General features: G+C 53.5%; 2 protein-coding genes across 2 annotated transcripts in view; one reads left to right on the forward strand and one right to left on the reverse strand.

Moving 5' to 3' along the window:
- Positions 1-13,517, reverse strand: part of LEMD1 (LEM domain containing 1) — a 24,572-nt gene extending 11,055 nt beyond the window's left edge. Inside the window, exons 1-4 of the mRNA XM_030303477.1 lie at positions 13,436-13,517; positions 12,457-12,576; positions 9,418-9,488; positions 8,522-8,575 (exon numbers count right to left, since the gene is read on the reverse strand). Coding sequence (XP_030159337.1) covers positions 8,522-8,575; positions 9,418-9,488; positions 12,457-12,576; positions 13,436-13,517 — 327 coding nt within the window. The remainder of the gene's footprint in view (positions 1-8,521; positions 8,576-9,417; positions 9,489-12,456; positions 12,577-13,435) is intronic.
- A 34,321-nt stretch (positions 13,518-47,838) lies between these two features.
- On the forward strand, positions 47,839-117,637 carry CDK18 (cyclin dependent kinase 18). Its single transcript, XM_032591709.1, has 22 exons — positions 47,839-47,929; positions 49,137-49,318; positions 91,999-92,232; positions 93,238-93,321; positions 94,848-94,903; positions 96,329-96,450; positions 104,715-104,882; positions 109,475-109,624; positions 109,810-109,949; positions 110,546-110,671; positions 111,495-111,551; positions 112,359-112,473; positions 112,663-112,757; positions 112,980-113,042; positions 113,929-114,052; positions 114,154-114,274; positions 115,044-115,141; positions 115,370-115,475; positions 115,602-115,644; positions 116,307-116,397; positions 116,714-116,791; positions 117,546-117,637. Exons 1-22 carry the CDS (start codon positions 47,839-47,841, stop codon positions 117,578-117,580), a joined length of 2,379 nt encoding a protein of 792 aa, XP_032447600.1. The 3' UTR covers positions 117,581-117,637.
- Positions 117,638-123,011: the final 5,374 nt, after the last annotated feature.

Consider the following 123,011-nt stretch of genomic DNA (forward strand, 5'->3'; position numbering starts at 1 on the left):
TGATTTCACATGATCTCCAAAGTTAAAGAGGTCTGTGTGCTGGACTATTGTAGCAATTCCATTCCTAGGTGTATTCATGCAACTAGAAAAAAATTATTGTGCGTGTACACAATGGATCCTGTATCACAATGTTTGCAGCAGCTCGTATTAGAAAAGCTTGGAAACAATCCAAATGTCCAATAAATAAGGAGTGGATCGATATATATTTATAATAACTACACAACAGTGAAAATGAATGAACGAGTGCTACAAATATTGCAAGAAGCCCAGGACGTAATGCTGAATGACAAAGGGAAGTTATTCAGAAACACTTACGTGACGATATCGTGTAAATAAAATGTAAAATCAGGAGACACTAAAGTTTGTGGATACTATAAAGAAAAAGAAAAGAAAGAAAAGTAGAAAATTCAGGGTAGTGGTTACCTTGGGGGGAAGGGAGGAAGGAGGGCTATATTGGAGTCTTGGAGTCTTCAACAGAATTGATTTATTTTTTCAATCTCTGGAGTGGGAATCTAACTGCTCATTACATAATTCTTTTTACCCTTTTAGATGCATAAGACATATTAGGATGAAATGTCAAAAATATTTTCAGGTTTGAGGGTTTCTTTCTGTCCACTTGGGCAAATCCGTCTGCATACGTGTCAACCCATTTGAACTGTGCTGATTTCTGCACCACAGCTTTTACGTGTGAATGAAAGTGTCACCAAAAAATGCCTCATAGGGACTCTCATTACAAAGCAATCATCGGAAAGTAAGCCTCTGTTTCCACGGGTGAACAGATGTCCAGGAGTCCTTCTGCGACACTGCGAGAAGAGACACTGGGGGGAGCTGTTTCACTACTCAGGTGCCTGGTTGGTTTTCCTCCCCTTTGGCAGCCTGATACAACAGAAAGGACAACAGAAGAGAAATTAGGAGGCTGGAATTCTATTTCCAGTTTTTCTGCTACCTCTCCGTGTGGTCTCTGTGGTCTTGGGCAAGTCATATCCACTCTCTGCCTTGTTTCCTCATCTGTAAGATGAGCCATGTAGCCTCCTTCAAGAAGCCTTTCAAGATAGGAAATCCCATGATCAATAATTATAATAAATCATGCCTGGGCTCATGAACAGTGATAAATAGTGCCTGGTGCTTACAAAACCTTAACAAGTTCCAGGAGATTAAAATAATCTGGGGTTCTCGTACGGGAGGTACAACAGGAAACTCCTCTCCCTAAAATAGCTATACCCCAAAAGCAAATTATAAATTAGCTAAAGTCAGTAAGGCTATATTCTGAAATGAAAAAGAAAAGCTGAACTTTCTAAGTAAATTCATATTTTCTTGTAGAAAGGGAACACTACTGCTCGTAATTCAGTTTGATGAAAATAAATTTACCTTTGTTATCATACTAGAAGCACTGTAACCAGAGTTTGGTTTCACTATCTCTTCCTGGGGCTCTTATGTCGCAAAAACTGGGTTCTCATACACAGAAAGAATCAGCATATAATCAATAAGATAAAGACACATTGATCATTAAGCATATTTAAGCATATCTACTAGGAGGTTAGCATTTTTATAGGGAGAATGTTAAATTACATTCCTTGTAAAGACAGCATTTAGTTCCCATTAGCATATGTTACAGGTAAGAACAAAGGGCTTATTAAGTAGTTATAGAATGTGTAATTTACTCTTCACTTTGACCCAACTAGAATATACAACTACTAGTGGGAATAGGGATGTTTTTCAATTAACTAAGAAATTATTATAGCGATGTTTAATGTCAGCTCTCCTAAAAACTTTACCTGCAACTCAACTGCACACTTAATATATATTCCCTTTAATACATATTCCCTTGGCACACTGGGCCTTCTGATTGCAGCATTTGGGGTAGGCAATACACAGGCTAATTATAGGCTTACAAAGTATCTTATCAGCAATAATAGCAATGGAGACACAGAGAGCAAAAATCCTATTGAAGTCTTGGCACAAAGATGTGGAAACAGACCTCAGAACAGGAAGCAAAAGGAGACCTGAAGCTTTCCTTACCTCTCTTCCCCTCTGCACTGTGTTCTGCACTGGTGGTAAGGCAGAGGGGACATAGACACAGACTGTCAGCATGTCCAGAGGCCAAAGAAATGGAGGTCAGGGGCTGTGCATGTAGAGGGGAGGTACTGAGGTGCTCGGTGGTTGAAGAATGGGAGGGGCAGGAGAGGGGACAGCATGGCGGCATTAGTGTGACCTGTGCCCTGTGTCCAAGGAAGAGAGACATGGCTGGCAAGTCTAGTGGTCAAGGAAGTGGTGATGGGGGTTATGCAGAACTGGTGGTGGCTGTTATGACGGGAGATTTAGTCACACTGAGAAAAATGTAAAAATTGAGCAAAAATGTAGATATAGGGGCGCCTGGGAGGCACAGTCAGTTAAGTGCCCGACTCTTGATCTCAGCTCAGGTCATGATCTCAGGGTCATGAGTTCAGGCTCCACATGGGGCTCTGTGCTGGGCAGGAAGCCTACTTTAAAAAAATTTAGGGGCGCCTGGGTGGCTCAGTTGGTTGATCATCCAGCTCTTGATTTCAGCTCAGGTCACTATCCCAGGGTCATGGGATCAAGTCCTGAGTTGAGCTCCATGCTGAGCATGGAGCCTGCTTGAGATTCTCTCTCTCTCTCTCTCTCTCTCTCTCTCTCTCTCTCTGCCCCTCTCCTGCACTGGTGTGTTCTCCCTCTCTCTAAAATACATTTTTTTAATGTAGATATATTGAGGATAATGAAAGCCAGGTGTCTCACTGTCATAGAAAGGGGAAAGGTTATAAGGAACACTAAAATGTTGGATTGGAACTGGAGATCAACATGAACTCATGGCTTTTTAATTTATTATATATATATATATACACACACACACATATACATGTATGTGTGTATATATATATACATATATATGTGTATATATACGTATATACATATATGTATATGTGTGTATATATATGCATATATATACATATATATATACATACAGAGAGAGAGAGAGATGAAAATAGTTTTAAATGTGTATGTGTATGTGTACATATATATACATTTATTTTTTTAGCTCTATTCACTGAGAGGGCCTGGAAGCAATGACTCCCCAGTAGCAATGAGCTCCCTAAAGTCCTAGATTTTGGTTTCCAAATACCATCCTGCAGTAAAAGGAACCAAGGCTCCTTGGGCAGAAAAAGCACAAGAAGGATCTGAAACATCTTGTGCCAGAGATTAAGAAAACCCTCAAGGAATAATGAGGACCTGTTAAAAGGGCACAGTATCCATTTTGAAGGGGCTCCCACTAGCCAAATCTGGAACAATTTGAGCATTAAAATGATATCAACGAATACAACCTACTGAATAAAAAGGAATCAATGAGTCCATACTAATATATATGAATGAATGGATAAATGACAAGGGGAGATCTTCCTTACAGTAGAATGTCAACTAATAAGTATAGAAGGAAGGATAGAAATAGAAAATCTTTGGGGCGCCTGGGGGGCTCAGTCAGTTAAGCATCCGACTCTTGATTTCGGCTCAGGTCATGATGTCACGGTTCATGGGATCATGCCCCACGTTGAGCTCTGGGCTGACAGTGGGGAACCTGCTTGGGATTTCTTTCTCTTCTCTCTCTCTCTGCCTCTCCCCCTGGTCATTCTCTCTCTCCTCTCTCTCTCTCTCTCTCTCTTTCTCTTCCAGAATAAATATACATTAAAACAAAGGAATAGAAAATCTTTTTTTCTTTTTAATTTTTTAAAGTAATTTCTCTGCCCAATATGGGGCTTGAACTCATGACCCCGAGATCAAGAGTCCCATGACCTACCAAGTGAGCCAGCCAGGCACCCCTAGAAATAAAAAATTTTAATGGGCCATCGTCGTAATGGAAGTTGAATCAGGCAGTCATCATGGCTGCTAGGGCTACGGATGAGGTTTGATGAGGAACACTATGTTGGCGTCATTTCAGAATATTTCCCCACAAAATACGGTTCCGTTACAAAGGGAAAAATGATGGTCTTTTGGAGAAACCTGACAAACACCAACTTTTCCAGGTGATTAAGGTTACCCTCATCACTGGGGAACAGGGTGACATGTTCCCCGGAGTGATGCTCCGAGAACAGCACAGCATCATGTCTGAGGAATTTCTGCCCAGAAAGCGAGGCCTCTATGAATAGTCAAAAGGAAAAATCGGACAGAAAAATCACCCTACAGAATGAAAGGCCTGTACTTTTTAAAAATAGTCAAGGGCATGAATGACAGGGAAAGACTGAGGCACGGCTCATGCAGACCGAAGGAGGCTGCAGAGAAGCCATGTGCATTTTTGGATTGCTCATGGATCGGAAAGCAAACGGGCATTTTTGGGACAATTGGTGAAATTTGAATGGGGTCTGAAGGTTAGACAGTAGCATGGAATCAATGTGAATGTCCTTAAATGGAGCATCACGTGGTGGTTACGTAGGAAAGTGTCCTTTGGGGGTGGGCGGAGACATGGCAGGGAGCTAGTGGAGGGACTTCCTGTCTCCAGTTTGCTCTCAACCGGTTCAAGGACGCAATGGCAGGGCGCGCGCGTGCCCACACACGGAGCAAGTGTGGTAAAGCTAACACCCTGGACAATCTGGGTGAAAGCAATATGGGAGTTCTTTATACCTTGTATTAATCTCGCCACTGTCCCTACGTTTGAAGTTATTTCAAAATAAATTATTTTTCAATGTTTCAAAAGGCAGGGGAAGGATTAGCATAAGTAAGGTGAAGAAGCAGCCTAGGAGGGCACATATGACTTTTTTTTTTTTTTTAAGGTTGGTCTGCCTCATTCAACACACTGCATTTACAGAGAGCAGTCTTTAATTCTATCTGTATATTTAATTATGTGAACATATCCGCAGGCACTCCGATATATCATTCTGCAGCACTTAGGAGTTCAATACTGAGGATTCGCTTGCCATTATATTATTTCTCATTAGGTATTTTGCTTTGTTTTGTGGATAATTAAATATCATGCTTTGTACATAGTAGTATTGATAAGAGAGGCGCCTGCGTGGCTCAGTCGGTTGAGTGTCCAACTTCGGCTCAGGTCATGATCTCGCAGTTTGTGAGTTCGAGACCCGCGGCGGCTCTGTGCTGACAGCCCGGAGCCTGGAGCCTGCTTGGGAGTCTATGTCTCCCTCTCTCTCTGCTCCTCCCCTCCTTGCACCCTCTCTCTCAAAATAAATAAATAAACATTCAAAAATAGTATTGATGAGAGTGGTTCTCATTGTACTTACATAGCTCCTCTCGCGCGCCATCAGTACTCTGTTTTATATATTGTAACTTAATCCTCGCAACGCTCTGCGAGGTTGAGTCCATTATTAATTATCCTGATGTGTAGGTGAGGAAACTGACAGGTCAAGTGTCTTGTCCAAGTCAGTGGCAGAGCTGGGATTTGAACCCAGGCCGTCTGGCTCTGGCGTCCGTATTTTGGATACACATACTTTTTGTCTCCCAAGCTCATTTTTAAGTTTCTTGGGGACGGAGACTGTGGCTCCTGTTAACACCTCTTCTCTTCCTCAGAAAGGTCTAGCACAACGCCCAGTATAGATAAATAGTTGTTAACTCACAGGCTGAGACTCAGGGGTGGAAGTTCTCTTGCAACCATTCCCTGGGTGGCCATCAATTCACTGTGAGCTGAGCGTTGTCTCTCAGGAGAATACATTAAGGTATGTCTAAGATACAAAGGAGGTGGTACAGAATAGGAGGTCAGAGAGAGGGAGATCCCAACATCGGTGCACAACAAAGGCTCCCTTCGCCTCAGCCAACAAAGACTGAGTAACTCCCTCTCCCTCCCCGCGTATGCCTGCCATTGAATTCAATGCAGAGGATTCAAAGACATAGGTTTTCACCCTCAGTGTTTTACACGCGAAGCAAAAGCTCTTAGGAGGAGGGTGGGAGTTGGGGCTGACTGAAAAGGCCGCTTGCGAGGCGCAGACCGAGGGAACACATTTTTAGAAGCTCCTAGTGGAATGTGTAGGCTAGGTGACAAGAGAGAAGAGAATCTTCCAGGCTGGGAGGACTGAGTGAACTGGGGTTCCGGCAGGAAAGAGCATGTTGTGTCTGGGAGGGAACAAGGAGATGCCCAAAGGGGCCAGGAGCTCTGGAAGCCTACCTCCCGGGGTCAGCTGCCCTCTGGGTATCCAGTCCTCGAGTTAGTCTGCGCATGCCAACACCTTCACCCAAGGAACCGTGCCTGAGTCAGGGCGTCCATATGCCCCGGTTCGCCAGGACAGTCCTGCTTGACTGCTGGTATTCCCAAGTCCCTTCTGGAAGCGTCCCCTTTCATTCTCAAGAGCATCTTGTTGGGGGTGTAAATGACATGGTCACCTTACTCAAAGGCCACTTCATACAACGTGACATTGTAGATTATTCTGCCTCCCTAACACCCCAAATCCCATTTTCCCCTCTTTGGTAGAAGGGACTTAGAGCCTGTGTCACACACACGGGCTCTATTGCCTACTCTACCACTGGAAGCACTGGAAGGTGTGCCTGGCGTCCATCGGACAAAAAAAGTCCCCAGTTAAAAAAAATATATATTGCCCTGGGGCGCCTGAGTGGCTCAGTCAGGTGAGCGTCCCACTTGGGCTCAGGTCATGATCTCACAGTCCCTGAGTTTGAGCCCCGTGTAGGGCTCTGTGCTGACAGCTTGGAGCCTGGAGCCTGCCTCGGATTCTGGGTCTCTCCCTCTCTCTCTCTGCCCCTCCCCCACTAATCCGCGCGCGCGCGCGCTCTCTCTCTCTCTCAAAAACAAACATTAAAAATTTTTTTTTTAATTAGGAAAAAATTATTGGCCTGGGGTGCCTGGGTAGCTCAGTAGGTTGAGCGTCCGACTTGGGCTCAGATCATGACCTCACAGTCCGTGAGTTCGAGCCCCCCCATCGGGCTCTGTGCTGACAGCTCTGAGCCTGGAGCCTGCTTCGGATTCTGGGTCTCCCTCTCTCTCTGCTCCTCCCCGGCTCGCACGCTCTGTCTCAAAACTATTTACTAAAAAAATTTTTTTGAAACATTGGCCTGACTTTCTGAGTGGTCTTAACCACCAGAGCAGTGGGCTGCATACATGATTTAATACAAGACACACATACAGTATCACAAAGCTTCCAGAAGTTGACATAATCCAAATCTCAAAGTGGTTTGTATGCCACCGGAAGCCTAGGATGGGAGACGAAAATAGGCGTTCATTTGTGTTTCAAAGAAATGCGGAAATACTACCTTTGCAGGTACTTAGAAGACCGTTAGGCACAGACCCCTGCTCTTCAGTAATTAAAGTCTATGGTGTTAGACAAGTATCTCAATAAACACACTTTTACCACCTTTTATGTGGAAATTTAAATGTTATTTACATTTGCTTTAGAATTTAAAGTTGAACAGATGTCTTGAGGCCCTTCTGAGACTCCAAGTGGCTTATATAAGTCCTCCAGGGTCAAAACGTTTCATGCCATCACAGATTTCTGCTTAATTCTATTGCCAATTCAAAATATTGATGTGGTTTTATTTCAGGTTTCTGTAGAGCAAGGGCTGAAGGGCATTGGTCCCATCCGATGCATTTTAAATACTCTGGTTGTTCCCCCCCCCCCCCATGTCTTTGCCGGACGATTACAAAGGGTTTGTGTGTGTGTGTGTGTGTGTGTGTGTGTGTGTGTGGAAATGAGGTTTTCTGAATGGAAAAGATTCCTTTGATGAACCATTTGGAAGATTTTAAAAATTCTTTTAGAAAACCTGATACGATATCAGAATTACTTCATCAAATTTGAGTTATGTTCAGATGGGAAGCTAAAGTTTATGGCATACTACCAGAATATTTACTTGGGGGTTTCCTTTTCATTTGTTGAAATGCAGCAAGTAGTTTAAATATGAGACCAGGGGTGCCTGGGTAGCTCAGTCAGGTGAGTGTCTGACTTCGGCTCAGGTCACGATCTCATGGTTTGTGAGTTCGAGCCCTAGACTTGATGAGGTGAGCTTCGGGCTCCTAGTTTGTGCAAGAGCCTGTGACAGCCATTGAAGGGGATAAATGGCAATTTTAAGGGGAGGCCCAGGCATGGCCTTTGAGATCGTCCTTAAACCATCACAGGATTTTAACCAGAACAAAAATGGCGGGGGTGGCGGGGTGGGGGGGCGGTAATAAGGCATCAGATGAAGTTACGGGACCTTCATCGTGTGTGGTAAGTTTGCGTCTTGTTTCCAGGCATGATTCAGTCTCTGCTTGTAGATCTGAACTAGAGTCAGGAAAGGCCAGAGGCACAGGACACTTAGGAGGATATTACAATTATTGAAATAAAATTAAAAAAAAAAAAAGTAATACGGTACAAGTTAGGATGTAGCAGAAAGAAGGGATGGATTTTCTTTTTTTTTTTTTCCCCTCCAGTAGGCTCCACGCCCAACGTGGGGCTTGAACTCAAGATGCTGAGATCAAGAGTCACGCGCATGCGCTCTACCTACTGAGCCAGCCAGGCACCCCTGGGGGCTGGATCTTTAAAACTCATAACTGAAATCCATAGGATTGGCAAGTGTTTACATGTGAGGGGCCATGGGGAGTGGGGGTTCCAAGATGACTCTTGAGGCTTTGAGCCTGGATGGGAAGGTGGTAAAACCATGAAGGTGAACACAGGCCACAAATGCAGGTTTGGAGTCAACAGAAATGAGTTTGGTCCCCATGTCCCACGTGAGGAGCTGGGAAGTAGAGATAGCCACGGAGGAGAAGCGTAAATACACTTATGTAATCTACGAAATGTTCATGATTATAAAATTTGTTGTGTGAATGCAGGACAGAGGGGAGGGATGAAAGGACAAGGAAGAGGAGGGGGCTTTCCAGGAAGTGGCTGGTTAGGCAGGCCTACGCCTCAGGGGAATGGGAGGCCAAGGGAAATGATGCGGAGCAGGAGGGGAGGGGGGCCTGCAGACCGATCTCATTTAGAGGCCAAAAGACGAGTCAGAATGGACACAGAGGTACAGAACCAAGAACTGGGCGAGCATGGTGTTGTCACAATTGAAGGAGGCAGGCGTCTCTAAATACAGAGGGACCGTGGTCAGAGGACTGAGAATGAAGTCCCTGGAGTTGACATCTTGGAGTTCATTATATGAACTAATTATGTGCCTCGTTCTAGCGCTTTCCCTGCATAGCCTTTCACTTGACACCCACCCTGTGAGGTAGGCAGTGCTATTAATTTCACGGAGGGGCTGGAGGACCGTGCTCCTGGGGGGGTGGGGGGTGGGGAGAGGGTCTTGAGCCAGAACATGGAAATAGTTTCACAAAACAGAAACCTGCATTCAAAGGAGACTCTTTAAGCGAGGATTCTACCCCGGTCACAGAATGTAGCGACTTGCTATTTCCTTTCTTAATACATGCGAAGAGCGCTAGTTCCTATATTTAATATATGGGTAAAAGTATTCATGCATTAGAATTGTACATACTTTTTTGGGTCCCTTGTGTTTTTCTGATGAGAGAATGATATTTCCTTTCAACATGATAGTGGTCTTAAGCTCTGGATCACGGGAAACAAAAGGAAAACAGGGCCATGAGGACATACGAGCGAGCAAAGGAAATAAACACCAATCGTCAGGGTGAATTCTCTCAACTGTAGGGCAGAAGAATTTGGGGAGGGGAAGAAAATTCACTTTGCCCTTCTGAGGGAAAAGAGCGTCTCTGCGGTGGCCTTTGTGCGATGAGCTGAGGCTTCCCCCCCGCCCCCCCCCCCCCGGGACACGGCGGGGGCTCCTGACAGGAAGGCTGTCATACGTGTATGTCTCCGAGAAAAACACATTGCTGCGTGCAAGCTGCCTGCTCGTCTGGGCGGCTCTTTTCAGTCTAGTCAGTGCCCCTTCAAACCAGCTGCAAGCCTCATACATCCCTGAATATCAAGACAGGGTAGGAGGAATTTCTCCTTCTGTGTCCAAAGAAGCCCCCCGCCCCCTTCCCCAGGAGGGAAGGCCAAATCTTCGCTAAAAGGCTTTAAAATGAGGGAAACTGCCAGGGGAAGGAAAGGTGGTTGGTTGTTCATCAACCCTTGGCTTCAGCCCGTGGAGGAGCATTTTGATAAACCTGGAGCGATCGTGTGCCACTGCACGTTCAGCAGAGCCGTTGGAGGGGGTTTTAAATGAGCTCTCCAACTCAAAAATATTTGGGAAGCTTGAAAAGAGGTGCAGTCGTTAAAGCTATGCCCACTGGGGGTCAAAACAATGAGGGGCAACGAGGAAAATCAAACCTACCCAGGTTGTTTGGATAACCTAGTGCTTAGCCTCAGGTCGTCACTGCCCCCTGCCGCACACTCCCCTCAGCAACCCTGCCCAGAGATTAGGTGTTTCTGTGAAATTCCCAAGACGGAATCTCCCCGGGAACTTAGCAGTTCTGCATCATCCCCTTCATTTGAATGGCACCAGGGTCTACGAGGCTCCTCCAGTGAGGGAATTCAAATGTCTGATTCAGACCTGACCCGGAGAAGCAGTCATTTCGTACTTGACCTAATCACCATCCACTGACACAACAGAATTGCATTACAAGGGTAGGACTGAACCAGAGCTCCCACCTCTGACCGGATCGCCTGCAGTCGGCTAACAGCAGGTGGACACAGTCTACGAAGCAATGGCAAAGCTTACAAACCGAGGGGCCCGTTTTCCCCTCGCCTGGGCGTAAATGCCCCTCCGTGGAGGGCTGTGTGCTGGGAACCAGGTGAGCTTGGCCTGAGGCCACAACCGCTTGGCTGTGCAGCTTTGACCTGCAGCGCTGGGCGGCTGTGAGCTGTGAGTACACAAGCCTTCCTTTCTGGAATCTTGTGCCCTGTCACTGCATTTCATCAAAGGGCTGATGGAGTCCCTTCGGCTCCTGTCGAGGGCAGGAAACACAAGCAGTCCCAGGTCCGGGATAGGACTCGGAACACATTGCACATCCAGAAAGGGTCTGGGATAGCCACTTGCCCTGCGGCTCCCTGGTGCTAACTGCCCCACTCTGGGGTCGGTGGGGTCCGTCTCCAAGCCCTGCTGCTCTTTCAAATGAGGCCAGCCATGCCGGACTTAGGGAAAACCTTTAGAACCTGCACCTCTTCCAGTACCAGGCATCACAGGGGATTTTTCAGAAGGCCCAGGCACTTATCTTATTTGTTAAACTATTCCATTTGAACTGTTTGAAATTGGCTTTTTTTTTTTTTTTTTGTAGATCAAACGTGGTCAAAAACACAATGTGCTCATCCTCGCGGTAGAAATTGCAGAGAGCGTGTAAGGCACGTGGTAGAAGGAGCACAACGATGAGAACCAGACCTGGATTCAAACCTCGGTTCTGTCACCCTCTTTCAACAAACATTTCCTGAATTCGTGCTATGTGCTTAGTACTATTAGTACTAAGCACTTAGTACTTCCAGGATCTGGATGTGTAGTGGCGACAGAGACAACGGACCTTGCTCTTCACGGCCCACTCTGGGGCTGCCTCCTAGCTGTTTGATGTTGGGCCGGTCACTTGGCCTCTCTGGACTTCAGCTAGAAGCATGGGTGTTGAATGAGATATTGTGCATTAGAACAGAGATGCATTGGTGGCCTTCAGTACATGGTAGTTCTATTATTTGACTGTGGCTCATAGAGGACTCCTAATAACTCTTTATCGAATGAAACAGCCTTGGAGTTGATCGTAGGAGTCTTCAAGCCCACCCCCTACGATTTCAAGCCAGACGCCCCTACAGAAGAATGCTGCACATGGGGCAGGGGCCACTGGAATGGGAGCCCCGGGATCCCAGAGACCACAGCTCTCCACCTCCCCTGGGGCCCCGAAGAGACCAGCTGTGGTCAGCGCCTACGAAGTCAGGAAGGCAGTAGGCATAGGAATTCAGGAAGGTACAGTTGGCTTCATCTTTCTGAATGCATTTGAAATCATTTAATCCGAACAAAATCGTTGCCAAATGTATTGATTGAGGCAAAGCAGAGGTTGAGACCTCAAAGGAGACGGGAAAACTACCTGCAGGAACTTCTGGTTTTAGAAATCAAACCCACGTGGCGCCTGGGTGGCTCAGTCGGTTAAGCGTCCGACTTCGGCTCAGGTCACGATCTCGCGGTCCGTGAGTTCGAGCCCCGAGTCGGGCTCTGGGCTGATGGCTCAGAGCCTAGAGCCTGCTTCCGATTCTGTGTCTCCCTCTCTCTCTGCCCCTCCCCCGTTCATGCTCTGTCTCTCTCTGTCTCAAAAATAAATAAACATTAAAAAAAATTAAAAAAAAAAAAAAGAAATCAAACCCATATTTGGTTCTGGTTAATAAGAGGACAGTGCCTCCCCTCCGGCTTTCCACCTGTGGGGTCACTGGCATGGACAATGGAGTATTGGGTTCCTTTGGCAGCCCAGGGGCCTAGTCTCCAGGCTCCGTGTGAAAACGGGCCATATGGATATTTCACAGGCCACCCTGCCGCATAGATCATACCAGACAAGGTTCGAATAAGTACACAGTTGCTCTCTAACAGCGCAGCTTCCGACGGTACCTTTAGCGTCATCATCCTGAGCTCTGTCCAGCTCTCTGGGTCCATTCATCACAGGTGATACACTGGGAGGTGAGACCAAGAGTTGCACCAACTTTTTTTCATACGCTTTTCTGGTGGAAGCTGAAGAAGAATGCAGAGAACACAGTCAGTTGTTCTGTTTGTGTATACGATCTCACTGTGTTCAAGGTCTTTCACAGAGAAGGCGCTTATTCTTGTCCCTTACGTTGTTGGTGAATCATGGCTTTTACAATCGGGTCGACCCCACAGCTGCTCTCCTTTCCTTCCACAAGCACTTAAGGTGGGGGCCTCTGTGGATTAGCCACGGAGGCAGGCATTGGACACATCCGAGAGTAAGACTGACAAAACCGTACATCCTATCTATAGGGAATATGAACAATAAATACGCAAATAGCTAACATGGCACGCATACTAGAAATGAAACAAACGAACAAACAAAACCCCACCCAACAGGGTGATATCATCAAGAGTAACTTGTTGGGGCGCCTGGGTGGCGCAGTCGGCTAAGCGTCCGACTTCAGCCAGGTCACGATCTCGAGGTCCGTGAGTTCGAGCCCCGCGTCGGGCTCTTGGCTGATGGCTCGGAGCCTGGAGCCTGTTTCCGATTCTGTGTCTCCCTCTCTCTCTGCCCCTCCCCCGTTCATGCTCTGTCTCTCTCTGTCCCAAAAATAAATAAAAAACGTTGAAAAAAATTTTAAAAAAAGAGTAACTTGTTTTTCCTTGTTGGAAAAAAAAACAATTCTTTTTCTCTGGCTCCCTATTTAGTGATCCATATGTAGCATCAGGACGTATTTATCACCTCTTCCCTGTTTATGGTTTTTTTGTGTACAAAAATTTGTTTTGTATTTCCTTTTTGAGGGCTTTTATTGCATATGTTCCTTCCATTGTAAATGATTTTAAATCTCTGGAGGTAGTGTGTAAGTGATAAACGACTACTCTCTAATATTTGCTGCGTACGTACGTAATATCGGGCCAGGTGAATATCCAAGCTTATTAAGTTCGTTCTGTAATTCATAGTCACTCAGACACTTCACATCCACCATGGTGATAGATGTTTGGTCTCTCAGACAGTGGAATCTTTGAAAGAGGAAAACATTAAATTCATGAAGACAACTTCCAAATAAGCACGAAAACTTTACCAAAAGTCCACAAAAGTGCTTCAACCCAATGTCTCCAGGCTTGGAGGCACAGAGGCAAGAAAGCAAAAATCACCGTTTTCCACCATAAATCTCTCTTGGGTTCAATTGCCTCAATGCTAAGCTTTGGGTAGGTGTCACTTTCCCCAATGCCTTTGGGGTTCAATTATTTCTAACTTTGCTACTCAACTCATGTGAGAGAAGTCTTCTGCACAAAATGAGCAGACGAACAAATGTTTCCATTCCTACTTAGGAACTCCGAGTAAGACTCATGCTCTGAGAAGATAAGAAGTTAATTAAATACGAAAGAGCTGAGAGAGATTTTTTTAGTGAGTTAAATAAAAGTTATTTATCCCTGCCCTCCTTTTGATGAGAGTACAGAGAGTCCAGAGCATTCAGTTCCTGCTAACAGTAGTAGTTTTCACACTTGTAATTTAACTCTGAACGTAAGGAGATGGTAGTTTTTAATTAACCGTCAACAGACTTGGTAATTGCTGAATTGGCATTTGGAAAAAGTCAGCTATTCATTCTCTGGCACATAAATTGATTTATATAGGTTTACCCAAGTCTTGATTGGCTTTCCAGACCTACGCTAGCCTCAAGTTCAATCACGTTTATTCACTTGATCCCTTCATCCCCCCCTCCCCCCCCCAGAAGGACCCCTCCACCTACTTAACAAAATCCTGAAAAAGATACGTCTGTCAAACCTTTTAACAGAGATTTATAATTTAGGAGCTTGTTTATTGTACCTCACTTCTATCATGTTTCCATGCTTTTTAATATTGCGGTGAAAATGACTCAAGACAATTACTCAGCACAAGAGGATCTGGACCAATTTTAAGTAATGACTTTGCCTTTATTGGTGATCAATCAATGTCCAATTAGGAAGAACATTGTATACAAGCTAGAAGAAGCTGTGAATTGTCATGTACCTCAGGGTTGTCTGAGAATGCCTAGCTTTCCAGTTTTCCACTTTAAAACTATACTTTTGACCAGAGTCACATTCTGGCACCACAGTAGGTGCTTCGTAAAAGGGAGTTTTCTTTTCTGTGTTGGGGAAGCTGAATTAAAAATTTTGGCTACCAGTAAACAACCTAATATAGAAAGGAAAAGGACAATGCGCCCCAGACTTTTTTTTTTTTTTTTTACTAGAAGCTAGCTTAGGCAGATCCTGTAACACTTGTTCCCAAGAACAGCTGTCTGTTGTTTCACCAACTTCCCCAAAATAACCTCCAAAAGAACCCTCATCAATTTCAAGTGACACTAGACAATTGCCTAGAGGGAACACACATATGGAAGAAAAATATTCAAATGGAATCCAACTGGATGATTAATTCACTTACCCCTTTACATGGTTGTCTAAAGTCTATGCAGTTGGGTTGGTTACTAAAGCCAGGTGAGTTTCACCCAAGGGTTTCTACTAGCAACCAACCCCTTTTTGCCTGTTAGATATCATGGTGATCATAATACAGACAGTGTGACATCAGTCAACCCCATAGCAACAGACTGATGTGGAAGTCAGATGATTAATTTAACCTAAGTTCAGACAGAAGGAGGCACTGGTTGATTTTATGGGCAGCCTGCCACGATGAAATGTCAAGAGATGCAGAGAAGTTATCATTATGTACAGGAAGTGAAGGGAAAGAGATACTACGGCACCAAACAGTGCCAGGAAACTGGGAAGATAAAGGAAATATCAGACAAACTCAGGTGCCAAGGTCATCATGAAAAGATCGACAGTAGTAGATGGGTGATTTGACCATGTACTCTAGGGAAACTGAGAAAGTGGGAGAAGCTGTATTAACTTGTCAAAGAATCTCTCATTTAAGAATGAGGAGATCCTTCAGACCATTAGCTTGAGTCTTTTTAAAAAGACCGCTGAGACTTTAAAAAGAATTATGTAAGATGAAATGTAAGTACGGGAAAACACACTGTCTTAATTAAATGCCAGGGATGGGAGGGAGTCACCTAAAAGGGTTACACGGACAGCGAACCAGCCTGTCCGGAGTCAAATCCCGGCTTTGCCTCTTACCAGCGGGGTGACATCAGGTGAGATAAGTTACTAACCTCATTATGTCTCCTCTGCCGCCTCTGTAATGGGGATGACCACAGACCCACCTTACAAGGTTGTTACTGGACGTCAAGGAGTGTACAATACACAAGAAATTCTTAGCACATAGTAAGCCCTGTCTAAATGTTTCCCATTGTTCTAATTATTCGTGAGCCATGTCCTCAAAGTTTCCACACCGAGTCCCTTGCTCAGAAGGCCCCATCCCATTTACACTCGCCCATGGGACTCTACCATTTCAACACCATCCGGATTCTGGGAAAAGATTAAGCAATTTTGCATGTATTGTCAGGGAGGCTCATTGAATGATTCCAGGCTGTGGTTCTGAGGGCTACAGCTCCAGAGTTTCTGAATAGAGCATCAGTTTCCAAACAAACATGTAATGCAAACATTTGCCAACATCCAAACATTGGATTCACCAAACAAAGACTTGGAAAATTGACACATTTGTTTCAATCAAAGCAAATAAATGATAGGCTTGGGTTATTAGGATGCATACGCATTTTGTTTACATTTCCGGGAATTGCTTTCGACAAAAAAGCAGCCAGCAGGTGGAACTGCTTCCATTTAAACAGTTAGACTATTAGGATGAAACAGGCATTTCTAGAATATTTTCTTAGACCTCTGCGGTTTCAAAGAAGCTAGGTTGACAAAGGATTCAATCAGATGATCTGATTGGGTTGAGCCTCCTATTATGCACAAACTATTCTGTCTGAAATTATTCCCCTGTAGATCCCACCCAGCATCTCCGTGATTCTATTCTCAGCATTATTCTGTTTAAGAAATCCTGTACTCTGCAGTATCCGGAAATACTCGGTTTTGATGGTTGCAACACCCATTTCTCTTGGTTTTATCTGTGAAGTCCCGGGCATTAGCTTGTTTTTTTGTTTATTATTCCTCCCATGGCTGTAAAGATATTTTATTCCATTTCTTGAGGGAAACAAGTTTTAATTGCCAATTGACGAGGCATTCAACATGATAAGGTATCTAAACCCTGAGAGCTTCCTCTTTTCATTAAAATGTAGATCCAATTTCTTTTCCCTTAATGCCACATGCTGTTATTAAACTGAAATAACGGAAATAGTAAAAGCCAGATGTCACTTCGGTCTCAGGTTTGACGTGGGGCACAATTTCCTCTCCTCAAGTTTAATCTGCCGTTATTTACTAACCCCATCCTTTGGAAGAATGCACAATTTAAATGTAAATGCAATTTACATAGGGGAGCAGATAGATTTGCAGTTTCAATTGCCAATAACCACTTGCAAAGGGGGAAATCAACTAAAGCAAAGATCAGCAGCTGTCAGGCTGAAGTCTGCATCACTTGCCATTATCCTAGACTTTCCTCCTGAAGACACCTGCCTCTGAGCCTCAGCTAGGCGGGCAGAAGGAAGTGGAGAACCGAGGCATTTCCCCAGATATTTCAAACTGCATTTACTATTGACTAGGGGAGAAAAGAGGAAGTTTGGGTTTCAATGTGCAAATTCAATTGGCATCATCATTGGAGTCATTAACTGAGTCATCTCTTTCAACAAATATTTATTGATCATCTCCTGTAGGACAGACAACATGCTTGGCCTAAATTAGAAAATGGTAGAGGGGTGCCTGGGTGGCTCTGTCAGCTGAGTGTCCGATTCTTGATTTCAGCTCAGGTCATGATCTCACGGTTGTGTGATCGAGCCCCATGTTGGGCTCCGCGCTCGGTGTGGAGCCTGCTTAAGTCTCTCTCTCTCTCTCTCTCTCTCTCTCTCTCTCTGTCTGCCCCTCCCCTGCTCACTCTCAAAATAAATAAATAAATAAATAAATAAATAAATAAATAAACAAACATTAAAAAAAGACAAACTGGTATAGGAGAATACAAAGATACAGCCCTTCATTTAAAGAGCTCATTGTCTCCTTCAAGAGAAACAAATGATTTCGAGAAAATAAGGTAAGCTGTTAACAGAGTGCTCCTGTAAACCCAGATTTGGAAGCCCTTACGGTTGAAAGATTCATTTAGACTGAGACTTCCAGAATGATCAGTCGTTTGCCCTATAACAAGGGGGCTGAGGACAGCCTGTTCTAGGAGTGTGGTGATAGAAGAGACAAGAGGAAAATGAGTGGTGGGGGGGGGGGTGCGGTAGGGGAGCGGACGGGTCAGGGCCAGCTTCTGAGCCGTGCTGAGGAGTTAACCCTTCACCTCTAGGCACATTTGGAAGTTTGTAAGTAGGACTTGGCAAGATTACATTTGTTGGACGCTGGCTGTAGGGTTCTGTGTTTTTGCATCCAATACAATTTTGGGTGGATTCGGAGTGGATGTGAGTTGATAGTGCAGAGTCTGGAGGCTATTGCGAGAATTGTTACAACAGTCCAGAAAAGAGTGGATTCAGACTTGGACCAGGCCAGTGTGGGGGAGGGAGGCAGAGGAAGTCACATGACTCATGAATGATTTAGGAGCTGGAAGAGCCAGGGCAGGGTGTCTCTTTGGATGTTTCGCCCCTTGACCTCACTCTTACGGGCACGAACTCCATCTCAATCTTTTGTCTCAGCCATGAGCCCACTTGGAGTTTGGTCTACACAGCACTGATGCTTTAATTATTCTGTATTCGTCTAGTCAGTGCTTGATTATCCACACTACTTGAAGGCAGCAGCGTTGCAGACAACCCATAACTCTTCTATTTGGCTTCGGAATTAATTGCACCTTTTAGAGCAAATTTGCCTTCCTAATTAATCTTTCTTAGGCTAATATTAAAATTAACTAAGGGACACCTGGGTGACTCAGTCGGTTAAGCGTTCAGCTTCGGCTCAGGTCACGATCTCACGGTTTGTGAGCTCAAGCCCCGCATCGGGCTCTGTGCTGCCAGCTGGGAGCCCGGAGCCTGCTCCGGATTCTGTGTCCCCCCCAACACACACACCCTCTCTCTGCCCTCCCCCGCTTGTGCTGTCTCAAAACTAAACATTAACAAAATTTTTAATGAAAAAAAATCAAATGAACTAATATTCTCCAAGCCCAAAACAGCTGGGCAGGGGAAGGGGCGAGCAGGGCTGAACAGCAGGAGAAAGCCACTTCACCTTAAAATTCAGGGTGAATCATCCACAGGGGCCATGAGCTGGGTCTAGCTCACCGAGAGGTGGCCATATAACTAGAGACTTCAGTGCTTTGGGGGTTCGGTTGCCAAGCACCTACTATGTACTGAGCACCTGGCTGAGCCTGAAGATGGGAAGATAAACACAGCGGAGTCTCTGTTATTAAGGAGCTGCCTGTTTAACGGGGACAACGGAGGAGTAAACAGATCGTTTAATCAAATGCAGTCAGGGCTCTGGCAGAAGCATCTTCTCAAGAGAATAAGGCATGAGCAAGGTTAATGGAGAAAAAACAAAAACAAAGTTGTATGAAACAAAGGGGGGGTGGGGCGCCTGGGTGGCGCAGTCGGTTAAGCGTCCGACTTCAGCTCAGGTCGTGATCTTGTGGTCCATGAGTTCGAGCCCCAAGTCGGGCTCTGTGCTGACAGCTCAGAGCCTGGAGCCTGTTTCAGATTCTGTGTCTCCCTCTCTCTGACCCTCCCCCGTTCATGCTCTGTCTCTCTCTGTCTCAAAAATAAAGGTTAAAACAAAAATTTTTTTTTTTAAACAAAGGGGGGAGGGGCGCCTGGGTGGCGCAGTCGGTTAAGCACGTCCGACTTCAGCCAGGTCACGATCTCGCGGTCCGTGGGTTCGAGCCCCGCGTCGGGCTCTGGGCTGATGGCTCAGAGCCTGGAGCCTGTTTCCGATTCTGTGTCTCCCTCTCTCTCTGCCCCTCCCCCGTTCATGCTCTGTCTCTCTCTGTCCCAAAAATAAATAAAAAACGTTGAAAAAAAAATAAAAAAAAAATAAAAAAATAAAACAAAGGGGGGAAAAGTTGCCTAATTGCTGTTTTATAAACACACCAGCAAATACGCTTTTAATAAAATGTGTGCATGTAGTTTCTTCTTCCAGTAACTCAAGTTTGCGAATTTTGGTGTGATCTTCCCTAGTGATTAAAAAAAAAAAAAAAAAAAAAAAGTTTATTTCTTTTGAGAGAGGGAGGGAGGGGCAGAGAGAGAGGGACACAGATAACCCCACAAAGGCTCTGCACAGGGCTCGATCTCATGAACTGTGAGATCATGACCTGAACAGAAATCGACATGCTTAACCCACTGAGCCACCCAGGCGTCCCTTCCCTAGTGATTTTTAATTGTAGTATTTCAGCACCAAGATTCCCTCCAAGCTGCCATGGAGGGGTGGGGGCACAGAGCAGCCCCACTCAAGGGCAACCAGGACAGCTCCACCCCTGCCTGCTTTACATGTTGAGCTCCTGTGAGGACTAACTTTAAAGGAAGAGAAAATGGCCCTAGACCCAACATCGGTCTAGCCTGTAGCCCTGTTACAAAGACAAAGCAAACCTTGGATACTGACAAATCATGATCCGGAGGGCTCCCTTCCTGGTGTCCTGTAAGTCCTGCCTACAGAGATTTTTTTGTGCATAAACCTGAAAGAAATAATCTGTGGGTGACAGAGGGATAACTGAAATGTGTTTTTTGTCCTCAAAGGGATCAGGTTCTAGGTGGAGAAACCAAAAACACGCAAGGGAAAAGGTAAATCAAAGTTCATAATCGAATACCAACACAGTGGTACCCATGGGTGCCCCAGGAGTTCGGAAGCAGAGAAGAAAATCACCATTGGTTGGGGGGTGGTAGGTGTTCAGGGAAAGCTTCCTGGAGGAGGTGGAATTCAGAGCGCAAGCTAACGCGTAGGCAAGGTCTAGGTAGGCAGGAAGCACGAGGATGGGCATCCTAGGCGAAGACACATCGTGAACAAAGGAAAATGGAGAAGGAACGGAGTAGGCTGGCCACAGCAGAGGATTGCTTTGAGAAGTGGATAGATACAGTTGAACCAGAGAGCCCTAAGAGTTCATAGTAAGGTGTAGGCCCCCAGGACCCTTCTTCCTCCAGGATCCTCCCATTCTGGGGCCCGCTGATGCCAATGATGGGTTGCCCCTCGAGGCCGCTGACAGAGGGCGCTCAGTGATGACAGCAGGGCCATCAGGAAGACGAGCTTGACAGTGCAGGCCAAGATGCATTTTGGAAGAAGAGACACCGCAGGGAGGGAGAGGCTGTGGGTTCTTGGCCCTAGTCTCTCCATGAAATGGTCATGAACAGTAGTGAAGGGAAGGCAAGGAGCCCTGGGAGTGCCAGAGTCCCAACCAGGAGCTCAGGGGCCACCAGAGGACCTTGAGAGGCAAATGCACAGTGGTCAGGAGTGTAGACTCTCCGGTCAGACTGCCTCTGTGCCCTGGACCTGCCACTTACTATAAGCTCTGTTCCCCCGGGCCCTGGCTTTCACATCGATAAAGTGGAAACATAATAATAGTACCTTCTTCACAGAATTATTGAGGACTGAATTAGTGCATCTCAAGTGTTTAAAACACTATTTTCACAAAGTGCCCACGGGTAAGTGCTCCAAAGTGTGAGTTGTAAGTAAAGCCCCGTTACTATGCCAAGGCATTAGGGTCCTATCCCAGGGCTCTTGGTGGGGAGGGGACACAGGTGTGACAGTGTCCCAACCTCATTCAGCGTCCTAGCCCACCTTTCCTCTGGAAGCCAGAGAAACGGAAAGCAACTTGTCCTCCTGTAAAGAACCATCAGGGATCTGCTCTTCCTCCAAGGAACACTTGAGAGAGAGAGAGAACAAGAACGCACTGGAGGGGATGGGCTTACAGCGCAGGAGGGGGAGAGGGTTCATTCAGCACCAGGAACACTCACCAAGGAGCAGCCACAGTTAATAAAAGACAAGACAAACCGGGTGGAGAGGGCATGGTGGGAGATCCAGTCCTCTCCCTCAAACCCAGGAAAGGTCAATACCCGTGGCTTAAAGGAGGCTCCGCAGGAGTTTAGGACAGCACAGAAAGATAATCAAGGTGGAAGCAAAAGAAGAAAGAACAAGCAGGAACATAAAACGGAGCAAAGCACGAGGCTAAGGGAGAAGGGAGCCCTAATGGCCTGTATACACGTTTATTGTGCCTGCAGGAGGATTTCTAATTTGACCTAGCTTTCCAGCAGCCACGCAAAAATTGTCCATTCCATACTCATAAAATAAAAACAAAATAACTGTTCCAGAGAATTCTATCTGTCCCTGGTACTAAGAAGCGTAGATGTTTCCTGGGGATCCTCTGAGTGTGCAGAGCAATGGGGTGACAGCTGCGGGGCGAGGCTGCAGGTTGGCGGGGGTGGGGGGCGCTCAGTGAAGGGCCCCGGGGGCACCAGGAGCTCTCAGCTTTATCCTGAGGACAGCGGGGGCCAATTTTTATTTCCATAATTTTTAAACCCAATTAATTTTAAACAGTTTCAAGCAGAAGGAAATTATAAGCAAATATAAAGTGAAAATAGAATGAAAGTCACACATACCCTTCACTCTGCTTCAATAGCTGTGAACGCTTTGCCTGTCACCAAAGGGCTTTGAGCAGGGGAGTGACATGATGACATTTATGTCTGAGAGAAATGCCTCCGGAAGCTTTGGAGAGAAAGACAGGAGTGGTGCAGGACTGGACATGGGTGTCATTAGGTTGAGGCTGCAGCGAACGTTCATTCATTCACTCGTTCATGCATGCGTTCATTCATTCATCCAACAAATATTTCCTGAGTCCTACCACATTCCTGGCAGTGTTCTCAGTGCTGTGGATTTAAAGGTACATAAAGTAACGGGGTTCCTGCCCTCCTAGAGCTTATGTCCTAGGAGGAGAAAGCAGACAAGCAAGTGAAGCGAACAAGAAAATTTCGGAGTGTGACAATGAGACAGACTGATGTGACAGAGAAGGTCTTGGGGGGGGCGGGGGACTAATTCAGCCTGGGTGGTCAGGGAGGGTCAGGCTTGCGTTCCCGCAACAGGAAAGCCAGCTGGCTGCAAGAGCGGGGGAGAGAGGAGACCAGAGGGGCAGGGCGAGAAGGGGTGATGGCTTGGACTGAGGTGGTGGCAGTGGAGGCACAGAGAAGTGCATTTGGGGGGACAGTTAGGAGGGAGAGCCAACAGGACTTGGCGATGGATCAAATGCAGGGGCGTCAGGAATCACTCTCTGGCTCGAATTGAAGGATGATTCCCGGCTCCAATATGTAGGCAGACAAGGGTGCCCTTTACTGAGACAGAGAAGTGGGGTAATGGGCAGAGCTCGGATCCCCAGGGGACCCCCTCACAGCCTTTCAAAGTGAGGGCCTGACAAAGCGAAGCCACTTCTATCACCAGCTCCAGTCAAGAGATCGATTATCCATGCAGCTTCTGGATCAGACGGTTGCCTGAGGAAATTCCACGGGATCACTGCCATCACCCCTAACCCTCCAAAGCTGGTAGTAAGCCACCGCCACTTCCGATCACGTAGAGAGTATGGAAGGATGCTTGCCTGGGCAGTGGACAAGGTGATGGAGATACCACAGCCTCTGGGGGAGGGTGGGAACATTGAACTGAACCAGAGGACTATGGTCTCCATGGTGATGTTTCTATCATGATAGCAGGGGTCCTGTGAAGCCACGTCTGTGTCTCACGCCATTTTGGGGCTTGGCTGATCTCAATGCCCCCCATCTCAGGCGGTTATGAGGGCTGAGATTCAAAAGGAGCAGGGTTTTGCTGCTTTTGGAATATGCAGGACTACGCAGGTCTGGCTACAGGGAAGCCTAGCATTAGAATTTCAATCCTGTGACTTTTGCATGGTGCACAGATTAGAAGGGACACAAAAGGTGGCCTGCGAAGACAGTCGGGGCAGGGAGGAGAAAGATGCCCCCAAATGCAATCTAGACAGGAGACCACAGTGGCTAGGCGGGTGTCTGTTTCTGGAAATGACTCCTCCAACTCTCCTTCGCCCCATTTTTAGCTATTATCAGTCCTTGCAGCACCTTGCCCTAGAAGGGCATTTTTTTTTCAGCTGTCTATTTTTGGGGGGAGGGCAGGGACGGGCATTCGGAGTCATTGTCTGGGAATGAATCCTGGACAGCAGGAGGTTGCTGCTCTCACTCCTCGTCCCCATCACCCCATCATCTGTCACCCAGCGAGGGCCGCGGGCAGCCGGGCTGCGGACTGCCTAATGAAGACAGAGAGGTGGTTCCGGCTGTGCACAGGTGCCGCTTCCCCATTACCAGAGGTGACATTCCGAAACACTCCTCATTACAGAGCAGACATTGGACAGGGCTGGGACACATATTGATGGCAGCAGGGCCAGCCAGCGTCTGTCTCAAATCCCACTGCCCCTGAGAGAGCAAGCGAGAGAGCCAGAAAGAGGCGTCATGAGTGTCAAACGCACAGGCCCCTCACTTTGCAGAGAGAAATTCATTCTTGCGCGCATTTAGGGCTAAGTCATTCTCGCCGCTGCCCGCACACCCAAGGGTCCCTATCTTCAGGCACCCCCAGCGCCGGCCAGCTCCTGGAGAACCTCCAGCTCCTTGCGTCCTGGGAAAGGCTGGTGGTGTGAATGGCTGTGGGTGGGCGGGGGCTGGTCCTCGGAATCAGACCTGGATCTGGAATGGGGCCCACGATGTAGCTAGGGGCGATGCAGGCAGGCCAAGGAGAAGAACTTGCAGACTGAGGGCGATCGGGGAGGGCGCAGGGGGAGACCCACAGTCGTGGCGCCTCCTGTGCAGCAGACAGTAAGTGGACAGATCTCCAGCTGGGCTGGGCTGGGCCGCGCGTTCCCCTTCGGGGACGGCCGGGGACGGCCGGGAACGGCACACCCGGCCCGCGCCGACGGCTCCCGCTGGCGCCGTAGCCGCGAGCGAAGTGGCTGACGCCGGCGGGGGGGCGGGGGCTCGCCGCGGCCCGGACACCCCCGCCCGCCGCTGTGCGCACGCGCGCTCGGCCCCGCCGCCCCCGCCCGCTTCTAAACCCGCAGCAGACGGAACTCGACTTAAAAATAACTATTTTGACAGCTCAGATGTAAATATGTGAACGACGCGTGGGGCTGTTTTTCCTTCACACTTCCCCTCACCCCCTCGCTCCCTACCCCAGCCCCTACTCGGCTGAGGCTGAGATGATGGGAGAGCGCCGCCTGCAGGACGCGCCCCAAAATGTAGCGGAGGGCGGGGCGGCGGTGGAAAGTGACCGGTCCGAGAGCACTAGACCCCTGGGAGGGGGGGGGGGGGGGGGAGGAAGAAGGGGGGAGGGGGAGGAGAAGGAAGAATCAGATGTTGGAAGATTCCCAGCTCGCTTTCGCCACGCCCCACGACACTGCATTTAGGGGCATCCGTATCTATTTCTCGTCTGTTACCGGAGAGAGGAGAAGTTATCTAGGATACAAGTGAGCTAATTTAATAATTCCTGACCTCACCATACGCGTCTTCAATTCAGCTTGAATTGTGTTTACTGAATCTCTATCGTGTTTACCGAATCTCTGGCTCTACCCGGTACCGACACTGTGCCGGACGCAGGGGAAGATGTGAGATATGCAAAACTTTTTGCCATTTGTAACTCTTGTTTCAGGTGACCCTTTGGGTTAACTCGTATTTAACCCCTGCTTGGCGCCGGGCCCTGAGCTAAGGAAGCGCTTCAGCACATGCTGTCCTATCGATCCTCACAAAAACTTGTGGGATGGGCGTTATTATCTGCATTTGACATATGCCAAACAGAGGTTTGGGGAGATTGAGTTCTCCAGGCTACCACAGCTAGGGAAGAGAATTGAAATCAGAATGCGAGTCTGGTGCTGTTTCCCCCAGAGCCAATTGAGAGGAAGGGAGGCGGAGGTCCACCCATCTTACAAGCAGGGAAACCGAGGTCCAGACAGACAGACAGACACGTGTCTGTCTTACCACCAACAAGCACCTTAGCTGGAGCAGAGCCAGGACAAAAACACAGGAGCTTTAGGATTGCCAGCCCAGGTTTTTGCCAGAGGTTTTCTGACTGTCTCCTTGGAAGGAGGGTAGAGGAAAAGGTAGTTGGAAAGATAAAGGAAGGAGAAGGGAAAAGGAGGGAGGAGGTCTGGAGCATAAGCAGGCATAGGCGTACGTAGCTTGGCTGGGCAGAGCCGTGAGATAGGGGCAGTTCCTTGTCAGACCTCCCAGCTACACCTTTCTTTGTTCGCCTTTTCCCCACCAGGTCGTCCCCAGCCTGATGTACCAGTGATGCTGTGGGGCAAATGCCTGGTGACTGCCCAGTCCTTGCCTCCCTCCTGGATTACAAACCCTAGGGGATCAAAGCCTAAAGCAAAAGAGAGGAAGCACTGATGAAATTTCAGGTATCGGACTCTTGGGGAAGAGAGGCATTTGGGAGCAACGGGGCTTGCCTGCAACAGAAGAGGCTATGTATAGCTTTTGCTTGCAAGGTCATGGCTGGCTCTGGCTGTGCATATGACTACGGGCAGATGTCTGCAGCTGTTGGCAAGGAGAGAAGGGTCCCTGGGATCTGTGCTTTGAACGGTTTTTTTCCTCTTCATCCTTCAAGGCTCAGCTGAAATTTACCTCCTCTGTGAAGCCTTCCCTGATCCCTCCCCACTTTCCAAACAGCTCCGCTCTCTCAGGTCCCTGCAGCCTTAAAGCACTTTGCTACACTCTTCCTAAGGTTTCTTGCATCCCTCAAGCCTTGGCATGTTGCTTTTTATTAAATTGTGAATTCCTCAAGGAGCAGAGCAATGTCTGATGTCCCTGTTTCTCCTGCAGCTCCTCCCACGGGACTTTGCACTGAGTCAGGACTTGATCTTGATTGAAAGGCTTGAGTTGACAGCAGTACAGGGCACACTCTCCCCACACAAGGAGGTAAGGACCGGTGCTGACAGCAGAAGGGGTAGGGACAGACATCCCTGCCGACTCCTGAAGGCTGAAAGGTGTGGGGCGCTTGCCTGCCCCAGACCATCTTGCAAACACTTACTGAGTGTTTACGTGCTAGGCAGCATGGTAGCCGAACCAGGAGAAGGGGCGGCCACCCCTTTCAGGAGCAACGAATCTACTGCTCTAAACTATAGATTAGCCTCATCCTGCCCCAAACCACTCCATGCCTATAGGATGCTGGCTTTGGGGTTAGACCTTCTGGTTCTAGCTCTCCGAGCCCCTCTCAGGGCCCCTTATTTCAGTGATAATTTGGAATCTCTGTCCCTCCGATCAGAGTGGAGTCATGATATAAGAATTCTTTTTAGGATTTTATTTTTAAGTAATCTCTACACCCAATGTGGGGCTCAGACTTACAACCCCGAGATCAAGAGTCACATCCTCTGCCAACAAAGCCAGCCAGGCACCCCAAAGAATTATTTAAAAAAATACTTTTACTGATATATAACTCACATACCATATAATAATTCTTATTCTTAATGTGAAGCCATCTGGTAGCATTTTGCTCTCCTTGTAAATCTGAAACTTCCCATTTGTTCTGTCAATAGTCCTGAGAAGCCCAACTAAAGGTCTTTATTCTGTCTGTAAAAATAAAAGCACTTTTCAGACTACGTGATCCTATTATAATCCTAAACCACCTTCCCTGTTTCCCCACCCCACCTCCTCTAGCCAGCTTGATCCCGCTATTTCTCTGAGATTCCAGGAGGCAGGAGCCCTGGATGTATAGGAAGCTCACAGCTCCAGGGGCTCGGTGGGTCTCCCCAAGCCTCCTTCTAAGCCCTGTCACCTCACTTGACTTCCATGCCCCTGACTTCCTCCCAGTCTCCAACCTTCCTCCTCTCCCCGGCAGAGTCGGTAGAAATAAATGTTTAGCTTCTGCTGCCGGAACGTATCACAGTGCGAAATAAACACGGATGCCCCATCTACCCTGACAACATAATTCATTTACTGCAAAGGGATATAATAAAGTCTGTTTATTACAGCAATTAACAGAGCAACATTTGCCGGCACGCTTTTCAGAGGCAACCAGAAAAGTGCTTACTCCAGGTGCATAGATTCAGGAAACCATGCAACTTGAGCCAAAATGAAACCAATTAGACGCTTAGTAAATGCATCCCAGCCACCCTAGAAAAATTAGCCATCCTGGAGTCAGTTCAGCTGAGGTAGAACCTCTGTACAGGAGTCCAACACAGTATGAGTGCTACTTTGCTGGGTTTAGACCTGGACCGGTCTCCAGGATCATGGTCTCGAGGATGTGCATGAAATGGTCCCCCCAACCAACCACCCCAGCTGCTGGGTTCAAATCTCACTGACGATCGGAACATACAGGTGGGGAACGTTAGCACCGTTGACTTTCAGGGTACCACTGGGGTGGAAATGGGGACCTAGGGAGAGGACCAGAGGCTGGGCCAGGGAAAAGGGACAGAGTATGATCAGCTCTAAGAAATCCTTTCCTCAAACCCCGACTTCAAGAGCATTGTCAAAATTTAAGACCTCAAGCGCCTGGAGAGAAACATGGTTGTATGTGGGGGTGGGTAGGAAGGAGAGGAACCCAGGAATCTGCTTTCCAGCCTGGAGGATGTATGCTAACTTGCTTTGGGCACAAAGATTGGACAAAGACACGAAGTCAAATTGCCTTAGTTCTTTGGTGGAGGGGCAGAGGCGAAGGGAAGTACCGGTTTAGGTTTCCCAGTGATGGTAAGTGTATCTGATTAATTAATCAAACTTAGCTCTCTAGCCCTTTCAAGGGACCGGGGGTTGGCCTGTACCAACAGGACATTCTTTGGAACCAGGTCTGATTTTCCCAAGAGGAGCAGCAGCCCCCACCCCCCGCCCCCCCACCCCCGACCAATGTCATAGCCGTGTAGGAAAAACTCATCTAGAGCGGCAGCTCTTTCTTTTTCTTCTGGAGCAGCCTCTCAGGGAGACCATGGGGAGTTTTGATCTCCCTGAAAATATGAAACAGAGCTCCTAAGCCAGCTCGAAACCCAACGGCTCACAAGTGCAGAGGCAAACCACCGCCAATTCCCCTGGTTGAGGCGTGCATGACCCAGTGGGTTCCCCCTTTCCTCCATTACTCTTTTTTCTTCTCAGGCCTCTGGGAGAAGATGCGGCATTGAAGGATGAGGGCAGAAGCCCGCCTGGCCTCTCTGGAACAGAGAAAGTCGGAGCTTTGAGCATCATGAACAACGGGATAAAAATAGCAGCGTTGCCATGGCAACGGAGGCTGGGCGAGTCCTGAGGATCTGGCTGGGTCCTGCCATCTCCCCTGCAGCCTTCCTCCCGCCTGTCTGATGGAACACAGGAATGACTGAGGGAGGAGGACAGGCTGCCCAAGAAGGGCAGGGAGACAGACCAGTAGCCCACTAGGAAACCCTTGAACTTCAGAGCCTCGAGTTGCTGTCGAGGTGCCCAGCTTTGGGGGCTCCGGGCTTTTGGAATGCCTTCCTCAGGATAACGAGTTCCTCCAGGGATGGGCTGGGTAGTTCCCCCAACCTCATCCTCCTGGCGGATGGTCCTGGCTTCCCTGTGGATAGCCAAGGTTTCTGTTTCTTCTTCGTGATCTGTGGCTCTGATCCTACAGGAATTTACAGAAGGGAACCCAGACTGGACTGGCCACACAGCCCAACGCAGTAGGCACTGACCTAGGGGGTATGGCCTGGGGAATAGAGGACTCACTCGGACCAGCCCGCCCCCTGCTCCTAGCTTTTTTAGCCACGTAGGCTTAGGATGCTGTTTGTATTGGGAACAGGGTGATGGTGGTGACAGCTCTCTCATGCTCTCACTTTTGTGTCAGAGGGATGGACGTTCTTTGAGAATAGATTCTGGTTCTTGGTTCTGATGGTGTTGTCAGCCCCGTCACCTGCTGGGCACAGCAGCCACCTCCAGGGTGGACACCAGGCTTTCTGGATCAGCCTACCGGGAGCCCCCCAAATGCAGCAGCCAGAAGTTTCCTTCTCTGGTGAAAGCCCATCTTCATCGTTGTAAACCAAGTGTTTGCCTCCAAAAGTTCAAGCTCATCTAGGCACATCTGATACAAAGGGCCCTTGTAACGAGTGCCTTCCTATGAGGTGGGGAGGAAATGAGTCTTCTTACCACCTTTTATAGAGTTCGGGAGAGAGGAGGCAAGTTACTGAGGTCAGGAGCCAGCCGTGGCGGAGCACTGGGAACCTGCGGGCGGCAGCTCTCCATCCAACGATGGCCAGTCATCAGCCCATCCCACCACGGGCACATCCCAACCCACCGGAGAAATGCACTTTCATTCTGCAGGCCGGGCAGATTGCAGCCTGACTTCCCCTTGCAGAAGGCAAGGTAGTGAGGTGGGGTGGCTCGAGCAGCTTGGAGACGGGCTCACCAGCAGCTGGGTAGAGGGGAGCCCATGGGTTACAGAGCCAGGGCCCCGAGCTGGTCCTCTGAGATCCCATCTGCCAGGGGTGGAGTGTGTGTGTGTAAGAGAATGTGCACAAAAGTGGCACCTGAGGTGGCCTAGACAGGCCCGGCTGCAGGAAGGAGGAGAGGCAGAACTGCTCGGGGCCCTGGGGGAGGGTTCGAGCGGAAGCTATGGGTGCCTTGGCTGTCCCTCTCACCACCCCTGCCATTGCCTAGACCTGCCGTACGGCTTCCACCTGCCCTCCCCACACGGAGCTGCAGACACGGAGCCCAGGAGACTACAACCCCTGGGCCTCCTCAGCCCTGAGCCCCACTGAGGCTCGACTGCCCAGGGCCATAGAGTCCTGGCCTCTGATGGAGGGTACTTGGAGGACATTGGTGGGAGGAGACTGAGTCCCAGAAATAGGACATGATTAGCCTAAGATCACACTGTCATCAGTGTCTAAGCAGCAGGGCCGGAACCCAGGAGATCTGGTTCCCAGCTCAATGCCCTTTGCATCCACTGTGGTACTTTGTGCATATTTCAGTTAAATTATTGCTCTTTTTATTTGTTTCAAAAATAACAATCTGTGTATATATTTCTGTTGTCTCCTGCGACATCCAAAAAGCCCTTCCCTGGGAGTGGAGAAGGAAATGATATTCTACTAAAATAAAATAAAATAAAATAAAATAAAATAAAATAAAAGACTTCAAGAAGCCCTTTGGGGTCCCTAGGGCCCAGCCCCAGACAACATTTGAGTCACAAGAACCTCATGCACCCCTCACGTTTCTGTATCCCCCATTCAACAGCCCGTAGCACAAGAGGGGAAAACTGAGGCCCAGGGAGGCCAGGGCCTCCCGCCCTCCAGCAAGGACTCAGTGCCACACAGCAAGAAGGAGAGGCCCGCCTCCTTCCAGAACCATCGACTCTTGTGCCCCCTTCCTCCACCCAGGAGTTCCCGTCCCCCTCCTCAAGGTAGAGTCTGGGAGAGAACTGTGGGGTGGAGGGAATTAGGAACGGGGAGGGCAAAATGGTCCAACCTGTCCCCTGGGGAGGAGCCTCAGGGCAGGGCAATAAACGGGGTGGCCAGACCTCGATGCCCCAAAAGAAACAGAAGGCAGAGAAGCCCGGACTGTGAGCCAGAGGCCTGGGGCGCACGGTCTGTGGACACGAGGGCTGCTTCTGCATTTTTGGATGAAACCTCTCCCCTGGGCTCACCCAGAGGCAGACGGGCAGGCACAGGTCTCCAGATCGGCTCCAGGTGCTGAGAGGAGCCAAGTCACCATTTCCCTGAGAAGGAGACCGAGGGAGGGACGGTGGGACAAGGGGTGGGTCTGGCTCAAAGCTGTTGCCGCCTCCTACTCAGCAAGGCATTTGCCCCCACCTTCACCCTGGATGAAGGAGGGGCCACGGGCTGCTGTCTGCAGGCACGGCTAGCCCTCCACTCAGACCAGTGATGCCCTGACCTTGGGACCTCTCCCATGCTCCCGTAGCAGGGGCTCCAGATATCCGGTATCCCTTTGGAGTCAAAGGAGTTCTCCCCGGGGGAAGAAGCTCTCTGGACGGGCTTACTGCCAGACCCCTGCAGCGGACATCGCTGCCGAGCCCCGAGAGGTACGCAGGGGCAAAACCCTCCTTCGCCACCTCTCCTGACCTTTCCTCCGGGTGAGCCCATGTGGTCAGGACCTAACACCCAACACCTCTGAGGTTCCAGGGATACAATTTCATCCTCCACCGCAAGAGTGGCTTCTCTAAGCCTGCAGCCTCACAGGCCACCGCTAGGGACACACATGCCCTCCAGGCGGGCTCCCCTGCCGCCTGATCAAGGTACCCTTGAAAGCGTTTTCTGCCCATCTCTGCCTCTTCCAAGGCCTCTACCGTCCAAGAGGCCAAAGAACCGGGGAGCTTTTCCTCTGTCCCTTGTGACCCCACTGGCCTTTATTGCTGTTTCCTTGAGGGAAGGACTTCTGTTTATAGTTCTTTGGATATAAAAGGAACTAACAGATTGTACAGGTCTGGGGCTGGGTGCTAGGGGCAAAGGAGGTGGTTGGAGGATGGGAGGAGAGGGATCGTAAGCGGTGCTCTGGCTTCACAAAGATGACCTGTCTCCCACCAAATCTGCCGGAAGCTCAGGAAATGCCCCTGAGCATGGGGCATGAGCTGGACAGGCAAAGAAAAGCTGCGAGGACAGAATGTGCCTTTGCTTCTCCCAGGTTCCGGATGAACCAGCACAGGTGGTCTTCTGCCCTCCCTGACTGCCCAGAGAGGCACATTCCAAGGAAAAGGGCACACAGCCCCACCTTCAGTCCTGGGATCCTGACCTCCTCTCCCCAGCCCACCTGTTAACTGTCAGAAAGAATATTCTGTCCCCAGAGGCTACCGGGCATCTGACTTTGTTCCTGGGCCAACCTTTTCTGTGCTGAAGGAGAGGGCAGACTTGCTAAAGCTACAGAATCTGCCCAAAGTGTCTCTGCCACTACCATTGCTGCCCGTGTGACCCTCTAGCACCCGAGAGGTTCGGGCACTGTGACAGAAGGGTAAGTTAGATCACATGGGAGGAGGGAGGAGGGAAGGAAGGAAGAAGGAAAGGGGGTTTTGTCTGCTTCTTACCGGCTGGAAATAGGCTGGGAGAGGGGGCTGAGACTGACCCTGGAAGATTGAGGTTAGTGGAGAGATTAGGGGGAAAAGGCAAGGCAGGTCCTAGAGGGTCCCTCTACCCCGTTTCCCCCAAAGGCACAACATGCAAGCCCTTCCCTCTCTATGGCTTCTGAGAAGAGAAAGTAGAGGCAGGTGGGCGAGGCGAGGAGACAGGAGAATAAAGGGAGGACACGGCACAGTCCAGGAAGGGGGCCCCACAGTCTGGTCCTGGATGACAGTTCCCAAGAAGGGGAGTCGGGGCCTGGGAAACAGGCCCCCACATCTGTGCTGCTGCAAGGAGGCGTGACAGGGGTCAGAGGGTCTGCGAGGCCAGGCCTGGAGAGAAAGCTGCCTTCTGGAGTGCGGGAGAGGGAGGCGCCCAGGGGACACCGAGCTGGCCTCCTGCCACGAGGACGTTGCCTGCCTCTCACTGTCCCCACTCTGCCATCCGACTCCCAACCTGGCTGCCCGCCTTGGTCCTGGCTCCACCTGGCCCAGGAGAACGCTGGGAGGGGACAGGAAAGGACCCCTCTCTCAGGGATCTCCTCCGGAGAGGCTCCTGCCTCAAGTCCCGGGCTCCCAGGAGAGACTGCATCCTGGCTTTGGAGGGGGGCTCCTCTTACACCTCCACTCGGCCCGGCCTGCCTGAGGCCTCCCCCGGCGTGGGGGCTGCTGGGAGGTCCAGTTTCCTATCCAGGAGCAGCACTCCTAGCCCACCAAGGCGGTACATCCCTCAGCCGAAGAGTCACCCTGAGTGGAGGGCTTGGAGCCCTGAGGGCAGGAAAGAAGTTTCACTCCTGGGGCTGCCCCGAGGCTTCTCAGTCTCCCGGTCTCCAGAAGGCCAGGCGATCCTTCCAGAGGTGGGCACGCCCTCAGGCCTGGAACCTGCTGGAGGCTGCAGAAGGGGCCCCGGTCCAGCTCACACAGCCGTTTCCCGCTGTCTGTGAACTTCCTCCTTCTTCCTCTTCATCTTGCAGAAGCCGTGGAGGCCACAGAAGCAGGCAAAAGTGAACTGGGGCATGCCCTGGGCCAGGCTGGGGGGATGCTCACCGGAGAAGATCTGCAGGGAGAGGCAGGGGAGGAAGAGGGGCAGGAGGAAGGCGAGAGAGAGAGAGAGAGAGAGAGAGAGAGAGAGAGAGATGCAAGCTGGGGTTAACATTCCCAGAGCCCTCCGGATCTGGCCAGCCACCACCACTCCCTGAGCCTGCCAGGCCCTGCCAAACTTCTCACACAGGTTGGGGGGGTGGGGGTGGGGGTGGGGGTGGGGCTGGGACAGGCATCAAACAAACAGCCTCTGTGAAAAGTTCAGCATTTCCGGATCTCTGTGGAGCTGATGTCATTCCTCAAATCGGAGCCTGGGTGAGTCCTGGGTGGGGAAGAGGGAGCCCCAGCTACTGCTGCCTTTGTTCCTCCCCTGCCCGCTCTGCCTCACCTCACCACCACACCTGTGGTTGGGGAACAGGAAGCAAGCCGGCCCAAAGGAAGCTCCGTGCCACCTGACCCGGGTTAGGGGTGGGGGCTTCCACTCGCTCCTCTAGGTCACACAGTCCAATGATCCAAATGCGGGACTTTGGGGGCGCCTGGGTGGCTCAGTCGGTTAAGCATCCGACTTCAGCTCAGGTCACCATCTCACGGTCCGTGAGTTCGAGCCCCGCGTCGGGCTCTGGGCTGATGGCTCAGAGCCTGGAGCCTGCTTCTGATTCTGTGTCTCCCTCTCTCTCTGCCCCTCCCTGTTCATGCTCTGTCTCTCTCTGTCTCAAAAATAAATAAAAACGTTAAAAAACAAACAAACAAATGCGGGACTTTGTGGGCCTGCATCCAACAGCCTTGGCCTTGACACCTGGAACTGAGTCACGGGGTCCCCCCCTTTCCTCGCAGCCCCCATCTGCTTAATACCCTTCAGGAAACCTATAGAAAATAGAATGGACTTTCTTTGCTCAGAGCAGCACAAATCCCGGTCCTCCTCATGCAGAGAACAGACAGCGGAGAATTCTTTTAGCCAACAGGCTATTTTATTGAGCAGCTATGCTGGGCAACGGGGTGGGGAGGTACGTACATAAGGGTAAAGATATAGTTTCTTCCCTGGCAGGAAAGTAAGGCTGAGATAGAGGCTGAGGCTGGGTTCGCCCCGGCTCGGCATGTTATCTCCACTCCCGGCTGACACGGTGCCCGGGCACCCAGCACTGGAGGCGGGCGCCCCTCTGGGAGCGGGGGCAGTCTGGCTAGGGCTGGGAGCGGGCTTCAGGAGGTGGGTACCTACTCTGCAGAGTCCTCCAGCTCGCTTCTCTGCCCTTCCTCTGCCCCTAGCCTGCCCCGGAGGGAGCAGATGTACACTCAAGTCGGCCGAAGCAGAGCAGCTGGGCACCAAGAGAGCGCTTTGCGTGGAGGTCAGGCTCCCATCCTAGGCCTGGTTTGGATCATTTTTCTCTTTAGAAAGAATTTGGGGGGCAGCCCAAATGCTGAGAGGAAGGAGGGAGGTGTGGGGCTATGCCGAAGTCAGGAATCAGGAAGCGTGAGGCATGCAGGCCCGGCCCTGCATCGGGTGTCCCAGGCCGCAAACACTAAACACACCTGCAGATGGTCCCCCCTGTATTTGAGGAACCTGGCAAGGCCCAGGCGACGGCTCTCTGGACAGTTCCACAGGTTTGGCCAACTTTGCTCCTTTGGACAAGCTTCGCGTTTCCGCAGGCCGAGCAGAGGGCCCCGGCTGGCAGGCCCTCCTCACCAAGCACGGTGCCCACAGCGGAGCCGGGTCCCGTCAGGATTCTCCCCTCCCTTACCCTCCAAGTGTCCTGGTAATACAGCTAATGACTGTAATTAATAGGTGCAGTGCATTTCCAATGGCCAGCTGGGTGGGCAGGAGGCCCAGCCTGAGTCAGCATGGGTAGGTAGACTGGCCATTTAATCACCCGATTTCCAGCATCCTCCACATACCCACTCTCCTGGAGTATATATAGAGAGCAGAGAGCAATCTCCAGGATATATATAGACAGAGCCGGGACGCAACTACCATATTTCTAGATCTATCTCCTGCAGCTATCTCTGGATCCCTCCCGTGACAAACCTAGAGAGACTGGGATCTAAACTGGGGCTTAGATGGCCTGGGCTCTATTCTTGGCTCTGACGCCGGCATGCTGTGTCACCCTGGCAAGTGGCTGTGCCTCTCTGGGCTTTCACTTCCTCATTTCAGTGTACCAAGGGGTTACCTAAAGGGCCAGAAGGGCACTAGAAATCCTGGTCTGATCAGGAAGACGGAAGGGAGAACAGTTGGGTTTCCTTGTAATCAGTAATTGTAATGCATCCACTTCCGTTGCTTAGGGGGATGTATGTCAAGGGTACTATCAACACAGCATTTCCTCGATTACAGGAAAAAATACGTGGGGAGAAATCAGTAGGCACAACAAAGCTGATCTGGGGAAGGAATTCGTAGTTAAAACAAGCCAGGCAAGTCGCTTTGACCATGACTCTCCCACCCCAAGCCTGGGTCCAGGCGCAGCTCAGGGTCTCTGGCCCCAAGGTGCATAGATCCTCTTTTCTCCCTACCATACTTCTCCTCCAATGTCTGCTCTTTCCAAAAAAACAGTAAAAGTGGGGGTGCCTGGGTGGTTCAGTTGGTTAAGCATCCAACTCTTGACTTCCGCTCAGGTCACGATCTCACGGTTCGTGGGTCCGAGCCCAGAGTCAGGCTCTGCACTGAACAGTGTGCAGCCTGCTGAGGATTCTCTCTCTCCCTCCCTCTCGGCCCCTCCCTTGCTTGTGCACACGCACGCGCGTGTTCTCTCTCTCTCTCTCTCTCAAAATAAGTAAATACACTTCAGAAGTGACTGTCCCTCCCCAAGGTCCTTTGGGAGAGATGAGAAAATCCTGCCTTTTTTGCTAACTGTAGGGAAGTTTGGGGCTAGAGGTTGGAGGAACCAGGACCTACACATCAGAGTTTCCAGAGGGTTGGATGAAGCCAATATGTATATCTTTGATATATAAAGTGCTCTGATTGTCCTCTGCCTTCCCTACCAGGGCCTGACAAGGTCGTCTTCCCTATAAGGAGTGGGACTACAAGCCCTGAAAGCAGTCTGGGCTCTGTGCATGATACAGGTCCCTGGGCCGGTCCCCAAAGTGGGGAGCTGTGGAGTAGAGAACCCCTTCCCATTCCAGGGTTATCCCTCCTGCTCGGGGTCCCACTCAGCCTTCAGGATCCCTCTGCGATGCTGGCAGGTACCTGGGGAGCTGTCGGGGCTGTGCCTCCACGTCTCTCTCTGCTTTGCCCACACTGCCTTGATCCCTTCACACTTTGCGGAGTGTCTCAGCACCAACAGGAGGGCTTCCTGGAAAAGGTAGGTCCTGATGAACTTCCTCCTGCTCTGTCTACTTGAGGAGAAAGGGTTTTGAGTGTCTGAAATGGGCAGAGTGCAGAGTTTCAATGAAGCAAGTGGACCAGCGCCTGGAGGCAGCCCCTACTTAACTGTGTTCGTGATGGAAACTTCCCCTCCCATCCTGCAGCTTCCCCTCCGGCCTCAGCTTCCATGCCTCTAGCCCAGGAGAGGCTAAGGGATAGAAAGATGGCCCCCATCAACTCAGCATAGGAAGGAAAGGAAGGTGGACACCGGACAGACCCCCCCCCCCCCCCCCCCCCCCCCCCCGCTAACTCACAGTTGGCTGCATCTGACTGCAAGCTGGTGGCTTGGATGTATTCCCCATCCTCCTCTCTGGCCTTTGTCCCCAGCTCAGATCTGAGATGATCTGGGGTATGGAGGCGAGAAAGGGCCTCTGCTTGGCCAGCTCTGTGGGAGCCGAGCAGAGGTGTGAACCCACAGCTCATCATCCCCAACCACCAGCGGGTTCCCAGCCTTCCTGTTGACCCCTTCCCCTGTCCCTCAACCCTGCTTCTCCTCTCTATACCAGGCACCCTCCGGGGCGGGGGGGGGGGGCAGCCCTAGCACGTCCAGCCAAACTGGGGCAGTGGGTCAGAGACGGCTTGAACACGTTGGAGGGACCAAGAGAGAGAGGGTCCCAGAGCAAGCTAGACACTGGGGGAGGAGACAGCCACGGCTTCATGCTGGCAGACCAGGAACTCCTTCCTAAGTGCCTCAGATTTGGGCAATGTCCTCCACCAAAGTGGACGGCAGTGGGGGCTGGAAGGGTAGGGAGATATTTACAAGTGTTGGGACATGCCTGGAATCCTCTGCCAAACAAAAAAGAAGGGAGAGAGAGGTCTTCCCTCCCACCCCCCTCACCTCACCTCCCAAAGCAGAAGCAGAGTGGCGGCGGCGAAGGCGCCCCCCAGCCTCACTCTGCCCCACCCCCACCCCAGGTAAAGGGCAAAGGAGAAGTGACCCAGCGCGCCTCCAGAACAATGCTGAACCCCCGCCCCCTCCCCAGCGCCCCTTAGCACCGCGCCTCAGTAATTAAAATATGAATTCACCTTCCCTCCCCGAGCCATTCATCACTGCGAAGGAAAGCAGCTGCGGCTTAGGAGACCGGATTTGGGGGATTAGCTCGGGCGGTGGAGCAGACACACCAGGAGAAAGAATTAAAAAGGAAGGGGGTGAATTGGGTTTTCTCTCCCCACCTCCTCCCTCTCCCTCCTGCTGCCACCGAGCCTCACACCCCACCCCTTCCCCCAAAGCCTGGCCTCTGCAGGTTTCTGGGAACTGTAGTCCCCAAGACGTTGTTGATAAACAGGCAGGCCAGGGGTGGGTGGTGGCACAAACTACAGATCCCAGGACTTCTTCCCGGAGTTGGCAGAGGCGAAGCTGGGCACAGGCCTCCGGTCTGGGAGAAGCCCTCATTCTCCTTGGAGGTTAACTCCTTCTTGGCCTGCTTGAGACTGACTTCCAGCCTCTGGCTGACTGAACTCCTTGGAATCTGGAGCCAAGGTCCTCTCTGCCTTCGAGGGCTTCCGGGCCAGCCCCCCTCATTTCTCGCTTGCCCACCTATGGAGAAAGCGGGGACGCTCCTCCCACCTTTCCGAGACTACTAGGACAAACAGGCATTCACCGATGCTTCCGGGGGACTCAGGCGCCATGGGAGGTGGAAGGGTCAGGGCACTAACAGTCTTGATGTGTTTTTATGCCCTGGGCCTTCCAGGAGGCCCACCACTTGGCAGAGGCTGGCCTATCTAAAGAGTCATCGGAAGCATGACCAGGGTCGTCAGCTTAGCATTCAGCAGGAGCTGGGAACGCGGTGGTCCAGGCTATCAGTGCTAGAAGGTCTTCCAGAGGCCAATGGTCCGTGCTATCCCCTTCTAATGATGGGACAGAGATTTTTTCTCTCAATAGTCTGCGCTTAAAAGGAGCAGACTTTTAGCAGTGAAACTCCACTTCCACTAAAAACAGGGCAAATACAACCGGAGAGATTCACTTGAATCTGTGTTGTTAAGTGTGGGCCCACGCTCTCAAAGGGGGAGGGCTTATACTGGGGTAGCTCTGAGGACTGTGAAAAAGACTGAGGTTCAGAATATTTTTGGTTTCAGCTGTCTGCAGGCAGGGAACAGGATAGATGCAGCCCTCTGATCCGTGAATCCTCCAGGGAGAAAGGGCATGAGGCCAGCTTGCCTATTCAATGCAGTTTAACAATTATGTGAAACATATAATTACATATCTCTGCCAGGCCTGCACCACTGGCAGTGGCCAAGAGGCAAAGAACAGAGACAAGCTGCAACCTTGTAACCCCAGGAGCACCCTAGGCCCAGGCCCAGGGAGGGTGGGCTTGCTCTGTGTCCCTGTTTGTGGCAACTTACAGCTTTTACCCCACCCGCCTTTTCTCCCAGTTCACAATTCATTGGACAAACGTGTACCCAGCAGCGGCTCCTCAGAGCCTTGCCTTGCTGGAGCTTTTCGGAGGTAAAATCTGGCATGGTCCCCTGTTCCCTTCCTCTAGGCCCAGCCCATTGCGGGGGACTCCCTGGCAAACCAACCGTGCAACAGGATTCCTGTGAGGGACCCAGTTGCAGAGACAGGAAGGGGGCGCTGTTCCAACCTGACTTGCCCATTAGGTCCCGAAGCTAAGGGGAGTAAGTCGGGTGCCTGGATGTCCTCGCACAGAGGAAGGAACAGAGGATAGGCTCATTCGGAGCCCGGGGCAGCTGGATGAGGAGGGAGGTGGGGAAAGGTGGTAGCCACCTCTGATCTCTGGGCAAGAGGACCCAGAGGGAAAGTGAGAAAGCCTGGCAAGTCTCATCCCTGTTCCTTGCACCACCGAAGCTGGGGCGAGAGGGGAAGTGGCTTGGAGCAGCCCCAGCAAAAACCCAGCTGGCTTGGGCTTTCTCTTTGCTTCTCCTATTGTTTTGATTTTCTCCCCCTCTGCTGTTGCTGGAAAAGGAAAACCAGCGATGGACAAAGGATGGTTAGAGTTGGGTCACGGAGCCAGTTTGTGGACATGCATCCAGCACTTTCCAGCTTCCAGAGTGCTCTCCCATGCCACCTTGTTGGCTCTCCCCACATCCAGCACGATGTGGTAAGAATCCAGGTTCAAATCGCTGCCTCTGCCCCTTACTAGCCCTATGAACTCGGGCTCGTTTCTTGGCTCCCTTCTGCCTCAGATCTCCCAAAGTAAAATGGGATAATCATAGTACTTTGTTCTTAAGAGTTGTTTCCAGGATTAAATGAGCACAGGTAAGACGGATAGAGTCTTGCCTGGCACAGAGCCAACACTAGGCGAATGCTGGCCAGGGAGATGAAGGGCTCCGAGACATTGTAAGTAACTTGCCTCCTGGTTCTCAACACCAACTACCGTACCCTCTGATTCTTTAGTGGTCTGTCTTAGACAGACTGGGGGGCTTGGAGGGGAGGCGAGGGTGCTTCCACGGCTGCTCCAGCCAGATTGCCCGCCGTATTTCCATCAGCTGGAGCCTTCCAGGAGGGCTGGGATGGAGTTAGGCAGATGCAGATCCGCATGGGAGTTAGAGGGTAGGACAGGAACGGGAGAGGGAGAATGGGCCTGGGGAGTCAGGCAAGGTGAGTGGCAGACGGTGCGGGATAGGGAGAGGAGGTACGGTTCCCAGATCTGGGGAGAGGGTGACAAATGCCAGGATGGGGTAGCAGACCAGGCGCTAGCAACCCCGGACTCCACCTCGCAGCCCATGGGGAGAGGCTGCCTTCCTAGTTTCACGCTACTGAACCTCCTCTCCTTGAGTGGCCGGCCTGAGTTCTCCCGTTTCAACCACTGAGAAGTCCCAAGATCTCTCTTACACAGAGAAGGCTGTGGATTCCGAGCTGACCACAGAGAAGTGAGCAAGGCCGAGAAGCACAGGCTGTCCTGGGGGCACCGAGTGAAGGCCGGAGGGCTGTGTGGTCCCATGCCCTTGACTCTAGCCCCCAAATCTCTGAGCATGAGCCAGTCCTCAACATGGCAAGGGCGTGGGGGGGAGGAAACCAACTTACAGACCTCAGCACCCCCTGAATGTGTCTCCATCCTCAGAAGGAATCTCCCTCTGGAATCACCAGTTCAGCCTCTTCATTTCCGAGTGAGAGACCAGGCCCAGAGAGGGGAAGTGACTTGGTCCAGGTCACACAGCCTTGGCCCCAGACCCCAGGTTACCAGATCCCCTGCAGGCCCCATCCCCAAGTGGAAACCTCTCCTGGTGCCCCCTTTGTGGCTGGCTCCCAGCCTGGTCCTGTGGGGAGGGAGGTGCAGATCTCAGAAGGAGCACGCCCCTCACTGTAGCCCATGGCTTTTAGCCCTACATGAATTAGAAACAGCAATCACATAGGAATGAAAAGCCATAGGCCACAGCAGAGCTGAGGGGGTCCAGCGGTGGGAATCTCAAAAGGATGCGGGGAGCTGGGGGTACCTGGGGAGCCCTCCCTCCTCTTCCCACCAACCCTTCCCACCCACACTGCCACCCTCGAAGTACTGGGCCCCCCAGGTTACATTCTTTCACCATCCCCCACCACCTGCCCTGGCCCCAGCATTAAAGCCTTCCCAGTAATGAGTTTCCAGTTCTGGCCCCACAAAGTCCCCACACAATGGGCCTCACTCCGGGGTATGAGGAGGGGTAGCTTCCTGGCCATAAAGGACCTCCTCAAATTCCCTTAATTAGCCTCCAGCCCCCTGCTCCGGGTCCTTAACTACCCCCTCCCAGAGAGAGACAGTAAGGCCGGATCTTTTCAATGATACTGCAGCCAGTGCCCAGGGCCAGCCCCATATTAGACTCTCTCCTTACAAAGCTTAACCCTTCCTAGTCCAACCACAGGAAGCAGAGAGGGCAAAGGAGGGTGTGGGTAAAGGAGAGCTAAGATGAAGGCCTGAGTGTGGGCTTTGGGGGCCCCCGGGAATGGAAGGCAAAGGAGAACCAGAGGTTCTATTCTTGAGCACCCCCAAGGTGGGGGGCTGGCCCACACTGCCTCGAGTGGTCAGCGTGACTACAACTATATCTGTTCTCATGTGGTTTAGAGGAAAGCAGGGCCTTCTTTTCAGACCCAGGTGGAGGCAGGAAAAGGGCCTGAACTTGAAATCCCCACCAGCTGAGGGCGGCCTGCTTTGGACCCATCCCTGGGCGATGCTGTGGGAGCGGGTGCTTGGTGCTCTCCCTCTCTCCTTGACAGGATATACACAGGCACGGCCGGGGCTCAGGGCAGAGCTGAGTGGAGGGGAACCAAGGTCTCAGGACCCTGGAAAAGACGTGCTCTAAACATAAGGACTGTCTCCTAATTCCCTCTCCCATGATGGGTCAGTTGTGGGCAAGCATCAGCCTTGGGGGACAGGAGTTCAGGGGACTCCAGGTTTCAGGAAGCCTCAGGGGATTTGAGACCCCAAGGAGAAAATCAGAGGTCTTAGGCCCACATCAGGCCATGTCCCTGCCAGGGAGCAGCTGGGTCCTTCGCCCCAGGGGCAGGCTCACTGTTCTCTTCAGGACTCCAGCTGGACCGACCTCCTTTAACTGGGCTTCCCACACTCCAGCAGCAACAGGGTGTGTGTGCACATTCACTCACACACGTCTTATCCAACCTACCGCCAAACAGCTGGACACCCTCCAACGTCCCTGAACTTCTGGTCACCCGCCCCAACCCCAGAAACCTCTGGTTCTCCCTTGCCTCCCTCTCCCGTGGGCCCCCACATCCCAGACTCAGGACCTGCAAAGAACCGCGGGCTCCAAGCAGAATGCCCTCGGTCTCCTCCCAAGGGCCACTGGGGCCGGGGTCCAAGGGACGGCTCACCTGGCGGGCCCCCTGGCCCTGGCAGTCTCCCTGCCTTCCAGGCAGCCACTCACTCCTCCACTTACCCCCAGAAGCTCCACGCCCAGCGAGGGCAGGCCTCCTCCTTCTTCCCGCCCACCAGCCCGGGTCTGAGCGGTGCCCAACTCCACTTGACTCACTGAGAAGGCCTGGCTCGCCCCTCCCCCAGCCCGGTGGCCGGTAGGGTGAGGGTGGGCTGGGCCGGCGGGGGAGGTCAGGTATTCCTTCAACCCTGACTTGGGCCTGGGTAACAAAGGTCTCATTGAGCCTCTGGCTGTCTGGTCGGTGAAGCACAAACCTCTTGTATCTACTCGCTTTTGATCTCACTCCCTCTGAACCAGCCATGTATTACTCACGTCCCCCTGCCGGGCTATTGGTGTGGAGGGGCTGTTCCTCCCCTCCCTTCCTCCCCATCTCCTTTCTCTCCTTCCTTCCCTGCTGCTCCCCTCCAGCTTTTTTATGGTTCATTTTTTTGGCAGGAGACCTGAGGCGGCTCCCCAGAGGCCCCCTCTCCTGCCTCGCTGCCCCTCCCCATCTCTGAAGCCCCTGTTCCTCCCCTCGCTCACGCCCCACCCTGTGTCCCTCTGTACCCTGTACTCCCGCACTTGTTTGAAGGTCCACGCACCGGCTCAGATCTGGCCCCTCCACCCACCCTCACCTGGTTCTTCCCTCAGATTCCCGGCCCTGGGCCCCTGAAAGGCTCAGCGCCGCCAGCCCCAGCCCACCAACAGGCCCCAAGTAAGCCCAGAAAGGGCGGCGTCTCTCCAAGGTGTTTCTGGGGCCAGAAACCGGGGAGTGAGGGGAAAGAACATCCGTCTGGTCTTAGGCAATGGCCAGGCCAGATCTCCTTGGAATGTGGAAGAAGGGGAAGCAGGTCAGGTAGCCCAGCCTCCTCTGCTTCCTCCAATCCTGAGAATCTGGAGGCGAGAACCCTAAGTGAAAGGCGAGGACCCTAAGGACCCACCTCAAGCTGGGGCCACCCCCCCTATTCCTGTCTCCTCTGGAGTCACCCCCAAGCCTTCTGCAGCTCTGCTGGGGGGCTGAGAGCTAGGGCCCAGGCAGCCCACTGGCACATTCTCTCTCTGGCTTCCCCAGCCCTGTCCCCAGGGAGAGAGACAGTCACCTTTGAGGTCTGAGCTCTCCCCCAAAATGCCAGCAGATGCTAAGAATTCCCATGGTGGCCGGCTCCGGAGAGCTCTGCCACCCCCCTCCCCATGCCCACCACCTGCGGCCTCCTCCCCACCCCATCCTGGCCCTCAGGTACTCCCACTCAGCTGAGCTCAGAATTGGGGAAAGTTTCTCTTGCCCGGACAGAGGCCCCATTCTTCCTGCCGCTGGCTCTCATTGTCCCTCATGACTCCACACATTCTTGGGCCTCTAATGAGAAGCCAAGACAGCCACCTTCCTGCCCTGTGCTTGCAGCCTGGCCCTGCCACCTGCCCCTGGCAGGAGGTGGGGGAGGGGCAGGGGCGACCAGGAGAGAGTGCGAGGAGGAGGTGGGAGACCGAGGAGGAAGGAGCCGGAACTGGGAGAGACAGAGCAGAAAACGCTGACAGTGAAAGGGGCATGGAGTTGACAGCAGATGGAAACATAAGAGAAATCACAGAGGAGAAAGGGACAGGAACTGATACTTAATGGAGTGAAAAACTATGTCACGCACGCGCTAGGTCCCTGTTGCGTATAACCACTCAGTAATGTAAACGCTATTATTCCCATTTAGTACATGAGAAAACTGAGGCTTACAGAGGCAGGCAGGCGGGGAGGGTTGCTCTCAGAGAGGTATCCCTGGCCTCCTATAGTTCCCCTCAGGGTCTGTCTGCATGACTGGAGGGCAGAGACACTCCCCAGCCCCTGCTGTGTGCCCTCCCTCTCCAGTAGTAGCCCCTCCATTCCTACACACCTAGGGGAGAACAGAGGGCCAGCCTGGATACTGAAGCCTCTTCCACTGGGGAACAGGCTGCAGCGACTCCCTTTTTAGGGGTCCCGCTATGCCCTTCGAGGGCACGCAGTCAACCTGAACCTCAGCCTAAGTCTGGTCACTGAGGTTGCAGATGGTTCCAGCTAAGGATGAGCCCGATGGGGGAGCACTCCTTTGCAAGGAGAGGAGTGGGGATGGGGCTAGCCAGCCATTCACCCTGCTGTCCATAGAAGAGAAAGCCACAGATGGAGGGAGTCAGGGGACAGCCTGGGCTCAGCTCAAGAAAGGACTGAAGACCCAGAGCTACTCCAAAAGGAGCCAGCGGGCTCCCTGACCCCGGAAGAAGTCAAACACAAGGTGGTCAACCCCTTCTCAGACCCACAGCCAGGCGCACAGGAGGTGCCCAATAAATGGTCTACTAGTGTAGAAGGGATCTTTGCACCCGGAAGGAAGCTAGATAGAGCAAATCTAAGGTCCCATCCCACTTCAAGATTTCACGAGTCAGCATTGGAGCTGACATCTCCTCTCAGAGCTTCTCAGACTTAGGTACCTTTTGGGTGTGTGTGTGTGGGGGGGGGTGGTTGGAGCCCAGCAACTCTGCGTCTTTGCTCACAGGGGCAGGAAACCAGGATGTTAGGAAGATTCTGAATAGGAGAATCCTATTCCTTCCTACACCAACCTGAAGGAGATTAAACTGGAAATATGTATCACATTATTCTAAGGATGTTGGCTGAATGATACAGGTATGCATTTGTTGAATGAACGAACACACGGATGCGTGAATGGCTGATGAGCTTAGAAACAAGGACAAGAGATCCAGGTTCTCCCATATTCCAGGCTTGGTGTGCCTGGAGCCCCCTCATGCCTGTACTCTCCGGGAGGAGGGTTCCTGTGCTGCTGCAGGTTGTGGGTGTGGGTGGCATCTGACTCCACTCGCCACGAGGAGGGAGGCGCTGCTGAAACTCCAGAGGAGCCTCAGGGATTCGGTTCTGCTACCTCTGCCCCAAACAGATGCCTAGATTTGGAGTTGTAATTAGGATGGACCAGTGGGTGTAGTCTCTGGCCCAGAACCGACCCAGGAGAAGACTAGTTCCAAATGGGTCTGCCAGTCTCCCGTGCGTGGTCCTCCAGACCTGAATCGGGCTAGCGGTGTGCTTGTACTGAAACAGGATGAGTGCCCTATTTCTGGACCCTTCAGTAGGGCTCCCCCAGGGCTCAAACTCCCACTGCTCCTGGCTCTATCTCTACTCCAGAGTGTAACCAGCTCGGGTTCCCTCTTAGTGGCTGGCTCCACTGAGCAAGAAAGCACAGAGAGGTCAGGCATGAATATTCCCTTTTCCCAAGGGTTTTCTAGAATTGTCTCAGGAGCCTCAGCTCTGAGCCCTCTTGGGCAAACAGAGGGAGCTCCAGGCCTGGCAGGGTCCCTGGGCTCTTAGGGAAGAAGGGAGAAGGGAGACGTCATGCTGTCTCAGGAAATCAAGGCAGAGAGAGACCAAGGGGAAGGAGCGTGCAAGAGTGTCTCTCCAGCCTTGACGCTTCCTGCCCCTGCATCTGATTTCTACTAAGCTCCAGGACCGGGCTGTGGGAGGAAGAAGAACCCAGGAAAGTGCTTGTGTCACCAGAATCCAGCCTCCCCAAACACAGGACCCAGGCCACAGTTTTGCCTCTCAGAGCAGTTATGCTGTTAAAGAAAAATACAACGGGTCATTGGCAAACTCAATGCATTTCAACCTGAGCAGTTCATGAATTCCAAAATGTTCTGATGTTCTCCCCAGGCCCAATTCCTCCCCAACTCCTTTCCTCCACTGCCCCCCTAAACCCACATAGGGCAATGGCAGCCCAGCCTAAAGAATTACACAGCTGGGCTCTCCCAAGCCCTTCCGGAGTACCTCTCAGAGAAAGAGGCAGGCAGAAATAAAGGGTGGGGAGAAGGTCCGTGGGGATGGCCATTTAGCAAACGTGCCCTGGGCACAAATAATGGGACAGGCACTGTGCTAGGTACCAGGAGACAGCACTCAGGAAGTCAGCCACCAAACAGGCAGTCCAGTGGGAAGACAGGCCCATAGGCATAGGATTGCATTCAGAGCAGTCACTGCCACCCTGATCCCTGTCTCCCCCACCACCCAGAGCCTTTATACCACCTCCTGGGGGTCACACTGAACTTGGTTCTCCCTATTTGAGGGTTCCTCCTTCCTCATAGTGCTTTTAGGAGTGGCCCAGCTGGATAGATATTCACTTCTTCGTGTGTGTGTGTGTGTGTGTGTGTGTGTGTGTGTGTGTGTAAGTGGAATCTTCCTCTTTCTCCTCTGCTAGGCCCCAGTAGGGTGATGGGAGCTGGAACTGAGTGACAGATAGAAACTGTTCCCAGTCCCAAGCCTTAGCCTTGTCCTCCGAAGGATGCAAGCAGGGTTTCCAGGCCACCAAAACTGGCCCCCAAGGGGGCTTCTTAAAGGACAATCAATTCAGAGCTCTGTGATCTTAGGGCTCCCATCCCAGCCTCAGAGGGCTGAATTTCCCTCTGAAGTTAGCCCTTCTTTAAGGCTTAAGTCGGGCCAAGTTGTTCACCAGCAGAGAAAGGTACATTGAAAAATCACCAGGAGAGAGTAAAATCAGACCTGAAGAGGAATTTGTTAATGACCGTTGAGGGGAGGAGGGCAGGATACTATGCTTTCAAAGGGAGGCTGTGGAATGTCGGTCAGGAAGGGAGGGCTCTCCCTTGGGCACCCAGGCGCCCTCTCCTGACAGGTTTGGTAGAGCCGGGGGCTGGTGGCCAGCCCGGTTCCCTAGGGGCACCGTGTCATGGACCCTTTCTTAGGAAAGGGAGCAGCTATCCTCTCTACAAATGCCTCCCCCGCCCCCACCCAGACAAGGCTCCCGCTCCCTGGCGGGCCTCCAGCTCCAGCCCCTCTTAGATGTGCAAGGGCCCTAGGGTTGAGAAGGGAGGTGGGCAGAGGACCCAGGGCCAAGAGTTGGTGGTTTTTGCTCATAGAAATGGCTTCTCTCAGCCTCCCAGGCTGGGGTCTCCTGAAGACCACTGTCCCAGGGGCACCGGACACCTCGGCTTTTCCCTTTTTAGTGCTAAACAAATGCACAGGTGTCACAAAGTCCTGATCCCTGCCTCATTTATAGCCCCGTCCCCATCCAACCCCACACCATGGGGTGAAGGCAAGGGGGGAGGCACCCAAAGCGGGTTTCTCTCTAGCTCCCTCTCATACTCCCTCCCACCCCCCGCCTGAATCCTACCAGCTGCAAAAACCTTTATAAGGAACAAAGGCAATGGGGGCGGGGTGGGGGGGCTTCCCTTTGGCGGACCTGGGGCTGCGGTTGACGCAGCCCGCAGCCGGTCGGCGCTGGCGCTGGCTTTCAGGTGAGTGCCTGAACCCGCATCCCGGAGTCCGCCCATGCCTCAAGGACCCCTCATCGCCCAGCCAAACCCCTCGGCGAAGAGGCAAGTCCTCCTCAGCTGCTCCCGGCCCTCAACCCGGCCGAGGGGGTCCCCGACTCGCAGCACTTTCTGCCTATTTGGTTTCGCTCAGTACTCACAGTTCGGATGCTAAGCCGTCTCCTCTCTCGCACTCACTTCCTTTGTCTCTTTCTCTCTCTCTCCCTCTCCAACCTCTCTCTCCCTCTCCAACCTCTCTCTCTCTCTCTCTCTCTTCCCTCCTTGTCTGATTCTCTGCTGTAGCTTCCAGTGGAGAAAAATAATTATTCTTCTCAATGGGTTCGCACGGGGCGCACGCACACACGCGCGCACGCGCGCGCGCACACACACACACACACACACACACCGCCGTGGTACCCAATCAATGCACAAATCTTCGGGGTCCCTTTAACCTCTGCGGATGACTCCGGGAGTTAATTATGAAGCCTATTTCGGCGCAGCATAAATATGCATTAAGGTATGATATGACAACCGATGCGCTGAACTTCAGGGAACTGGCATTTAGACAGACTTCGTCTCGCCGCCCCCCCCCCCCCCCCCCGCATAGCCCCAAGAGCCACCTCCACAGCCTCTCTCCCTCCGGGGCTACCAGTGGCCCCAGCGAGCTCCCACCCGGGTGGAAGCGGGCCGCGTAACCGCGTCGGCGCGGCACCGCTGGCCCGGAGACCCCCTCGTGCGCCCCCTGCGGTCGGGGCAGACCTTCAGCCGGCGACTCCCCTTCCCCCCCACGCCCGCAGGCCCGGCCCGGGCGGCTGCGCTTCCCCGCCTCCCGCACGCTGCCCGTCTGTGAACAAACTCCGCGCTCAGTCCTTTGAGCAGCGGGCAAGAGCGGGACCGCTACCTGCCCGCACGCCCGAGTCCGGGGCTGAGCGCGAAGGACCCGGGACGCGGTTCAACTCGCGTTCAGGCCCAGCCGCCTCGCGTCTTCGGGTCCCGCCGCCCCCCGGGCCGGTCCCGACCCACACACACAGACACGCATTTGCACACGAGCGCGCACACACAGGCACGCACACGTATGTGCACACACAGGCACTCCCGCGCGCGCTCACGCCTGCACACACTCAGGGTTATAACAAAGGAAGAGGGGGCCAGCGCTGCCTTACTTTTCTCTCTCTTCTCCTCTCTTTTGCAGCCCCCCAGCCCCGGGCCGGCGTGCCCGGCCCACCCCGCCCTCAGCGCCAGTCCGACGGCAGCTGCGGCCGGCGTTCCCCGGCAGCGCGTCGGGGCGGCAACTTCGCGCCCGGGCGCCCGCGCCTCGCAGCCCGGCGGGCGGGAGACAAAAGCTGCGGCGCCGCCGGAGGCCGCGCGGCCAAGGTGTGCTCGCTAATTGTCAGGAAATGTGTGTGTGCGCGCCGGGAGCCCGCAGGGGCGGAGAGGGGGCGGCGGCGGGAGGGGGAGAGGGGACGAGGAGACCCACCCCCCCCCACCCCCCAGTCCCTGCCACTCGCCAGCGCCGGGCACCCGAACCGGGATTAGAGAATAAATTATCTGCTCTCTTCTCATTGGGCTGTGGCTGAGGACGCCGTCGGCGGCGCCGGGCTGGGAGCTCGCCCGGCTCTTTGCATTCACCGCACAGCTCCGGCTCGCCTCGCTTCGCGGGGGCCGAGAGCTCCGAGCCTTGGCTCCAGACACCAGAGGACACCGGCCGGCTGTCCGCGCCGCCCCTCCCCCGCTGCCCGCCTCAGCCTGACCCCTCTCCCCTCCCGAATCTGGTGCCTTGGGGACGTAGAGACTGAGAAAGAGAAGCCCAGAGGATGGAAATCTCAGAGTCCCTTCCACCCCTCTCTCGTTTCACCCCCTCTCCTAGGAGAAAGACGTGGGGGGTGGGGTGGGGGGGTCACTGGGGTCGGACACCTGAGCCAAGCCCACCTCAGTCCCTGAGAGTTTTGGGAGCCCCCTGAGAGGATACCTCCCGGGACCAAGTCCCCCTCCTTGGGAGTCATCTCCTGCCCTCCACCCGGCAGTAACGACAAAGAGGAGACAGCACTCAGGTCTTTGCTTTCTCCTCCGTCCAGCCCCACCAGCTCCGGCAGAATCTTGTTCCCCACTTTCCTGAGCCTTTCCGTGGCCCACCTGGGAAGATAGGTCATTAACTGCAAAGGAAATGTGCTCTGGTTCAAAGCAGCTCCCTGCCAAGAATGCATTCATTCATTCATTCATTCAGCAACATGCAGGACCACCCCCGTGCTGTGACATGGGCTAGGCACCAGGAATACAAAGGGGAAAGATTCAGATGACACAGTCACGTCAAAATAAAATAAAATAACAACTGTGCAAGAGGTGCTATATCAATACACAGGCCACTTTGAACCCAGAGGCAGAAGTGACTAACTTCAGCCATTCATTCAACAAATAATTTAGCATGTCTTAAGTGCCAGGCTCTGTGCTGAGCCAGTGGGCTTGGTGCCCACCCCCCTGGAGCAGACAGTCTGGTGGACAAGATGGGCACTGGCTGGTGTGATATGAGCTAATCAGAGGCACGGGGGGAAAGGGCGAATAGCAGGGGCTCTTAATCTCCTCTGGGGAGCCCAGAAAGGCTTGTGTGAGAAAATGAGATCTAAGTCAAGCCCTAAAAGATGAAAAAGAGATAACTACGTGAAGATGGGATGGGGGGTGGGGGGCGGCGGAGGACAACGGAAGAGTTCTGGGCAGAAAGAACTTTCTAGAAAGGCCCTTGAGCTGCTGGTAACTGGCTCATTAGAAGGCAAGTAATCCGCCACCTTGCAGAGAGGGAGATGGGCCGGAGAAGAACTAGGAGAGCTGCCTGGATTAGTATTTACAGATATAACCCAGGGCAGACTTCTCCATGTCCCACAGCTTAATGTTCTGGAAGAGGCTCACTTGTATGCTGTTATGTCTCATTCTAGGCCAACCCCATAACCCACCGCCATTTTGCTTCTAGTCACTGTCTGTTGCAACCAGACCAACTCTGTGCCTTCTAAAGACAACACTAAAACCAAGAACAGAGACGAAGGCAGCCCTGCTTCAATGTATCACTTCTCAGAGGCTTGGACCACTATTTGCTCTGTCATTCAGTGATTCGGTGACCTGTGGCCCTCACATGGGGAAGCTGTCCTTAGAACTGGCCTAGACTCCTTTCCATGTGCTGAGATTGGATGCTTTCCAAGCAGTTCTGCATTTATAATCCCTAGATTCTCACAATAGCCCTGTGAGTTAAGTTTATCTCCAACAGACAGATGAGGAAACTGAGAGTCAGAAACGGAGTGGCCTGCCTGGTGCCACATACAGTTGCTGTAGCCAGGCAGAGTTTATGGCTCCCCATCTTCTCTCCACCAGATTTTAGGTATTTGCCAGCCTCCTCTCCTCATTGGTGAGCCCCAGGAGGGTAGGGGTTCGGTGATCCCCTGTCTCTACGAGAATGTCTTCAGCACCTAGGACAGGGCCCTGCGCAGAGCCAACCTTGTGGAATGAGTGAACCTTGTGGAATGAGTGAACCTTGTGGAATGAGTGAACGAGTGACTGGGGTGGGGGCTGGGAGATGCTGATACAACCCACTGGGAACATGTTATAGCGGAAACTGCATAGGCTTTGGATTCACACATACTTCAGTTGGAATTGCCACTGTTACTAACACACTTAGACTTTCCGAGTCATTGTTCCCCTGTCTTCCAAATGGGATTCATAATACCCACCAAAGAAGGCTGCTGTGAAGATTAAGTGACGTTTGGTATATGTGGAATATCTGTGGAAAAATACACAAGACGTTGCTAACAGCAGTTACTTCTGGGAAGGGGATTCAAGTGGATATGGCACAGGAATATATAGAGAAACCCACTTTTCATGATTTACCTCCAGTGGTTGTGATGTGTTACCATGTGCATGTTTTGCCTGAGTAATTAAAGTGAGCAATAAAATATTTTAATGAGATAATGTGCGCAGCAACATAACAGCAATAAAAACGGCACTCTACACACATTTGTTGAACTGAACTGAGTTTTGCCATTTGAAACATCAGGAGGTACCTATGAGTCTGGCCTAAAGGTTTGCACACTGCCCTGTCTGCAGGCGAAGGCAAAGATGTCTAACCAGGTGAGATATTTACCAACCCAGAAATTCTACAGTTCAAACCCTTAGTCACAGAGGGAAACAGCATCCCAGCAGGCTCATTATTCTATTGTGAATCCTGGGAAGTAACAGGAGATGGAGGAGGATAGAGCAGGGGTGATGGGGAAGGAAAGCTGTGGGGTGGGGGCAGACCCCCCGTAGGCATCATGCCGCCCAGAGACACTAAGGCAGAAAGGGCTCCCAGACCTACCCTTATAGTGTTGCCCTTCCAGAGCTTAGCAAGCGAGCTACCTACCCGGGTACCCCGTGGCCCCCAAGGAAAGCTGAGAGCAGCAGGTGCAGAGCCTAAGGAGGGGAGTGGGCTTTCTCCTGTTACCCTCTAGGTATTGAGGTCCCAGGGCAGGACAGGGCAGCCATTCATCAGCCAACACAAAGAGACACTTTCTCAGCTGCACGGAGACCAGGCCAGGTCACCTCAGACACTGGGGCATAACATCAGTGGGAACTTTAGAGGCCTCTTTTAAAAAGCTTTGGACTGTCACATGTAGTAGTATTGGGGGAGGGGTTGGGACAGGAAGGAAGCATGTCGTGGGAGATTCTGGAGAGGGAAAGAAAAAGTGGCCTGAGCCTCAGTGAAACAAAGGGAGGGCAAACAGGATCAGAAAAGCTAGAAAAATAGAAATCAAAAGAAATGGAAATCATTTCTTCCGGACGAACAGCAGGTAAGGGAGAAAAGGAAATAAAGTCAAAGGCACAGGCCTGGAATAGCCATCTTTCAGTCTAAGGGAAGGATGTGGCTGCTCCCTTTTCTGTTGTGAGTTTCCAGAGAAGGGCCTCAGCAGAGCATCTGAGGTAGGGCTGTGGGGGACGGGGATGTCCTGAAGCTCAACCTGAAATAGGTCACTTTCCTGGTCCTCTCCTTTGCCTCCTGTCCACCTCTTCCTAATTAAGGCAGAACACAACCAGAGTCCAGTCCCTGGTCAGTCTTGAACACAGGAATGATTTTCATTAGAAGGGACAAAGTGCAAGCTATTTATATAGTCAGCACTCAGAAGTCCTTAGAGATTGTCATCACCCCCAGGATCCTGAGTACCTATTGTATTCAGTGCACTAGGTTGTGACCTGCCCCTATTACAGTCACCAGAGCATCAGCCATAGGCGGTTTAAATTAATGAATACATCGAGTGCCTCTCACAGCACTAAACACCTCAGGGATACGTGGATTAATTTCATGCATCCTTTTCTTCAGTCGAGTCCTCGTAGGTGCCAGCTACATACTCTAGACTATAGGTAGCCCTACCTGACCACCCCTTCTTTTAATGACAATGTCAAGACATGCTCCATCATGTCTCGCATCCCAAATCCTAACCTCCCGCATTGTCCATAATTCCAAAGACTGGAAACCCCTAATAACTCTGTATAGCTACCGACTGCATCCCATCTCCCACCTCTCTCCCATTCTCGCACCTTGCCTCTAAAACCTCTGGAACTCAGTCTGCCACTAGCCAACGCCCCTCTGTCCTCAGACCCTTCCTTGAGCATTCCCTTGACTGTCTTGCTCTACTGACACCTGGCTGTCCCCTGGAGACACTGCCTCCCAATAGCCTTGTCTACTGTCAAGGATGAAGGATAACAAAAACAGTGAAGGCTGTTCTTTTCTCTAGTACCCCACGTACCTCAGGGTCTATAGTGCTGTTCCAAACTACTTCTCCTCCTGCCTCCCGCAAAAACGTCAGCATGTTTGATACGAATGGGGTTAGACCTCACCTCATAGGCTACATTTTTGCTGTCATCTCCAGCCTCTCCCAAGGTCATCCCCTAAACCCTGCCCTCGCCAATATGTTTACCTCCAGTTATCCCATTTTCAGGCATCCCAGCCCCCCAGTGCCTCCTATCAACCCCGTTAACTTTCAGTGAGACCTCCATTCTGCCTATTGTTTGATCTCATAGGGACCTGATGTGCCAAAACAGTTTTTATTGTCCACCGTGCTCTGCATGTGACCATTTTATCCCTTAACCAGCTTCATTATCACGTCTACTGCTGTGATCTCTTACAAATGCCCTCACCGGCTTTGCCTCTCTTTCTTACCTCTGTTGTACTTTTCTGGCAAAATCCTAATCCTGGCTAAACCTGGCTACCCACCTACCCTTCACCTGTACCCAAGCAACCGAACATTACTGAGGAAAATCATACAGCTCTGCTTATCCACTGGTCTTACTCTAAACTTGCAACTTGAAATCTCCTGAGAGCACTGGGTCCTGCCTACCACACCTCTGCACTTCCCCGGTGTATTCCCCTTTCCCTCCCTCTCAAATAACTATTTCATGCCTCCCCTCTCCTCCTTCTCTCTTCAACCCTCCCATATCCTCCCTCCTACGTCACTGATATAATTAAAAAATGCAAATGAATGAGAGCTATTTCATTTCCCCCACCAACCCATCTACATGATCTCTACTTGTATTCTCTGCCCTCCCTGTAGATGAAGAGGCTCCGTGTTCTCTGGGGCCAGTCCCCCCATTTGTGCACTGGACCCCATTTGTTCCTTCCATGATTTTGCTTCTTGCAATTGTCCCTCTGTCTCCTGAGTCAGTGGTCTCTCCCATGCCTACTAACATAAAAAGTATGCCTTAATATTGCCCACCTTAAAAAACCTTCCCTTTCCCCCACATCTTTTTCTAGGCAAGATTCCATTTCTTTATTGTTTTATAGTAAGCCTCAAAACAGTTCCCTGCAATCACTCTATACCTCCTTACCTACGGTGTCTCCTCAACTCACTCCACTTTGACTTCTGTCTCCATCACCTGCTGACATCTCCCGCCAAGGTCATCAGCAACATTCTCTCTCTCTCCCTCTCTCTCTCTCTCTCTCTCAACAGCTTCTCTCTTACCAAATCCAAGAGCCAAAGTCAATCTGACTTACTTACCATCAGTGTTTAACACAATTGACTACTCTTTCCTTCTTAAAACACTCTTCCCTTGAAACACAAGGGCTCTCTTCTCTCAACATTCTCTAACTTTCTCTCAAGACAGTCTCTCATCCAGTCCTGTGGCTTTAAAGATCAACCTCTCCCTGAGCTGCAGGCCTGCATATCCAACATTGACCTCTCCACTTGGATGCTGTATTCGCTTCCTAAGGCTGCTGTGACAAAGTACCATAAGTTGTGTGGCTTAAAACAACAGAAATTTATTGTCTCGCAATCGTGGAGGCCAGAAATCCCAAATCAAGGTGCCGGCAGCACCACACTCCCTGTGAGGGCTCTAGGGGGGATCCTTTTTTTGCCTCTTCCAGCTTTGGGGAGCCCCAGATGTTCTTTGGCTTGTGACAGTACTGCTCTGATCTCTGCCTCCATCTTCCCATGGTATTTTCTGTAAGTCCCAAATTTTCCTCTTCTTTCTTTTTTTTTTTTTTTTTTAAGATTTTATTTTTTTAAAGTAATCTCTACACCCACCGTGGGGCTCAAACTCACAACCCTGAGATCAAGAGTCACATGCTCCATCAAATGAACCAGCCAGGCACCACTTTCTTCTTCTTTTAAGGACACTAGTCATATTGGATGAGGGCCACCCTAATGACTTCATCTTAACTTGATTACATCTGCAAAGATCCTATTTCCACATAAGATCACTTTCATAGGTATTGAGGATTAGGATTTCCATGTATCTTTTGGGGGGGACATAATTCAACCCATAACAGATGTCAACTAGGTATTTCTTTTTTTTTTTTTTAAGTTTATTTGTTTGAGAGAGAGAGAAAGAGAGAGCGAGCACGAGCAGGGTAGGGGCAGAGAGAGAGGGAGAGAAGAATCCCAAGCAGGCTCCACCCTGCCAGCGTGGAGCCCCACGTGGGGCTCGATCTCACAAACCGAACTGTGAAATCATGACCTGAGCTGAGATCAAGAGTCAGAAGCTCAACTGACTGAGCCACCCAGGCACCCCATCAACTACGTATTTCAAACTTCACATGTCTATCATGCAATTCTTGATTTCTATACCTCTTGCCTCCATCCTGTACCTCCTCCACCTTCCCTGTCATCATCAGCTCCATCCAGAAGCCTAGAGAACATCCTTGCTTCTTCTCTTTTCCTCACGCCCTACATCTAACCTATCAGCAAGAACACTGCCCAAATCCCAGCCCTTCTCCGCTCCTCTGCTACCATGGGAGTCTATACTCTCCCCTCTCTCCTGGGCTGCTGCACGGGCCTCCTGCTCTGCTCCCTGTCCACCACCCCCCCCCCACACCGGGGTCTACTTTCCATCAAAAAGCCAGAGGGATTGTTTTAGAACATAAATCAGATCACATCCCTCCCACTGCTTAAAACCTTCCAAAGACTTCTTACTAGAATTAGCATAAAATCCAAGCTTCTTAACTTGGCTTATGAGGTTTGATAGGCTCTGACCCCTCTTCTCTCATTTCCTACCACTCTCTCCCACTCTCGCCTCCTCTCCAACTGCACAAACCTTCCTTCTGTCTCTCTAAAACGTTCCAAGCTTGTTCCTGCCTCAGGGTTTTGCATTTGCTGTTCCTTTTGTCCAGAACACCCTTCCCCCATCTTGGCATGAACAGTTTCTTCTCTCATTCCAGTCATATCTCTAATGTCACCTCCTGAGAAACCATCCTCACTGTGACAGGCCCTGTCTAGCTACTTATTCTATTTTTTTAATTCATACCTTTATTACTATTTGTTAGGTCCTGTGTTTACTGTCAGGCTTCTATCAGGCTGCAAATGTCATAAGGACAGGGAGTATATCTGTGTGTGTGTGTGTATATATATATATATATATATATATGTTTATTTTTAATTTTTTAAGAAATTTTATTTGTTTATTTATTTATTTTAATGTTCATTCACTTTTGAGAGACAGAGACAGAGCATGAGCAGGGGAGAGGCAGAGAGAGAGGGGGACACAGAATCTGAAACAGGCTCCAGGCTCTGAGCTGTCAGCACAGAGCCCGACGCGGGGCTCGAACTCACGAACCGTGAGATCATGGCCTGAGCCGAAGTCGGACACTCAACTGACTGAGCCACCCAGGCGCCCCCATTTATTTTTTTAAGTAAGCTCTACACCCAATGTGGGGCTTGAACTTACGACCCTGAGATCGAGAGTGGCAAGCTCTTGATATGCCTTTGCCCCTGCTGAATCCCCAGTACCTGCAACAGATCCAGTACATCATAGGGGCTCCGTAACACTTATTAAATAAATAAACTTATTTCTATGTGCCAGGCACTGTACTAAGACCTGGGGATTCAACGATGAGTGACAAACGAAATCTGTTCCTTCTCCGTGAACCGGACAGGGCCGCACCTGCTGAGGAGCATATCACAGGGTAACTGGCTCCTGAGCAGCTCCATGGCAACACTGCCTCCGAGGCTGGGTAAGCCCCCTCTCTCTTAGCCAGAGAAGCCTTTCCAAACCTACAGCGCTCTTGACACTTCCCTGCCTCCTCAGCTCAGTAGAGGATCTCGTTTTCTGTTTCACAGAGAAAATTGAGGTCCAGATCAGGAACTCCTGAGTCCTCCTTTTATTTCCTTCCCTTTTCTCCTTCCTGTCTGCCCTTCTGGAATGAGAGCTTTGCCTTCAGGGAGACATGGGTGCCCTTGGACAAATTACTTAACCTCTGAATCTCAGTTTCCTCCTCTGTAAAATGGTCATGAAAACGCCTACCTCATTAGGCTGTCCGAGAATTAAGCAAACATCCTAAGTCACATGCCCGTCTTTTCATAGATGCGCAGGAAATGTTTCATTCCCTTCCCTTCCCTTCCCTTCCCTTCCCTTCCCTGCTGCACCCCGCCCCCCCCCCATGAGATAAGTGTGGTTTCTGGTTTACAATGGAGAAACTGAAGGCAAGTCTTCTGATGTTTGAGTCTATTGGTTATTCACATAAAGTCACACCCTGCTAAGTGGCAGACCCCAAGTTAAATCCCAGATCTTGGACTCCAGACCCAGGACTCCTGGCACTGCAGCGAAAGACAATCTAGTGACTTTTTAATAAAGCCAAATTAATTCAATTCAAAGTTTTTTTTAACATTTATTCATTTTTGAGAGACAGAGTGTGAGCGGGGGATGGGGAAAGACAGGGAGACACAGAATCTGAAACAGGCTCCAGGCTCTGAGCTGTCAGCACAGACCCAACACCGGGCTCGAACTCATGGACCGTGAAATCATGACCTGAGCCGAAGTTGGGACGCTTAACCGACTGAGCCATCCAGGCACCCTGAATTCAATTTAAAGGTTTGTCCTTCGGTCTGGTATTTTGTCCTCTTTCTCTCTACCCTCCCCACTCCCTCTCTTTCTCTTTCCTTTAGTGTTAGAATGTCCTTTATCTGAAGAAATGATGTATTTTTTCTTACTGGGAAACAAAGCTAGCTGTACACGTATCCCCACTATTACAAAACTGCCTCAAATATCTTACATAGGCTGCCGCTCATCTCTCCGTGACAGGGGGACTGGCCCTGGGACTTCTGCATTAATGCAGCAACCAGTGGTCTGGTTGGAAGGAGGAGGGGGGGAATTGACTTAGAGCTGGTTGCATAACTATTTACCTTGGTTTGGAAGAAGTAACCAAGATTTCAGAGAAATCAGAGCCCCACCCAGCCACCTTCTGTCACTGCAGCGTTCTGGCACACGGGCACACCCTCTTCTGAGAAGGAACACCAAACTGCTCAGACAGGCTGCACCCTCCCTGTCGTGGTCCTTCCCTGGCCAGAGAATAGTCTCTGCCTTTTCCCTCTAAAGATTTCCCAGCATGTCCCATGGGGTGATTTTTGGAGTATAAAAATGTGGTCAGCATATTGGCCCTGGTACTTGCCCTCCCCCCTCCCCCCTACGTGCGACCGGTCCCAGGAGGTGACTGACAAGTTGGGCCAAGTGCACTGAAAGCCCTGTCTCTGTGGGCCCATAACTCCTGAGCCTCACAGACCCCAAAGGACCCCGCAAGACGGCAGAGAGCCATAAATCCGGGGAGCTGAAGCTGGGAGCTCACGGGCTGCACTGGGGGAGAAGCCGCCGATCTGATTGCTACGTGAGCTGGAGAGAGAAAAGGTAGTAGCTGGAGTGCTGGAAATACAACCACTTTGGAACAGAATGAAGCAACAGAGGAATGGCAGGAGGGACGGTGCTTTTTTCTTCGGTACAACAAAGGGGCTGGATTATACTGTATCCAAAGCCCTTTCATCACTGAAATTCCGCGTTCCACTCTGCAACTAAGGTCAAGCGTGATCAAGCAGATATGGGAGATGTGAGGGCAGAAAAGCAAAATTGGGAGGCCCGGAGAAGCCAGAAGCAGGGAGGAAGAAGAACTATTTACTGACCAATTGCTATCGCATTTAATCCTGAAAACAAGAAAGGTAGATAGGGTTTTCCCCATTCCGCAGGGAAGAACACTGAGGCACAGAGGCTGAATTAATTTCCCGAGGTCACAGACTGTACCAAGTGCTCAGGCTGGGACTCCAGCCCATCCGGTCTGCCCCGGGGTTTGCCTTCTGGGGCGCGAAGCCACCTGCCTGTGTGTGCGCAGTGAGCAGAACACAGCAAGAAGCTGTTTACAACCACCTCTCCGCTTTGAAGGAGAGGAATAGGAAACAGGCGGTCCCCAAGGAGTGGACTGTCCGAAATGTACACCTGGCTTCCAGAGGAGAGGAGTGTGTGCCTGTGTGTCCATCTGTCTGTCTCTAGGGGATGTAGGATGTGGCAGACAGAACCACAAGGCACATAGGTGAAAATATTCCATAGGAATGAATGTAAGCTCCTGCACACGGGGCACAGAATCCCCATTATATAAGAAGGGGGGGGCATTAGGACCAGAAAGCCATTAGTTAGGGGTTTCACCGGACATCAAACTCAAGCTGAGTCACCAGGGAGGCTTCCAAAAGAGCCCACCACAGGGCAGCACGACCGAAGGGCAGGGTCTTACACCAGAGAGGTGAGAAGCCCCGGAGCACCTGCTGGGTTGAGTTCTGAGCCCCTTGCGGTGCCCAGGGCAGGGCCGGGCTCGGAGGAGAGCAGCTGGGACTGAGAGAGATGGCCATCAGGGAAGAGGTGAAACACTCGCCAGTTGAAGGGCTGGGTGAACCTGAGTCACGCAGATAGGACAGCTCCGGTTTTCTCACCCGTGAAAGGGGGTGGATAGTAGGATTGGCACAGAGAATACGTGTGGCGGTGCATGTCGGCTGCAGCAGCTGTTATTACACACTGAGCATGTTCACCTCAAACAAGAGAAACCATCAGAGACACACTGGAAGGTCAAGGATGGGGCCTTCCATGTCATCAATCTGTCCAGAGCCACTAGCTTTTATGGACTCCGTGAGCGTATCCAAAGTCCTCAGGTCTTGTTCCTCGTCCTCTGACGTTAGTCCTATGAAACCCCAACAGCTCAATCTTTTAAAAAAAAAAAAAATTTAACATTCATTTTTGAGAGACAGACAGAACACACGTGGGGGAGGGGCACAGAGAGAAAGGGAGACACAGGATTCAAAGCAGGTTCCAGGCTTCGAGCTGTCAGCACAGAGCCCGATGCGGGGCTCAAACTCACAAACTTCGAGATCATGACCTGAGCCGAAGTTGGACGCCTAACCGACTGAGCCACCCAGCGGCCCCCAACAGCCCATTCTTGATGATCGAAGCAGAGAGGTATCTAGAGGACGGTGCTCCCCCCTCCCCTGGCAGGCTGCTGGGGTGGGCAGGGCAGTTGAGGGCACACGACAAGCTGGGGCCCAGTGACTGCTAGGTGCAAGCGCTCCTTCCGTTTGCTTACTGAGCCCTTCTGTCCTGTCTCTCCCCCTCCCCAGTTCACTGCCCCATCACCCCTCCTCCCCCACCATCCCTGCTCTCTTGGTGGGAGCAGGAACAATGATGCTAGTCTCGTCTTTGGCTCTTTCCCTGACCTCTGGCTGAGTGTCAGTCTCGTACACGGGCAAGATCAAGACACACAGTAGGCTTTTAATGACTAGGAGGACGGAGACTGGATGCTTAATCCTTAGCATCAGTGATTTTCCAAAAATACTGAGCAGAGAAGTACTTGGGGGAGCTTATTAAAATGCAGACTCCTGGCCCCCACCCCAGTCCTACTGAAATACAGTCTCTGGGATGGATAGCTGGAAATGTCATTTATAACCAGCTCCAGCAGGTGATGGTGTGTGCAGGGGGGTGGTGGGTGTGGGTGGTCTGGGTGGACATTTTCAGAAACACTGCTCTGATTGGCGATGCCTCTCTGTATTCCTACCACACACACGGACCTCTGGGGAGACCATAAGAAACTTGCAAAATGCCCCACCCTCGTGGTGCCTGGCTGGCTCGGTTGGTGGAAAATGCAACTCTTGATCTCAGGGTTGTGAGTTTGAGCCCCACGTTGGGTGTAAAGATTACTTTAAGGGGCGCCTGGGTGGCTCAGTCGGTTAAGCGTCCGACTTCAGCTCAGGTCACGATCTCGTGGTCCGTGAGTTCAAGCCCCGCGTCGGGCTCTGGGCTGATGGCCCAGAGCCTGGAGCCTGCTTCCGATTCTGTGTCTCCCTCTCTCTCTGCCCCTCCCCTGTTCATGCTCTGTCTCTCTCTCTGTCTCAAAAATAAATAAACGTTAAAAAAAAAATTAAAAAAAAAGATTACTTTAAAAAATGAAGCTTAAAAAAAAAAAAAAGAATTTACAAAATGCCCCATCCTCAAAGAGTTCGCTAGAGAAAGAAGACACCCACAGGAGGAATTAGTGCTAAGGTCCTGACAGATGTCTTGTGCTGTGAGAGCTTAGCAGAGGGCTGGCTCCGTCGGAGGCAGCTTTGGGAAGGAGGCTAGGTTCAGGCAGGGCTACGACAGTCAGGTACAGTCTTCGTCCCCAAGCAGCTAAGATACGCTCCATTGTGGAGGTGTTCAATTAGCCACACTCGTGAATCCTACACGTCTATCTAACTGGCTTTCATCCACCCCCACCTCCTCCCTCCAGATGGAGCCCTCTGCTCCGTGGGATATAATTACACTCTCTGGCCTGTTTTAATGAAGGCAAACATATTCAGTATTTGTATTCAGGCTTCTCCTGTGTTGGAGAGGGTTGGAGTGGGCAGGGCGGGGAGGTGGTTCCCTGGGAGAATGGGAGAGTACTAACCTCACTGCTCACTTCCACAAGCCTCTCTGTTCACGAGGTCCATTCACATGTATTTTCTCATCAGTGCTGCTGCCCTATCGCTGTGGCCATGCATTCGAGACCTGTTCGTGCCAGCAAGGTGTGCCCGCGTGGCTTTACAATGATGTTGGCATCGTGTCAGTGCAGGTAAATCAGTATTTCCAGCTCAACCAACTAATTTAGCTGGGAGCTCAAATACCAGGATACGGGTTAATTCACAGAATCCCACCATCACAAATGTTTCATTACGGAGTCAGTTTTCATTTCTCCTACTGTTCATAGTGATAGTCACTAACCTCTGCCTAGCATACCACACAAACCTTGGACCATACAACAAAAGCATCATTATTTTACAAGCCACCAAGAAAACAAAGAGGTTTGCCAATTACGATGCAACCACCAGTTCTGCACTGTGTGCCGATTTCAAAGATGCTAAAATTTGAAAAATAACGCATGTGAAAATCAGTGGGAGGGCATAAATGACAGAGAACACAACACAACACATCGGTCCACCTGCCTTTGGTACATGAATCTTTTTATTGAATGTTTACCCCAGATTCAATGGCAAGTGGGAAGAGAGTAGAGAGAAAGGGGGGAGAGAGGCAATTTCCAATTTTTCTGATGCTCTAAAAGCCACTAGAGATTAAAATTTTTATGGTTCCATTTTACAGGCGAAACTGTCAAGGCTCAGAGACATTTCAGGGCTGCTGAAGGCCACAGAGGTAGAAGTGGCATGGGACACAATGCTGGGATTTCTGTTTCCAAGTTCAGTGCCTAGGGGCGCGTGGGTGGCTCAGTCGGTTGAGCGTCTGACATCAGCTCAGGTCATGACCTCACGGTTTGTGAGTTCCAGCCCCTGGTCGGGCTCTGTGCTGACAGCTCACAGCTCACATCTCGGAGCCTGGATCCTGCTTCAGATTCTTTGTCTCTCTGCCTCTCCCCTGGTCAAGTTCTGTCTCTCTCTCTCTCAAATATAAATAAACATTAAAAAAAAAAGAGTTCAGTGCCTAAACCACCCAAATGTTCATCCACTGATGACTGGATAAACAAACCGTGGTGTAACCATACAGTGGAATATTATTCAGCCAGAAAACGGAATGAAGTACTCATACATGCTGTAACACGGATGAACCTTGAAAGCATGAAGTAAAAGAAGCCTGACATACAAAGCCACATATTGCATGACTCCATTTATATGAAATATCCAGAACAGGCAAATCTAATTTTTTAATGTTTATTTATTTTTGAGAGAGAGAGAGAGCAGGGGAGGGGAAGAGAGAGAGAGAGAGAGAGAGAGAGAGAGAGAGACAGATTTCAAAGCAGGCTCCAGGCTCTGAGCTGTCAGCACAGAGACTGACGTGAGGCTTGAACTCATGAACCGTGAGATCATGACCTGAGCTAAAGTCAGATGCTTAGCCGACTGGGTCACCTAAGCGCCCCCAGAATAGGCAAATCTATAGACACAGAAAGCAGACTAATGGTTGCCAGGGGCTGGTGGGGGGAGGGGGGGTACCTATTAATGAGTGTGGAACTTCCTTTTGGTGTGATGAAATTTTCTGGATACATAGTGGCAATGGTGCACAATCTTGTGACTATACTAAATGTCACTAACGGCAAATTTTATGTTATGTGTATTTTACCACAGCCAAGAAGAAAGATACAATCGGGGGGGGGGGGAACCCCATTCCCTTTCCTCTGTGGCACTCCTATAGAAGCAGGGAGGAAGGGTGGCCGGGGAGAAGGGGAAAGGATGGGGATACCAGAGCAGAGGGCATCCAGGCACTTGGCAAGCCCTCCCCCACCACACACCTAGTTGTGACTCTCCCTCCTCCGGCAGGAAGATGCACAGAGCTGGCCTGGGATCATCTGTCTTCATTACACCATCCCTACCAGCTCCATCGCTTCTTGCCAGAAAACTCATCAATATTCCCCTGTGGCTTGGCAGACCCAGCCCCCCTCCCTCCCCTGCCCCCACACTGGCTCCTTCTCCTCTTCCCAGGTTATGAGCCTGGACCAGCTGATACACACACCCCAGGGTCCCTGCTCTCCTTTGTCTCCCCTGGAGATCCCCAGCCATGCCCTCCCTCCCTGGCTGCAGGGACTCTGGATACCCTGGAGGTGTGCAGGGGGCTTTGGGAGCCAGACAGGCTGAGAGGTGCTGAGTGTTGTCAGCCCCTTCGAGAAGCCACCCTCGCACCTCTATTTGAACTTTCTAAGCACTTCCTAGTACTCTGGACTCCTTGTGTCTACTTCATTTTTCTCTAGTCTAAAGCATCGATCATTTTCTAATATGAGTTATATATTAATATCCTATAGTATTTATAGGTTATAGGTATAATATATGTATGCTGTTTACTGTTACTCATCCCCTATTAGAATGTATGCTCCGTGAGGGCAGGGCTTACATCACACGTGTTCACTGTTGCACACCCAACGCCCGGACCAGTGCTGGAACTAATAAGTAGAATGAATGAATGTTTGGGGGCTGGGTTTGGATGCCCAGGAACAAGGTGTTAGCAACTTTGAGGGCTTTTCAGTACTTCTGGAACCCAGTGGCTGTGAGAGCAAGAAACAAAAGTGTAAATCAGATCGGAAATTCTCCTGCTCTCATCCATCCGGTGCCCTCCATTACCCTTCGAACAAAATCCATACTTATTCCCCAGCTTGGCCGTGTCTCTGCTCTTTCCTACTCTGCCTCATTCACTCTGTGGAAGCTACTCTGGACCTCTTGCAGTTCCCCAGCCTCCTAAGGTTATTCCCTGCCCCCACCCCGGGTCTCAGCACTGGCTATTTCCACAGCCCTGATTCCAATGCTGTTCCCCATTTGACATTCAACCGCCTGCAGATGGCCTGTCTCTCACCTCATTCAGGTCTCAGCTAAAATTTCATCCTCTCTGAGATGCCTGCCCTGACCACCTGAGCTAACACGGCGTCCCTCATCCCCCTCCACCTCCTTTCCCAAATGCTACCTGGCTATGCACTACATAGGTTTGTTTACATCACTCTCATTAGACGGCAAGCCTCATGAGGGCAGGAGTTTTGTTCGCTGAAGGTAGCAGTTGCTGTTGGTGCCCCAGCTCACCTCCTCCGCCCCACCACAGTCAGTGCACAGCAGACTTGACTCCAGCTGCCAGCTCTGCATTTCTTTGCAGGATGGCTTTCTCCAGCTGTGCCTGCTTTGCTTGCATCTGAATCAAGCAAAAGGGAACTGACGGGAAATCAACACACATGCAGACACACCCAGAAGCCCTCAAACGAGGCTCCTGGAAATCGGTTGATATATCCCCTTGCCCCCTCCTCCTCGGGCAGAATGACTTTGAAGTGCCGAGTTCTTCACTCCCAGAGCTGGGCAGTGGCCTTAAGCTTCAATTGTTCTCAGTGGTAATTTGCTCGATGATAATCCTTTACTGGCCGCCTTCCCTTCTCTTTCTCCCTCCCCTGTTCTCCTACTGGTGTTTCCTGGGATCACTTCCCAAATAGAATCCTACAGTTCAAATCTTATCTCGAATTGGAACGCTCATGCATTGCTTAGTGGGGATGTAAAATGGTCCAGCTGCTTTAGAAAACAGTTTGGCAGTTTCTCAAAATGTCAAACATGGAGTTACCATATGACACAGCAACCCCATTCCTAGGTACACACCCGAAAGAATTGAAGGCATATGTCCACACAAAAACTTGTACACGCACACACGTTCATAGCAGCGTAATCTATAACAGTCAGAAAGTGAAACAACCTAAGTGTCCATTAACTGAGGAATGGATAAGCAGAATGTGGCAGACCCATATAGTGGAACTGTATTCAACCACAAAAATGAATGAAATACTGACATATGCTACAATGTGGGTGAATCTGCAAAATAGTATGCTAAGTGAAAGAAGCCAGTCACAAAAGGCCACGTATTGTACGATTCCATTTATATTAAATGTCTAGAGTAGGTATATCTCTAGACAAAGTCTGTTTGTAGTTGCCAGGAAGGCAGGGAGAGAGGACAACGGGGAAAGACGACTAAGGTGTGTGGGATTTCTTTTTTTTTTAATGTTTAGTTTTGAGAGACAGCACAAGCCAGGGAGGGGGAGAGAGGGAGGGGGAGAGTGGGAGGGGACGCGGGACCCAAAGGAGGTTCCGCGCTGACCACAGAGAGCCCAATGTGGGGCTCAAACTCATGAACCACAAGATCATGACCTAAGCCAAAGTCTGACGCTTGATTCATTGAGTTACCCGGGTGTCCCTGTGGGATTCTTTAGAGGGTGATGACCCTGTTCTAAAATTGAGTGTGGTGGTGGTGGCACAGCTCTGAAAATAGACTAAAAATCACCAAAATATGCAATGCGAATGGGTAAATTTTATAGTGAATGAATGAAATCTCAATAAAGCCTTTTAATTCTTTTAAAGCCCTTTTCTCAAGGCCCACTTCTGGAGGAACCCAAAGGAAGGTCATCAGAACCTAGGACCGTGCCTAGCACATAGTAGGTGTTCGATCGACATACAAATAACACGTGGAATAACGAAATGAATGGAAAATAGCTGCCAGCAAAGACTCGATGAAAACCACGCAAATAACTTCAAACAGAGCTACAACTGTTCCCCCAAGTTCACCCTCAGCCATTACCTCATGTGCTACCGGGAATAAATAGCACATCTCACGGGCACGTCTGTCTGGAATTAGCACGAGAAGGAAGCAAAGTGATGTGTGTATGTGTCCACCATGAGATGGTGAGGGTGGGAAAGGTGTGGCTGTGTGTTTATATGTGTTTGTGTGTGTGTTATGTATCTGTGTGTGAGGGTGTGCCCATGGTGAGTATGTAAGTGTGTTTGCATGTGTGGTATGTGTGGTGTGTGTGTGGGGGGGTGGCTGGGTGGGCAACCAGAGTCAGGCTAGGAGCTGTCAGGAATCTGACAACAGAACCCTTGGTTGTTGGGGGGGGGGGATGGATCTGAGCGCCGCCTCCTGAGCCCCGAGAGCCAGGGCGTGCATCCCAGCCCCCTTGGGGTCTCCTCTGGGCCCGTGAAGCCCCTCCTATTGGAGGCCCCCTGGGGTCCCCGGAGCAGATGCTGTCACTTCAGCAGGACACTCCTACCTGCAACGTTGTCAGCCGTTCGTGGCTCGGCTGGTCGGCGGGTCCCGTGCATAGGGGTGGGGGGCTGAGAGGAGCAAAAGGAGTCCAAGTGGGGGCAGGTTGAGGGAGCAGAGGGATCCCTCCACACCAGTAATCCAGTATTTCAGACCTTTTCTTGTCCATTAGCAACAAGACCAGTCCTTAATCGACTTAGAACACAATCTCCATTAGAATGTGCTTCCGATTGTCTGTGACTCATCATCTCCCTCAACTGAGTGAGACTTCAGAGTCCCCGCCGCGCTGCCCAAGGGCTCCGCTGAGCTTCAAGGACTGACACCCAAGCCTCTGCACGCGTCTTCTGCAAGTCCGTGGGTTGGGTGGAAAGCACATGGGTGACCAGAGTGTGAGCCCTGGGAGGTCCTGAGCAGGTCCCACTTCCTCACAGCGTGTGAGGGCAGGGGGCTGGGTTCTGCCGACGCTGACATACTGTGTCCTGTCCAACACGGGACAGCCCTCCTCCTCTCTCCATCTTGGCAGCCCCCAGGACCACCCTCTACTTCCTCACGCCCCCGGCGGTTCCAGGGGTGACTGACCAGTGCCCCATCCATTCTGGAGGGCCATGTGGACTCTCCCTCTAGCTGTCCCCGGTCCAGGAGCTCAGTGGCAGGAGACTAAATCCTCTAGGCTGGCTCCAAACTCTACCTCCCTGGGCACCTGCCCTTCCCGCCCCAGCAGATGGCCACAGCGCCCTGGGTCGCCGTGAGCAGGAAAAGAAGCATGGCACCCGGACCAGGCTTGCCCTGACGTTGCCTCCTGTGACCCCGGCATCTTTCTTTGGACCCCTCCCCAAACAGAGAGCCCTGCCCATGTCCGGGCAGTGTTGGCTCTCCCACCAGCCGATCCCAGCGCTCCTACTGACCGTTGAGTCAGTCGGCACTCAACAAATATTTTTGGCCTGTCTGCTCTGAGCTGGGCACTATGCCAGGTCTCGAGGATATCAAGATGAAGGAGGATGTGGGAGGGTCTCTGCCCTCAAGAACCTTGGGAGAAGCAGACAGGTGACATAACCTGTCATGGTAAGGGGCGCCTGGGTGGTTCAGTCAGTTAAGTGTCATGATCAGCTCAGGTCATGATCTTGAGGTTCATGAGTTCAAGCCCGGTATGGGGGCTCTCTGCCTGTCCCTGTGTGGATGTCTCTTCTGTCAGCTCAGAGCCTGCCTTGGATTCTCTGTCTCCCTCTCTCTCTGCCCCGCACCCAGCCTGCTCTCACTCTCTCTCTCTCTCAAAAATAAATATTAAAAAAAAAGAAGAGACGGGGAGGGGGGCGGGTGGCTCAGTCAGTTGAGCATCCGACTTTAGCTCAGGTCAAGATCTCACCCTGCCTCTGGTGCCCTGCAGTGAGCACAGAGCCTGCTTTAAATCCTCTGTCTCCCTCTCTCTCTCTGCCCCTCCCCCACTGGTGCTCTCTATATCAAAAATAAATAAACACTAAAAAAAAAGAGAGACATGTCTTGGTAAGAGCAAGGACAGTGCTCATAAAACACTATAAGAGAACTTGCCACATGCAATCATTGTTTTTTTGGCAATTACTGTTTTAAGCACACATATATTAAGTCACAAAGTCTAACAACAACCCCATAGTACGGATATTACAAAGACAGAAGCCGAGGCTCAGAGAGTTTAGGTAGCTTGTCCAAGATCATCCCGCTGGCACAGGGGGTGAGGAGGGATTCAAACCCATGCCATCCAGCTCCAGCGTGGAACTTTTAAACAATGCTAGCTTGCCTCCAGATGAGTACAGGAGAGAGACACACGGGGGCCAGGCCATCTCAGCTGCTTGGACGAGTAGGGAAGGACTACTGGACCATCAACCTTCTCTTCCCAGATGCCGTGAACGACCTTAAACTTGGCTCTAAACACAAAGGTGGGGCAGGGGGCCACCTGACTCAGAACAGGCAGCTCTTGATGTCAGGGTCATGAGTGCAAGCCCCCATGTTGGGTGTAGAGGTTACTTAAATAAGTAAATAAATAAACAAACAAACAAACTTACGTATCTATAGATATTTATATATCTATATACATAAATATATATTTATATATAGATACATATAGATATATTTATGTATATAGATATTTATATATCTATATACATAAATATATGTATATAGATATATAAATATGGATGAATATAGATGTTAATATATCAATATCTAAATATAGACATTTATATATCGATATGCATAAATATATACATATATAAATATAGATATTAATATATTAATATATATAAGGCCTTTGAGCTTCAGAATATTTTTTTTTAACGTTTATTTATTTTTGAGACAGAGAGAGACAGAGCATGAACGGGGGAGGGGCAGAGAGAGAGGGAGACACAGAATCGGAAGCAGGCTCCAGGCTCTGAGCCATCAGCCCAGAGCCCAATGCGGGGCTTGAACTCACGGACCGCGAGATCGTGACCTGAGCTGAAGTCGGACGCTTAACCGACTGAGCCACCCAGGCTCCCCTCAGAATATTTAAAAAAATATTTTTTAAATGTTTATTTATTTTTGAGAGACAGAGAGAGACAGAGTGTGAGCAGGGGAGGGGCAGAGAGAGAGAGAAAGACACAGAATCTGAAGAGGCTCCAGGCTCTAAGCAGTCAGCACAGAGCCCGACGCGGGGCCCGAACTCACAAGCCGTGAGATCCTGACCTGAGCCGCAGTCGGACGCTCAACCGACTGAGCCACCCAGGCACCCCTGAGCTTCACAATATTAAGCCCTTAATGGTCAAAGGCTTTTTGCAAACCGAAGAGCAGCAATGTGGTCCTTGGCATGGGAGGGCAGGGAGGGAGCAGAGTCATGACGCCAGGAATCAGCGACCATGAGAGACTACAAGACCCCATGCCTTTGGCACCCGGTACCACCGCACGAGCAGAGGGCCGTCCTGGTGTCTCAGCAAGGACTATCCCCCTCTTATTTCCTTCTCTCTCATTATTCTCTACCCTCTCTTGGTCATAACTCACCACACTTGAACCTCACTGTTCCACTGCCCGTCTGTCTCACACTCTCCAAGTTCTCTGGGGGCCGGGGCTCCGTGTGTCTTACTCCAGGTCATGCCCTCTGCAGCCAGTGCCCTTACCTGGAATGGAAGACACACAGTAACGCTATTGAATGAATGGAGGGTGGGGGAACGATGGGCGAGTGAATGAATCCGAGCCTTACAATCACCCCAGGAACATAGAGTAGGTATTACTGTCCCGTCTTATGGGGTTCAGAGTGGCGGCCTGGAGCAACTGTGGGACCAGAGCGTTGGTCTGACTCCAGCCCAGGGAACGTCTTTGGGTCACACTAGGGGTAGGTCCCCAGGGTCACAAGAATCAAGGGACAGCTGGCTTCTGGCAGCCCCAGGTCCCATTTTCCTTCCTCTTTGTCTCCTCCCTCTGCGGGTCCCTCCCCAGCGGTCCATAGACCCCAGATGGCTCCATCCCTTCCCTTGGCTTGGCCCATCATTGTGTTCTTGGTGGCCATTGTAGTGGAACAGACATGTGCCTGGGGAGGGACACAAATAATAACATGTATCCCTGAGGCCACGGTGATGCCAGCAAAGTCCTCCTACACAAGCACTTTCCCTGTAGTGAAGACCCATGTGCTGGACTCTCAAGGAAAACATTTCATTCCATTCATTCATTCGCTCACTCAACACACATGTATCAAGGGCACACTGTGTACCATGCGGTTCTGGGCACCAGGGCTCCAGGAGGGACTGGCAGTCTAGCAGGGGAGACAGACAGGCAGTCACATGCCAGCAGGACAAGCAGCAAGCACGTGGTGGGTACAGTGAGGCGGGTAAAAGGAAGTCACCCCTCGGAGGGGCCCAGACACTGAGGTGAGAAATAACGCAATTTGCATGGTGGGGGGTGATGACAAGAAGTGCCAAGCTGAGCCAAGCTGCCGAAGCGAATGCGTGCAGCAGAAAGGGGCAGCAGCGGAAGCTGGGGGAGGCAGTAGTAACGCTCCCAGTTCTCAGAGAAGCTCATGGAATTCTCACAAGTCTATGAGGCAGGTACTCTTAACATTCTGATTTCACAGACGAGGAAACGGTGGCACAGAGAGGTTCAGTAACTTGCCCTTGGTCACAAGCTAGGAAGTAGCAGGTGGGATTTGAACCCAGGAAGTCAGGCTCTAGCATCCATGCCTCGGATCACATTCTGCACCGCCTTGGCAAGCGGGAGTCAAACCACAGGTGCCTTTTTGGTCATGCTGAGCAGTCCAACCTGATCCCAGGGGGGATGGGGAGACCCTGGAGATATAAATGGGACAGAGAGTGGCTAGGCCAGCCCCTTTGGGGTTTGAGCCTGGAGGCCCCCTGGGGGGATGGGTTTGTGGGTGCAGGCAAAGAGAGCCAGTTCCTGTGATCCAGGTGAGAAGAGGGGAGCAGGGGCTGGTGGGAGAGGGAGTTGAGTTGGAGAAACACAGAGAAGGTAAACTTGGCGAACTGTGGTGCCTGGCAGGAAGTGAGGAATCAGAAAGAGGAGACGGGGAGGAGGACCTCCTGATTTCTGGCTGGGTCCTGGGGGGCCGGTGCTTCTCCAGCCAGGAAACAGAACCAGGAGAAGGTTGTAGGGGAGCGCCAGAGCTCAGGCTGGGACACGTTACCTCTGAAGTACCTTTGGGACACCCAGGTGGCCGTGTGCGGAAGTTACACAAGAGTCCCACAGCCCGCTGCCTCCCAGGCCCCGCTTCCTCCCACCTGCCCTGCCCTCCCCACCCCTAGCCACTGCCCGCCCCGCCTTCCACAGCACCCCAGAGCCACCAGCTTCATGGAAAGCCCCAGAGCTTACTCTGGCCTTCCAGGGCCCCGTGGTTTCCAGGGCGCCTCCCGGCCTCCTGTCGATGGGGGGTCCACGGACCCTCCCCCACTTCCTGCCTGCCCCCTGATGGTGGGATGGGACTTTTCCACTCTGGTTTCCCCTGGCAGCGGTGGGCGGGACGTTAGTTATCTCGCTTTATGTGACTCCACCCAGCACCAGCACCAAACTGAGGACGACCCCAAGCGCGTGTGCACAGGGGTGGGGTGGGGAGAGCGTTGGCACCGGTGGCTGGGGGGGAGCTGCCACGGGGTTCCTAGAGGGTAACCCCCCCTGGTCTGTGGCGGGAGATGGGGAAGAGTGGTGTCTGGCAGGCACAGCTCCGGAAGGGAAGGTCGGCCGGGGCCTCTCCCTGGGGATCGAGAGACCCTGATGCTATCCTGGCCTTCCTACTGACTTGCCACGTGACCTCCGGCCACATGTTCATCTGCACAGGTCTCCTCGGTCACATCTAGGCTGTACGCCTCTGCCCTCACCTCACCATGGGGAGCCTCCCCTACCAGTTCGCGAGGGGGAGCCCATAGGGCCACACAGTGCTGTTCTAGAGGGGGGCGGGGCACTTGGCAGAAAGCTCAGCAAGGTATTTTAGCAACAAGCTGGACAATAGGGCGGCTTAGAGCTGGGAGCTTTATTCTGCTTATTTCCCCCGTCTGTGTGTCAGGACATGCCAGGGTTGGGTGTCTGCATTTCGGTAAGCCTCTTGCTACAATAGCATTCTCAGCAGCTCTACTCACTTAGACCACAGGGTAATCGGCTCAGGAAGAGCCTGGCCCTGCCGCAGCCCAGCCCAGCCCAGCCCAGCCCAGCCCAGGGGCCGCGTTTGGGACAGGGGGCCCAGGTGCCCGTGCAGCCACTCCTGCTTGTCTGCCTCCGCTCTCCTTTCTCTCCTCACCCAGTGTGTCACCTCCAGATGCCCTACAGACCCACCGACAAGCGCCCATCAGTGGGAGGGCCGACAGGTCGCACTCAGCTGAAAGTTGGGGGTGGTTGAGTAAGAAGCAATGTGGTCCCTCTTTGTCTAACGAGTGTCAAAAATACGAGCTGTTTTCTTGTCTGAGGTAGAACTTAGTTGACTGGAAGTTTGGCATGAAGGCAGGGAGATGGCCATTAAGCCTCCAGAACTTTCTGGAAAGGAGTTGAGTAGGGGCTGGCGGGGAGTATATCAAAACCATTAGTGAGGAATACCCCCAGGAATAGCTCTCCAAGACTCAGCTGCCCTTTGCCCTTTGAGGTAATGAACTTGACTGTGAGTCCTGAGTCCCAGCTGTGAGTCTGCCTACAGGAACCTGTCTGACCCACTGTTTCCTCTTCTGTCACCCAATTTTTGGCTGAAAAGCCATCTCTGACCTGACACCCTCAGCATTTGATACTATTCATCTTCCCTCTGTTTTGAAACCTTCTCCCTTGATTACTAACAAGTGACATTCTTCAGGTTCTCCTCCTTCCTGTGAATAAGGGATCTTCCATTTACAGGAAACAGAAAACTCTATCTTAACTGCCTTCAACCACAATGGACACTTATTCATTCACCAGTGGTTCAGGCAAGGATCGATGGGGCAACTCTAGGATGGCCCCAAGGGCCAAGTTTCTTTCCATCTCCCTCTGTCTTCCCCAGCCTTAAGCTGGCTCCCCTGGGGCTCCCAGATGGGGGTCAAGTTCTCTTGGTCCCACATGCCTCTTTGTTCATGTACATGGAAAGATCTTTGTCCCACATGTCCACCAAAAGTGCCGTAATTCTCTGATTGGCTTGACGTAGGACAAATGTTCCCCCTAATCCAACCATGGTCGCCCCACTCAGGAGCTGCTGGGATGAAGAAGGGGACTCCCCCCCCCCGGGAGACCCATACAGACAGCCTGCCCCTGGGCCCTCCCCTGATCACCCCCTCTCCTGCTGGGCCTCAGCCTTCCCCTACCCTGCCCACCTGGCATCTGTACACCTTCTCACAGCTCCAGAGGTCATGTCCATGTGGCTACTTCCCTCCTTATCTGTGTCTCAAGCCCTCTCTTCCAATGCCCACGGGGGTTATGTCCCCAGATCCCGAAACCACAGAGAGTACCGACCCCTCGTACACTATGTTTTTTCCTGTACATCCGTACCTACAATCAAGTTTAATGTATCAATTAGGCACCGTAGGAGCACCTGGGTGGCTCAGTTCATTAAGCGTCCGACTCTTAGCCTAGGTTTAGGTCATGATCTCACGGTTTGTGAGTTCGAGCCCCGCATTGGGCTCTGCCCTGGCAGTGCGGAGCCTGCTTGGGATTCTCTCTCCCCTCTCTCTGCCCCTCCCCCACTCGCTCTCACTCTCTCTGTAAATAAATAAATAAAATTAAAAAGATAAATTAGGCACAGTAAGAGATTAACAAAAAATAACAAAATAGAACAATTATAACAATACACCGTAGTTAAAGTTATGGGGTCTCTTTCTCGAAATCTCTTACTGTACCGTACTCACCCTTGTGATGATGTGAGATGACAAAACGGCCACGTGATGAGCTACGTGGGCACCGCGACGTAGCGTTAGGCTGCTGTTGACCTTCTGATGATACTCAGAAGGAGGGTCATCTGCTTCTGGACCCCGGGTGAGTGAAACTTCGGACAAGCGGGGCACTAGGGTATCTTGAAGTGGTCACAGAGCGTTTCTACCTCATGTCCTCAAATCCTGCCTCCTATAAAAAGAATTTGTCCTCTTGTCCCTACCATTGCCCCCTCACTTGTAGACACCACGTGGCTCTCCAGCTGGTCCTAATTTGGGCTAGTCTTCCTCCTTCGCCCTCCCACATCATATCGGGCTCGACACCCTGGCAGTTCACCTGGAACCCGTGCCTTCTCCACCGTGCCGTTGGTGGCCCTCAGCCTGTAGCACAGAAGCATCCTCCTCTGCTTCCTTCCCGATGTGTCCAGTCTCCTCATCACTTTCACATCAGCCTTCCCGAAACTTCCGCAGCGCTTACTGTCCTACCCTCCTTCAAAAGCCTTCTCTGCTCTCCCCGCTGCCCACATGACCAAATCCACCTCCCTTAGCCTGGCATTCAAGGCTGTTTGCCAAGCAGCCGCCTCTAACTTTATGGGCTCCCATATTCCCCTCTACTCTGCTGGCTGGTCCAGAACCCCCGTCTGGTTCGCTGCAGCCCCTGAAAGACCATGAGCCTTTCTGCCTCTCCGCTCTCCTTCCTGCGCCTCCCCAAGGGCCATTCTCCCGACAGCCTTCCCCGACCACTTCAGCCCAGCAACCTCTCTGTCACAGTCTGCAGCTGAGCCTTCCGTCCGCGTGTGTATGTGCCAGTGTGCCCTCGCGTTCCCAACTGTATCACAAACCCCTGGACCCAACGGTCTCTGCCTCAAACCCCCTGGGAGAGCCTGTTCTCAGTTGAAATGAGCTCACATGCGGGGAAGCACTTGAAACGTTCCCGAGTTCCACAGAGGAGCGGTTTGGTGTTTCATCAGCAGGAGCAGGACCCTGAGGGAAGCGGCGGCAGGTTGAGCCTCAGGGACAGTGTGGCCGCAGATGACCAGGAGAGAGGCACACCTGGCATCGGAAGATACGCTCCGAGCTATAATCCCAGCCACCCTGCTAATGAACTGTGGCATCTTGGGCAAGTCACCCCCCCTCCACTCCCCTCTGAGCTCCGGTGCCCTCGCTGGGACGACATCATCCCACCTGCTCTGCCTGCATCCAGGGGCACTGGAGGTTGACGAGAGGTGATATGCAAATAGATGGGAGAAGGAATATTTATTTATCCAGCGGCCTGGCCTCAGTCCAGCCGGCCCCAGAAAGGGCAAGAAAAAAGCCTGGCCTGCCCCCGGCAGGAAGCTCTGCGTCAGTCCGGCCCTCAGCAGGCTGTAGGGAGAGCAGGAGCTGATCACAGGCCAGGCTTGTAAACAGCAGGGGCAGACACCTCTCCCCATGCGGGGAAGCTGCAGACCGACTCCCGCTGACGCCCTCCTGGCAGCCAGCAGGGCCCTCCTGACCCCTAGTGGGCGCGATTAGGAGGTGCACCCACTTCCGTAGCCCTGGCAGGGCCGCCGGCCCCAACAGCAGCAACGTCTGTGGATGGCAGGAAGCCGCTGTGCACTGGGAACTGTGCTGTGAGATTTGTCACCTTGTAGAATTCTCAACAGTCCTCCAAGGTCTGTGTTATGATCCCCTTCTCACAGGTGAAAATCCTAGGGTTTAGAGGTTATGGGATTGTGTAAGCCCAGCAGTTCACAATGGTGGAGCCGGGATTTCCAGACCAGAGGGTGTGGGGAGGGGTCTGGGCGCCTTTAGGATTCCCCTAGGGAGCCAGCAGGAAGCTGGGAAGATGTAGGTTCTTCACTGGGGAGTCTTGTCATGGGAAAATCCGGGCAGCTGGCTCTGGTGAAGGTCTCCCAAGAGTCTATCTCCTCCTTCTGCTCCTTTGACCGGCCCCTCCTTCCTCTGCTCTCTGCAGCCCGCACATCCCGCATCCTCTACCCCCTACCGCCCTCCCCCCAACTCCATCCCACCCAGCGGACAGGCTGCTTCCGCTGCAACAAGGGGGCAGATCCTGTGGCTCAAGGCCCTTTTACTCCAAGCTCAGGATCCACACACTTTTCCGCAAAGGGCCAGATAGCAACTATTTTAAGCTTTGCGGCCATGTGGTCTGCGTTACAACTCAAGTCTGCCATTGTAGCTGGAAGCAATCATAGAGAATGTATAAGTGAATGAGCACGGCTGGTTCAATAAAACTTTATCTGCAGACATCGAGATTTGAACTTCACGTTATTTGGGGTGTCATGACATATTCTTCTTTTGAATTTGTTCGACCATTTAAAAATGTAGAAGCCCCATGGTTCACCAGCCCTTCAGTTTACGTTACCCTTCCTTACCTGTGTGTTACCTGGAGAAGGCGTTTCCCTTCTCCCAACCCCCAGCAGCGATGTGGTCGGCTCCAGAAAGCGTGCCGGGTGCTGCTCCCACTCCAGCTTGGGTCTACAACCTGACTCTGACACCAGCTAGCATGTGATCCTTATCTTGTCCTCCTCCGGGGCACAATCATTGTGTCTGTGTCTCATGCTATGTTGTTGGAGAAGCAATGAGAACTGAGTTATGGGCCAGGCCACCTGGTGTCTGGTTCCAGCTCTGAACTTGGAGAAATTACGGGGTGCTGGGTGCTGGGGTATTAGGGCCTTTTGCATCAGGACACACAGACCTGGATCTCAGAAGAGATGAAGATTTGGGCTGAGAATAGATCTTAAATGTTCTCACTTCCCCTCCCCCCCCACCCACATTCAAAATGTAACTGTACGAGGGGCGCCTGGCTGGTTCAGTTGGTAGAGCATTGCACCCTTGATCTTGGGGTTGTGAGTTCGAGCCCCATGTTGGGTGTAGAGATTACTAAATAAATTTGAAAGGAAAATTTAGGGGCACCTGGGTGGCTCTGTCAGTTAAACGCCGACTTCGGCTCAGGTCATGATCTCGTGGTTCGTGAGTTCAAGCCCCGTGTTGGGCTCTGTGCTGACAGCTCAGAGCCTGGAGCCTGCTTCGGATTCTGTGTCTCCCTCTCTCACTGCTCTTTCCCCACTCCTGCTCTCTCCGTCTCTCAAAAATAAATAAACGTTAAAAAAAATTTTTAAGTAAAATTTAAAAACCTATAACTGGGGGCGCCCGGGTAACTCAGTAGGTTAAGCAATCTGATTCTTGATTTCAGTTTAGGTCATGATCTCACAGTTTGTGAGTTCGAGCCCCACGTCAGGCTCTGCACTGACAGTGTGGAGCCTGCTTGGGATTCTCTCTCTCCCCTTCTCTCTCTGCCCCTCCCCTGCTCATGCTCTCTGCTCTGTCTCTCTCTCTCTTTCATAAAATAATAGATAAAACTTGAAAAAAAATTTAAAAACCCATAACTTTACGAGGCCATGGATGTGTGATCATTTCACAGCATATACATATATCACATCATCATTCGCACACCACAGATTTGCACAATGTTATGCATCATCTGCATCTCAATAAAGATTGCAAAACAAAACCTTCAATGATTATATATATATGGGAGTCAGCAGCATGTAGATGGTCACATAGCCCTGGAAGAGGATGACATCAGAGAAGAATCCTGAAAAACACCCCTGGGCTAGTCTTAACACTTTGTGGCCAGGAGGTGGCAGCATAGGCCTTTAAGGGGTGTTCTGAGGGGCAGGAAAGGGGCTTGGGAGAGAGGGGTAGGCCCCCCAAATTTCAGATTTGCCAACTGGTTGGGCAAATGCCTGGTGCCCAGGTATAGGAGGGGAGGAGAGCTGAATCAGGGGGGTTTATGTATATGTGGGTAGAAACACATGTAGCTTTTTCCAACTAAAAACTCCCTGGAATCAAGCAGGTATTATATTGCCAGGAGTTCTGACCTAGAAGCCCGAAGGGTAGCACTCACTTGGGGAGGGCTGGAGGAACACAGGGTACACACTCCCAGGCTGCCTAGTTTCAAATCCCAGCTCTGATGTTTACTAGCTGTGTGACCTTGGGCAACTTACTTGACTTCTCTGTTTCAGTTTCAACTATAAAATAAGGACAATGATAATATCTATTTCCATAGGGCTGTCTGAGTACTGGACGAATTGATACACGAAAAGCTCTTAGAACAGTGCTTGGTACATAGAAAGTGCTTAAATATCAGCAGTTAATGTTATTAACTTTAAAATGCCACACTGAATGGGAATCCCCCAGGTTCCTTACTTCCCATGAAGAGGTGCTGCAATCTCAGCCTGGGGACTCAGAAACATAGTAGCCACATCAGATCAGCCATTAGCAGAAGGGCCCTTGGCAGAAGCATAGCATGGCTTACCAGGCCAGGAGACTCAGATTTCAGAGGCCATGCCAATAGGAGGGTCAGAGGGCACATACCTGCTGACTCCTGCCTCCGAGCCCATTTTACCAGACCTGGGTCCCCACCAGTCTCCAGGAGGAATTCGAACCGAGGGTGTGTGTGTGTGTGTGTGTGTGTAGAAGGAGGGGGATGGGAAGAAGACAGCCTCTCCATCTCTCACGTCCCCCACTCTCCCAGTTTGTCTCTGATCTTGAATTCAAATGATGAGGCAGAAAGACCCCCGGACTTGCCATTAGGCGCCCCAACTTCCAATCCTGGCTCTGTGACTTAGGGTGACTTACCTTCCCTCTCTGATCTATTTCTCAGAGGTCCCTTCTGGCTCTGGCATGTCATGGTCTTTGGGGGGGCTTATGACTTCTCACCCCCCGTCATGCAGTGTGGGATGCCACACTCCTCTTCCCAGTGTCTTCTCCCTCATCCTCCCCTACCCACTCCCGTGTCCTTGTAAAAGGATCCCAGGTCAAGTCCTGTTTTGAGAGCGAATAGGAAGAGACAGGCAGCCTCCCAGCCTATCTGTTTCCATTTCCCCTGCAGCAATGCTTCTCAGGGGTCAGTAGGTGGGCCCAGACTGCCAATTTCACAAACGGGCTGGGCCCCTTGGGAACAGGAGTCTAAAAACAGCTAAGGGGCAGACGCTGTGGAGGTCAGATGCCTCAGAGCAGTCTGCGTCGGAGGGAGGAGGCAGCTCCGGGTCCGGGTCCGGCTCCGGCTCCGCCTCGGGTTCCAGTCCTGGGACAAGCGTGTCTGGAGTGTCTAACCTGGTCGTCGTTTTCTGACCTTGTTACTCAGAGCTCTGTCTCTTCCCTGGCCTGTAGCCCTCATCACCCCAGTGGGTGCCAAGGGGGGCTCGGCAAGTGTCGTGGCCCTGCCATGCATTCTTGGAGGAAGTGATTTGGGACGAGTGGAGGCTCCCAACCTTGTGGGGCACTTAACACCAAATGGGGCTGGTGGCATCACGGAGACCACCCTCTGTTGCAGAGAAACTCCTGAAATGATGAAATGGTGGAGGCTTGTTCCGGCACGGGGCACGGTCAATTCTTTCTGGATTCAGGGAACTGAACCCAAACCAATAAGCAGGATTCGTTAGATAATTTGCAGGACCCAAAGCAAAATGAAAACCACAGGGCCCCTTGTTTAAAGAGCATGAGGAATTTCAAGAAGGCAACAATGAGGCATTAAACCAAGCATGGGGCCTTCTGAGTGTGGGACCACCTGGGCCCAACCCCGTGCGTTGCATGACTGAGTATCTGTAAAGCCACCCCTGCCAAGAACGATCATGTATTAAGGGGTGTTAGACATTTTAAATGATTTTTTAAGTTTATTTTGAGAGACACAGAGAGAGCGTGAGCAGGGGAGGGGCAGAAAGAGAGGGGGGTGGGGAGAGAAGAATCCCAAGCAGGCTCTGCAGGGCCGGCACAGAGCCGGACACGGGGCTCAAGCCCACAAACTGTGAGATCATGATTTGAGCCCAAGCCAAGAGTTGGACAGGTAACTGACTAAGCCCCCAGGCGCCCCCTAAGTTTTGGGGTTCCTACAGAGTCACGGTGGGCCCGATCTCTTCTATGCGTGGCAGCTGCTGGTCCTGATGCTGGCACCCGCCTGCTTTCCTTCCTCAGCGGGGTCTCAGCCCAACGCCCCTCCTTTCCTTGTCCCCATCCCCTTCTAGGGAAAAGTGTCTCCTTCCTGCAGGAAGGCCTCCTGCTATGGGTGCCTCCAACTGGGTACCGCGGCAGGACCTGATCAAGAAGGCAGTGCCTTCTTCTTTTTTTTTTTTTTTTAACGTTTATTTATTTTTGAGACAGATAGAGACAGAGCATGAACAGGGAAGGGTCAGAGAGAGAGAGAGAGGGAGACACAGAATCTGAAACAGGCTCCAGGCTCTGAGCTGTCAGCACAGAGCCCGACGCGGGGCTCGAACTCACAGACCGCGAGATCATGACCTGAGCCGAAGTCGGCCACTTAACCGACTGAGCCACCCAGGCGCCCCTAGAAGGCAGTGCCTTCTTGATCTCAGGGAGAGAACCCTGAGCCCCCTCATCCACTACTGGTCCCAAAGTTTCCTTCTAGTCCCTCCCAGCCCATGGCAGGAAGAGGAAGTAGATGGTTGGGTCCGGGGATACCTAAGGCCTGAGAAACCCTCCAGTACCTGAGAAAACGCAGCAACTTCTCCCTTCTTCTCATCGCCCCTCCCCCAGAACCCAGCCAACTGCCTCCTCGGGCTGCCTGGGGTGACGCCTGCCCCTTTGCCCTCTCTCCAGGAGTAAATATTGGATCAGCCTCAGTCACCAGCTGTTTAACGAAGAGCGAAGTTGTGGGTTCACAAATGGCTGGGATCCTGGAGAAGAAATGCTGAGCCCTATCAACACCGCAGAGGGACGGTGGGCAAGTGCCCCGGGGCAAACAGTAGGCCTGTGGGTTCCAGACTGTTCACCGATCCTTTCCTTCTCCCGGCTGTGCTGAGCACTGTTAGATACCAACCTGCGAGACGGGGCTGTTCACCGGCAGCAGCCGGTCCCCTGGATTGGGTCTTTCTTGCCAGGTCACTTGGCACTCTAGTCTGAGTGGGGGCAGCCTGGTGGATCCAGGCATTGTACCCGGTTACGCCTGTTCACTCAGCCACACTTTGGCCACCACTGCCTGGCCACTCAGGTGCATTTTCACCTGATAGTACCCGACATATTCAGATATATTTTGATTGGACATACCTGTTCATTCAGGTATAGGGTCCCTGGACCTAGCTGATCGTTCGGGTGTGTCTGACCTGAGCAGGCCTGGTATCTGCTCCATCACTCAGACAGGGTGTGCTCCTGGGAGGCCCCAGTCATCCACACCCTTCTGGTCACGGGCTTACCTCAGAGAAAAAGGACTGTGAGCCAAGCTCCCTACTCCTTTCTCCCTCTTCTGGTTGTACCCCCAACACCGGGCCTGTCCCGATTCCTTCTGGTTCCAGATCCTTCCTGACCCCTCCCATCTGCCAGGCCCCACTCCCATCCCTTAGGCCACACCTGGCTGCTCTGGGGCCCCAGCCCCTCCCAGGCTGCAGGAAAAGGGGAAGTTGGTCTGGGAGGAGCCCCCAGGAAATTAGCTGCCCCTCCAGGGCTGGGTTCACCTGGTGTGGTGACAAAGGGCTCCCCGCTGGTCCCAGCAGGCCGTAGGCACAGCCTGCTCAGGCATTTCTCAGGGCAGCCTAGCCTCAGAGGCCAGCACGTGAGTCAGCACTGCAAGGCTGTCCTCGCCTCTCCCTCCTTCCCAGATTGGTGGTGGCAGTTCTGTGGTGGTCGGGTCAGTCCGAGCCGGGGTAACCCCCAGGGGCGAGGGGCAGGGGCCAGACGGGTGCACTTGTCTGATGATGGGCAGTTAGTTCTCTGTGCTGCAGCTGGGTGCTGGCCACCAGTCCAGCTGCTCACTTTGACATTTAATGCCTTGCACAGGTATGGCATCCACATTTTCTATCTATGCCTCGGTTTCAGAGGCACTGGCCTCTGGGTCTCCCCGTCTCTGTCCCCTGTGAACTCACCTTCTTGCCTGTGCAGAATGATGTGCTCCGTGGCTCTGTCCCCCATCAGGATCCAGCTGCTGGAGCCGGGGCTTGGAGCTTGGAGCGTCGGGTCATTCAGGCCCAAGCCACTGAGGCAGAGGGACCGGATAACTCTGGAAGGGTGTGGACGCCCCATCCCCACGCCCGAGGCACCTGTCTTCTCTCCAATCTCCTTTCTGCCTCTACTCCACCCTCATGCTGCACCCCCGAGCAGCCACACTTGGGTAGGGGCAGAAGCCCCGTGGCATCTTCTCTACCCTTCAGCCGGAGATCGTGTTTGGCTGGAGACATGTGGGTGCCCAGGGCAGGCCAATTACGTGGGACCTCTTCATCAGGGTATCTTCGCAATATTTGTTCAAAGTGATTTTAGCAGAGAAGCCAAGGTTTGGGTGGGATTGGGCAGAGAAGGACCGCTGGGCCAGGCTCAGCCCCTCTGGCTTTCCCAGTCAGTTCGTGCCCGCCACATAGCAAAGCAAAAGTGCTCAGTCCTCCCACCCACCATCTTGTCACTAGAGCAGTCTTGAGCATGAGGCGAGTTCACCTTGACCCTAAGAGGCCTACCAAATGATTTCTTCTACGTGCATCTTGTTACATTTTTAGGATTGGCCTGTGCCCCTGTCTGCCAGCCCACCCCTTACTCCAACTTTGGCTACTAGGGTCTCTGGGGTCCATCTTGTCCAGGCCTCTCCCCCCAGAATCCATCCTTGCCAGCCCCCTTCTGGTTACAAACCAGTGGAGTGTGTGTGTGTGTGTGTGTATGTGGTGGGAATGTGTGTATGTAGGGGGGTGTGTGTATATGTGGGATGTGTAAATGTGGGATGTATGTGTGTGTGTATGTGTGTGTGTGTGTGTGTGTGTGTGTGTGTATGGTGCGTGGACGCTGAGATGTTCTCAGACAAACCCGGAGCAAAGACTTTATAACACCCCTCTTTCTAGGACCTCACTTTCTAGAGTCCAGCTCGGAAACCCTGCAGAAGGCCCGTGTGGCCCATTTGCCCTCCATCCGTCCTGGTGTCAGATAGCGAGAAGGCGGGGTCCCTCCTCTCGCTCCATGCCCTTTCACTTCCTTTCCCTGAGAGCTTCCCACATCTCCTCCCCAGGGGAGGGTCCCGGGGATCCCCATTCACGACCCACACCCCTCTGGTTTCCCTTCCCCCAGCAGGGCCAGAGGGAGGCCTCACCCACGCTCAGCCCCTCCCCACTGTCTCCCTATCCCCCACAGGAGGGGCAGCCAGTGCCTTGAAGAGACGGGGATTTTGTGTTTAATTATGGAGCAGGCACTTGGCAAGGAGGTGGCTCCAGCAGGGCGTGCGGTGTCTGGGCACCCTGGCTAATGAGACGGTGTCCCGGCGGCCGACGGAGGCGGGCCCTGTGATCACGGCTGTGGGGGGCTATTGCTTCTTCGTTCGATAAGAGCAACCTCCTTCTTGTTTTTCCTCCCTCTTTCCTCTTTAATCTAACTGGGAGAAACAGAGTTCGGGTGTCTCCTAATGAATGCGTTGTTCCAATCCAGACACACTATTCCGCGGCACCGGGGTCCATTCGAACGTCTCTACTCCAGATGACGTTATGGGCTTTCAGACTCGCTGAAGCCCCGCGTGGACTGTCTCCTGCTGCTCAGGGGTATGAGCTTCTCCGCATTTCGGAGGCCTGAACCCAGACCGAGATACCTGAGGGTAGGAACTGTGCCTGTCACCTTGACCACTGGATAAACAGTGCTTAATTAGTGTTTCCCGAAAGAAGGAGAGAGGAAAGGAGGAGGCAGGGAGGGAGCGCGTGACCCCTGCCTGTAAGAAGTTCAGAGTTTAATTAGTTGGACTAAAGAAATACAAACTAAAAGAAGATTTTTATCATTTTTTTTTAATTTTTTTTTCAACGTTTATTTATTTTTGGGACAGAGAGAGACAGAGCATGAACGGGGGAGGGGCAGAGAGAGAGGGAGACACAGAATCGGAAACAGGCTCCAGGCTCTGAGACATCAGCCCAGAGCCTGACGCGGGGCTCGAACCCACGGACCGCGAGATCGTGACCTGGCTGAAGTCGGACGCTTAACCGACTGCGCCACCCAGGCGCCCCTCATTTTTTATCTTTAGTTTATTTTTTGCAAGAATCTTTATTTTTTAAAAAGTTTATTTTGAGAGAGAGAGAGAGTGGCGTGGGGGCAGGGGCAGAGAGAGAGAGAGAGAGAGAGAGAGAGAGAATCCCAGGCAGGATCCATGCTCAGTACAGAGCCTGACACAGGCTCCAACTCACAACTATGAGATCATGACCTGAGGGGAAATCATGAGTTGGATCCTTAAGCGACGGAGCCACCCAGGTGCCCCCAAAGAAGATTTTATAGTATTTAAAAAAAAATTTTTTTAATTATTTTTGAGAGCAACAGAGAGACAGAGCACGAGCAGGGAGGGGGGGTAGAGAGAGAGGGAGAGGGATGGAGAAGGACAGAATCTGAAGCAGGCTTCAGGCTCTGAGCTGTCAGCACCGAGCCCCACACGAGGCTCGAACTCACAAACCGTGAGATCATGACCTGTGCCGAAGCCGGTTGCTTAACCGACCGAGCCACCCAGGCGCCCCCCCAAAGGAAGATTTTAAATAAAAGTTTAGAAGAAAAGTCGACCAGGAGTAGCTGGATCTGTTGTGCCTACAGGACAAAATACTACAGATACAAGGGACAGAGGGCCACTGGTGCTGTGGGCATTGAGGTGGTGGGGAGGGTCAGTCAGGCGATAGAGGTAGTGACCCTGGAGCCCTTCAGGAGGAAGTCGTCAAGGGGCACGCGATGTTCTTGACACGAGCCTCGTTTGCTTTCTCCGCAGGGCAGTGGGACCAGGAGAGAGAGGCAGGGTGGCTGGGGCCATCCTCAGGCTCTCGCTGCTCTCCCTCCCGGACCCAGCACACTGGCTCTGCAGTCGGTCACCAGTTGTCCCCAGTTGTCCTTCCGCATCTGCCATTGGTCCTCCAGCCAGCCTCAGGCAGGTTTCTGCCCCAATCTCACTTCCAGCACTCCCCTCTTTAGGGTCACCAACCATGACCAACCTGCAGGGTGGCCAACCATGACCGTTCACTCAAGACTTCCAATTCCAGAACCGGGGGAGTCCCTGGCAAACCGGGGCTGCTGGTTACCCTACCAACGGCTTCCTGGTTGCCAAATTCAGTGATGCCTTTCAGTCCTTAACCATTTTGACCTCCAGCTTCTGATGCCTCTTTCCTCCTTGATAGCCTCTCTTCTCCTGGCTCCTGTCCTAACTTCCCGTCTGCTTATTTTCCTCCTTTGTCAGCTCTGTTTCTTCTGCCAACTTGGACCTGCTATTTTGGTTCCCCAGACCTATTACATGCTAGGAACTAGGGACATAAAGGCTAAGAAGTGGTGTGTGGCTTCAGGAAACTCAAAGCTCGATAAAGAAGACAGACACAGATCCCCCATGTAGTGGGAGACAGGTAATGAGAGTACTTCAGACCATGGAGTGATCAAGCCTGTCTGGTCAGCATCAAAAACTATGAGGTGTTGACTCCTGAACAGGGTTTTGAAGCATGAATAGGAGTTTACCAGGTAACAGGTGAAGGAAGAGGCCTCTCCCGTTGGTGGGAACACAGGCACAAAGGCATGAAGCAGGCCAGTATGGCGGTGCCCGCAAGGGGAGTGCACATTGTTTGGTGTGGCCTGTTATATACCGGGGGCGGGGGCGGGGGCGGGGCAAGCCAAGTGAGCTGATGAAGGAGGCAGAGGCTGGCCACACGGGCCTTCACATGCTATTCCCCCCCAATCAAGTCCATGAATGAGCTTGAAGAGGCCCATAGCTCCCCAAAATGAATGGGAAATGCTGGGCATGTATGTTTTGGATGCTAGGAAGGGAGTCTCTCAGCTGTCGTCAGATTCTGAAGGAGGGGACCCAAGGCTGTTGGGGAGCCACGGGAAGAAGAAGCTGGGCAGAGGAGCCCATTGTCAAACTTTCATTTTGAATTAAGGTCTCTCTGGTAGCTGGCTGAAGGGAAGATGATGAGGTATGGACATCAGAAGCCAGTTCGCCAAGGGGGCCCGCAGGGTCCCAGCTTCAGCCCTCTCCCTTGGCCCGGAGCAAAATCTCCTCCAGGCAGCCTGCTGTTCGTATAAGCACCTGCTCCAGACCCGCCCGACAGACCTCCAGGACGCTCTCACCACCGACACGTTCTGCAGGCCCCGCCCAGCCCACCCGGCCACGGCTGAAGTCAGGGCCTGGCTGACCCGGCCTGGCACAGGGTAGATACCAAGGAAATGTTTACAAACTGAATCGAGGCCCAACTCTACGAGGAACTCACGAGCTGGATTTTAGGGTCTCTCTGAGGATCAATCGGAAGTCTTCTTTTCCCCAGGAGTCTCAACATTCTGGAGGTTTTCTGAAAAGATCATCTATAGTTCCTATCCTTATTTATTGGTTAAAAAGTAATCGCAACGCGATAATACAGGCACACACTGAGGATACACTAAAATACAAGAAGGCGTCTGTGACCCTACAGGTCAAAGGTGAGCGAGCGGAGGCCCAGGGCTAAAAACTGGGCTTCGAAGTCCAGACACACCAGCCCTCTTTTCCTCCCCTCCCTGCATGGGGACCCTCTCCGCATCGTGACCTCACGCTAGCCAGTGCTGCTGGCGTGCTCACCCCAATGACTGGTCCGGTCTTGTTGCTAAGGGCCACTTTCCCATTTTCCCTGCTTTGTGTGATGGTTTCGTTGCCATGGCAATGCAGCAACCTGAAGGTTGTGTGTGTATATGGTGTGTTTGGGAGGCACTGCCGGACTCGGGGTGGGGGTGGGGGTTCTAATCGGGTTGATGGTTGCTAGGGTCAACAGGGCTGTGATTGGCTTGCTCTGTTTACATGCCTACCCTGTTCTAGAACCTTCTGGGGACGCAGCTGTTGTTCCATCGGAAGTCTGGAGTGGTTGTGCATGGGGTGTGTGTGCGTGTGTGTGTGTGTGTGTGTGTGTGTTCACACACACGCACGAGTACATGCGCGCCCGTGCATTTAGCACAAGCAGTGAGGAGAGGACGTGATGCTTGGTGCAGTGACAAAGTGGCAGCTCCCGGGCTCTGTAGTGGCATCACACTGGAACCAGGTAAATGACACCGACCCTAATCACCCTCACTCTCCATAAGTCACTGGAAAACAATGGTCTGAGTTTCTTCAGGGGAGGAGTAAGCATCGGCTGACCAAGGCCACATCCTGCCTCCCCTACGGACTCACACACTCGTAAGGAGCTAGCCCACAGCGGGGTGGTCCATGGGCCAAGCTCCGTGTTGCCTTTCTCCCTCCTCCTGCTGAGGTCACAGACGTCCTTGGGGAAGACTTCTCTCTGTTCTGAGTTTCCCATTTCTCTTGTCTTCACTTCTTGTCTCCTGAGAACCCTAAGAAGGTCTCTTTGGCCAAACACTAATGATCTCATACACAGGCAGGTGTTTTCACAAAGTAAACTTTCGCATTCACACTCTCATTTAACCCTCCGGAGCGGCAGCACTCACATTATTCCCCATTATTCAGAGGAGGCAAACTGAGGCCCAGATAAACGAAACGGATCTTGGCACCTTAGGGGCGGAGTCGGGTCTCCGGGCCTCCCAAGTGTCCCTGCAGTGCTTTTGGAGACTGTGTCGCATGTGTGGGTAGCACCAGAAGGGAGGAGAGTCTGCAGCAACGTGCAGAAAGGAGATTCTCCGTTGGCTGGTCTCCCTGTCTGGATGCTGAGCCTCCCAGGGGAAAGTAGGGCGGGCTTGAACTTTGGTTTTTCAGAAGCTATTCGAATGCACTGCCCACACAGTCTGTGAGGGAGAGCTGTTTCCAGCTTCCCCGCCAGCCCTCGGGCGCCCAGGGACGCCTGTCCTATCTGCAGAGCAGTGGCATGTGATCGGCAGCAGGGAGGAGAGACAGGATTGGAGTGGGAGAGTGGGCTGGGCCGCTGCTGGGCCCCCACTGTCATCCTGCCAGCACTACACCCTAGGGTGACCAGGGCCACCCAGGGATGCCATTTAGGCTAGCAGAGGGGAAGGCCTATAGCGTGGGGCCCCAGAGGCCGGTGTGCCAGGGGACATCCCCAGCTGACAGTCTCGTCTGACCCTCTGCAAGGAGGCAGTTACTGGGCAGAGAAGGGAAATAAGCATCCCCTGTCTGCCAAGTTCACGTCACATTGAAACCTCACAACGGCTCCACGAGAAGGGGACTATTACTATCTCCATGTCACAGATGGGAAAATCGGAGATGTAACAGTCCATCTAGCTGGAAAGCCCAGAGTCTTGCTTGGTGGGACAGCAAGGCAGCAGTCCTTCCTTAGTGGAGGACCAGGGAGCGCGGCTTCTACCAAGCTGGGCTCGTTAAGAGATGGATGGAAAGAAAATTGGCATGGGAGGCAGGCTGAGGACACCAAATGGTTTTGCGGGGAATTTTTAGAAGGGTACAGACAGGGAGCAGAAAAATCAGGACGGCCCAAGTGCACACACATATAGGCTCCTACCCAGCTAGCAAGCTCCAGCCACGTGCCCACGTTCACGCTTACCTGGTCCCCCTCTTCTATCTGCCCATCTGCTCATGCCCTGCCCTGGGGTTGCCAAGGTTCTATGTACCACTCCCTGGGTCCATATAGACACTCATCTGTAGTCCACCCCCTTCTCCCAACCCCGGGGAGCATGTCAAATGCCTTCAAAACGGAACATTTCAGATTCTGAAACACAACCCATTGTCTGGGAGACGGGGGCGATATGATAGCCTCTGAGCCGATAGCTGGCCCTACGTGGTTTAAGCTGTCATTTCTCCTCGGTGAAGTTGTCCTTGATTCTTTGGGCACAGTTTCCTCCTCTGCCCCAGCCCATACCAGCCCGTATTGCTTGGCTATATGGCTATCCTCTGCATAGCTCTCTCCCACTAGATGGTGAGCTACACGTGACTAGGGAATGAGACTTATGTCCCAAAGATCTAGGACAATCCGTGGCACATATCAGGTGCTCAACAAATGTTTGTGGAAAGGAGAAACAATCATAATTACATCTACTATTTATTGAATTCCTGTTACGAGTTAAGCCCTACGCTTTGGCATACATTATCTTTAATATATACAATGACCACGCAAGATCGATTTCAGTATCTTTGTTTTACAGATTGCAAAACGAGGCTCCGGAAGGTTGTCATTTGCCCAAGGTCACACAACCAATAAAAGGAGGTTGTATGAATCAAGGCAACCCGAAGAAGCTTCTAGCTTGGTCTATCGCACCAGGGGCTCCAACCTTGACATTCTTTGCTCCCTTATCTCCTAGACTCAAATAGGCACAAAATTCCATGATCCTGGCTCCCAAACCGTCTCTCAAGTCAGCCCCCTCCTCTGTCCCTGCTGCCACTGCCCCAGTCTAAGCCTGCGACATTCATCGTCAGGATCAGCCTGCAAATTGGGGGTTCTACCTCCAGATTTTGTCCCACTGTCAAGCCTCCACTTGGCTGTCCAAGGGATCATCCTATATCACAGACCTGGTGATTTCTCTTTCCTCTGACATGTTCCACTTTGCCCTGTAGTTTCGGGAGAGGGCGAATGTTAGGAGGGTCTTCAGAACCCAGCACCCGCCTCCTTCTAGCACATCACCTCTAGCCCCGGCAACTCTAAGCTCTGGCCTCTCACCCCTGAAGTCTGCACAGGTGTTACCCTTCCTGAGAAAACGGAACCCCCCTCCTGCCTTCCACTGTCCTCTTATCCCTGGACCTTCAGCTCAAGCAGCAAAACAAACTCTCCAGGCAGCCGCAGCTCTAACCTGGGTTAGACAGACAACACCCTGTCGCTTGTTACCTGTCCCATTAGATCGCGAGCTCCCGGAGGGCAGGGCCTGTGTTCCATCCATCTTTGGTGCCCGGAATTCTGGCTATTATTTGGCATATAAGAGATGTTCAGAAAACTTTTGTTGAAACCTCTCGACCCCATCCATTCCCCTGGTTCCTTGAAACTCTAGTTTGGCCCCGTTCTCTTGAACCCTCCAGTATGCACAGTTCTTTAGCCATAGCCCTCTCCCCTGCCCTCCCTGTCCCTTCCCTGCCTCTGCATGGCCTCTCTGCCCCCTGTGTTATCATACACATGGATTCTGGAGCCAGGCAGCTGGCTGTTCCCATAGCCTGGAGGCTATGGATCCATCCACTTTTTGCACCCCTTCGGCACCAGGCAGTTTTCTCTTCCTAAAGTGCGCGTGCCCAGGAAATCTCATGCCCTGGCAGAGAAAACAGGTGGCAGAGTTGGGACGCCCTTTGTGGTGTGCCCCCGCTGACGACCCACAAGTCACTCTACTGCAAGGGCCCAGGGTCTTCCTTCTTTCTGCCATCTCCAGCCCCCGTGGAGTCTGGAGAGATCCGTGTTGCTGGCTGGATGCGGGCTGGTGTTGAGGGGCAGACGGTAGGTAGGCCCATGTCCTCCAGAAAGGAAACACATCCACACTGTGGACCACCCTCCTCAAGAGCCCCCCCACCCCCTGTGAAGACCCCCAGACTGTAAAGGCCACGCCCACTGGCAAGGCCGAGGACACAGATCTCTCTGATTCGGTGCCCCTACGGTCTGAGGTACCACCTGCTCTCTGATAGCCCCCGCAAGGAAGCAGGGCTGGGCGGGGCCGGATGGGACAGGTGTGCCCTTCACTCCATCCCAGTTTTCCTTCGATCCCTGAAGTTAGATGGTGTGGTCATTGGCTTGAGTCCCAATCATGGTTTGTCTCTGACTCTTTGTGGAACTGTAGGCCAGTCCAATCACCTTTCTGGGCCTCAGTTTCCCCTTCTGTAAAATGAAAGCGGGACCGGCACTGGCTATTCTGTAAGGGTTCCTGGGTGAATCTCAGTCGGCCTGCAGAGTTTCATTCCAAAAGGACAAACTGAATTACCCTCCCGGGTAGGAAGTGGCCGTGATGACTAGTAGGGAAGCTTCATTCAGGCCCTGGAGAGGTGGGGAAACCAGGTGGGAGTTTTGTCCCAAAACGTTAGTGACAAGTCCCACCGGAGGGAGAGCCCTAGGGCTACTGTTGCCAAGAACGCAAAAGGCAAACGTAGCCAACAGGATCAGTCTTTGCACATTAGCTCCTGGGGTGCCAGGGGCTGGGGTCCAGGATCAGCCTCGGTGGGAAAGCTACCTTTCCAGAAAAGCACTGTCAGCAAATCACCCGTGGTGGTCTGGCCCCAGTCCTGGGGTGCTCCAGTCCAGAGGGTCTCATCGCCTAGTCGGGGTTAACCGGGCCAGCCCCAGAGGGCTGGTAGGGGCCAGGCCTAAGGAACGAAACCGGAAGAAGCACTTGGACCCTGGTTCCCAGAGTGGGAGAAAGGGGTGGGCACTCGGGCAGAGGGAGCCCTGGGGATTGGCAGCGGCTGTGGGCAGGGCGGGAGGCACGGGGGAGGAGTCAACTTGTACACGTGAAAAACTCTGGCGGGGGCCGGGTTTTTCCCTTCCTCCTCCTCCTCCTCCCCCTCCCTCCTTTTCCCCACCTTCCTCCAACCCTCCCTTCCCCTCCCCTTCTCCCTCCTCCTCCTCCTCCTCCAGCTCAGGTTGCGGCTCCTCTGGGGAGCCGCTCACCTTTCCGGAGCAGGGGAAGCAGCCCCGCGCCCGGGCAGGGACCCCAGCAGGGCGCAGGGCACGGCGCCCAGCCCCGCGGCACCCCGGCCGTCGCGGGCGGGACCCGGCGCGCCGCGGCCCCCAGGACACGCGCGGTGAGTCCCGCGGGCGACGCGCCGTGTCCGGAGAGCTGGGCGGGCGGCGCGCCGGGGGAGGAAGGGGGCGGTCGGAGGAGGGGGCACCGCGGCGCCGGGTAAACCGAGCAAAGGTAAGCGGAGCGGCTCTTAAAGGCGCCGGTCTGCTTTTGCCCTGGGGCGAGAGGTTGGAGGGAAATGCCGGAGCGCCGCGGGGAGATCGGAGATCACGAGGCGTAGGGGCCAGTGTGCCGGGGGTGGGTGATGCCTCGTGCGGCCCCCTCCCAAGTTCCAGGTGCGCTATTTTGCAGCCGCAGCTTTCCCCCACCCCCCACCCAGGGAGTCTCCGCCGGGACTCACTTTGGCCCCCGGGCTCCGGTCAGAACCCTAGGAAGCAAAGTTTTCCACCCAGGCTCCGACCAGGCGCTTTCTAGTCGCCCTTCCTTCTGGAAAGGGCAAGGGTCAGGAGTCTCTGGGTGACGGGAGAACCCGCGAATGTGGGGCCAGATCGCGCCTTGAAGGGCTTTCTGGGCTCCGGTGAACTTTCCAGAGTGGCAGGCTGGAGGGTGGGAGACCAGAGCCCTGGGGTGAAGGTGGAAGGACACGCGAAGCCCTGCAGGTTCCAGCGCTGGGGAGAGGGGGATGGATTGGGGCCTCTGGGGATTGCTGCCTCTTCTCTGCCCACCAGGGAGACCACGGGGGCAGCGGCCCCCACCCCGCAGCAGTCGTGGGCGAAGGGTTAATAATACAGCGGTGGGGAAGGGCGGGCGGCCTGTTGCGCTATGTGGCTGGAGGATTCTGCTGTATGGGGGGGGGGGGGGGGGGTTGGAGGGAGAGGATCGGGGATCTGAAATCGGGAATGGGCTGGAAGCCTCTCCTCTCTCCCTGTTGGTGGCAGGGGTTCCCTGGAGCTGTCTGCAGGCCCTGTGGGCCTCCGGCTGTTGAGACAGTGACTGATTTTCTGTGCTGTGGGGTCAGCACGCCCCTAGGCACCAGTGGCCTCTTTAAGCCTCTCCAAACCCTTTCCTGACAGGGAGGCGGTGGGGAAGAGGGGGGGGAAGGTGGGGGGCCTGCAAAGTTAGGGTGGTGTGAGGAGTGGGGGGAGGTCAGCTCCCCCCGAATCTCCTCCTTCCCCCCAGCCTAACCCTCAGCAGTTCCCCAGCTGCGGCCTGGGCGCTGTGACTCACTACCAACACCAGCTTGCCCCTCCTGGTCAGTACCCTGTGAGATACAGCATGTTCGGTGGCGTTTTCCACTGGGCATGGGCACACGGCACATTCCAGGACGCTGGCCTGAGGGAGCAGAGGCCTCCAGGATGCTGGGAGGACGGGCTGACAGGCACTGCCGGCCCTGGGAGAGCCCCTACCTTTAGTGTGGCCTTGGGAGGGGGCTGGGAAAATTGCTGAGGGTGGAAGGGAGGCAAGGATGGGCCCAGGCAACAGTGGCTTCTGGGTTTGGGTCTGCATCTTGAAGGCGGTCTGGAGAGAGGGTCACCTTGCCACAGCAAAGCTACTGTCTCGGATTACTCTGCCCCAGCCACCTCCTGTTTGGACTGATGAACCTGTGAGGCAGACCTCCCCCCACCCCTACAACCTCACTGCCCATTAGGGTTCTGGGACTCTCCCCGCTGTCTGCCCATGCCCTTCCAGGAGCCTGGAGCCTTTGTTCTTCCCATATTCACGGGGCTTCCCGGAACCAGAGTAGACTTCAGTAGTTACATCCGATTTCTGAATGCCTTGATGGCTACCATTTATAGAATATCTACTGGGTGCCAAGCAGTGTCTTACCAGGCTTTATAAAGTAGGCATTACTAGCCCCGTTTTACAGGCAAGGAAACAGAGAGTCTGAGGGGCCAACTTTCCCAGAGTCCCGCATAAGTGGGATCCAGCCTTCTTTCATCCGACCCCGAGCTCCCTGCTCGCAGTCCCTGCCCCATCAAGGGAGATCCCAGCCCACTCTGGGGGTTCTCTGGTTTGACGTCAGTCCTCAGGAGAAGGAAGGATGGGTGTGGTGCTCCGAGTAAATGAGGCCCCCCTGCTTGTCCTGTGCCAGGCAGAGCCAGGCTTCTCCACGGGTCGCAGGAGACAAGGCACCAGATCTGAGGAACAAGTGGGTTCTTGGTCTGAGATCTCCTGGGATCCAGCCGCCTGCCCTGGAAGCCACCCCCCAGGGCCCAGGGGACGTGGAGCTGCCTTTACGGCTGTACTTGTTTTCTCTGTAGACCCAGACTCTGTCGTCGGCCGCCGGGCCCAGGCAAACACACCCCATGCTGTAGGGTGGAGCCTGGCTTGTCTTCTCAGCTGCTATCCCAGCCATGCCTCTTCTTTCGGGGGTCACCCTGTCTGGGATTTTTGTCTGGCATGTCCGTCTATCCCTCCCGATTCCTTTCCTCCCTGAGTTTGAGACCTACACGGGAGGGCAAACCCAGGGTCTTGTTGGACTCTGGCTTCAAAACATACAAGCTGTGGACTCCCCTCTCCCCAGCAAACTCCTGAGCTTCTCTCAGCCTCAGTGTCCTCATCTGTGAAATGGGGCTCATCGTAAGGAGGATTGTCGCATGAGTTAAATACAACAACTCCTAGTGCCTGGCACGCAGCAGATGTTAAATGACTGCTAGCTGTACCGTGGAAGGTAATTTGGGAAGGAAATTTCCTAGTTATCACACCATGCCTGGCTCTGGGGTAGAGACTGAGGCAGGCTTTCCTAATTCCAGCAGGCTGGGCCCTGCACATCGTTTCTGCTCTTTCAGGTTGGGAAAGAAGGGTTGGATGGAAACCTGCCAGGAGGGGACCGGGAGTCTGTGTGGTAGGGACTCCGCCCTCTAGTTCCCAGCATGAGTGAGGGGGGCACCGGAAGCTGGAAAACCAACAGCCTCCTGCTCTGACAGGCCTCTGGCGGGGCCCCCCATTTCCTGGGGTAAGGAGACCCTTGCTCACTACTTAATTAATTACGGTCTCTGTTTGGCTCTGTTGTCCATGAGGGAGTGGCTGGCCTGGGTCCAAACTCACCTGATCAGCTTTACCTCGTTGGGAACAAGTCACATTTCTCTTCTCTAGCCCTGTGTCCTGCCCTAACCCCTTCTCTCCCCCACCCTGGACCCTTTGCCTTTGCCCTCCTGGCGTGAGCTGCCGAGTGGGCACTCTGCCATTTCCAGGGGGTGGGAACACGCCATGGTTAGCCTTGTCTCGTCCTGGTCCCCACAGCGGCGTGCACACCCACAGAACCCAGCGCTGAGGCTGGGCTTCTGGCCGTTGGGGCAGGGGGCTGGGGTCCCGGGGGTCGCCCCAGAGCTGGGGGCCGGGCCCGGCAGGAGCTGGCCAGTGGTGCGGCAGCAGATGAAGGAAGAAGGAAAGCTGTAGGCGCATCTCAGCCAGAACTCCTGTCTGAAGGAGAGCCCATCTGCTTCTGAAATCTTCCCAGTTTCGTCTGCAGAGGGGGAGGGGTGGGCAGGCAAGGAAGAGGTTTAGCTTACAACCAAAAAGGGTCCTGAAGCTCCCTGCAGGCATGAGTGTCCCCGCTGAGACAGGGCACCCTGGTGGCGGAGACACTGGCCAGAACTTTTGAAGGGACGGTGGTGAGAGCCTCTTTCTTGGAACCGCGGATGGTTCACCCTGTGCTGCCACCGCACCTCCCGACGTTCAGGTCTTCCCTGGAATTAGGGGGGGCCGGGGGACAGACAAGAGGACTCCGTAATGGCTGATGCCTTCACTCATTCTTTACAAGTGCCCGTCTAATGTCCTGCATGGGTGGGGGCACTTTACAGACTTTGAGGTTCGTTCAAATCCTGCCCCTGCTGTTCAGTGAGCGGTGGGTCTAGGTGAAGGGACTTGTTCACCCAAGGTTCAGTTTCCTCATTTAGAAAACGGGGAGAGTCGCAGTATTACTTCGTGTGGTTACGAGGATGTCCGTGGGGTCGTGGCCACAGCACTCCTAGCTTTTTGCCTCACCTCGTGTCGTCATCGAGGAGCGGTGGCCAGCGGAGTCACTGGGACACACGTAGCAGTTCTCGGTAGCCTGGCCTCTGCATGGCCCCTGTAGAAACCAGGGCTTAGGCCTCAAATCCAGAAGGGCAGTATTCCTAAGCCATTTCTACCCTCCCTCATTCCAGGCACCTTCTGCATTTTTATTGTTATCGTGGTAAGTTCCAGCAGAACTCCAGAATGGTTTCTGTCCTTACATCTTGCCTCCCTAAAGAAACCCACCCTTTCTTGCCTCTGGGGGTCCCTTCAGGAACCGGGGCTGCTTCTCTCCCCTGGCCCCAGCCATCCAGCAGAGGAGACCCTTGCTGGGTGACCGGTTTGGGTCCTTCCCCGTGTCCGTGGCAGGGTTCGGTGCCTGGAAGCAGGTAGGAGGTAGGTCCTGTGCCGGAGGGTATCCCTCGTAACGTCAGCAGTGCTGGGTCTCCAGAGCACCTCTGGGATGAGGCCAGACGAGGGGTCCCAGAGCCCCTCCCTGTTCCTGGCACGGAGCCCAGCGGGCAGTACCCTCCACTGTGGCTAGGCTGGGTGCCGTGTTCTGGGCTGAGGCCATACCTGACATGGCTTCTTCCTTAGGCAAGCGGGTCCTTGGGTGGGCTGATGATTGTCTAGGTGATATTGCCCTGTGCGGAGAGAGCTATCTCTGGGCAGGTCCTTGCAGTCCCTGAGGGAGCAAAAAGGGCATTGCACTTACAGTCACAGGCCCTCAGTTCTGGTCTCAGCTCGGCCTCTTCAGCCTGAGTGGTCTTGGGCAGCCCATTCCCCTGAGTCTTGCCTTCGCCTGAAAAATGAGGGCACAGATCAAGGGATTTCTAAAGCTCCATGCAAGACTGCTGGTTTGTGGTTCCAGCTTTTGCCAGTCGTGCTGATCAGGTGAGCTGTACTCTGAGACTCCAGGAGGGACACTCTCTCTGCCGTTCTTTTAAACTCTGGAGCACGGACAGGGGCTTCCCCAGTGGAGGCCTGCGGACCTGGTCCCTGCCACGGCTCAGATGAACCAGGAAACCCTGGAAGGCCTCCCCACAGTCAGATAATGAGGGAAAAAAAACCTCTCAAAGCAGGGGGTGCTGGATTCAAGTGTCACACAGGCACTGGATGCTCGGGGACAAGGGACTTGGCTCTCGGCCGGGTCCAGCCTGTTGCAGTATGGCACGTGAGCTAAGAATGGTTTCTACGGTTTTAAATGGTTGGGGAAGAGTCAGAAGAAGAAAATAATATTTGAAGACATGGAGACTTATATAAAATTCAAGTTTTACTGTCCACGAGTCAAAGTTTACTGGAATGCAGCCACACTCACTTGGTTACATCTGGTCTCTGGGTATTTAAAAAAAACTTTTTTTTTAAATGTACATTTATTTTTGAGAGAGACAGATCGCAAGCCAAGGGAGGGGCAGAGAGAGAGAGGGAGACACAGAATCTGAAGCAGGCTCCAGGCTCTGAGTTGTCAGCACAGAGCCCGATGCGGGGCTCGCACCCACGAACCGTGAGATCATGACCTGAGCTGAAGTCGGACGCTTAACCGACTGAGCCACCCAGGCGCCCCATCTCTGGATACTTTTCTACAAGGCGGGGGGGGGGAGGGTTGTGTGACTGCCGCAGAGACCATATGACCCCCAAAGCTTAAAATATTGACTCTCTGGCCTTTTACAGAAAAAGTTGGCCAATCCCTGTTCCAGATAATTATAGCCCTCCCAAGGCTTGCACTAAACAGTTTCGGAATCTCAATCTAAAAATACTTTTCTTTTTATTTAAAAAGAAGTGTTACTTCTTTTAACATAAGCAATGAATGGCCATTGTGGAAGTATTGGAAGATGCGAATAAGCAAAAAGAAGATGCGACAATCACCCCCATTCTGCCACCCTGAGCTCGCTCCCGTTAGCATTTTAACCTGCATCTTTCTGGACTGTATCTAGTGTTCGTATTTACAAGTCCACACGTGTAAGTGTATACGTATGACACGTGCCTATCTAGCACACACACAGCTTTACCAGTGGTACACATCTGCCCTTTCCACTGAACAACACATCTCAAACTATTTGCTACATCCGGGCCCAGTGAGGTTTATTCTAGTATTTCAGACCCTGGTGGGGGGACATCCAGCCGGCGGTGGCCCGGCAGGTCGTAAGATCTACAGGTAGCACTGAGGCTCCGGGGCTTGCTGGGGCCGGAGCTGTGGGTCTGGGAGTCATCAGCACATGGCTGGTGGTTTCCACCACGGGAGAGCATGAGGTCACCAGGAAAGTGTGTGGAGGGGAAGAACAGAGGGCCAGAGGAGCCCGGGCACTGAGGGACAGGTAGAGGAAGTGAATCTGACAGACGCAAGGGGCAGAGAGAAGCAGGAGGAGAGCCGGGAGGCTGAGGGAGGGGAAGATGGGGCGTGGAGCCTGGGACTGTGCCTGGCCCGGAGCAGGTACTTGTGGAAGGAGCGAGTGAGGAGGAGAAACCAGTGGGGGAGCCTGAGCTCCAGGCAGCAGGGGCCACTGATGGGGGCATTTAGAGGATAAGCTGAACAACTGTGAGATGTTCGGAGGGCGCCTTGGAAGGGGGGAGGGGTGGGAGGAGGTCTGAGCGGAGGGGGCTGCCTGGGCCCAGCCTGGTGGGAGGGAAGCCCTGCTGAATGTGAGGAGGCCAGCTTGCCCTAAAGGTTGGGAAATATTGGCCGGGGGTCCTGTTGGAATGTGGGCCAGACTGGGGGGGGGGGGGGACGGGTGCGACTGGGAGTGGAATATAAATAGGAACAGAGTTGAGAGATGCTGGGAAAGCCTCCCCTCCTGCCCTCCCTGCTCCTGAGACTGAGAGGTCCCCAGGGATGCTAGCACTTGATGTTAACAAAGATCCCGTGACAGACCACCATGAAAGCTGGGCTTCTTCCGTGGATGAGGGACAGGGTGGGTGAACTTGATAGTTATTTCTCCTCCTTTTTATCGTGTGGAAGCTGGTGGGCACCGGCCTCTAAACTTCAGCAAATGCAGAGGACACAGGTGTGAACTGTTTCCTTTGGGACTGAAGAAAAGGTTCCAGACCTTGGGATTTTGAAAACACTAGACTGGGGCCGCCTGGCCCAGTCGGTGGAGCATGCAACTCTCGATCTCAGGGTTGTGTGTTCAAGCCCCATGTTGAGTATAGAGATTGCTTAAAAATTAAATCTAAAAAACAAAACAAAAACAACAAAAAAATGAAAATGCTGGGCTAGGTGGCTGAGGGACCTTCCTTAAGGGTCTTTATTTTATTTTATTTACATTTATTTATTTTTGAGAGACAGAGCATGAGCAGGGGAGGGGCAGAGAGAGAGGGAGACACAGAATCAGAAGCAGGCTCCAGGCTCCGAGCTGTCAGCACAGAGCCCGACGCAGGGCTCGAACCCACAAACCGTGAGATCATGACCTGAGCCGAAGTTGGATGCTCAACCGACTGAGCCACCCAGGCGCCCCATCCTTGAGGGTCTTTAATGGAGCCTGCTGAAAGGAGCGGCTTCTCACCTGGCAGGGGAGGCGGGCCCGGTCTCGAAGCAGGACAATGTGGGGACAGGTCTTGCCTACACTGCCCCTTGCTGTAGCCTCTGGTCTGGGATGTTCTGCCAGGACTAGAACTGGCAGAAGGGCACCTTGTCCCATCGTATCACTTGCAAATTCAGAGCCTCCCTAAAGATTGCAGACTAGACTTAGCTGGGTCTCAAAAAGGGTCGAAAAGAAAATACGAGAAGATGATACATGAGCCTCCATTCCTTGAACCGTAAGAAGCCGAAGAGAGCAACAGAGAGTGAATATCAGCAGGGTTGGTGTGGGGCCCACACAGAGGGGCTAGAAGTGGGCAGGCAGGGGGTCAGGAGGGGTCAAGGTCAAGGTCTGATCCCGGATAATGCACCTGATCTGTGAGGCACTGGGAGTCTGCCCCTGAGGGATGGGAACCCATGAGGAGGGCCCAGGCCCTGTCATCCCCCCTTCCCCACAAGCCCTGTAGGCCCCAATGGATGGTGTTTGGTTGGACCCCCCCCCCCCTTAGGACTTTCTCCATCACCAGTCTAGCCATCATGGTGGGTCATCAGCCCAAGTAGAGACCTCTGCAGACCTCACTGAGGGAGTTGTCGTGGGGCAGGCAGCTTCCCCCCATGCCTCAGTGGCCCCCTGGCCCCCACCACTGCCATCAGTGGAGGGCTAGAGAAGGAAGGTTCGGTTACAGCTGAGGCCTCGAGGCCAGTGAGCAACGGACAGTCTCCTGGCTGTTCCTGGCTGTTCTCTTGTCTCTGAACAGCCCCTAGAACTCAGAAGTCACACCTTCCAGGTACTCCCTCACTGATCGTTTGAGGGCTCGCTCAGTGCCAGGCCCTGGGGGTGTAATGACGAGTCAGACCCAGTCCTTGCCCTAACAACTCACAGGCAAACTGGAGAAGCAGACAGGTGAACAGGAACAGTACAGGGTGCCAAGTGCTCTGCTTGGGGACAGCTGGCATGCCACAGGCTGGGGCCAGTGGGCTTTCCGGTTGGAGGAGAAGGGAGGACCGTCGCGGAGGGCCTTGTGGAAGAGTCTGCGCCTCTGTCAGGCCTTGAAGATGTGAGCGTTTCCCTGGCTTTCCCTAGTCCCTGGCCCACCAGTCCTGCCCGTGTTCCAGTTCCCACTGAGAGTCAGGAGAACCAAGGAGGAGCGACGTCCCGGGGGACTAGGGCTGGTTGACTGGGCCGGAGGGCTCGCTTTGGTGTGCCCAGAAGGAGGGCAGGGCCAGGCTCACCCCCATTGTGCTCGAGGCCTACCTGCTTAGAGTAGAGCTGGCCTGATGAGAAGAACCACTTAGAATCAGGGCCTTGGCTGGGCTGGATGTAGGAAGAGAATCACATATGCCTCACACAGAGAGAGCACCCTGGAGGTTCAAGGGGACCTTGGGGGGTGGAGGGAGGACAATGGGCCTCGTCCCCATTATAGCTGCAGAGGGAAGAGCTTGAAACAGGCCATTGGGGTGCAGTGGCCCGATGGTCTCATTCACTCCACGAACACGGACTGAGCACCTTGTAGGTTCCTTACCCTGTGTAAGATGCTGGGAAAACAGCTCACAGAGCCCCTGCTCTTGTCCCGAAGGACATCACGGTCTAGGGACAGATGTTCACAGGCTGGAATGGGAGCGACAAGGAGGAAGCATCCCATTTTACCTAAAGGAAGGAGGTGCGGGCACATGTGACTTTCCAGGGAAAGCAACACTGGAGTTTAGAAGCAGTCTTACCAACCCTCCATATGGGGGGTTAACTCCATAACCCTCCAGAGAGGGGTGAGAGCCGAGACTCCAGAAGGAGACAGATCAAAACACAAGAGGCCTAGTTGGCTGGGCCCTGGAGTTTGGACTTTTGTCTGAGGGCAATGTTATTTTGAAGGATTTTAAAGAGGAGAGTGATATTGTCAGAAAGTAGCCAAGAAAGTTAAGTCTGGCAGCTTCTTGGCAGTTGGATCGGGGATTAGGTATTCTCTCCACTTAGCGGACAAGGAAACTGAGGCATGGGGGGGTCTTCCCAGGTCACGGTGCTGGTAGGTGGGAGAGCTGGGGTTTCTTCCATACTCCGAGCGGCAGAGAATTTCGGAGAGCAGGCCTGGACAGCATGTGGCCCTCACTCTAGGACACTTCCATCAGGTGGGACCCTGCAGGGGTAAATGGTGCATCTGTCCAGAGAGCAGAGGCCCCCCTGAGCCCCAGACACTTCACCTCCTGACCATGCTTCCTGCGGGTCAGCTCTGCTGGCTCCCGGAAGGCCTTCCCCGCCTGCTTCCTGCATTCCAAACAGAGGCTGCGGGCAGCGTCTGTTCACTGGCAGGGCAGCTGTGAGCCTATCTGTCCTCCTCGAGGCTGGCCACCCAGAACGCGCCAGGCTCCCAGCCTCCCATCCAGGCCGGAGCTGGGGCGGGGGTGAGGTCCGTGATGGGGGCTCCGGGGCTTCTGCTGTGGCAGCAACTTCAGGCAGCCGTGGGGTGACTGGCGGGCCTGAGGTTTGTCACAGGCCGGAGAAACCGAAGCCCCACGCTGTGCAGGGCAGGGGCAGCCAGAGGAGGGCAGAACAGGTAATATCTGCAGGGCTCCCTGAGGCACGCTTCTCACTGGGAACAGGGCATGTCTCTGAAGTCCCAGCTCATGACGGCTGCAAACTTGCTCGGCCGTGGCCTCTTGTTCTTTTGAAACCCGCCCAAAGCGGCCGAGTGACCGGGATTGGGGGCAGGGAGCGAGCAGCAGAGGGTGCCCTGAGGATCCTGGCCAGTGGGCAGCCTTTGAGACTGAGGCTCAGACCCTCTGGGCTCCAGAAAGTGGGCAGTTGGGAGTTCTGTCCTTGGAGCCCTGCCCCCGGGACCACGGAGACAGGGATCTAAAAAAGAAAAGAAAACGGGACGAAACCAGAAGAGGGGCTGGGAGAAGCATCTGACTTGTTCCTGGAACCCAGTAGGTGCTCACCACGTGCCTGTCTGCTGTATGTCACCGGCACCGGGCAGAGAGAGCAGAGCACCCTTGTGGGAGAGGCACTTGAAAAGTCCTCACCGTGGCCCTGGGAGATTATGCGCGTTCTGGGACTGTGTCCATCACAGGGCCGCCCGGTGGCCCTGGGGGTTCGGGGAAGCCTTGGAAGACCCCAGGCCTGAACCGTGTGCAGGGGGTACAGGTGCTGGAGCCGAGCTAGGGTTGTGGGGAGCGGGGAGAGCAAAGCCGGGGAGCAAGGGGGCTGGATCGAAGGACCTTGGGTGCAGGCTGCAGATTGGGGCTTTATTTAGGGAGAAGGCAAAGGGCTTCTCGGAAGGGTTTGCTGAGAGGAATCTCAAAGCCTGGCTCCCTGGAGGCTAAGGGATGGAGCTGACCCCTACCTTCCACGTTAGTCTCACTTCCGTGAGGTGGACGTTCCTACCCAGCTTCCCTGGATGCTCTGCCAACCTCCTTCTCTGCCTCCATAGCTTCCTGATAAGGGCCCGGCAGGTGGTAGGCGGGGGGGGGGCTGGGAGAGGCTGTCCTGGGGTCGGGGGCAGCAGGCTGTGTCCGGACTACCTGTGCAAAGGGCCTGTGGACCGGCCTGGCCTGCTGTGGGGAGCTTTCTCCCCTCTGAGGACCGGGGTCCTCTGCCCTGCGTGGCTTTGGAGAGTTGTATCAGTCTGAGCAGGGGTGGGGGGAGGGGGTGGACCCTGCCTGCCTGGCCTGTCCCTCTTTGTCAGGGGATTCAGGCCTGTAGATAGCTGGCGGGCTCCTGCCTCCTGCCCCTCTTCCATCCGGGGTCTCAGAGCCCTTCACAGGCTGTAAAGAGGTGTGCGAGGGACGTGTCTGATGAGCTTGATCTGGGGCCTCTCTTCCGGCACATCCTTGCATCTTAGCAGGGGCTTGAGAGAAGACTAGAGAAGAGCTGACATCTCCTAGTGTCTTCCTTGTGCGGGCTGCACCGTGTCCGGGTGCTCCGTGCCTGCACACAGGTGCCCACTGGACATCAACACTTGCCCCAAACCCAGTTCCTGGGCTTCCCTCCAGAACCTCCATCCCAGCTTTGCTCACCTGCACCGATGGCCACCCCATCCTTCCACGTGCTCCAGCCAGAGCCCTTCAGGGTCCCGCTTGACTCCCTTCTGTCACCCCCTGTACAAATCCGTCCGTAAATCCCTTTGGCTCCACCTGCAAGATGTATCCAGAAGCCAACCACTTCCACTGCTCCCACGCTGGTCTCAGCCACCACCATCTGTCACCTGGATCTCTACAGGAGCCTCCTGACTAGGCTCCCCGCTTCCTTCCTTGCCCATACGGTCTGTTCTCAACACAGCAGCCAGAGGTACCCTGTTAAAATCTAAGTGGGATCATGTCAGTCATCTGCCAGAACCTTCCTGTTCCCTGTGGGGACCAACACCATCTGCTCCGTGCTCGTCCATGGCCTCCTCTGCAACCACACTGCTGTTCCTAGAGCACACTAACACTTCTGCCTCAGGACCTTTGCACCTCCTGTTCCGCACTGATCTGCTCCCCCCCCAGGTTCGGCATGACTAACTCCCTCGCCTTCACCTTCTTGGAATTCTTCCTAAGGCGTCGCTTCCCCATGGAGACCTTCCTGACCACCCTGTTTCAGGTTGCAACACCCCACCCCCACACCCCATCCTTCTTTGCTACTTCGTTTTCCTTCATTGCACTTGTCGCCATCTAACATCCTGTGCATTTATGTATTTGTTTGCTTGTCTGCTGCTCCCCACCATTAAAATATAAGTACCATGAGGGCAGGAACTATGTCTGTTTCTTTCATAAATGGATTCTCAGGGTCTACAACAGGGCATGGCATGTAGTAGCTGTTCAATAGATACTTGTCAAATGAAGGACCAGAACCAAAGCCAAAAGAGATCATAGAACATCAGTGCCACCATCCAGCCCTGCTAATGTAACACCAGGATTTGAATTTGGTTTTTAATTCGGGGCGGGGGTGGGAGAGACCCGGAACAGGAAACAGCACTCACAGCCTCGTCCATAGGGAGGGGTGGGGCGGGGAGAGCTCCCCTTAAGAGAAGCAAGGAGCCGTGTGGTTACGGAGTCTGTGCGCTCGGCAATGACCAGGAAGCTGCCGCATGATTTTGAGCAAGTCAGCTCTCATCTTGGAGCCTCAGCGTCCTCCCTGCCTGGGCCAGCAAGGGGGTTGCCGTGGTGGATCTGTAAGTGCTGCGGCTGACATTCCAGAAGTTCAGCCCTTCATCACTGGGTGCATGGTGGCCTCTGGGCAAGTGTCGGTTTCCTCCCGGCCAGTTCCTCCTGTGCTGCCCGCTTCTCTGGCCCCAGCAGGAAGCTCCGGGCTGGCCGGTGTGTGCCCGGGAGGAAGTGACAGCAGGTAGGCTGAGAGCTTTAGGCTTCCCTGGCAGGGGGTGCAGGAGGGAAGGCCTAGTTGGGCATCTGCTTGTGGAGGGTCTACCCCACAGTTCCTGAGGGGGGCCCTTCTGCTTCGACATGCCCCCCCCCCAGACAGCCCAGCCAGGCCAGCATCCCCCACGCCCATCCTCCCTCCCCTGGCACCAGTTGCACGAAGGCAGCCCCAGATGGCTCCCTGGCCCAGGGACAAAGGCCACACTGTGCCCGGCCTTGGGCCGGCCGCAGGCTGGGTCACACTGAGCCCTTCTGTCCCCAGATGGGGGTGAGGGGCAGACAGCACCAAGGTGACAGGCCTTTTTCCTGTCTCCCTTCCCCCTTGACCCCCAAATCTGAAGAGCCGATTCTCTCAAGGGAAAAGCGACAGAGCCATCTTATGTCTTGAGCTGGGGAACAGCTAACCATTCACCACTCCGTCTGCCCTGTCACACCCAAGACCCTGTCCGGCTCAATGCCCCGATTGTCCCCAGCAGAGAGAGACGTCCACTCTCTGCTGTGGCCACCACCCCTGCCGCCTGCTCCACTGTCACCATCAGAAAGTCCATCGTTACATCTGCCCTCTATCCCTCCTGCTACAGTGACAATCACTTCCTCTGGGTCCCGAGTGGGTGGAGAACAGCCGGTCCCCGTCCCTCCGCATCGCGTGGCCCTGCATTCCTGCTTGAGAAGCCGTCCTCTGCTTCACCCTCCTTCCAGCTCCCACCCCACCCTCCACCCCACCCTAGACCCAAGCCGGTGGCTCCTGGCTCCTAACTGAAGTGAGGGGAGAGCAGGAGCAGGTGCGAGTCTTGCAGAAATTGGGGGCCTCCCTCCCCGAAGGCCTTTAATGAGCCCCCCTTCCCTACAGACAAGAGCAAGGGCATAAGATTTATGGCAGCTACTGGTGGATTCCTGAACACAAACCCAGCATGCCATCCCATAAATCCCAGACTGCAGGACGGCTTTATGGGGGAGCCCTGTTTTTAGGAGGGGGCGTGACTAGTCCCTCTTGGCAGAGCTCAGACCTCAAGGAGCCAAGTGACTGCCCCCCCTCCACTGCCGCGAGGCCCTAGGATAACGATGACCAAGCCTGGGGCATCAGTCTACAGGGCAGACATTCCTCTCCCTTCTGTGCGGTGGTGGTTGGCAGGGAGGGGTGGGGGGTCTGCTGCTTTACTCGGCATGCCTTCCTTCTGCCCTCCTGCACCTTCCCAGCTCTGAGGATTCCCCATCAGGACAGAAGCTGGAAACCGGGGTGAACTACCATCCCTTACCTGGACATCGGATGCTTTTCACCATGGCTCCGTGTCCAGAGCACTGGGGATGCTTCTTAAAAAAAAAAAAAAAAAAAAATTCGTTTTCCCAGTCCCCATTCTCCATTCCAGACTCTGAGGGTGAGACCCAGGAATCTGAGTTTTTAAAAATACTCCCTTGGTGCTGCTAATGTTCAGCCCGCTTGGTAAACAATGGACCTGTACGGTGGGGACATCTCCGCTCTCCTGTCCTGCTTGGGAATGGGAGGCCACAGGTAGGACGCGTCTAGATCTTCTTGTCCCCGGAACCCATATGCCGCCGCTATCACGAAACTTCTATCGCGGGACACCCCCTCGCCCTCAGCTGGCTGCCACTACAGCGTGAAGTGGGGTGGCTGCCCTCTGGGAGCTTCCCGTCTGTGAGTCCTACAGAAGGCACCAGGGGCGCCCGGGGGGGCTCCGTCGGTTGAGCATCGACTTCGGTTCAGGTCATGATCTCACGCTTCGTGGGTTCGAGCCCCGCGTCGGGCTCTGTGCTGACAGCTCGGAGCCTGGAGCCTGCTTCGGATCCTGTGTCTCCCTCTCTCTCTGCCCTTTGCCCTCTTGTGCTGTCTCTCTCTGTCTCAAAAATAAATAAACAAAAAACCAAAACCTTTCCTGATAGACACCCATCAGTGAGTGGTCATTGGACTCCACTGAGGGACTCACATATAGTAACTGCTTGTTTTTAAATTTATAGATGGGGACTTACGATGATTATGGTGTGCCCAGTTCTGCCACTTTGTGCGGGTGTCTTAAGGACATCATACTGACAGAAAACTGTTAATGCCATGAAAAAGTAGTCTTTTTATGTTGTATTTCATATGTGCGTTACTTAAATTTTTATTAAGGTTGATAAATCTTGTGCTGCTCAACTGAAAATTTTTCTGACTTGCCTTAAAACTAAGATAAATTCTTTGTTCGGATCCTTAAAATTTTGCACTATAGTTTTGTGTTAATGTGTTGATAACCTAGAAAGTGTAAGAATCTGGGTTAAAATACGGAGTTTAGCTCTGCCTCAATGGACTAAATTCCTTTGTGCATTTATTCTATGATGACAGATTTTAATAGAACGTATGTGATTAGAAAATACATTGGTCCGTCCTTAATGTTATTCTTTGTAAACTAATCAGAATGAGCTTTTGACGTTGATTTTTAAACATTAGTCTTGTCGGGGCACCTGGGTGGCTCAGTCGGTTGAGCGTCCGACTTCGGCTCAGGTCATGATCTCGCAGTTCGTGGGTTTGAGCCCCTCATCGGGCTCTGTGCTGACAGCTCGGAGCCTGGAGCCTGCTTCGGATCCTGTGTCTCCCTGTCTCCCCGCCCCTCCCCTGCTCACGCTCTGTCTCTGTCTCTCTCTCAAAAAAAGTAAATAAACATCAAAACAAATTTTTTTGTTTAAAAAGCAGAAGGCAGGCCCGAGATGGCAGAGCCATGGAGGAGCGGCTGAGGTTGGCTGGCAGGAATGAGCTTAGGGATGGAGAACGGGAAAGTCCAAGCCTGCTGGGCTTTGCCAAGGAAGCTGGTAGAAGAGCTTCTGATACCTTCTCATCAAAGGTGTCACCAGCCCGAGTTCCTTGAGAACACAGGCCGCACTTTACTCGCCATCGTGACCCCTGTGCCTTAGCACAATGCCTGGACACAGTAGGTGCTCAGTCCTCATTTGCTCAGTCCTCACTGAACTAAGCGAGCCTCCAGGACCCGCTGACAGAGATGGGCTCGGTAGGCAGTGCAGACCTGAGACCTCTACGCTGAGACCTGCCGGCCTGAGGAAAGAGGGCCTGGCCACCCCCAGTCTCTGGGCTCAGGGTTGCTGCAGGGCCACGACTCAGGTGCATTTGGGGGCAGCCAGGAGCCAGCAGGCCCAGGGAAGGGACCCTTTCCAGGCTGGCTGAGGACAGAGGATGATCATTAAGCAAAGCAAACATGTTACTGACCCATAATCCCTTAAACCGGGAGGATTCCGGAGGGGTCTGGTTGCCTCGGCAACGGGGTACTGGCTAGTGACGGCCGGAGAGCATCCCCTGGGGATGGGCTGTGCCTGGTGCTTGGGTAAAAGCTGGGTAAAAGCTGTGCAGGGTGCCCCCCTCCCATCACAGGACTGGCCCTGGGTGTCTTCTTGGCAGGCGTCAGTGGGGCCCTTGTGAGGCCTCCCAGTCCCCCTGCAGCTGAGGGAGGTGTGGGCAGAGCGGGATGAGGGCAGCCACACCGAGAGCTTATGAAATCATGGAGGAGAGCAGGGAGGGGGTGATTTGGGGGAAGCGAGGTGGGCCAGCCCCGCTCTGGTTTTCAGGGCAGGATAGAGAAGAAAGTGTCTGTAGGAAGAAGCAGTCTTACTGGGTGGCTGGGGGTGTCCCCTCACTCAGAGGGCAGGAGGGCTGGGGAGCCACAAGGAGGGAGCCCTTTCTGGTTGGGACAGGGGCCTTGGGGGTGAGCCTAGCAGCCCACCCTCTTCCCCCATTGTGTTCTCTGCAGTGGACACCCTGCCGCCCTCGGGGCTCTGGCGAGGGACGAGCCCAGCCTCCTGTCCCTGGGGCCCTCTTTTTTCCGGCAAACTTCTGTGTTTCCCCTGAGACCTTCAGCTGCTCCTGACCTCCCTCCAGCTGGAGAGATGGGGCCGGGCCCGCTCAGATGCATCTGTCCCCTCCCTTGTCCCTTCCTTCTTTTCTCCTGTCTCCCAGGGACCTAGGACAAGCCAGAGAGGGACCTCCAGGTGTCAGTAGCACGATGAAATGGGAGTTGGGGCCAGATTCTGTCACAAAGCTGTAGGCAGAGCTGATGTTCAGCTTGTGGGCGTCAATCAGTAAGGCTTACTGGCTGTTCGCATACTCAGGCTCTCACATACAAGTTGGTAAAGAGCTATTTGGCCTGAGCGTCACCGAGTTCTGGTCCCCTTGCTGCCACTCGAGGCCTCTTTTGAGAACCTTCTAGACCTCCAGCAGCTAAAAGGTTACCATCTGGCCCCGGTGAGGCCCCCAGGGTCCTGCTGGCACATCGTGCGGCTATTATGAGCAGTACTTTGCTATACTGATTGATTCATGGTGTGACCGTCTCCCCCCGGGGGCAGGGGATCCTGGGGGAACGAGATTCACAGGGAAGAAGAGGGCTGCTAGGTCCTCCCCTCTGGGGGCTCGAACTTTGGTTAAGAAGATGCAACCCCAGCTTCTGGATGCAGGGCCCCAGAGCTCGAGGGGCAGACGGAGACCAAGACCCAGAATTCACATCTGGTGTCAGCACGGACCCGGTGCCGTGTCCTCACCTGCCCTTCTCCCCTCTCCCGTCTTAGGCCCTGCTGCCTGGTCCCTGCTGACCATGAACAAGATGAAGAACTTTAAGCGTCGTCTTTCCTTATCCGTGCCCCGCACAGAGACCATCGAGGAGTCCTTGACCGAGTTCACAGAGCAGTTCAACCAGCTCCACAACCGGCGCAATGAGGGTGAGGTGTCTGCCCCCCCACCCCCGCCCCATCCTTGATGCTCCCCCACGGCCCCTCCTGGCCCGTCCTGACCACGCCCTCACTGCTGGGGAAGGACAGAGGTGGGGCAGCAGACTCCCCTCCCCACCCCTCCCCTCCCTCCGGGGCAGAGGGCCGGGGTTGGCGACTCATGCCTCTGCTCTCAGACCTGCAGCTCAGTCCTCTCGGCAGAGACCCCCAGCCGGCATCCAGCACCTTCTCCCCGACAGACAGCGGGGAGGACCCTGGGCAGCTGTCCCCGGGCATGCAGTACCGGCGGCAGAATCAGCGCCGCTTCTCCATGGAGGTGAGGGGCCCAGGGCTCTGCCCTGTGCAGGTGACAGACGCGTCTACAACGTATGCCCAAGGAGGGTGGTTGCGTGGGAGCCAGACTTCATGGGTTCAAATCCCAGCTCCGCCACTATTCAGCTCTGCGACCTTGAGCAAGTTTCTCAAGCACTGCATACCAGTCTCCTTGTGTCAAAATGGCCATCGTGGAGATTAGGCAAGTTAATATATACCAAGTGCATAGAACAGTCCCGGTACATGGCAAGGGCTGGACAATTTGACTATTGTTCTTGTGACCCGTATGCATGTGCCCAAGTAAATGAAAAACAGGCTTACAGAATCACAGCGTCTGTAGGAACCTCATTCCGTAGATGGTTATACTGCAGCCCAGAGAGAGGAAGGGACCTCCTAAGGTCACACAGCAACCCCTGTGTGTTCACATATGTCTCTGAGCACATCTTTGAAGCAGCTGTGAGCCTGGGGCCACAGTCCATGGTTTGGCCCTGCTGGGGTTGTTGTACAGGAAAGCTGGGCCCTGGGGAAAAGGCAAGGGTCCCACAGCACGAGGTAACCTGGAGCAAATGCTAGTGTCCCTGTCTCATCCCGGCCACGTAGGACATCAGTAAGAGGCTCTCTCTGCCCATGGACATCCGCCTGCCCCAGGAATTCCTGCAGAAGCTACAGCTGGAGAGTCCAGACCTGCCCAAACCGCTCAGCCGCATGTCCCGCCGAGCATCCCTGGTGAGTCCTAAAAGGGTCAGAGGTCACCAGGGTGGACCATCCTCTCCCCAACTTGGATACATCAGTCCTCGTTTTGAGGGTCCCAGCTGAGGCCTGCAGTAGTCTGTGGGCCTCCAGCGCCACCTGCTGGCCTCAGGAGACTCACAAACCTTGTACTTGGTCAACATCCCTTCCCTAGAGGAGTCCCGCCGGGCCTGGGGCTGAGCCCCCAGCCCTCTCTGGGCCCCAGGATCTCCACTGGGGTGAGATCCATAGACCAGCTGGCCCGTGCTTTCCAGTCGCGGACGCTTATCAGATTTCCTTGGGAGCATCTTGCAAAAAACATGGACTCTGGTCCCTGCTCCAGATACCTACAGAATCAGACTCCGGGTGGTGGGGTCCAGGAATCTTGTTGTTAAGGGTCGGGTACCACTGAGCTAGAGAAGGTATGCCGATGAGAGAGGCTGCCGGGGAGGCGGGTTCTGAACTGGGTCCTGAAAGGCACAGTTCCTGCCCAGGGGGAGCTGGTCATCCGAGCAAGGCGGAGACAGACAGTGAGAAGGTGTGTGGCAGTCCCATGTGCCCCAGCCCTGGCTCCACACCCTCCACTGCCAGGGGCGGAGGGAACTCTTACTTCCAAGGCTCCTTCCTTTATCACAGGGATAGAGGGGAGAGGCCAAGAGGCAGGATTTGTGGCTGCCCTCATCCCCGCTAGCCTCTGTTCTTCCCTCTCACCAATGGGGGTCTCATTCCCTTCCCTCCCAGAGGCTGGTTGGGGGGGTGTCATGTATGTGGGGCTACTGGGGCCTTGAAGCTCACAAGACCCTGTGTCTCTCCCTCTCAGTCAGATATCGGCTTTGGGAAACTGGAAACATACGTGAAACTGGACAAACTGGGGGAGGTAAGAGACTGGGCAGGACGCTCAAGAGCAGGGTCAGCATCTTCCTTGCCCTCCCTGCCTTCTCATTGCCCCTGCCCCACAGAGGCGTACCATTTTGGGCGGCCAGTCTGGCCCAGCCTTTTGCAGGCATTGAGGGGGGCCCAGGTCCTGGAGGACATTGAGGACACAGTGGTCCGTGGGCTCTGGGCATAATCCAGCCCTTTTTTTTTTTTTTTTTTTTGCCTGAAAGTACTTCTCTGGATTCAAATCCCTGCTCTAGCATTTGCTAGCTCTGTCGCCTTGGCCAGTCGTATGACCTCTCTCTGCCTTAGTTTCTTCCTCTGGAAATGGAGATGCAATTGCTCTGCCGCCTAGGGTTGTGAGGCCGGAACAGGTTACTATAATAAGCTCGTGTGCACACTTAGTGCCCGGCACACGGTAAGCACTGGGTGCCGTCCGCAGTTTCTGTTACCACTCTTGGTGTCAGAGCCTTGGGGTGGGCGGAGGTCTACAGACACAGCCCTCTCCCTCCCGGAACCCAAAGAGGAGACCGACCTGTAAACGTCGACACGAGGAAGGGCAAAACTGGTGTTAGAATAGAAGGGCACCTCGCCTACTGGGGGCCTCGGGGGAGGACAGTGCATCCTGAACAGGGAGGAGGGAGGGAGAAAGTCATAGAGAGGTGGCCCTCGGAGGAAACAGAGAATAGCAGTGAAAGGAGAAGAAGGACGAAGGGCCCAGCCCAAGCGGAGGCACGAGGGGGAGGGTGCTGGACAGAGGACTGTGGGCCCTGAGTGTGGCTGGTGCAGCTGGGGTTCTTGTCCCCAGGGTACCTATGCCACAGTCTTCAAGGGGCGCAGCAAACTGACAGAGAACCTCGTGGCCCTGAAGGAGATCCGGCTGGAGCATGAGGAGGGGGCGCCTTGCACCGCCATCCGAGAGGGTACAACGTCCTAGGGTCCTGCGCTCCTGGGGGCTCCTGGGAGGAGGGCTTCATTGACCTGATCCCCAGTGGGAGCTTGGGGACAGAGGGTCATTGCTGGGGGGGGGGCTCCCGAGGCTGATCGCAGGAAGAGAGGGAATGAGGGGTTTGTGGGGCCCCAGGGACCCAGGTGGGCCTGTCACCCCACAGTGTCTCTTCTGAAGAATCTAAAGCATGCCAATATTGTGACGCTGCATGACCTCATCCACACGGAGCGGTCTCTCACCCTGGTGTTTGAGTACCTGGTGAGTTGGGCTGGGGCTAGCAGCTTCTCCTTTCAGTGGTAGGGGTGGGGACAGCGGGAGGGGGCAGCCCAGGCCTTGTTCTAGAACCAGGTTCTCAGATGCTCCCATGCGGGAGTGGGCCAGGGGGGCTTAAAGGGCAGCTCGAGCTTGGGCTCTGCCCAGGGAGGAGTTTCCGGCCGGGGATCAGGACAAGTCAGGGCTGAGCCAGGCTCTGTGTTCCAGGACAGCGACCTGAAGCAGTATCTGGACCACTGTGGAAACCTCATGAGCATGCACAATGTCAAGGTGAGGGCCTCAAGGAGGGCCACCTCCCCTCTGATACCCTATCTTGGCACCCACCTGTTTTCAAGCCCAGCGTGGGAACCCACGCTCACCAATAGGGGCCCAGCTGCTGAGGTTGCTCGGACCTTCAAGTGTATGAGGGTTGGGGCGCCTGGGTGGCTCAGTCGGTTGAGCGTCCGACTTCAGCTCAGGTCATGATCTCACGGCCCGTGGGTTCAAGCCCCGCATCAGGCTCTGTGCTGACAGCTTGGAGCCTGGAGCCTGCTTCCAATTCTGTGTCTCCCTCTCTCTGTCCCTTTCCCCGTCACGTTCTGTCTCTTTCTCTCAAAAAATAAATAAATGAACGTTAAAAAAAAATTTCAAATGTATGAGGGTGTGCAAGGTCACTGCCATTCGGGGTAAGCACCCTTCTCTACCCCACCAGTGCAGACACACACCCTCTACCACCATCTAGCTGTTGACATAGAATCCCCCCGCCAGCTCCGAGCACTACTTTCCCATCCGTCAAATGAGTGTATGGATAAAGGGAGGCTTCTGGAGAAGCGTAAAAGGATGAGTGACCTCTTCTGGTCGTTGTTAAAGAATCAAGGGCACACCTCCCCGCCCAGGCCCTTCCTGGCCCTTCGTGCCCCACCCCCCCACCCCCAGCTCCCAGGCCAGAGAACTCTCTGGCCTCCAGCACACCTGATGCCCTCCTCTGTGGATGGGACGGACGGAGCCCAGGATGGGGAGCAGCGTGGGTAGAACACGAGGTTGCTCTTCTCCAGACACCTCGCTGCCCCTCCGTCCCTGCCCCATCCCCATCCGAGCCGTGGGGCAGAGACGCAGGGTCTCCCACGTGGGACACGCTGTGTCCTTCACTCACCGTCCGCTTCCCCTCCTCCCGCAGATTTTCATGTTCCAGCTGCTCCGGGGCCTCGCCTACTGCCACCACCGCAAGATCCTGCACCGGGACCTGAAACCGCAGAACCTGCTCATTAGCGAGAGGGGGGAGCTGAAGCTGGCTGACTTCGGTGAGGGCCACGGCCCGGCAGGGCGAGGGGGGATCCGGCACGGTGTCCTCGGGAGGCGGGGGCTGTGGGGGAGGGAGATTCAGTGACATGTCTGTCCCCAGGCCTGGCGCGGGCCAAGTCGGTGCCCACGAAGACCTACTCCAATGAGGTGGTGACCCTGTGGTACAGGCCCCCCGATGTGCTGTTGGGGTCCACAGAGTACTCCACCCCCATCGATATGTGGTGAGTGAGTGCCGTGGGGCCAAGGTGAGGGGGGATTCACACCCCCACATTCCCTTTTGCGGCCTCAAGTCCCTCTGCAAAGAACTGCCTAACCTTTGACTAGAAGCCATGTGACATCCTGCTGAAGTAGCTGGATACGGAAAACTAAGTCTGGACTACCCCGGGGTTCCCCTGGCTCTAAACAGACCCTCCGAGGCTATGCTTCTGCAACATGCCCCCAGGGACCCCCAGGAGGTGACCAGAGGGTACGGGAGGCCTTCCAGAGTAAACGTGAGGAATCTCCCCCAAGCATCGGTTCTACTGAAAATTTCAGAAAGGATATATTGTTTTTGTGGGAAAATTAACACGCGTATGATTTGGGGTCGAATGAAAAATCAGCCCAGTTTTAAAGCTAAAACACAGGTTTCCGATGAATGGCCACTGTGCTCTGTGCCAGGGGTTCCCCAGGAGAGTGGATTTATGGACTTTCCTCTTCCGGTGGGGGCACACGTGGACAAAGCTTGAGACAGCACTGCTTAAGGATGCCACATGGGTGCAGCCGCAAACTCCACAGCGTGAGGGGAGAGCCGAGAGAAGCCCCAGAGAGAGGCCACGGTGGCGGATTGGGCTGTGCCAGCCTCCAGTGTCCCGGGCCGCCCACCCCAGAGCCATGACCATTCGAGCCACCGTGGCAGGCAGGGCATCCTTGGTGCCCTGGTGGAGCAGCCCTAGGAAGGGCAGGTGCGAGGAGGCCCAGCCTGACGCCGCCCCTGCCCATTGCTCCCCGCAGGGGCGTGGGCTGCATCCACTACGAGATGGCCACGGGGAGGCCCCTCTTCCCCGGCTCCACGGTCAAGGAGGAACTACACCTCATCTTCCGACTCCTCGGTCAGTCTCCGGCCGCTCCCTCCCTCTCGCCACCAGGGGGCGCCAGGACTCTGTCCAGCCCAGGCGCCTAAAGGGACTGGGAAGAGGGGCTCCCCCTCGCTCTCAACCGGGCGGCCACCCCTGTGGCCTCGGCCATTCTCTGCCCCCGCCTCCTTCGTTGCACCTTTCCAAGCCGCCCTTGGCCCTGGCCCCTCACCATGCCCTTCCCACCCCCTCTCGTCTCCCCAGGGACCCCTACGGAAGAGACGTGGCCCGGTGTGCTGGCCCTGTCGGAGTTCAGAGCCTACAACTTCCCACGATACCTCCCCCAGCCGCTCATCAGTCACGCTCCCAGGTAGCCGTGCCTCCCCACACCTCCTGGCCTGCTCGTGGTCCCGGCTGTCCCTTCTGGAGGTGGCCACACACACACACACACACACCCCACCCAGATCAGGCTTGTGCCCGCTCCGTTCTCGTGCAGGTTGGACACCGAAGGCATCCACCTCCTGACCAGCCTCCTCCTGGTGAGTGTGCGCCTGGCCGGGCCCAGGCAGCCAAATAGCGCCGAACCCCCGTGCCCCACGTGGGCCCTCCGCCAGAGCTCAGGCGTCTCCCCCATCTTCCACCCTGTCGCCCCAACCCAGGCCCCAGAGGGACTTGGGAGTGGGCGTGCTCTGAACTCGAACCTCAGTTCAGACCCACCTACTAGCAGTGTAGCCATGGGCAAGTTCTAGAACTTTTCTGGGCTTCCTTTTCCTCAACTGCAAAGAGGAATTAATAATTCGTAGTTTTGAAGATGGTCACGAGGACAAATTGAGATCATGGAACACAGTATGCGACCTGTCGTGAAGTAAATACGCGGTGAAGGGTAGTTGGTGGTATCCCATGTTAATATTTCTATTATTGATGTTGTGGTCATGGTTGCTTTAGCGTCTGTGTTTCCATCCCAAGAGGAGGTCACTCTCTGGAAGTCCCGTTTCTGTCTTTCTCTTGGTAGTTGGAGACCCTAAGAGTGGAGACCTAGGACTGGCTTGGAGTTGGAGGCTGGCGGCTGACCCCGGGGGCTCCTGGGTTAGACTGCGGCCCCTCGCATCCTGGCCACCTAATTTAGTGCAGTAGCTGCATTACCCAGAGGGGTGCCCAGAGTCCCCAGCCAGGGCCCAATAGCCTACCCTCTGCCTTTCAGTATGAATCCAAGAGTCGCATGTCAGCAGAGGCTGCCCTGAGCCACCCCTACTTCCGGTCTCTGGGGGAGCGTGTGCACCAGCTCGAAGATAGTGAGTGTCTGGGGGAGGCTGGGGGAGGGGAACCAGGGTCGCCCCGGAACCAAAGAAGGGGCAGTAGGTGTGGGCGGAAGAGCTGGAGCAAAGAGGCCCCAGGTCCCAGTCTAGCCGAGCAGCCTTGGGCCCGGGGCTTCTCTTCCCTGGGTTCTCGTCCGACACTAAGGGGAGAAACTGGGATCTAAGACACCGCCTGAAAGGCCCAGTCCTGAATGAAGGGGCTCCCCAGCCAGGAGGTGTGGGGGGCCATGGGCTCCAGGAGCAGGTCGCCCCTACCCAGCTCTCTCCCTGCCTTTTCCCTCCCTCGTCACAGCTGCCTCCATCTTCTCCCTGAAGGAGATTCAGCTCCAGAAGGACCCGGGCTACCGGGGCCTGGCCTTTCAGCAGCCAGGTAGGGGCTCCCCCACCACTCCCCTTATTGGAGTAGACCAGGCAGGCTGCTCCTCCCTCCGGAAGAACAGAGATGGGGCCCACCAGCCCCTCCTGCAGCGGGGAGATCAGCATGGCCTCCGCAACATGGGCCTTCCTTCGGGGAGCCCGTGGGGAGCGGGGAAGGGGCTGGCTTCCCTATCTCCTGCCCAGGCTTCCTCCTCCAGGGTGTCCCTTGTCAACTCCCACCCCAGACACAGCACTGACAAAGCCCTGATGAAGGTGCGTGCTCTCTCTGGTACATTCACACTCTGAATACTGTCACCTCCGTACCATGTCTCTAGGACAGCTGAGGGGGTGACAGGTGCGTTATTCCAGTCCATCCTAAAACACCCCTTATAGCTGGTGCTCGTGTGTGTGTATATATATTTTCTTAAGTAATCTCTACACCCAGCGTGGGGCTCAAACTCACGACCCCAAGATCAAGCATCACAGGCTCTCCCAACTGAGCCAGCCAGGTGCCCTGAAGTAGGTACTATTAATGCTGAATAATCCCATAATCACTGAATCTGAGGCATAGGGGAGGTGAAGTCACAGTTTCATGCGGCTAGTAAGTAACAGAGATGGGATTTGAACCCAGGACCTGCTGGCTTCTGAGACCATACTTTTGCTGGCTCTGTCAGAGTGGCACCGGAGCACGGCCGTCCCTCCCGATCTCAGGCCCCCTTCTGCCCAGGCCCCTCTCTGCAGCCCCACCTCTCCCCTCTGTTGTCCAGGACGAGGGAAGAGCCGGAGGCAGAGCATCTTCTGAGCCGTGACCCCCCTGCTGCGGCCCGAGAGACAAGAGGTCACAGTGAGCACAACCACAGGCAGGACGGGGCCTGTGTGGCCCCAGCAGGACTGAGGAGCAAGGGCTGATGGATGGCCCAGAAGACCTCTGGCCACGGCTGTTTCCTCTTCCTGCTTCCCACATGCCTCCCCTGCAGCCTTCACCTACACACCACACCGTCTGTCACCGGCCCTGGAGCCGGGGCGGGAGCCGCTGTCCTAGGAGGAGACGAGGGGGCGGGGAGGGACCTCAGACCCTGTCTCACCCTGAAGTGCTCGGGCACCAGCGTGGGACCCACACAGGCGGGAGACTCCAGGGGCCAGACTGAGCACCGTGCCCAGGACATGGGCAGCACCGTGCCCCCCCCCACCCCTGCCCACACTTCACTCACCCTCTTCCCCTCTGAGAGCAGGAAGCTGCACGGCACCTTGTCTAGGACCCTGGAGTCCTGCGTGCCAATGTGTGTGCCAAAGCCCACCCCCCCCACTCGAAGGGAGGGTGTCCCTGGAGCAACAGAGAGAATAGCAGCCCACCCCCCCTTCTCCACACCCTCATCATGTTCCCATCCCCTCTCCTGGCCAGAGGCCCCATATGCTGCTGGAGTCCAGCTGAGTCCAGAGGTGGCCTGGTACCACCAGCTTCACTCTGTCACCTCAGCTGGCTCCCACCCCTCTTCCTGGTCTGAACGGGATTGCCTTAAATTGGCAGGTGGCAGAGCACTCACTGCCCTTGGAGCTCTGACCCAAGCTCCTGCCTGTCCACCCTTTCCTGAGAGCGGTTCCTGCTTATCGAGCCCGGGCGCTGATCAGCCGGCCCTGGGCCAGGGTCCTGGGGGTGACACGCAGATATGCAAGGTCACCCTGACACTGGTGCCAGGCCGGCCTCGGCTCCTTGGGGCTAGCACAGCCCCTCCCCCCCCCACCCCGTTCCCTCCTTCCCACCCCTGTGTCCCTATCCATGCTCCACCCAATCCTGGCACCAGCCTCCCCATACCTCTGCCCACCCCTCTCCCCAGAGGGTAGGGTGTAAATGCCACGGTCTGAGGTGGAGGAAGGTGGGATAGAACGCACAGGCTTTGATCCTGAGAGGCTGGGAGTATGAGGGGCCGCAGCCCCAAAGAAGGCGCCCTCACCACCCCTTCAGAGCACGCCTGTTGTATCCCCAAGGTCTCCTCAACACTTGGCTGAATCTCGAATGGCAAGGCCAAGAGGAGGCCAGGCCCGGCCTTGCTACACAAGACCCCTGCCCAGCCGGACCCCTCAGCCTGAGGGGCAGCCCTGGAGGGTCTTGGCCTCCCCACAAGTCCCTCCCTTCCTCCCCCACTGTACTGTGAATGTCCTGTGACTCAGCACAAAGACAGATAATATATTTAATTCATGTTGTACAGAAAGGAGCGAGCAGTCTGTACCGAAAAGCTGATTTTGACAGATTGATGCCAAAGATGGACGACTGAAGGCCCTTCTCCAGGCCTCGTGAGTGCGGCTGGGGCGTGCTTGTAGATGTATATATATATAAAGTGGACAGAGAGTTTGGTTTGTGTGGATCTCTGAGCCCACCCTGGGCTCGGGCGGGGTTCCCTGCACCCTTCCTGCTGGATTCCGGATGCTGCCACCTCCAGGGCCGGAAGTCAGCTCTGGGTGTTGTGGGGTGGAGTGGAGGAGGCCTCTGCCCAGGGTGGTGGCTGGAGGGGTGGAGCCAGCCAGAGAGGGAGTCCCGGGGAGGAGTGCCGGCTGCTGTAGCTGACCCTCCTGCTCCTCCAACTGAACAGCTTCCTGACTAATTGGGAGGGAAGGAGGGAGGTTTAAGAGAGGGTTGACCTGGGGAATGGCCAAGGCCAGGGCACAGAACGAGGGTGAGCACCTCTGTCCTCCAGCCCAGCAGCAGTGTCCACAAACCCTGAATCCACCTTGTGCTGCCCAGACCGCCCCTCACCTCGGGTACACACAACCTTCTTGCACACAGATCTTCCAAAGTTCCCAGCATTCTGCTCTGTCTTCCAAGTCAGCGTCCAGGCTTGTTCTCCCAAGAGCACTCGGAGAAGGCCAGCCCCAAACCGCACCTCCTGACTTTCCGTGTCCAGTGGCCTCATAGCCAGCCATAACCACTTTCCAATCCGCTGACATCCTTGGCGTGGCTGCTTTCAGAGAAGGAAGCTAATGCTCAGGTTGGGTGATGTCTTCCAAGGTCATGAAAGTAAGCGGCAGACCAGGGCTTGGTTCTCAGCCCAGCACCACTTCTGCCCCCTGGACTTCCTCACCCTTTTCAGGCAGCCGGTCACCAAACTATAGGACAGTTAGTGCTTGTTGGGAGATGTAGTGGTGGGAATTCATATATTCATATATGAATATATGAATATGAGACCATGAGCCAGGGAGAGGGGCAGAGGGGGAGAGAGAGAGACTCTTAAGCAGGCTCCATGCTAAGCAACAGAGGGCTTGATCCCACGACCCTGGGATCATGACCTGAGCTGAAATCAAGAGTCGGACACTCAACTGACTGAGCCATCCTGGTGCCCCCCAAGTCAGACTTTTTAAGCTGAGTGGGGGGTCACCTGGGTGGCTCAGTCGGTTAAGGGTCCGACTCTTAGTTTCCGCTCAGGTCATGGTCTTACTGTTGTGAGATCTAGCCCTGAATTGGGCTCTGTACTCACAGCACGGAGCCTGCTTGGGATTCACTCTCTCCCTCTCTCTCTCTGTCTCTGCCCCTTCAGTGAGCTCTCTCTCTCTCAAACACACACAAACACACACACACACACACACACACACACACACACCAAAAAACAAAAACAAAACAAAAAGCTGAGTTTGGAAAGAGCCCAGACCTGATATTGATGAGACTCCCTACTACGTGCCAAGCACGTGCGGAAGCATCTCACCGACCCCTCACAACAGCCCGTCGCTCTCCCTGCTCTGCAGGTGAGGACAGTGAAGTTAACTGTCTTCCCCAGAGTCATCAAGCAAATAAGAATCCCAGGTCTGTCGGCCATACCAGCCATTGGTCTTCAAGGAGGGAAAGGAGCAGAGAGAAGGAGGTGTGGACAGTGCGGGGCCCTCGGAGCCAGGGGAGTCAACACAAGGCAGGACTCCAGGCTGCCGCTGCTTTGCTGGAGCACCTCGCGAGACCACCGTTGTGGGCAGGCAGCGATGGCCACCAGTTCACAGAGGGGCCTGCCCCTTTAAGAGTTCCTGGGGGGGACAGCTGTTCTGTCTGTTGTGGAGGCTCACATGGGCGGGGGGGTATGTTGGAGGTCTATGGGGGGGGCATCAAGGGACTCTGAGCTGCCCAAGAAAGCCTGGGGCCCCCAGCGACAGGTTCGCACCAGGCTTCGTATGTAGTTAGCGCTCCAAACCTTTCAGTGCAGAAGTGCTTCCGGAGAAGGCAGCTGGAGGGCCCGGTGAGTCTGGTTATGAGCTGTAGGGGCAGAGGGCGTCAGGCGCCATCACCTGGCTCTCTAGCGACCAGGCTAAACAACACAGGCACGTGTTTCCTGGACACCCCCGCCATCATGTCCTTATACCTTAGGGCTCAGGAGCCTGCCCGTTTCACTGGAGCCCTGGGCAAAAGCACCCCTTAGCAAGTCATATCCCCCCTGGTACCACTGTGCCATCTGCTCCTGGAGTAGGTCAGGGATCCCGGGGTCTCGACTGACCTCTCCCTTCGCCATGCCCACTCTGCTGGGCGTTTGTAGTTTGCAGCTGCCTGACAAAAGGTCCTAGTTGTGGATGGCTGTAGGGGTGGGGTGGGACCTGGGGCTGGCTCTCCGCAGCCCCACCTTCCCTTCCTGTGGGCTCCCAGTCACCCTGCCCCTCCAGTCTGGTCCAGTCCCCCAGGCCGCCACTCCCTTTGCCCTGCTCTGCTGCTTGGACCCGCTGAGGGTCAGCGCCGTCGCCAGACCTCCTTGTCTTCCTTGAAGCAGCGCCCTTGTGGCCCATCTTTCCACCTCTGTCCATTTGGACCCCTGCTTCCATCTTGAGGCCTCCCAGCACTCATGAGCCCTTCTGTCTCCAGAGCAAATCCTCACACCATGAATCGGTCGCTGGGCCCAGGACACCGAGGTGCATGGGGCTCCCTCACCTTCCAGGGGCTGAGGCCTGCTGACGGAGAAGGTGTCTCCATACACCTTCTTGTCAAGTGCTCATTGAGTGCCAGGCGCTATGTTGGGCCCTGAGGATGGGGCAGTGAAAGAACTTCCATGTCCCTGCTGTCAAAGAGCTTAGAAAGATGTCACCCAGATACACACATGGTACATCCAGGGGTCAGAAGTGTGACAGGACAAAATTGAGCAGGGTCAGGACAGATGTGACGGCCAGGTGTAGGGGCTCTCTGACAAGATCAGGGGCAGCCGTGACTTGAGGCAGGGCGGGGAAGGTGGACCCCCAAGGACAGAGCATTCCAGCAAAGGCCCTGAAGGGAGCGTACTTGAGAATGAGCAAGGAGGAGGCAGGCTGGAGCACAGTGGCCGGGCAGGCTGGTGAGGCCGCCGGGGAGCACGTAGGACATGCCAATGCTTGGCTCCAGCTCAGATCGGTTCGCTCAGACCTGGCGGTGGGGACAGGCATCAGTAGTTTTTCAAAAGCTCCTTAGATGACCCTAATGGAGCGTGTGCAAGTGAGCAGGTTTGTCAGGACTTGAACCCAAGCCCGCCCGCCTGAGCAGCACCACCGGCCTCCCAGGGAGATGTGGGCGGCCAGCAGCCAGCACAGAGGATGCACAGCTGGGGTCCTGAGGACTGGGAGCAGCACCTTCGCCCTCCGGTCACCTACAAGCAAAGGTCACCATAGGCACCAGAGGGTTAGCCAACAGTCACTGCGCCCCCACCCCACCACACGCCCCCTGCCACCAGCCAGCTCCTCCTCTGGACCCTCTGGACCTCCCACCATCCACCAATGGGAAGGGCAGCATAGGACATGGAGGCCGGAGGCCGCTGTGCCTGGCGGCCTTTCTGAAGGTCGGTGCTCAGCTCCGGTGAGGGTGTGCCACTGCCCGAGACAGGACAGGACGGGGCAGAGGGTACGCTGCCTGCCAGCGCCTCCCCCACCCATCAGCCTCTTCTCCTCTCCCTCCTTCCCTCCTTCTTCCTGGCTCTCACTCCCTTTTCCCCTCTGCCACGCCCTCTTTCTGCCCCTCCCCTTCCTCTTTGGGGGGGAACACTTAACCCTGGGGAGCCATCAGCTGACCTGGCCTTCTCCCTGAGGAAGAAGATCTTGCGGCCTCCCAAGCCCGAATCCCTGAAAAGCTCTCCTGAGGCCAAGCTTCCCTTTCTTTCACCCTCATCCCTTTTCTAGTGACGTCGACACAAGCAGGGGGCATGCGGCGCTGTGGCAGTGGCTGTGCGGCCATGGGGGGCGCAGCCAGAGTGTGGCAGGCACGTGGCTTTGTCCTCCTGGATGCAGGCAGCACTCCTCCCTGCTTG

This window comes from Lynx canadensis, chromosome F1, assembly GCF_007474595.2.
Source record: "Lynx canadensis isolate LIC74 chromosome F1, mLynCan4.pri.v2, whole genome shotgun sequence".
Classification (NCBI taxonomy): domain Eukaryota; kingdom Metazoa; phylum Chordata; class Mammalia; order Carnivora; family Felidae; genus Lynx; species Lynx canadensis.

What these genes read in the sequence shown, in the direction of transcription:
- CDK18 (XM_032591709.1), top strand. Translation starts at nt 47,839, where the DNA reads ATGGGGGCGGGGTGGGGGGGCTTCCCTTTGGCGGACCTGGGGCTGCGG. An exon ending in CCGGAGGCCGCGCGGCCAAG is followed by an intron (nt 49,319 to 91,998) that starts GTGTGCTCGCTA and finishes TTTCCGGAGCAG; the next exon opens with GGGAAGCAGCCCCGCGCCCG. An exon ending in GCTGAAGCTGGCTGACTTCG is followed by an intron (nt 114,053 to 114,153) that starts GTGAGGGCCACG and finishes GTCTGTCCCCAG; the next exon opens with GCCTGGCGCGGGCCAAGTCG.